Source organism: Eleutherodactylus coqui, chromosome 3 (assembly GCF_035609145.1).
Source record: "Eleutherodactylus coqui strain aEleCoq1 chromosome 3, aEleCoq1.hap1, whole genome shotgun sequence".
Taxonomy (NCBI): domain Eukaryota; kingdom Metazoa; phylum Chordata; class Amphibia; order Anura; family Eleutherodactylidae; genus Eleutherodactylus; species Eleutherodactylus coqui.
This window is the reverse complement of record NC_089839.1, coordinates 14,581,527-14,725,705: the sequence shown is the minus strand read 5'-3', so window position 1 is coordinate 14,725,705 and position 144,179 is coordinate 14,581,527. Positions and strand designations below refer to the sequence as shown.

At 48.6% G+C, this 144,179-nt stretch overlaps 4 protein-coding genes across 4 annotated transcripts in view; all 4 read right to left on the bottom strand.

The window, feature by feature from the left end:
* Window positions 1-8,521, bottom strand: part of CAPN2 (calpain 2) — a 51,916-nt gene extending 43,395 nt beyond the window's left edge. Inside the window, exon 1 of the mRNA XM_066595150.1 lies at window positions 8,202-8,521. Within this exon, the coding sequence (XP_066451247.1) occupies window positions 8,202-8,438 (237 nt within the window). The 5' untranslated portion in view covers window positions 8,439-8,521. The remainder of the gene's footprint in view (window positions 1-8,201) is intronic.
* Window positions 8,522-25,943: 17,422 nt separating this feature from the next.
* On the bottom strand, window positions 25,944-86,491 carry TMEM63A (transmembrane protein 63A). The gene is made up of 23 exons (XM_066595149.1): window positions 86,396-86,491; window positions 68,940-69,150; window positions 66,823-66,902; window positions 63,714-63,783; window positions 60,378-60,415; window positions 57,152-57,294; window positions 55,956-56,007; window positions 51,869-51,977; window positions 51,426-51,496; window positions 49,688-49,768; window positions 46,957-47,080; window positions 45,939-46,072; window positions 45,715-45,852; window positions 44,774-44,927; window positions 39,010-39,116; window positions 35,912-35,998; window positions 35,743-35,808; window positions 35,472-35,634; window positions 35,137-35,242; window positions 33,963-34,130; window positions 32,626-32,738; window positions 30,544-30,606; window positions 25,944-28,040 (listed from the first exon to the last, which is right to left on the bottom strand). Exons 2-23 carry the CDS (start codon window positions 69,138-69,140, stop codon window positions 27,888-27,890), a joined length of 2,421 nt encoding a protein of 806 aa, XP_066451246.1. The 5' UTR covers window positions 69,141-69,150; window positions 86,396-86,491; the 3' UTR covers window positions 25,944-27,887.
* A 33,029-nt stretch (window positions 86,492-119,520) lies between these two features.
* Window positions 119,521-124,146, bottom strand: LEFTY1 (left-right determination factor 1). Its single transcript, XM_066594465.1, has 4 exons — window positions 123,870-124,146; window positions 123,328-123,571; window positions 122,996-123,235; window positions 119,521-119,991 (listed from the first exon to the last, which is right to left on the bottom strand). Exons 1-4 carry the CDS (start codon window positions 124,144-124,146, stop codon window positions 119,652-119,654), a joined length of 1,101 nt encoding a protein of 366 aa, XP_066450562.1. The 3' UTR covers window positions 119,521-119,651.
* Window positions 124,147-140,342: 16,196 nt separating this feature from the next.
* The window catches only part of SDE2 (SDE2 telomere maintenance homolog), a 12,669-nt gene continuing 8,832 nt past the window's right edge, over window positions 140,343-144,179 (bottom strand). Inside the window, exons 6-7 of the mRNA XM_066595148.1 lie at window positions 142,420-143,155; window positions 140,343-140,901 (exon numbers count right to left, since the gene is read on the bottom strand). Of these exons, the coding sequence (XP_066451245.1) occupies window positions 140,686-140,901; window positions 142,420-143,155 (952 nt within the window). The 3' untranslated portion in view covers window positions 140,343-140,685. The remainder of the gene's footprint in view (window positions 140,902-142,419; window positions 143,156-144,179) is intronic.

Here is a 144,179-nt window from a genome sequence, read left to right as displayed (position 1 = left end):
AGCCAGTACTGCATGAGGTGACACGTTGGATAGGCTTCGACAGCGCAGAAGCTGGCAATATACAGTAAGAGAACCCCGACGGACGTCTACCAACATCGGAGCTGTGCAGCCTTAAATCATGATGTCTATAGACATCAGACAGTGGATTGGAAAGGGTTAAAAGTTTTCCATACATTTTACGGTACATTAAATGGTACCATTAAAAAAACACAACTCGTCTCACAATAAACAAGCCCTCATACGGCTGCGTCCATGAAGGATTAAAACATTATGGCTCTTGGAAGTTGGGGACAAAAAAACTAACATAAAAAAGTGCTGACTCTCTGGTCCTGAAGTGGTTAAAAAGCCAAGTGTCCCAGGTGGACGAGACGGGAAGACATCTCCTCACCCCGAGCATTAGAAACCTAAATATACCTCAGTCTCAACAGCCGCCGCTCAAACCTTCCATTAATTGATCCCGGCTAATGGACGACTGCCGCCCCTGCAGATCTTCGGCTTTTAGCGGCGGTCCCTGCCCGGATTATGAGGAAGTCATAACAACGGATCAGCACTTCTCTGGTCTGCAGTTAAAGGGCTTTCCCAGTTTTTAGCAGAATGTAACCCCTTCCCGCTGCGGCCCTTTTTCGTTTCCTAATTTGTTTTTTTAATCCTCCCCACTTTAAAAAAAAGAATCTGAACGTTTTAATTTTTCCGGTTAGATGGCTACACAAGGGCTTCTTAGAGGGGAAAGTCAACATTTTCAATGGTGCCATTTAATATACCGGAAAACGTTTTGGATAGGTTTACCCATAGCGGTGACGCTGTGGATTTTCAGCAGCATTTCCACATCCAAAACCGCCCATCGGGGTGCAGATTTTGACTTGAAATCAGCTGTGCGTCAGCAGCTGATTGCGGGAGATACCGTGCTCCCTCTCACCTCCAAAGTTTTGCCCTCTCAGCGCTGCCTTTATTGGGCACCCAGAGGCCTCTAGTAAGCGCAGCGCTGCTGGGCATGTAATGCAGAGGTGACCAGCGGCGCAGTGCTCACCCAGATGGGAACACCCTTTTAATTGCTGGAACCACCATTAATCATAAGAGCCCGTTTGCCTGGAGTGGTGGTCATGCAAGTGTATGACCACACCATTCACTGTTGCAGCGGGCTGAAGTCAGCAGGTGAAACCGAAAGGGATCGCTATGATTCAGTCTTTGTCACAGTCATTGTTGCTCTGCCTGAACGAGGGCCTGTGCGGCTCCCACAAATATGGTCGATGACCACAGTAACCGAAGTTCTTCGTGACACCAGTGCCTCAGAGTATGATGTAACATCAGGACAAAATAAAGAGTCGGTAGTCAAGGTGTTGTTTGAACTGGAGGTACACGGTTTACTTAACACTTGTAAAGCTGAGGTTCAATGCATACTAAGACAGTCTTGTGTAACAACAGTTCCGACAAGTTTTCCCTTAACAGTCACCGATAAACCTTTGCTGTTAACTCTCCTTTCCAGGGATGTTGAATCTGTCAGTCTCAGTTATCAGAGGGCAATCTTGGGGAGCGTTCCCAGGGCCAAGGAGGAAAGGAGAACGGACAATCCTGTTCTGTTGTCCAGACCTTCTAACCGCTGACCTAGACGAAGTGCTGCACATTCTCTCACACTAGGCTTATCCTCCAACCTGAATTCATGAAGTCTGCTCTGATCTCACTTTAATCAGGGGAGTTCACAGAGTTCTCTACTTGCTCGCTCTCCGCTCCTGTCCCTTCTCTCTCTTTTTCGGAAGGGTCGTCACCCACCCCAGGCTGGGCGGACTTGAGCTTCAGCCTAAGTCAGCTCCCCACATCTCACTCCTCCGACTACGTCTCTTCTCTCCTTTTCTACTCTCCGCCCCTCTAACCACGCCCCCACTAAAACACTCACCATTGACGCAACACAGAGTAGGTTAAGGTGACCGGGGTGCAGACACATTCAAGTTAGACAACACTGACACCAGACAAGTGCTGTGGGGGCCCTAACTCGGGGCCACTATACTGTATATTAGACAGACGGAGATCACCAATACTGTACTCAGCTATGTCCATCAGTTCTAGACAGTGAATGGAGTGCAGTGCTCAAATCCTCACTCCATTAGAGCTCCTGAGGGAATATAATTCTGCAGCACCATCCACAAGTACGCATACAGGTAATCAGCAGCACCATTAACCGCGTTTTTAATTGCAGATTGTGGAAATATTCTGCCTGTGTTAAAGGACCCTAATTGTCCTGGTCGTGCAGCTGGCGTCCCCCATTCTAGTAGTTCATAAAGTTCCAGTGTTCAGACCCCAACTCATGTAACATTCACCCCTTATATACACTGAAGTGCCAAAAGTCATGGGACAGGATCTGATATCATGTAGGACTCCCTGTAGCTCAGCAGAATGCTGCAGCTTGGTGTGGCATCGATTCCACAAGAGGATGGAAGACGTCTGGAGGATGTAAGGCGTCTGGATAGCGCCAACAGCTCCACAGTATTAGTAGATGCAGGATCTCAGTGTGATTGGCCTCTCCATCGCATCCCATAAATGCTCCATTGGGCTCATGTCGGGTGACCATGCAGGCCGCACCATTCATAGAACTCTCCAGAATGCTCCTCCAACCAGTTCTGGACAACTTGGGCCTGATGGCACGGAGCATTATCCTGGTGCAATATGCCATCATTATGGGGGGACATAAAGTCCGTGAAGGACTGCAAATAGTAACCAAGCAGCAAACACTGGTCAATTACGTTTGAGCAGACCAGTGAATATCGCAGCATGTTCTATCTTGAGGAGTCGACGGTCGAACCGCCCTCACATGTGTAGCGCCAGAAATTCCCACAAGTGAAAATGCACCGTTAATTGGGCCCTTCCTCAGGTCTGCGCTGCGATTGTCACCCACTTCCTGCTATTGCTTGTAGTCGTGTCCCAATACAACGCGTGTAGAATTAATCCCAGTACTAATTATTCTTTTAAAGAGACAGGCGTGCCTCTAACGGTCCATTTGGACCTGACGATTTCACGTTTGAACGAGCCAATGCGGTCAGAGTTCGCTCGGGCAGCCTGTTTATACAGCAGATACATCGGCGTCTCGTTCAAACGAGAAATCGCCCAGTCGTTCACATTCGCTGTATAAGTGAGAGCGACCGAATGATCCATATTTTAACCCAACGATAAGTGAACGCGCCAACGATGATTTTTTTATGCTGCATAGAATGAACGCAGAACCAAAAGCGAACGATTTATCGATCGTTGGCTTTGTTTACACTTAACAATTATCGTTCGTTTTCGCTCATTTAACGCTTTTTTAAAACAATAATTGTTCCGTGTAAAACGGCCCTTTGCAATCCAATTTTGGATTCAGGGTTTCCTAGGGGGCTTTCTCTTTTTGCCATTATACAATGGCGCCATCTGCTGGCTAGAGCCAGTACTGTGGTATGGGACATGCTGGAGAGGCCCCCGACAACAGAACGGCCAGTAGTATACAGTAAGAATACCCTGCTGGACGTCTTCCGACATCGGAGCTGTACAGCCTTCAAATAGAATGTCTTTAGACGTCAGACGGTGGATTGGAAAGGGTTAAGTGAAACGCTCCCAGAAGGGAAGCGGCTGCCTTGCAATTTCCAGTAACACGATGAGGCGTGACGCGGCTGCAGGGAGTTCTTGTAATGTTCCAGTGTCCGTCCTATAAGTCACCACTTTCCAGTCATAACTAGTCTGACCTACTACAAGTGACGAGATCAAAGCCAGGTGTGACCGCCCCTCCCCCACCACCGTATTCTGCCCCAGGTGAGCATCTTGTTGTAGGATATTGATTTCTCTGCACGGCAAAACCCAAGCGGCGGCGCACCCTGGAACATGTGCCACCTGATAAACACAAAAATGATCTGGGTGAGAGGCGAGCCCATTATGACACCTATGATCCATGTAGGATGTCTCTGGGGAGCATTTTATACAGCCCCTATTCAGACTAACTTTTCAATCTCCGCTATGTAGTCACTTTCTAAGTAAATGTTCAATGATGAGATTTTACTACATAAACTCAAATAGGGAAAAAATAAATGACCAGGAACCGCCATGGGCACCAAACACAGCCCACCCGACTATATTACAGGCACAGCTTGTGCCACTCTATGGCTTCTCTGTGTGACACCATATTGTACTCTAGAGCGATGCTTATAGGGGCATCTGATGCAACATGCCATGCAATTAGAGGTATATGGTGGTATATTATGGGCCGCACTGTGTTATAAATCTGCCATGTGCGGGACCTTAGGAAATCTGCTTGTTTCCGCAAGGGCTCACACTACTGAATTAAGTTTATCCCCTATGCACAGTGTAGAGGATCAACGTCTGACCGCTGGGACCCCCCGTGATCTTGAGAAAGATGACCCTGAATGTCGCATGTGAATAGAGCAGCAGTGCGCATGCGTCACCACCTCACCACTCACTTCTCTGTGATGGAGGGAGACTGCTGTGTCATAGAAGTGAATGGAGTGGTGGTCACGCATGTGCAGGTGGTCAAGCTTGTGGTGGTCACGCATGTGTAGTTGGTAAAGCTTGTGGTGGTTACGCATGTGTAGTTGGTCAAGCTTGTGGTGGTCATGCCTGTGTAGTTGGTCAAGCTTGTGGTGGTCACGCCTGTGTAGTTGGTCAAGCTTGTGGTGGTCACGCCTGTGTAGTTGGTCAAGCTTGTGGTGGTCACGCATGTGTAGTTAGTCAAGCTTGTGGTGGTCACGCATGTGTAGTGGTCACGCATGTGCAGGTGGTCAAGCTTGTGGCGGTCACACATGTGTAGTTGGTTAAGCTTGTGGTGGTCACGCATGTGTCGTTTGTAAAGGTTGTGGTGGTCACACATGTGCAGGTGGTCAAGCTTGTGGTGGTTACGCATGTGTAGTTGGTTAAGCTTGTGGTGGTCACGCATGTGTCGTTTGTAAAGCTTGTGGTGGTCACATGTGCAGGTGGTCAAGCTTGTGGTGGTCACGCATGTGTAGTTGGTCAAGCTTGTGGTGGTCACGCATGTGTAGTTGGTCAAGCTTGTGGTGGTCACGCATGTGTAGTTGGTCAAGCTTGTGGTGGTCACGCATGTGTAGTTGGTCAAGCTTGTGGTGGTCACGCATGTGTAGTTGGTCAAGCTTGTGGTGGTCACGCATGTGCAGGTGGTCAATCTTGTGGTGGTCACGCATGTGTCGTTTGTAAAGCTTGTGGTGGTCGCGCATGTGCAGGTGGTCAAGCTTGTGGTGGTCACGCATGTGAAGGTGGTCAAGCTTGTGGTGGTCACGCATGTGCAGGTGGTCAAGCTTGTGGTGGTCACGCATGTGAAGGTGGTCAAGCTTGTGGGCGGTCCCAGCGGTCAGACATTTCTCCTCTATACTGTAATACAGCATGAGGCACAATATGGCAGCACACGGCTGACTCCGTACACATAGCCATGTAACAGGCGTTATCCTGCTGGTCGGCTGTGTATCTGCCGTCGGGTCTGGATGTTATCGCCGCATGATATCGTTATATAATGTCTCACGTCGCTGTTTATGTACAGTATAAACATCTGCAATGAAGCCCCAGCCCTCCGTGAGGTCGCAGTGCGTTGCGTTACACGTGGGACACAGATCTGAGGGTAAACGTATATCTGCAATTAATGGCTTTTCACAAAGCTGTAGGCCGTATTCACACGGGTGATTTTGCTGTGTGAATTCTGTCCAGTTCCGAGATGGACTGAACCTCCCCGGATAACGAACCTGTTCACTGGAGTGGGTTAAATCACACATGACTTCTCTGGCGGACTGATAGTCCAAGTTTCAAAAATCGCTGCCCGTCCGATGTTTGTGCGATTATTTTTCACGGATCACCTGTTATTTTTTATGGGAGAATAAGAAACGGATCGCAATCATAGGCCGCGCAAATTGTTTTTAGCACATGATGCTACTATGAGAACCGCGTGAAAAAAGAACCAGGAGGAGCAGAGCTGGGAAAAAGCTGAGAAAAACGTACGGGAAAATCACATTTAGGGCTTATTCATACGCGCGATATTCTCGTGCGTGGAGAACAAAACTGTCACGGATATGAAATCCTTTCTTTAGACCGGATTCATTCACACAAGCAGATTTCTCCTCGCAGCAGCGCTGATGGGAAAGAAAAAAAACATCACAGCAGGTTCCATCTTTTGGCGCTCCCTCGGAACGCCTCGCCCGCTGCTTTGTTGAATAAAAAGCAATCAAAATGTTATATGATCCCAAAAATGGGATAAATGACGACGAGAGTTCATCCCACAACAACAAGCCCCCCACAGAACTCCGACCCCCTAGGAATGCGGCAACACAAAAGCAAATCTTTAAAAAAAAAAAGGGTTTTAACCAAAAATAACCAAACCTAAAAAAACTGTATAACCTTGGTCCCGCCTGAAACGTGCCAACCGAGAATAACGTCATCGCAGTATTTATTCTGCACACCGGACGCCTTAAAAAAAATGATATTCAAAAACTGAAAATGTCAACATTTCTTTTTTTCCCCCCCAATCCACCTAAAAAAATTAATAAAAGTTATAAACTACATTATATGTACCCAAAAATGATGGCATTAAAAAATACATCTTGTCCCACCAAACACAAGCCCCCGTATGGCGGCACCGACTGAAAAAGTAAAAGGTTATGGCTCCTGGAATGCGAAGCTGAAGAGAAAATGAAGGCGCAAACAGGCTTGGTCACTAAGGGGTTAAGGAAGAAAAAAAGGAACTGCGCCTACAAGCACTGCTTTCTTACATTCACTTCATGTATTTGCACGCCCTCCTGGGAAGCTGCGAGGGTTCGTGGGCCGCCTGCACCCTTTAATACTCTGCAAAAACTGAGAACTTCTCGCTACCATAAAAAGATATATATATATATATAGTGCCACACAGCGCACATTACTAATAGTGCCATACAGTGATCATATGCACAGTGAATGGCCACTTTGTTAGAGACCCTATCAAATAGTGCGTTGGACCGTATAAATGATCACTGTGTGACTATATATATATTAGCGCCTTACAGTGCACATTACTAATAGTGTCACACAGTGATCGTATGAACAGTAAATGGACACTTTAGGAGCACGTTGGACTCCTTTGGCCTTCATTGTGGGGTCAGCGATTCATGCTGCTTGCGCCAAATTCTGACCTCCTATCAGCAACAGAAATCTGGATCCATCCGACCAGGAGATGTTTCTCCGTTGCTCAGTGATGCAAGTTTTGCGCTCTTTTGCCCGCTGGAGTCTTTCTGTTTCTCTTAGACACAATGGCGCTGGGACTGGTCGTCTGCTGTTATAGTCCATCCGTGCGGAGGAACGGCGAGTTGTGCGTTCGGATACGTTAGTTGGAGCTCTAGCGTTGTATTCCGGTGACTGCGCTGCGCCTGTTGGTCAGAACGATTCCTGACATCCTCCTCCGACCCCTTTCAGTGATGAGTTGTTTCCGTCCACAGGATCCCCTTTTGCTGGATGTTTTCCTTGATCGCGCCATTCTATGTATACTCTCCTCACCTTTACACAAGAAAACCCCCCGCGGTTGGCAGTGAGCCCGTGACTAGTCCATTCTTGGAGGTCGCTCCGATCGCTGGATTTTCCCATCTAATGTGGATTCACACTGAAACTGATCCACGGAAAACTTGTCACGTGATTTTTTTGCCGCCCTCCGGGCTCACGGGGGGAATTACCGTACAGGGAAGCGCCAATCATGAGTGTCGGGGGCTCCAATACAGGGGTCATCAGTGTATAGTGCCATACAGTGCAGATAGTAGTAATCATGTCCCAAGTGCTTTGTATGAATGTATGTTATGTTGTAGCAGACAACTTGTAAGCTGCGTCCTACACGGACCCCCGCTGTCCCGCACAGCGTCCCCCAGCAGGGAGGCAGACGGGGGGCAGCGTGTCCCGGCTCATCACCATAAGGGACCGTTCATACAGGACGGAGTTCGCCCTCCTGCGGAATATTCAGCCCCAAAATCCACACTGCTAACCAGCGAACGACAGGGACGGTGTATTCTGCAAGGCTGCTGCGGAACATCCTGTCCCATGTGAGGGTCCCTGGAGATACAGACGGAGGGGTCTACATCGGAACTCAGCAGTAAGCAGTCCTCATACGAGACATCATGTAGTTTGGCTTCTGTCCTACTACAAGTCCTAGCATGCTACTGCTATGCTGGGACTTGTAGTCCCACAGTCTCTGGTAGTATCCGACTTACCTTGGGTCTCTTCCACACCACTCCCTGGACCTTGGAGGAGTGCTGCCCCAGCTCATTGAACCCCAGGGAGGAATGGATGGCAGGAAAGTAGGTGTCCTTAAAGAGGCTCCCGGACTGGAGACATTCCTCCCGCAGCGCCTCGTAGTCCTGGTTCAGGTACTTCACGGCCTTCTCGTTGGTGCCATAGCCGCTGGCTACAGCCCTGTCATGGGCCACCCTGGCAGCCGCACCGATCATCCCTGCAGCCTGTGATCCAGGGGAGACTACAGGAAGTGCTGGCAGCACCGAGAGCTGCAGAGCAGCCGCCCCTCCTCGCACATCAGCTGCAGGGTGTGCCGCTCTATGGATGCACATGTCACTTCCAGCAGAGTATCATCACAGCTGGCGGGGCTGCCAGCTAGTACTATACTGCCTAGTGCTAGACCAACTAGTACTGTACTACCTAGTGCTAGACCAACTAGTACTAGATCAACTAGTACTGTACCAACTAGTGCTAGACCAACTGGTACTGTACCAACTAGTACTAAACCAACTAGTGCTAGACCAACTAGTGCTAGACCAACTAGTACTGTACCAACTAGTACTAAACCAACTAGTGCTAGACCAACTAGTACTGTACTAGCTAGTTCTAAAAAAACTAGTACTATACTGCCCAGAATATACCAACTAGTACTATACTGCCTAGCACTAGACCAACTAGTACTATACTAACTACTAAACAAACTAGTACTATGCTGCCTAGTACTATACTGCCTGGTGCTAGACCAACTAGTACTGTACTAACTAGACTAAACAAACTAGTATACTGCCCAGTACTATACCAACTAGTATTAGACCGCCTAGTACTAGACCAACTAGTACTGTACTAACTAGTGCTATACCGCCTAGTACTATAATAACTAGTACTAGACAAACTAGTGCTGTACCGCCTAGTAGTGCCCACTGTGGAGACCTAGAGGAGAGACAAAAAGTAAAAAAAATCTCTCCTGCCACAAATACATCAATATACGTACAATGTAACACACAACACCATCAACTGAGCACACTGTCTGATGGCTCGAATACTCTGCACCCCAAGTGTCAGCGTGTCATTATTATGTCCCCCAAGTGTCAGCGCGTCATTATCCCATCCCCCAAGTATCAGCGTGTCAATATTCCTTCCCCCCAGTATCAGCCTGTCATTATCCCTTCCCCCCAGTATCAGCGTGTCATTATCCCATCCCCCCAGTATCAGCGTGTCATTATCCCATCCCCCCAAGTATCAGCGTGTCATTATTATGTCCCCCCAGTATCAGCCTGTCATTATCCCGTCCCCCAAGTGTCAGCGTGTCATTATCCCGTCCCTCCAAGTATCAGCATGTCATCATCCCTTCCCCCCAAGTATCAGCGTGTCATTATCCCGTCCCCCAAGTGTCAGCGTGTCATTATCCCGTCCCCCAAGTGTCAGCGTGTCATTATCCCGTTCCTCCAAGTATCAGCGTGTCATTATCCCATCCCCCAAGTGTCAGCGTGTCATTATCCCATCCCCCAAGTGTCAGCGTGTCATTATCCCACCCCCGAAGTATCAGCATGTCATTATCCTGTCCCCCAAGTGTCAGCGTGTCATAATCCCGTCCCCCAAATGTCAGTGTGTCATTATACCGTCCCCCAAGTGTCAGCGTATCATTATCCCGTCCCTCAAGTGTCAGCGTGTCATTATCCCGTCCCCCAAGTGTCAGCGTGTCATTATCCTGTCCCCAAGTGTCAGCGTGTCATTATCCCGTCCCCCAAGTGTCAGCGTGTCATTATCCCGTCCCCCAAGTGTCAGCGTGTCATTATCCCGTCCCCCAAGTGTCAGCGTGTCATTATCCTTTTCCCCAAGTATCAGCGTGTCATTATCCCATCCCCCAAGTGTCAGCGTGTCATTATCCCGTCCCCCAATTGTCAGCGTGTCATTATCCTGTCCCCCAAGTATCAGCGTGTCATTATCCTGTCCCCCAAGTATCAGTGTGTCATTATCCTGTACCCCAAGTGTCAGTGTGTCATTATCCTGTCCCCCAAGTGTCAGCGTGTCATTATCTTGTCCCCCAAGTATCAGCGTGTCATTATCCTTTTCCCCAAGTATCAGCGTGTCATTATCCCATCCCCCAAGTGTCAGCGTGTCATTATCCCGTCCCCCAAGTGTCAGCGTGTCATTATCCCGTCCCCCAAGTGTCAGCGTGTCATTATCCCGTCCCCCAAGTGTCAGCGTGTCATCATCCTGTCCCCCAAGTATCAGCGTGTCATTATCCCGTCCCCCAAGTGTCAGCGTGTCATTATCCCGTCCCCCAAGTGTCAGTGTCCTTATCCCGTCCCCCAAGTATCAGCGTGTCATTATCCCGTCCCCCAAGTATCAGCGTGTCATTATCCCATCCCCCAAGTATCAGCGTGTCATTATCCCGTCCCCCAAGTGTCATCGTGTCATTATCCCGTCCCCCAAGTATCAGTGTGTCATTATCCTGTCCCCCAAGTATCAGCGTGTCATTATCCCGTCCCCCAAGTGTCAGCGTGTCATTATCTTGTCCCCCAAGTATCAGCGTGTCATTATCCTTTTCCCCAAGTATCAGCGTGTCATTATCCCGTCCCCCAAGTATCAGCGTGTCATTATCCCATCCCCCAAGTGTCAGCGTGTCATTATCCCGTCCCCCAAGTGTCAGCGTGTCATCATCCTGTCCCCCAAGTATCAGCGTGTCATTATCCCGTCCCCCAAGTGTCAGCGTGTCATTATCACGTCCCCCAAGTGTCAGCGTGTCATCATCCTGTCCCCCAAGTATCAGCGTGTCATTATCCCGTCCCCCAAGTGTCAGCGTGTCATTATCACGTCCCCCAAGTGTCAGCGTGTCATTATCCCGTCCCCCAAGTGTCAGCGTGTCCTTATCCCGTCCCCCAAGTATCAGCGTGTCATTATCCCGTCCCCCAAGTATCAGCGTGTCATTATCCCATCCCCCAAGTATCAGCGTGTCATTATCCCGTCCCCCAAGTGTCATCGTGTCATTATCCCGTCCCCCAAGTGTCATCGTGTCATTATCCCGTCCCCCAAGTATCAGTGTGTCATTATCCTGTCCCCCAAGTATCAGCGTGTCATTATCCCGTCCCCCAAGTGTCAGCGTGTCATTATCCCGTCCCCCAAGTATCAGCGTGTCATTATCTTGTCCCCCAAGTATCAGCGTGTCATTATCCTTTTCCCCAAGTATCAGCGTGTCATTATCCCGTCCCCCAAGTATCAGCGTGTCATCATCCTGTCCCCCAAGTATCAGCGTGTCATTATCCCGTCCCCCAAGTGTCAGCGTGTCATTATCACGTCCCCCAAGTGTCAGCGTGTCATTATCCCGTCCCCCAAGTGTCAGCGTGTCCTTATCCCGTCCCCCAAGTATCAGCGTGTCATTATCCCGTCCCCCAAGTATCAGCGTGTCATTATCCCATCCCCCAAGTATCAGCGTGTCATTATCCCGTCCCCCAAGTGTCAGCGTGTCATTATCCCGTCCCCCAAGTGTCAGCGTGTCATCATCCTGTCCCCCAAGTATCAGCGTGTCATTATCCCGTCCCCCAAGTGTCAGCGTGTCATTATCCTGTCCCCCAAGTGTCAGCGTGTCATTATCCCGTCCCCCAAGTGTCAGCGTGTCATTATCCTGCCCCCAAGTATCAGCGTGTCATTATCCCGCCCCCCAAGTGTCAGCGTGTCATTATCCCATCCCCCAAGTATCAGCGTGTCATTATCCCGTCCCCTAAGTGTCAGCGTGTCATTATCGCGTCCCCAAGTGTCAGCGTGTCATTATCGCGTCCCCAAGTGTCAGCGTGTCATTATCCCGTCCCCCAAGTGTCAGCGTGTCATTATCCCGTCCCCCAAGTGTCAGCGTGTCCTTATCCCGTCACCCAAGTGTCAGCGTGTCATTATTCCGTCCCCCAAGTGTCAGCGTGTCATTATCCTGTTCCCCAAGTATCAGCGTGTCATTATCCTGTCCCCCAAGTATCAGTGTGTCATTATCCTGTCCCCCAAGTATCAGCGTGTCATTATCCCGTCCCCCAAGTATCAGCCTGTCATTATCCCGTCCCCCAAGTGTCAGCGTGTCATTATCCCGTCCCCCAAGTATCAGCGTGTCATTATCTTGTCCCCCAAGTATCAGCGTGTCATTATCCTTTTCCCCAAGTATCAGCGTGTCATTATCCCATCCCCCAAGTGTCAGCGTGTCATTATCCCGTCCCCCAATTGTCAGCGTGTCATTATCCTGTCCCCCAAGTATCAGCGTGTCATTATCCTGTCCCCCAAGTATCAGCGTGTCATTATCCTGTCCCCCAAGTATCAGTGTGTCATTATCCCGTCCCCCAAATGTCAGCGTGTCATTATCCCGTCCCCCAAGTGTCAGCGTGTCATTATCCTATCCCGCACATATCAGCGTGTCATTATTCTGTCCCCTAAGTGTCAGCGTGTCATTATCCCATCCCCCAAGTGTCAGCGTGTCATTATCCCGTCCCCCAAATGTCAGCGTGTCATTATCCCGTCCCCCAAGTGTCAGCGTGTCATTATCTCGTCCCCCAAGTGTCAGCGTGTCATTATCCCGTCCCCCAAGTGTCAGCGTGTCATTATCCCGTCCCCCAAATGTCAGTGTGTCATTATCCCGTCCCCCAAATGTCAGCGTGTCATTATCGTGTCCCCAAAGTATCAGCGTGTCATTATCCCGTCTCCGAAGTATCAGCATGTCATTATCCTGTTCCCCAAGTATCAGCGTGTCATTATCCCATCCCCCAAGTGTCAGCGTGTCATTATCCCGTCCCCCAAATGTCAGCGTGTCATTATCGCGTCCCCAAAGTATCAGCGTGTCATTATTCTGTCCCCTAAGTGTCAGCGTGTCATTATCCCATCCCCCAAGTGTCAGCGTGTCATTATCCCGTCCCCCAAATGTCAGCGTGTCATTATCCTATCCCGCACATATCACCGTGTCATTATTCTGTTCCCCAAGTGTCAGCGTGTCATTATCCCGTCCCCCAAGTGTCAGCGTGTCATTATCCCGTCCCCCAAGTGTCAGCGTGTCATTATCCTATCCCGCACATATCAGCGTGTCATTATTCTGTCCCCTAAGTGTCAGCGTGTCATTATCCCGTCCCCCAAATGTCAGCGTGTCATTATCCTGTCCCCCAAGTATCAGTGTGTCATTATCACATCCCCCAAGTGTCAGCGTGTCATTATCCCGTCCCCCAAGTGTCAGCGTGTCATTATCTCGTCCCTCAAGTGTCAGCGTGTCATTATCCCGTCCCCCAAGTGTCAGCGTGTCATTATCCCGTCCCCCAAATGTCAGTGTGTCATTATCCCATCCCCCAAATGTCAGCGTGTCATTATCCCGTCCCCCAAATGTCAGTGTGTCATTATCCCGTCCCCCAAAGTATCAGCGTGTCATTATCCCGTCTCCGAAGTATCAGCATGTCATTATCCTGTTCCCCAAGTATCAGCGTGTTATTATCCCGTCCCCCAAGTATCAGCGTGTCATTATCCCGTCCCCCAAATGTCAGCGTGTCATTATCGCGTCCCCAAAGTATCAGCGTGTCATTATTCTGTCCCCTAAGTGTCAGCGTGTCATTATCCCATCCCCCAAGTGTCAGCGTGTCATTATCCCGTCCCCCAAATGTCAGCGTGTCATTATCCTGTCCCCCAAGTGTCAGCGTGTCATTATCCCGTCCCCCAAGTGTCAGCGTGTCATTATCCTATCCCGCACATATCAGCGTGTCATTATTCTGTTCCCTAAGTGTCAGCGTGTCATTATCCCGTCCCCCAAGTGTCAGCGTGTCATTATCCCGTCCCCCAAGTGTCAGCATGTCATTATCCCATCCCCCAAATGTCAGCGTGTCATTATCGCGTCCCCAAAGTATCAGCGTGTCATTATCCCGTCTCCAAAGTATCAGCATGTCATTATCCTGTTCCCCAAGTATCAGCGTGTTATTATCCCGTCCCCCAAGTGTCAGCGTGTCATTATCCCGTCCCCAAAGCATCAGCGTGTCATTATTGCGTCCCCCAATTATCAGTGTGTCATTATCCCGTCCCCCAATTATCAGCGTGTCATTATCCCGTCCCCCAAGTGTCAGCGTGTCATTATCCCGTCCCCCAATTATCAGCGTGTCATTATCCCATCCCCCAAGTATCAGCCTGTCATCATCCCGTCCACCAAGTGTCAGCGTGTCATTATCCTGTCCCCCCAGTATCAGCGTGTCATTATCCCGTCCCCCAAGTGTCAGCGTGTCATTATCCTGTCCCCCAAGTATCAGCGTGTCATTATCCTGTCCCCCAAGTATCGGTGTGTCATTATCCCGTCCCCCAAATGTCAGCGTGTCATTATCCTGTACCCCAAGTATGAGCATGTCATTATCCCGTCCCCTAAGTATCAGCGTGTCATAATCCTGTCCCCCAAGTGTCAGTGTGTCATTATCCCGTCCCCCAAGTGTCAGCGTGTCTTTATCCTGTCCCCCAAGTGTCAGCATGTCATTATCCCGTCCCCCAAGTGTCAGCGTGTCATTATCCCGTGCCACAAGTGTCAGCGTGTCATTATCCCGTCCCCCAAGTGTCAGTGGTCATTATCCCATACCCACCCCCAGTATCAGCGTGTCATTATCCCGTTCCCCGTGTCAGCGTGTCATTATCCCACCCCCACCCCCAGTATCAGCGTGTCATTATCCCGTCCCCCAAGTGTCAGCGTGTCATTATCCCGTCCCCCAAAGTGTCAGCGTGTCATTATCCCGTCCCCCAAAGTGTCAGTGTGTCATTATCCCGTCCCCCAAGTATTAGCGTGTCATTATCCCGTCCCCCAAGTATCAGCGTGTCATTATCCCGTCCCCTAAGTATCAGCATGTCATTCTCCCGTCCCCTAAGTATCAGCGTGTCATTATCCAGTCCCCCAAGTATCAGCGTGTCATTATCCCGTCCCCCCAGTATCAGCATGTCATTATCCCGTCCCCCAAGTGTCAGCGTGTCATTATCCTGTCCCCAAGTGTCAGCGTGTCATTATCCCATCCCCCAAGTATCAGCGTGTCATTATCCCGTCCCCCAAGTATCAGCGTGTCATTATCCCGTCCCCCAAGTGTCAGCGTGTCATTATCCCGTTCCCCAAGTGTCAGCGTGTCATTATCCTGTCCCCCAAGTATCAGCGTGTCATTATCCCATCCCCCAAGTATCAGCGTGTCATTATCCCGTCCCCCAAGTATCAGCGTGTCATTATCCCGTCCCCCAAGTATCAGCGTGTCATTATCCCGTCCCCCAAGTATTAGTGTGTCCTTATCCCGTCCCCCAAGTGTCAGCGTGTCATTATCCCGTCCCTCAAGTATCAGCGTGTCATTATCCCGTCCCCCATGTGTCAGCGTGTCATTATCCTGTCCCCCAAGTATCAGCGTGTCATTATCCCGTCCCCCATGTGTCAGCGTGTCATTATCCTGTCCCCCAAGTATCAGCGTGTCATTATCCCGTCCCCCAAGTATCAGCGTGTCATTATCCCATCCCCCCAGTATCAGCGTGTCATTATCCCGTCCCCCCAAGTAACAGGAAGTTATTATCTTGTGCCTCAGGGGTCAGTTTGTCATTATAATGTAGCCGATTTCTAGTCAGGTTACAAGATTTCTTAATAGGTCAGATATTGACTTGCAAGAATGCTAACTTCCAATGGGTGGCGCTGTAGAAACATTGTAACATCTATTTGCAAGACAGAACTCTGTGCACAATATGGCACTTAAAGTACTTTAAACCACATTTGGGGCCCTTTTGGGCCAATAAGAACATGTCACTATGACCTTAAAGAGAAATAACGGATTATTACACAGGAGGGGGATACATAGAGCAGAATTATATTACCCTGATAGAAAGTGTAAAGATCCAGTGACAAGACGCCTTACAATCAATCGGGAGAGCTGCGATACACAATATACATATACACCTGCTGGGACAATAACCGGTTATATGATGTAGAAGAACCAATGGCCCAGAAGCATCCGTTGGAGCGCTAGGGCCCGCTCACATCTGCTTCTCAGCTCCGTTTGGGCTTCACAGCTTTCTGTTCCTTTTTTTTAAGCAGAGAAACGTAATTAAAATTGAAAAAAATTGATCCATTTTTCCCCCCGCGGCATTACAAAAGACGGAAAGCCGCCCGTTTGCTTTCTTTGGTTTCCGGCATCCAATGGAAATCTGAACAACCATCGTTCAGTGTAAGTGCATGAACGACGAAAGAGAATTCATTCGCTACATTCACTTTCCGCATGCAATTATGAAGGGCTGTCCGTTTACTGTGAATGGGTGGGAGTGGACTGAAAACGATCCACGGCCGCTCCACCTCCAGTCACTAGCGATGATCGTTCCTGTGAAGCCATCATCGCTGGGATGACCTAACGAGCATCTGCGCCCGATGGGTCGTCCCGTGGAAAACTCTGGGGAAGTTCTGATTCAGACTGCATAAAATGCCAGTCATTACACAATCAGCCCTGATATGGATCGCCTGCAGGTGCCGGACGCCAGTTGATGAGTAGAAGCTTCCTTTGAACATTGTGTAGATGAACCGTATGAAAATCACCTGCATTTTGCTTACCAATTTGCATACAGGAACAGACAAGAGCCAACAGACATAACACATAATAGGAAGACTTAGTGGGCCATTCCCATCTTATAATGTTACGGCACATCACTAGCATTGATCGCTTCAGATTCCTAATTCAGGGAACCCACTCAATGGCCCACCTAATATCTCACTGGTCACCGTGCTAGTTGCACTTCCCTAAAATAGGCAGGTCTCCACATTGCCATTCACCGCATCAATGGTCCCCCGTCCTGCCCCCGTCGTCTACCGCTCGGCGCAGGAAGGTCTCGTTCTCTTTATGGCTCATGTTTATTCTAGATTTACACAATTCTAGGTTCTCCGGCTTGTACGCCTCCCAGCTGCTGCTCTATTGATTTAGGCTGCACTCACACCCGCTATTACTTCTGTATTTGTACGGCAGCAGATGTCAATAACGTATCCACCAATAGGAATGGAAGGCCAAAACCTAACAGGATACGACTAAAATGGAAACTTCATAACTTGTACCAATAAAATGTCAAAAGATATCACAAAACTTTACCACCATGATCCCCATCGTTTATCACCAGCTGGAAGTATTCGAAGAGAGAGGAATAAAATACAGACACCCAGGATACTAGTAACACAAACCTAGTGTTCACTATGCTGCCCCTCATCCTCATCTTCCACCTGCACAGATCAGACTGGAGCAAAGGAACGAATGGGACAATCCGATCTGTACAGGTGGGTCGGATCTCTGGTAGAGGCGTGATTGTGAGTTATAGAACATGGCGCCCAACGTGGCTTCAGGGTGTTCCTCTCTGACGCCCCGTCTACCAAAAAGACTGGATATACTTACTTTTTCTATCTTTATATACACTTATTGTAAGGGAAAAAAAACACTCCGACCCCAGAAGGCGTTGTCGTTTTGCTTCAAAACCTGTCCTGCGGTTCCATCTCAGACAGATATGCAAATGAGTTGTGGTTAGAGATGAGTGAACTTACTCGTTTAGGGCATTTTTGCACTCGAGCACCGCATTTTCCAAGTAACTGACTACTCGGACGAAAAGATTCGGGGGGCGGCGTGGTGGAGCGGGGGTAGCAGTGGGGAACAGGGGGGAGCTCTCTCTCTCTCCCCCCTGCAACCCCCCGCTCATCCCCCGAATCTTTTCACCCGAGTAGTCGGTTACTCGGAAAATGCAGTGCTCGAGTGCAAAAACGCCCTAAACGAGTAAGTTCGCTCATCTCTAGTTGTGGTGATTAGATGAACGGTCTTGTCACTGGAGGCCCTAAAAGTGGTTCCCCCCTTGGCCTATAAGAGGCTCTCGGAGGCTCCTTGTGTGTAGTGACCTCTTCTTCCGCTTGTGTGGAGCTTGTTGACCACTAGATGCCTCTATGACGCAGAGAAGAGATTTCACCCCGTTACCAGAGTCTGAGAGGGGTGCATTATTGGGATGTGAGAAGCTGGATGGTCGTATACATGAATTGTCCCCCACCGGACGTTCTGTCCTGACTGTTAGGTGGTGTTAGGACCATTGGATGTGTGAGGGCACACAAGAAGACCGGGCTCAGGACGCCCTGACAGACCACCAGTAGAGAGGACCGTCTGACCAGACTGTTAGGAGGTGTTGGGACCAGTGGATGGGGGCACACAAGTTGACCCGGGCTCAGGACCCGCCTACAGCCCACCAGTAGAGAGGAGCGTTTGACCAGACTGTTAGGAGGTGTTGGGACCAGTGGATGTGTGAGGGCACACAAAGTGAACGGGCTCAGGACCCCCGACAGACCAACAGTAAAGAGGACCATTTGACTAAAGTGTTAGGAGGTGTTGGGACCAGTGGGTGGGAGCACACAAGGAGACCGGGCTCAGGACACCCCGACAGATCACCATTAGAGAGGAGCGTCTGACCAAACTGTTAGGTGGTGTTGGAACCAGTGGATGTGTGAGGGCACACAAGGAAACCGGGCTCAGGACACCCCCTACAGACCACCAGTAGAGAGGACCGTCTGACCAGACTGTTAGGAGGTGTTGGGACCAGTGGGTGGGAGCACACAAGGTGACCGGGCTCAGGACCCCCAAAAGACCACCATTATAGAGGAGCGTCTGACCAGACTGTTAGGTGGTGTTGGAACCAGTGGATGTGTGAGGGCACACAAGGTGACCGGGCTCAGGACGCTCCCTACAGACGACCAGTAGAGAGGAGCGTCTGATCGTCCAACAAGCACCAGCAACTTCAACTGTTCCATTGTCCACTATCCATAGACAGGTGGCGCCATTGTTACACCCCTGTGTCTGTCGGAACCATTTCCAGGTGCTCGGCTGAAGGACATTTGGTCTTACGGCCCCCATTACATGTACGGCCTCTGACACCCACCGTCGCCTCCGTTTGCAGTGATGTCATGAACGATGAAACTGGACGCTACGGAGGGGAACCGGGTTGTCTTCAGCGATGAATCCAGGTTTAGTTTGGGCTCTGACGACAGCCGTATTCGTGTCTGGAGACCTCGGGGTGAGCGCTTGAATCCTTCTTTTGCTGTGGAGCAGCACACTGCCCCCTGCTGGTGTGATGGTCTGGGAGGCCATCCCATACGGCAGTCAGTCCCCCTAGTAATGGAATGAGGGACAATGACAGCTCAGCGATATGTTCAGGACATCCTGCAGCCACATGTGTTCCTCTCATGGCGGCTTCCAGCAGGATAATGCCCGGCCGCACACACAAGGGGGTCACAGGAGCCCCCACAACATGGTCACACTTCTGTGGCCGCCCGGTCACCGGATTTATCACCAATACAACATGGATAGGACCATCCGAGACGCCAACTTCCACACCCTACGAGTTTACACGATCTAGGAGGTTGTTAAAGCAAATGTAGAGCGATATGTGTAGGATACTATATAGAACCTACGTGCTTGCCCATATCACATCTTGTATCCAAGCCAGAGGTGGTACAACAGGGTACTAGAGCCTCCATGCCCGCCCGTATCACATCTTGTATCCAAGCTAGAGGGGGTACAACAGGGTACTAGAGCCTCCATGCCCGCCTGTATCACATCTTATATCCAAGCCAGAGGTGGTACAACAGGTTACTAGAGCCTTCATGCCCACCTGTATCACATCTTGTATCCAAGCTAGAGGCGGTACAACAGGGTACTAGAGCCTCCATGCTCCCCGTATCACTTCTTGTATCCAAGCTAGAGGTGGTACAACAGGGTACTAGAGCCTCCATATCCACCCGTATCACATCTTGTATCCAAGCTAGAGGTGGTACAACAGGTTACTAGAGCCTCCATGCCCACCCGTATCACATCTTGTATCTAAGCTAGAGGCAGTACAACAGGGTACTAGAGCCTCCATGCCCACCCGTATCACATCTTGTATCTAAGCTAGAGGCAGTACAACAGGGTACTAGAGCCTCCATGCCCACCCGTATCACATCTTGTATCTAAGCTAGAGGCAGTACAACAGGGTACTAGAGCCTCCATGCCCACCCGTATCACATCTTGTATCTAAGCTAGAGGCAGTACAACAGGGTACTAGAGCCTCCATGCCCACCCGTATCACATCTTGTATCTAAGCTAGAGGTGGTACAACAGGGTACTAGAGCCTCCATGCCCACCTGTATCACATCTTGTATCTAAGCTAGAGGCAGTACAACAGGGTACTAGAGCCTCCATGCCCACCCGTATCACATCTTGTATCTAAGCTAGAGGTGGTACAACAGGGTACTAGAGCCTCCATGCCCACCCGTATCACATCTTGTATCTAAGCTAGAGGTGGTACAACAGGATACTAAAGCCTCCATGCCGGCTCGTATCCCATCTTGTATCCAAGCTAGAGGCGGTACAACAGGGTACTAGAGCCTCCATGCCCTCCGTATCACATCTTGTATCCAAGCTAGAGGCGGTACAACAGGGTACTAGAGCCTCCATGCCCTCCGTATCACATCTTGTATCCAAGCTAGAGGTTGTACAACAGGGTACTAGAGCCTCCATGCCCTCCGTATCACATCTTGTATCCAAGCTAGAGGTTGTACAACAGGGTACTAGAGCCTCCATGCCCACCTGAATCACATCTTGTATCCAAGCTAGAGGCGGTACAACAGGGTACTAGAGCCTCCATGCTGCCCGTATCACATCTTGTATCCAAGCTAGAGGTGGTACAACAGGGTACTAGAGCCTCCCTACAAGGGGGCAGTTCTCCACAATAAGGCTAATTTCACACAGCCTGATACCGCGCTCGCCAACATGAAATTTCGCTGTGGATGCGAGGCATTTTTGTATCAAAAAGGTCTCTCATCACTTCGGGGAAGTATTGATCCTCCAGCGCGCCTCATGGCTGCGGCGGCGGATTGCGGAGTGTTTCCCACTGTTTTTAATGGGAGACCTCACATCGCACTCTCCTGCACCTAGCAGGTGGTGCAATACTTTGCTGGCCCCTTTGTGGGTGATGAGGGAAACACCTGCCAATCTTCCGATGTACTTGAAAGCCGCGCCAGAGGATTACTACTTCTCTGAAGCAATCGGAGATGTTTTTGACAGAACACCTCACAGCCGCGGGGAAATCGCACGTTCCCAAGCGTAATATCGAGCAGAGTGTCACGGCCTGATATTGCGCTCGCCTGTGTGAAATTAGTCTTATAGTGAAAAAGCTACCTTTTTTTGTAAAGACGGGTGTTTTTATTACACCTCTCTATAGCAGGGGGCGCTATTGTTTTGTTGTTTGCCGCAGAGATGATAATGAGGACTTGGTGTTCGCACTGAGTTACTGACTTCATGTAAATGCACAGTGTTGTCGCCACCTACTGGCTGAAAATGTAGTGACCCAAAGTTGTAACTAAAAATATTGTATCCACGGTAGTTGTATAATATGATTATGCTCCTTTAATGAAAGCGCTAGAATGGAGCCCGGAGTCCATGAATCGCCCGACCCAATGCTGGAGGGTTCAGTCGGAGGAAAACAGATACAGAGAACATTCAGTGTTCTGCAGTTAATGAGAGTCTGCCGTGCGGTCAGTGACGCTGCGCTTAGATGGAACGATTATTCAGAAAGTTCTTCAAACAAGCAAAACTGAACAATATCATTAAGTTGAAAAGTGAGCAAACGATGAGAGAGCGCGGACGATGTGGTGAGGTCAGCCGCTCATCCACTCGGGCACACAAGATTCTCTGCCCGTGCGAAAGAGCCTTAAGTTCTTGCAGTGGTGAAGAAAAGGTGTGCCTAGAAGAATAAGTCTACATTGGCACGGGTGAGCGTGACGGCATGCCTGGAAACCCAGCCTGAGATCCCAATAGCAAACGTGCGATTTCTTATGCGTGCGCCGCAGTGCGTTTATCCCTCGCCAGGAGCTGCAGCTTTGCCGATTAGTCGTCTCTTTGAGGAGGACAGAGAAGGATCGAGGAGTTTGGTGATTTGTTGGCTCTTTTTTGGATCTTCTGCCGTGACTTCCCAACTAAATTCTGTCCTCCTGAACCGGCTTATTTCCTGGACTTTTGGAGAGGGGCTTAGGATGCAGGAGGAGCCAAGGGGGAGGGTTCTGGTTGCGAGCAACTCGTACGCCTCCCTACATTTTGAGTTTCTGCTGGGAATCACCAACATAGTTCATCGGACCTGAGACTTGATCTGACATGGTCTTCAGCCAGAAGTGATGCCATGAAAAACCTCCCCAGACCAGAACGCTGCCGCCACCAGCTTGTGGTCTTCCATCGATGGCTGCAGAGTGTTTGTCCTTTGGTGTTTCTTGCGTGACATAACAACGTCCATCCGTTCGATAAAGCAGAAAACGTAACTCGTTGGAGAAGTCAACCCTTTGCCAATCAGCGGGGGTCCAATTCCGATACTGATGCGCAAACTGAAGCCTTTTCCTCCGCTGCACCTTTGTTAGCTTAGGTGCAGTGACCATCCGTCTGCTTTGGAGCCCCGTACGCAGTCGGGCTCGCTGAACTGCTACACACTCATCTGGTAGCCCCCTGGTTTATTTTCATGGTTGGCTACCCCACCGTAGCGTGGCTGTTGGCCTTCGCGCACGTTGTTAGCTGACATTCACGTGTCCCATTAACCCCTTGAGTGGCATGCCCGGAAATTTTCCGGGATGAGCTCCACTGCTCATAGTGACATAGCCCAGAAGATTTCCGGGCTATGTATCACTATGGGAGCTGCAGAGCACAATGCCACAAGCTGTGACAGTGTGCTCTGCCTGCACAGACCCACAGAGAACAAAGCAAGGGCTTTGAAAAACCAGCAGAAGATATTGCCGACATGTCGGCAACCTCCTGCTTTGTTTACAGGTTGTCATAGAGACCATCGGCTTGTCAGAAGCAAGCCGATGGTCTCTGTGGCAGGGAGAGCTGGTTGTTAGCTGTCAGAGGACAGCTAGGTACCTGCTCTTACAGCAGAGATCAGAGAAAACCTCCGATCTCTGCTGTGTTAACCCTTTACATGCTGCAGTCTATGTGACTGCAGCATGTAAAGGGCTGTCACTGCAGCATGTAAAGGGCTGTCACCATCGGACCCCTGGAATGTGATCAGGAGGTCCTGATGGGTCCCTGTGGAAGTTCCCTAAAGGGACAAAAGAAAAAAAAAAATTAAAAAAAAAAAAAAGTAAAAAAATGTAAAAAAAAAATAATAAAAACTCTTGTCTCCCTTTACTTTGTAAAAAATCAAAAATACAATCACACATGTGGTATCCATGTGCGTCGTAATGACCCAGAGAAGGAAGCTAATACATTATTTAACCCCTTAATGACATGGCCCCTTTTTTTCTTTTTTCCCCATTTCTTTTTTTCCTCCCCCCTGTTTAAAAAATCACAACTTGTCCCGCAAAAAACAAGCCCTCACATGGCCGTGTCAATGGAAAAATGAAAAAGTTATGGCTTCTGAGACGCAACTGCAAAATTAGTTGAAATTCAATTATTAGACCATTTTTAAAAACCTGCCCTGGTGGGCACGACAGGGTGGTAGGAAACCGCTACTCAAGGGGTTAATGGCATGTGGTGCTCCTCAATTTCCATGTTGGTTATGCCCAATTGCGCCATTTGCACCACAGCAGCATGTGAACAGTTCACAAACTGTGCTGTTTGAGAAATAGCGCCACCCTTGCCATGACAGCCAAGTCTCTTTTTCGTAAGAAATCGCCCCTTTTTTTTTTTTACCCCTGACAACGAGTCACATGTGAGCAGGCGGCCTATCACACACCTTATATACCCACCAAGCCAACCAATCCTGTCACTGCCTTCATGGGCTACACGCTACTAGCGTCAAAAGCAGGAGGTCGTCATAATAACTCAACTACTGTGTATAGATTTTTTTGGAATTGTGTGGTTTCCACAGGAAGGAGGGGGGGGGGGGGGCGGTGGTGATGTTTATTAAGTAAATGCATTGAAATTCTGTCCAAAATTGCACCAAAAAAGTGGAGGTCCCGGTGCGCAACAAATTTATTGCATGTTTAAGACATTCTCTTGGCACTTTTAGTAGATGACAATATAAAGCGCTTTGACTCAGCGAGTTACAGTGCCGTCATTGAAATGAATGGAGAGGCGGCACCCGTGCACGATCTCCGCTTCCTGCATACAAGGACCTATGAGACCCCTGTTCTCGGGATCAATACAAGCTGCATTCAGGTCCTATGAGCTGCGATTTGTTTTTTTTTCTCTTTTTAGAAACCAAACTCCTCACCCCAGAAAGGTGGCAGTATTGCTGCTTCCCAACAGTCTTCTTGCCCGGCACATTTTTCACAAATCGTCACCATGATTGTTCAGTTGCTGGAAAGGTTTCTTCAGGGGCTTTTTTTGCTCACTGGAAAATTACTAGTGCAACAACGGCACAACTGGAAACGTGCAACCACAAAAGTCCTCCCTGTGACGAAGTCCGTCAGGACAGAAATCCCCTGTGGAGCAGAAGTCACCATGCAACCACAAACGATAACCTTCACGATTGAATAAAGCTAAACTGCTGGGTGTGAAGTCCGGCAAGTGGGGATCGTGAGCCTCCCCGAAGCATGCCGGCGTCTTCTAACATATGTCCCATGTGTCTATTTAAATTAGACCTACAGCTCGAAGGCCCCTCGTATATTGGGATTACCGTCTATATGGTTCACAGCCCGAGGCTAAGAAGGTGTTCTGATCGTGAACCTTCTGATCGCTGCCTTAAAGAATATTAAAAGCTTTTTCCCGCTCTTACGAGATTTTCCAATATTCTTTAGGCTGGATTCACATGGCTGTATGCGAGTTATACCCAAAAACCTCCCATCGGACAACACCAGGCACTCACCCCTGTGAGGTCTGATCTCCTCGGACACGGCATGTCCTATTCTCATATATGAAAACACAAGACCGTTGGTCCGTGTGACTACTTGTTCATGTGACTGGCCTCACGGGAATACATGAACAGCACACGGCCCGATAATATGACTTGTGAAATAGTCCTTATATGGCTTAATATGAGACTCACCTTCCAAATCCCCCACTGTCTTCAGCCAATCTTTGCCTATAATGCGGCCGTGATCATGTGGGTCGCCCTCTGACCGGCGGCTCGGTCAAGTGTTGGGGGTGACATAATTGCTGGGGCGTTGTTAGCAAACAAGAAAAAGGGAACCGTCAGCACAGGAGTTTTCAAGTGTGACTCCCCCGCCGGGCCGGTCCTTGTTTACCTCTGAGGAGTGATGGGGTGTTGTATTAGCATGTGACCTCTTAAGCCAATCACTGGCCTCAGAGATGATAGCAGTAAGCACGGTCCTTGACCACTTAGATCCGTGCTGGATATGGCAAAGACAAGTGCATTGTTACTGGATTAGTAGGGGTTGAGGAGCAGAGTGTGGTTAGTTTTTATATAACTTTCACTGAGTTTTCATCCCCCTCCTAATCTCGGACGAGCCCTTTAATCCTCGTAAGGGGTACAAGTAGTCTAATATATTCATGTGCCACGTGCCTTCAGGGAAAGTTAAGAGCTGCCCATGGATCCTCGAAGCTCAGTTGTTTGGGCTGCAGAGCCCTTCTCGTTCCAGATTCTCTAACAGTAGTTCACTGTCATTGTCTCCTTGCTGCAGATATGATGGCGCTGCAGCCCGCTCACCGCGTCTCCAAGGCTGGCAGCTCACATTACATATAATACACTAGGCTTGGCTTAATTAATTACATTCAAGCATCCCATACCGCCTTCGTTCTTGTCTGCAAGATCTGCTCTCACATTTTGTGTTGACTAGGGGGGGTGCAGGCATGGGATCCCAACACCGCCATATTGACCAAATATGACTCATTTTTTTTACCCTGGACTTTTTTTTTTCCATTTTAATTTGCATAATTTATAAAATGATATATCTGTATATACAAAAGTACACAAGAGTATATACACAAGTCTTTGGCAGCTCTGTGAATTCAAAATCCTTTAAAAGGGGTTGTTGATGAATTGGAAACCCATCCTAGGACTAGACAATGCTCCTTTAGACCAAAGCGGGAAGGGGGTGGAGCCTAAAGCCACACATTTGACCAGTTTATCAAGACTAAGCATTGCGTTAGGCCCCATTCCATGCCTGTGGCCCCGCCCCCTTCTGGTCTACGGATGTATTCGCCAATCTTACGATACGTTTCTGTAGGCTACACAGAAGGCAGCCATGTTGTTGAAATGTTTAAGGCTCGTAAGGCATGTTGTGAATATGTAGATCAAATCAGACCCAGTGATTAACTACTGCCTCATAGAAATTAATTGATCAATACACTTTGCACTTTGCTATGCCTTTTGACCTTGTGCCTGTGGGTGTAATACTGTTTGTGCTGTAACAGAGACCCTATAAGGAGTTATGGAGCCGGCCGAACACGGTGTGCCGCCATATGGTGCTCCGTATGTTAGAGATATTCTCTTCAATGCTTCTAGGAGGGAGTATGATATTTTTTCCTTCTGCCCCTCGGTAGGCGCCCGACCCAAATCCTCACTTCAAACTGTAATGTATTTCATGATCCCAAACATTTCCACCCTGTAGATAACAGTGGCCCTGAGCTGTGTCCATAATGGCGGCTCGGCTACATTAAAGTGAATGTACAACGCAGACCCTGTAGACCGTTGGAAGAAAGCTGCCATGTTCTTCTGGAAGCACCAGGGATAGATTATAACTCGTCCTCGGTGGCCACGATGTGTCTGTGAATCTACTGTATACAAATCCATACAGGGTGCAAACGGTCATAAAACCACGTCTGGTTGGCACTTGAAGGGTTTGGCTTAAGGACCCGCTGGTCTGGCAGTTAAAAGCACTGGTGGCCACTACAGGAGAAATGTGGTATTACATGGTTGTCTCAGGATTGGTCAGCACTAGATGATCAGTGTAAGTCCATTGCTCAAGATCCCTGCCAATCAGCCGATTCCCAGCACCGCTGTCACTATGGACAGCGCAAGAAGCACAAATAGCTGACCATAGCACAGCGGCCTGACTCACTGCGGACATTGAATGCAACGGAAGCTGCGCCTGCAATACCAACGCAGGCCGCTGTGCTTCGGTAAGGCGATCTTCTTCCTGCACGGTCCATTGTGATTGCGGAACGGGCATCCCAAGCACTGGACCCCTGCCAATCATCTATGGATGCCCTGTCCGGCAGATACGTCATAAATAGAAAAAAGTGAGAAGATCTCTTAAAAGTGCCCCCTTCTTTATCCTAATAAGCCCTAAAAGGGTATTTGGACACAAGTTGCCCTATTGAGATAAACCCTATAAAAGGAGTCCAGTATATCTGACATCTTATAGGATTAGTAGAAGTGGAGCAGCAATAGTCATGTACAGCGGAAACCCTTAAAAGGATTGTCCCATTACTAAAAGTTGCTTTACAACCACCCTGCACCTCCTGGTTTCTGCTGACCAGGACATGTGACTGTTGCAGCCAATCACGGGGTGTGACCTTCTATAGCCAGTGATTGGCTGCAGCAGTCACATGTCCTGGTCAGCAGCAACCAGGAGGTGCCAAGTGGTTGCAAAGCAATTTTAATTAATGCAAGTAATTTAGGGTTCCCATGATAGCAGCTTGTCTGTAGAGATAACCCCCGGCGCTGCAGGAACATTAGCTGGAAGGTTCAAGTGATTCTGCAGGCAGCATTAGAGATCATCTACTGGGTCACGGCTGTTGCACTGGGACTGGCCTTGGAGTTACATATGATCAGACCCTACATTATGACTCCGGGACGTCCCATGACACATGAGGAGCCTCGTCTGTGCTAGTCGCGGTCGCGGTCTCTTCCATAGCTCCGTAGGATGGATGGGGGTCCTTATCCAGGTTATTACTCTCAGATGGTGAAGCCCTCAGTACGCTGGGGACATAAACCTGCAAGTACACACAGTGTATTAGAGGGGGTTGGGGGGGTGGGATAGAGGGTCATATACTCCGAAAGCTCTTTAAAGTAAACGTAACATCAGAAAATTACCCTTTATACGAATCTGGATTGTTTTTAAAATAATAGTAATAATAATAAAGTAATTTTTTTAAACAAAAAACACAATTCTAGTACTGAGTTTTTGTTTGGCCTTCAAGGTGCAAATATTGTTATTTTTTTAACTAGTTCAGACCTTTACATACATCACGATATCATATATACACGTCGGGTTTAATGGTCTACATTTAATTTTAAATAGGAATAACGGCAAAGGTTTTTTAAAAAAACTTAATTAAAATTTTTTTTTTAAACTGTTAGAAAAACTTTATTACATGTTTTTTTTCTTACACTTTATTTGTCAGCCCCCACAGAGGATCTGAACTTGTGGTCATCTGATCGCTTCTACTATATACTGCAATACTTCAGTATTGCAGTATATAACAATTTTTTATGTTTCCTTTCAGGACAACAAAGCGTCTATGCGTGGCAGCCCTGGGAGCCTTCAGTTGGCTCCAGGCTGCCATGCTTGCCCATTAGTACCCTCTTATTGCACCATGGGGGAATCCGATAGGGTGCTTCCCCTCCACTGACTGCTTAGACATGCATTCAGCTTTGTGGATGTTACCGACAGTTGTTAGCTATCAGAAACAGCTGATAGCTGCTGCATGTAGAGTGGACTCAGATCCTGAGCCCGCTCCATACACACTTCAGGACTGCAGGACATTTATAGTCGTTCGGCAGTCCTGAAGTGGTTAAACAAAAATACTAAAATCCGGCAGTTCTCACACTGACCACTAAGCCTAATAATAGACTGAAACTTCCTGTTCCGGCAGGATTCGGCTGAGAGGTGACACCTATATATAGATAACACAAGATCCACCATTCACAACAGGGGATGTCACAGCTCACCTCCTCCCCCTCCCTGCACAGGTCACAGAGCATGCCTACAATGCTCTCTCATAGAAGTATATTGATGATGATCACAACCTCCTGTACCTTGTATCTATAGTCTGAGGCGGTTGTAAGGAATCTATCTAAATGCTGTTAACTGCAGCTCAGGCAAGATGGCCGCCCCCAAAGTCACATATAGACAATAGAATGAAAAGGGGTCAACATTAGGAGTGTTGTTATATACCCACAGTGGGGGGGAGTCATGAAAACTGTTCATCCAAAAAACTGGTTTGGTTGCCTGTAGTAACCAATCACAGCACAGCTTTCATTTTCTTACACAATTCTGGGGTAAATATGACTTTTTTTATATTTTTTATTCCATTTTTGGGAGGTGTGATGAACAAACAAACAAAAAAAAACAAACGTGGGCTTTGTTTTTCTGCACCCTTTTTTTCTTTACAGCTTGCAGGATTAATAACTTGTATCACGGTCTCTTTACAGCGGCAGCGATGCCAATTATGTGCGTTTTAATTTTTTTTTTATATTTTTGACATAATAAAGCGTTTATTTCATGCTATGCTAGCAATCCCATGGTGCATCAGCACAGCATCATGTGACCCTGACAGGCATCCAACAGGAGTGTACAGATAGCGAACCTGGGAGTCTTCATTAGTCTACCGACTGCCATGGAAATCCACCGGCACCCCATGATTGCACTGCGCGAGTGACAGAGAGGGGCCCCTCCCACTATCTAGCCGCTTAGGCTATCCATACACTTTAGATGGCCGGTCGAGCGTTCCAACCGACAGCCCCATAATCTGCCAATATTGGCTCAGTCACTAGCTCTACAAGTATATTGTGCCGGGCGAGAAGGGGTTAACTCTTAAAGGGGTTGTCCCGCGCCGAAACGCGTTTTTTTTTTTTCAATAGCCCCCCCGTTCGGCGCGAGACAAACCCGATGCAGGGGTTTAAAAAAAAACGGATAGTACTTACCCGAATCCCCGCGCTCCGGTGACTTCTTACTTACCTTGCGAAGATGGCCGCCGGGATCTTCACCCACGGTGGACCGCAGGTCTTCTCCCATGGTGCACCGTGGGCTCTGTGCGTTCCATTGCCGATTCCAGCCTCCTGATTGGCTGGAATCGGCACACGTGACGGGGCGGAGCTACGAGGAGCAGCTCTCCGGCACGAACGGCCCCATTCAGAAGGGAGAAGACCGGACTGCGCAAGCGCGTCTAATCAGGAGATTAGACGCTGAAATTAGACGGAACCATGGAGACGAGGACGCTAGCAACGGAGCAGGTAAGTGAATAACTTCTGTATGGCTCATAATTAATGCACAATGTACATTACAAAGTGCATTAATATGGCCATACAGAAGTGTATAGACCCACTTGCTGCCGCGGGACAACCCCTTTAAGATAACTTATCTGATGGGGAAATTAAAAGGGGAGGTCTCAACAGAAAAACTCTTGTATAAATTAAGTTTCCCCCCCACCCACTCCATCCACCTGTATTTTACGTGTGATTTGTCCCCGTTTCTTGAAGACTTCTCATACTCACTGGTGATTTCTGAGGAACGTCTCCCTCAGCTGGAGCGTCTGATTCAGGAACAGATTCAAGTATCTGGAGAAAAACAAAACAAAGAAAAGAATATAAAAGGTTTCTCTCAAATGAATAGAGGGAAAGCAGCGGAGTCCTAAAGTAGACTGGGGCCCTAAACTAGACCGGGCGGCGGGGGCCTAAACTAGACCGGGCGGCGGGGGCCTAAACTAGACCGGGCGGCGGGGGCCTAAACTAGACCGGGCGGCGGGGGCCTAAACTAGACCGGGCGGCGGGGGCCTAAACTAGACCGGGCGGCGGGGGCCTAAACTAGACCGGGCGGCGGGGGCCTAAACTAGACCGGGCGGCGGGGGCCTAAACTAGACCGGGCGGCGGGGGCCTAAACTAGACCGGGCGGCGGGGGCCTAAACTAGACCGGGCGGCGGGGGCCTAAACTAGACCGGGCGGCGGGGGCCTAAACTAGACCGGGGAACTGATGAAGTAGATACTGGAGCAGAATATGTTTTCCATAAGTATTAACCCTTTCTAATCCACTGTCTGACATCTTCCTACATCCCCATTGAAGCCTGTACAGCTCCACTGTCAGAAGATGTTCAACAGGGTATTCTTACCGTCTATTGCCAGCCTCTCCGCTGTCAAAGCCTCTCTGGCGCACACACACTGGCTTTAGCCAGCAGATGGCACCGTTGTAGAACAGCAAAAAGAGAAAGCCTTTTAGGAAACCCTGAATCCAAAATTGGATTGGAAAGGGTTAAACCAAAAGAAAACTCAAATCACAATGACAGTTTTGTTGCTGGATAGCGAGCAGACATTTCCGGTTTTTGGTAGCTCAGTGTAGAGTGGGACAGGATTAGCAGAGTCATTTCATTATCATTAGAGGGCAGGCAAGTTAAGGGCAGCTCTATGTACTGCCTGGACAAGGCAGGATAGTAACACTGCACACTGAGAGGCTTCTGTATGACGCTCTCCCGTCACTCATTGGTCTGTGGAGATAAACAACAAAACCAATAAACGCTACCATGTGAGCTGTCTTCCCCCTTACCGACTCTCTGCCTCTCTCCTCCCCTCCGGCTGTTTGCAATGGGAGGGGGCAGGGCTTAGCCCTGCCCCCTCCCATTGTTGGCTGCGGACAAGGGTCGGGAGCTTAGCTGCATCCCTGTCCCGCCCCCTCCCATGGAAACGGCGGCCGATATACGCTCCTGTGAATAACCCCTAAGTCTCAAAAGGCAAGATGGAGACCTCCCGGGTCTCAGTCTCACAATTTCTGTCCGTCAGTTTTTTCAGACTGGACAGAAAAGCTCGGAGGATGACGCCTTCCTACCCAGTGTAAAATAACCACCGGGATGGACATAGGGTTGTCACCCGGCCGGTAATTAAAGATATTTTGTCACCATCCTTCTGCACCCCTCTCTGAGCATAAAGTAATGATTTGCCTGCTGTGTGGATCTGTGCAGTAGTTTTGGAGAACCTGCATTTTATCAGTAGCAGCACATGCATAGAGGACTACTTAAAGTAGTCCTGGATATTCATGAGCTGCAGGCCAGCTCCACCCACCCCACCAGCCAGCCACTCATAACTGCTGTCTACCCATTACTGTGCATAGAGAGGCAGCTGCCAATCATTGGCTGGAGGGCGGAGTGGGTGTGGCTACGCTGCAGCTCATGAATATGCAGGACTAGTTCTGTGTCTCCCTGCTACTAATTAAATATAAGTTTCTCCAAAACTCCTGCTCAGCAGACATATCACTGTAATCAGTGTGTCAGGCACTACGATAGAGTAGCTTTGGTTATGGTTCCATCCCTGGGATGATTTAGTGATCCTGCACTGAGCAGGGGGTCGGACGCGATGACCCTGGAGGTCCCTTCCAACTCTACCATTCTAGGATTCTATGATCCCCCAGCAGTTTTCTGGATGGAGGACGGAGCCAGTGCTGGATTCTGGGACTATAATGTGTAAAGAGCCCAATTCACTAAGCTGAAAATTACAAACATGACCTTCCCTTTAAGTAGGACGTCCAGCGATAACTGATTAAATTACCAGAAATTAGTGGCACTGCGGCCCTCGGAGACATGAAACACTCACCTTGTAATTCAAAGGACTGAGATGTTTGAAGCAGCCGAAACACGTATACGAGATACAGATTAAGATCGTGACCATCAAAATAGCCAGAGTGAACAGCGTGGCGCCCTTCAAACCTGAAGAAACAGGAAGAAAACTTTATTAAGAAGATCAGTACTAATTAACCTGTTAAAGGAGATGTCCCGCGCCGAAACGGGTTTTTTTTTTTTTAAACCCCCCCCCCGTTCGGCGCGAGACAACCCCGATGCAGGGGTTAAAAAAACCACCCGCACAGCGCTTACCTGAATCCCGGCGGTCCGGCGTCTTCATACTCACCTGCTGAAGATGGCCGCCGGGATCCTCTGTCTTCATGGACCGCAGGGCTTCTGTGCGGTCCATTGCCGATTCCAGCCTCCTGATTGGCTGGAATCGGCACGTGACGGGGCGGAGCTACACGGAGCTACACGGAGCCCCATAGAGAAGAGGAGAAGACCTGGACTGCGCAAGCGCGGCTAATTTGGCCATCGGAGGGCGAAAATTAGTCGGCTCCATGGGAACGAGGACGCCAGCAACGGAGCAGGTAAGTATAAAACTTTTTATAACTTCTGTATGGCTCATAATTAATGCACAATGTACATTACAAAGTGCATTATTATGGCCATGCAGAAGTGTATAGACCCACTTGCTGCCTCGGGACAACCCCTTTAAGGACCAAGTGCCATAAATACGCGGCGATTGGTCCTGGGCTTTAATTCCGTCTGATTGTATAAGTATGGTGCGGTATTGACACTCCTGCAATCTGGCAGGTCGGCTTCCCGGGCGGCAGACAGGTTTTAACCTCTTCTGCCCTCTCATTTACAGGCTACATAGCACTCTGTGGGCGCCATGCAGAGAATGCAGGAAGTGGCACTGCCATATCCTGCATGGGACCCAGAGATCACATGATCAGCAGCGACCCCCGGCATATCAGAGCTGTAGGGTCTTAGCAGACCTCTGACCAGTTCTGCCAGTGATATTTTTCCCTGTGACTGGGGCTCCTATGGATGCTACGCCTATGGATGCCCCAGCTGTAGTGGGAAAGTGTTCAAATTAAAAAATAAACCACACTGGTTTTTAAGGTGTTAAGACGGACCCTTATTGGATTAAAGTCGGTCTGGCGATCGCGGTCCATTCGAAAATCAGATCCACTTCAGATCCCTTTTAAAGTGTGTGAAGCCATCCCCGTGTGCGGTCCGAGTACATTACAGAATGCAGAACTGATGTTATACATTAATATACAGAAATACGGTTGGCGCCAAGTACCACCCTCCGCTGTGTCATGTGATACGGAAGAGAAAAAAAAAACGGTAGAAGCTTCATACCCATTCGAAGAAGAGAGAAGAAAAACAGCCACATGATGCAGAGTATGGGGGCGGCCAGGGATTGGTTCACAGCCGCAAAGTGGATCTTCCTATCCAGTTTTGTGGGCAGATAAGCATAATACAGGTTGTGTCGGTCCACGATGTGCTTCAGCAGCATGTAGATCAGACCTGGGGAGAAAAACAGCCGTAAGGACCTAACGGACATAAGGACTGCGTTATCTACATACACTGAAATGACACTTTATTAGAGACCCCATCTAGTAGCACGTCGGACCTCCGTTGGCCTTCAGGACCGCAGCGGTTCATCGTGGCGACTATCCGCAGGTATAAGAGGAGCCAAGTGCGCCAAGAAAACCTTCCCTCCACCATTACTGCTCCTCCACCAGCCTGACAGGAAGGGTCATTGATTCGTGCCGCTTGCACCAAATTCTGACAATTCTATTAGCTTGATGCAACAGAAACTGGATCCATCTGACCGGATGTTTTTTTTGTTTACTGCTCAGTGATACAATTTTGCGCTCTTTTGCCCGCTGGAGTCTCGCCTTTCTGCTTCTCTTAGACACAATGACGTTGGAACTGGTTGTCTGCTGTTATACCATCTGTGCGGAGAAACGGCGAGTTGTGCGTTCAAAACGTTAGTGGTCGCACCAGTGCGTTGCATTGAGCTGTTTGTGACTGTGCAGCGCCTGATGTTTAGAGTGATTCTTGACATCCTCCCCTGACCCCTTTCAATGACAAGTTGTTTCCGTCTACAGGATCCCCTTCTGTGGATGTCTTTCCTTGATCACGCCATTCTCTGTATACTTTCCACACTGTTACGAGAAAAACCCACGCAGTAGCTAGTGAAACCCTGGCCCTGGCTAGTCCAGCACCGATGACCGGCCTTGTTGGAAGTCGCTCCGATTGCTGGATTTCCCCGTCTAATGTGGATTCACATTAAAACTGATCCACGGAAAGCTTGCCATGTGATTTTATGCCGCACTCCGGCTCTAATGGTAATACAGGGAAGGGCCAATCATGAAAGGGCCGGGGCTCTAATAAAGGGGCCAATTAGTGCATCTGCCTTTCAAGAGAACAGCCAACCATAGAACACATGGATGTGTCGAGTCCACCAGACTTGATGTGCTTCACATTATGACATCCACAGGCCCTAACAGTTTGTGCTGCGACTTACCAAAAGGCACAATAATGGGGCAAGTGATGCTGTAGGCGGTGATGACGGTGAAGACGCACAGCATCCAGGCATACATGGCGCCAAACTGGTATTCAAAGGCCTGATTCTACAGAACAGGAGACAAGAATCGGGACATGAAAATAAGACCCTCGTCGGCTCCATTTCCTAGCAGTCTCTTCTATGTTACATCATCACCTTCCTTCTCACACCAGAACCTCTCATCTACCCGCCATTAAAGAACAGGGCCATTCTTATGTAGATACTCCATGTTCGCATATGGCTAGGGCTTGTGGGCCTGATACATCCTCTTTAGGCCTTTGTAGAGGGATAAGTACCTGCTTTATGTTCCGTCTTTCTGCAGCAGATTTGGCCATTACCATGCGGATGGTGTACAGGATGAGGCCTGGAAGACGCAGCAGCTCCATCCCGCTCCCAACAAATGCAGACGCAATGACGTAATTGACGAAGAATGCGCCCTGATCTGGTAGGAAGACGCATCTAAGATGAAAACAAGAAAACAATTATACAAATGGTCGCCTGGCAGATGATTGGTCAAAAGAACGATGCAATATCAGCACTGTGAGGTTAGTAGTCTGCTGTTCTTACTCCAGTCTGATACGGCCATTGGTGTCCAAGGATTTATCAAACAGCCACCGAAAGAAGACGTCTAAGCTGCAAAACATCACATTGTGCGTTTCTAGGTTGATGCAGGGAAAAGCCGTTTGCAGCTTCTTGCTGCAGAGAAGAAAAGTTTTACAGGAGATCAAATCCTTACCTGGTCAGGCCGAGCGATGGTAAGATCAGCACCATGAAGATGAGGAAGATGTAGACTTTATGCATCATGATACGGTTTTCAGCAGATCTGTAACAAGGTCTTGGATTTAGCTATGTATGCTGGGAGTTGGGGAACTTTTTGTATTGTAAAATGTTGCAAAATGGCATGTTTTCTTGTTTAGCTGCAAGTTCAGAGCTCAGTGCGCATTCTCAGACATGCTTGATTGTGGAGCTGCAAGTTCAGAGCTCAGTGGGTGTTAGCATGAGGTTACTCACTTATATTTATGATTTCAGTTAATAAAGTCTGTGCACTTTTCGCCATGATTTGTTGCTCCGATAGTTCTTCTTGATTATTGGAGTTTATGAATGAAGTAAGAATGAAGATTGTTTTATGATATTCTATATTATGCCTTCACACATCACTGGTATTTAATAAGCGATTTATATCCATTGTGGTTCTTATGGGCTACATTTATACAGTATTTATGTGGATCTTCCTTTTGGACTTCCTGGTCCTCTGTTTTAGGGATTTTATGTAAAGGTTAACCCCTCCCCCCCCCAAAAAAAACCCACACACTATCCGTCTGGATTGAATGGCATTTTCGGGTAATCCTGTGTTAGCATGAATGCACATTTGGGATACTGATCACTCGTTATGGGGGCGTTCTTTTATGCATTTGCGGTTGATTAATCCTGTGCTAGTGCAAAGATTGATGGGACGGATAAATGGATAGTTGAATGTAAGTTGTTGGAATTGCTTATATATTTGTATATTTATATGAATGAGACTAAGAATTTGTCTTGATGTCTCCTTTACAACATTCTCATTGAGATTTGATTGCTGGATTGTCATTCTGGGAGTGACTGTTTGACGTACGTTTGTAACATCCGTTTCATCGCTTATGCAAATTTTTTTGCAAATTTGCATATATGAAAGGTGCGTTTAGGTGCGACGGTTTAATGTATAAATATGACGTTTTACGATCATCTTGTGGGATTTGGTGACTATTCCCGCAGCTGCACAGTTTAATTCCCTCAATGCCTCCTTTCTAGCATGAGGTTGCACCGTCTCCCCTCCTCTCGCTTCATAAACTCACTGCACAAAACTCTGCAAAAGGGGCCGTGTACACCAAAAAGGAGAAGATTTGCAGAGGGTTTTTTTTCTTGCAAAGCTGCAAACAGCGAGTTATATACACGGTGAGGGGATTTATCAGATTATATTTGGGTTACAAGTGTCACAGATTTTGGAGTAAGCCGTGCTTTATACCACTCCGCATTTTAAAAAATGGGTGTGGCTTGTTGGCGACGTGGCCCCCATGGTGTGACAGCTTCATGTACAATTTACACCAGAAACTAAACTATAGGAGCTGGTGTAGATTTCAGGTAGTTAGCGTAAATGTCTGATTAGGCGCATGGACAACCCAACATACGCCTCTTACATTAAGCACATTATGTGTCTGTGAGATCCGCATTAAGTGAGCGGCTCTTTATGTTAGACATCTCCCAGAGTAAACAGAAGATGTGCGGCCGACCAATGACAGATCTATGAGGATGAACACTTGTAGTAATGATAGTTTGTCCCTATACTGCAGATAATCCACCAGCATAGCCATAGGGAACAAGCGCTGGTTGATTGATCATTAGCACAGATTACCTGTAGAGATGAGCGAGTACACTCGCTAAGGCACATTACTCGAGTGAGTAGTGCCTTAGCCGAGTATCTCCCTGCTCGTCTATAAAGATTTGGAGAGCGGGGAGGAACGGAGGGGAAAACTCTCTCTCTCCCTCTCTTCCCCCCGCACCCCGCCGCAACTCACCTGTCACCCGCGCCGGTCCCCGAATCTTTAGAGACGAGCGGGAGAAGACAAAAAATCCTCCTGCGCTCTTTGTTTGGGGCTTTTTTGCAATCCGAAATAGGGACTTCCAAATCACCAAAATATACAGTGAAGTATATTTTATTTATACAAAAAGGACTATAACAGTCTTGCAACGCGTTTCGACGCTATTCAGAGCGTCTTTTTCAAGCATGACATAACACAATCTTAGTTGCTTTATATAGAGTCACTTACTTTTCCTCCATGTGCGGAGTCCAGGGCTCGCGGCATGGGACGCCGGTCTCGTCGCTGCTGACGTAACCATTCAAGCGACGGCAGTTTTGATATGACGGCTCTAGTGAATGAAGTTACGCTATTGGCGTAGCTACGTTAAAAACTTACGTAGTTTGCGTAACTCCGTCCCTATCATATCAAAACTGCCGTCGCTTGAATGGTTACGTCAGCAGCGACGAGACCGGCGTCCCATGCCGCGAGCCCTGGACTCCGCACATGGAGGAAAAGTAAGTGACTCTATATAAAGCAACTAAGATTGTGTTATGTCATGCTTGAAAAAGACGCTCTGAATAGCGTCGAAACGCGTTGCAAGACTGTTATAGTCCTTTTTGTATAAATAAAATATACTTCACTGTATATTTTGGTGATTTGGAAGTCCCTATTTCGGATTGCAAAAAAGCCCCAAACAAAGAGCGCAGGAGGATTTTTTGTCTTCTACTGATTGTATTTTCCCCATTGTGGGGTGTTATCACCCACTGGGGTTTTTTCCTACTGCTGCATCTCCTTTAAGGATCACTGGGGATCCTTTTTTTGCAAGAAGAAAACAGCTTTATTTCTACAGGCAAACGGGGATCATCGGTGCAAGCGGGTTCTTTGCGTTCACGAAGAATCCCGCTGTGCACCAGGTGAGTAAAAATCCCCTTTACTTCGGTTCATTTGTGTGGTGGCGCGGATCTATATTTGTGATAGAGACGAGCGGGGAGATACTCGGCTAAGGCACTACTCGCTCAAGTAATGTGCCTTAGCGAGTGTACTCGCTCATCTCGAATTACCTGCCCTCATAAAACCCTCATAGGGCCCCAGGGAATGGGACGGGTCCCCGCCTGCTTGCCTGCATGAAGTGAGCAACAGAACAATGTGACATCCCCTCTGCTCACTGTAATCAGAATATGGAAAGCAATCCTACATGAAAACCGGACCCCAAGATTTGAGGCTCAGGGGCCCAATTTCCTCTTTAGTTCTCACTCTGCCTTAAGCAATATCCACTTACTTTGTCCAGTGCGCCTCAAAGAGTGTGGAGTAATAGACCAAGGTGGGTAACAGTGCAGAGAAGGACCACAGCAGGAGGGTGGGGAAGAACTGGCTGATCACGGGGTTCTGCAAGAATAGAAAACCTTTAATTGTGTGTCTATCGGTTTGTCCCATGGAACAAAATTATCACTTCTCCACACTCCTGACCGCCCATTAACACAGCCGATTATCGCTCTGAGCGATCCAGTGATACTCGCTCCTGTGTAACAGCATTGTTTGTCCCCTGTAAATGGGGCTTAATGAATATATCATCGCTGGGAGGGTCCGAATGCTGAGATAAGGGGGTGAGTGTCTGATCAATGAAGTACAGCAGCTGGGACACCCATCAATTATGGGAATTTAAGGCCTGCTTAACCCGCTTCGGATTCGGCCCTAAATTTAAACAATGGATCAACACAATATACAAATCCCCGAAAGCTAACGTAGTAGTAAATGGCGTTCCCTCAGCCGAATTCCCGCTTTCAAAAGGTACTCGCCAAGGATGCCCCTTATCCCCAGCCCTGTTTGCTATAGCCATAGAAGCCTTAGCGATCCGTTTGAGATCCTCCACTAATGTCCGGGGCATCAAATGGGGAACACTTGAAAGTAAGGTAGGCCTATACGCAGATGACACTATACTCTTCCTGCCAGACCCCGATATCTCTTTCTCCAGAGCTATGAACCATATAGATAATTTCTCCCAACTCTCCGGACTATACGTAAATTGGACCAAATCCATAATTCTTTACACGGAACTCAACCCCAAAAACGACCCTTGGGTATCTAGATATGATCTGGCCGTAGTCACCAAGTTTAAATATTTAGGAATAATTATGTCTGGGGACTGTCATAATGCCATAGACGATAATATTGTACCCCTACAGGAAAACCTTAGACATAAATTCAGGAAATGGACTAAACTACCGCTATCAGTGGCAGGCCGCATAAATTTGGTTAAAATGGCGATTCAACCTAAATGCCTATATATTCTACAGCACATGCCACTCCAGGTCCCAAAACGTTTCTTCCAATCCCTCAATTCACTCATCACATCATTTATATGGAACTCCACCCGATCCAAACTGAGCCTTTTGTCACTACAAAGGCCAAAAGACCAAGCAGGAATGGCCCTACCAGACCGCCGGCTATACTACCTGGCAGGACAACTACGGAATATCCAGTCGTGGTTCCGAAACCAGGAGATGCCTATTGCAGATCAATACTTAGCAATGCAAGTAACAGGCAATAATCTATTAAATTACTTAGAATTCCCAGATTGCACACATTCATCAGGAATTCTACCACTACACAGATTGGCGCTTAGTGTATGGAGAGAGTCTAAATCACTTCAGAGATACCGAGACGTGATGCTGGACTTACCTCTTTGGGATAACCCTGGCCTAGCGGCCCTACACTCCGTTCCAGACATTTCATACTGGATTAATCTCCGAGTCCTTTCAGTGGGAGACATATACACTGATGGAACGTTCCCTACGTTCACCCAGCTGCGCGAGAAGCTGCAATCCCCACATCTGCAATTATTTAGGTTCTTCCAGCTGAGACATGCGTTAAACACCCAATTTCCCCCGGCCTCGACCCAAATTTCAAAATACCATACAATCGGGATTCTCAAGTCACAGGGCCCCAAGGGCTTAATTTCAACATTGTATACACACTTACTCTCAGCCAAAATGGGCCCCAACCCACTCCCAATCTTCAATAAATGGAAGCTCCACATCCCATCCCTGACACCTGAAGAATGGCAGGAAATAGAGGAATCCCATCTGTCAGTCTCCCCTGCCATAAATAATAAACCGATTCAATTATATATTATTCATCAATCATACCTCACCCCCAGCCGTCTATTTAAAATGGGAAACAACCACTCGAACTCCTGCCGCAGATGTCGTCAACCAGACGCGAACTTCTGGCACCTGATGTGGGACTGTCCGTACATTAAGACCTTTTGGTCTAATGTAGTCTCTCTCACAAACCAACTTCTAATACCCCCTTACAACATAAACTTAGACCCCAAAATAATTCTATTCGGCCTATTAGAAGAGGAGACATGGTCAAAATACACGTGCATATTTCTTAAAGAGGCATTATTCCTAGCCCGAAAAACAGTAGCCATGCACTGGATGGCCGCAGAACAACCAACAATTACAAAATGGATCCAACTAGTAAACGTCATAATCCCCTACGAGAAAATCATATATCAAAATAGGGGGTGCCCAGACAAACATCAAAAAATTTGGGGCCCCTGGCTAGACACACACTCCACATTACCCACTGGACCAGTATAACCCTAATCGAAATAACAAGACCAGCACAGACCGCTTTAGTTTAATTAGTTTTGTTTTATCCCCAATTTCAGATAATAAGTTTACAGTTGCAATCGCTGAATACAATACCCGAGAATCTTGCATGTTTCTCTCAATAAGAAAACTACTTCCCCTACTGTGGTATTCTTCAATGTACAGAACACAAATAATACGCTGAATGTTATATGATTGGCAACTTCCATTGTAGTCTGTACTGTACCATTTTATTTGTGCAAATAAAGCGAGTTTAAAAAAAAAAAAAAATTATGGGAATTTAAGTCCCTAGCATCCCGTATGCACATTACCATTCCAATCATGTCTATGGCACTGCCGGGGATAGATTAGTGCTCGTCTTTCTCCAGACCAATGGAAATAAATGGAGTGGTAATGTGCACACGTGACTGCAGCGCCATTTATACGGGGACACTTGGCATCCCCATTCTCATGACTGGTGGAGGTCCCAGCATTTCGGACCCCACCAATCAGATGCTTGGCTCACATTTCAGCTGTGGGACCCCCAGCAATCATACTCAGGGGACTTTGGGTATGTCATTCTCGAGATCATTTCTGACGTCATCCATTGACAGCGAGTGGTGGGAACCGAAGACCTGACACATTCACAGTGCCGGGTACTGAAACAAAAGAACCTTTATGGGGGTTCCTGCACTGTGTCCCCAAGAAATCAGCGTGACTCTCTTCAGGAGGCTGTGTGTGTGCTCTCATTTATCTCTAATGGGAGAGAGCGCACTCAGAGCCATCTGAAAAGAGGAACGCTGAGCATCAACCTCACGGAGACCCAACGCAGGAGTGGAGGACCCGGTGGGTATGAAACCCTGCTCCCCAGACTCCTCGTTCCCTCACATCTGAGACCCATACCAGTTTATGGGGCTCAAAGGTGATAACAGAGGCTCTTTAAATGTAATCTCCCAATGGTCAACAGTGTATGCAAGAGATAATAGCCTTGGAATATTTGGGATATAAGCACACAGAGACACAGCTTGACAGCTTTTATGAGTTTGTTGGTAAGGAGGCTGTGAATCTGTGTTTAGTGCGGCCCGGAGAGGCAGGGCTTGCCATCTCCCCCCCTGCCTACGGGCGGCCCGGAGAGGCAGGGCTCGCCAGCTCCCCCCCTGCCTACGGGCGGCCCGGAGAGGCAGGGCTCGCCAGCTCCCCCCCTGCCTACGGGCGGCCCGGAGAGGCAGGGCTCGCCAGCTCCCCCCCTGCCTACGGGCAGCCCGGAGAGGCAGGGCTCGCCAGCTCCCCCCCTGCCTACGGGCGGCCCGGAGAGGCAGGGCTCGCCAGCTCCCCCCCTGCCTACGGGCGGCCCGGAGAGGCAGGGCTCGCCAGCTCCCCCCCTGCCTACGGGCGGCCCGGAGAGGCAGGGCTCGCCAGCTCCCCCCCTGCCTACGGGCGGCCCGGAGAGGCAGGGCTCGCCAGCTCCCCCCCTGCCTACGGGCGGCCCGGAGAGGCAGGGCTCGCCAGCTCCCCCCCTGCCTACGGGCAGCCCAGAGAGGCAGGGCTCGCCAGCTCCCCCCCCCTGCCTACGGGCGGTCCGGAGAGGCAGGGCTCGCCAGCTCCCCCCCTGCCAACGGGCGGCCCGGAGAGGCAGGGCTCGCCAGTTTCCCCCTGCCTACGGGCGGCCCGGGAGGCAGAGCTCGCCAGCTCCCCCCCGCCTATGGGCGGCCCGGAGAGGCAGGGCTCGCCAGTTTCCCCCTGCCTACGGGCGGCCCGGGAGGCAGAGCTCGCCAGCTCCCCCCCGCCTATGGGCGGCCCGGAGAGGCAGGGCTCGCCAGCTCCCCCCCCCGCCTACGGGCGGCCCGGAGAGGCAGGGCTCGCCAGCTCCCCCCCCGCCTACGGGCGGCCCGGAGAGGCAGGGCTCGCCAGCTCCCCCCCCCTGCCTACGGGCGGCCCGGAGAGGCAGGGCTCGCCAGCTCCCCCCCCCCGCCTACGGGCGGCCCGGAAAGGCAGGGCTCGCCAGCTCCCCCCCTGCCTACGGGCGGCCCGGAGAGGCAGGGCTCGCCAGCTCCCCCCCTGCCTACGGGCGGCCCGGAGAGGCAGGGCTCGCCAGCTCCCCCCCTGCCTACGGGCGGCCCGGAGAGGCAGGGCTCGCCAGCTCCCCCCCTGCCTACGGGCGGCCCGGAGAGGCAGGGCTCGCCAGCTCCCCCCCTGCCTACGGGCGGCCCGGAGAGGCAGGGCTCGCCAGTTTCCCCCTGCCTACGGGCGGCCCGGGAGGCAGAGCTCGCCAGCTCCCCCCCGCCTATGGGCGGCCCGGAGAGGCAGGGCTCGCCAGTTTCCCCCTGCCTACGGGCGGCCCGGGAGGCAGAGCTCGCCAGCTCCCCCCCGCCTATGGGCGGCCCGGAGAGGCAGGGCTCGCCAGCTCCCCCCCCCCGCCTACGGGCGGCCCGGAGAGGCAGGGCTCGCCAGCTCCCCCCCCGCCTACGGGCGGCCCGGAGAGGCAGGGCTCGCCAGCTCCCCCCCCCTGCCTACGGGCGGCCCGGAGAGGCAGGGCTCGCCAGCTCCCCCCCCCCTGCCTACGGGCGGCCCGGAAAGGCAGGGCTCGCCAGCTCCCCCCCTGCCTACGGGCGGCCCGGAGAGGCAGGGCTCGCCAGCTCCCCCCCTGCCTACGGGTGGCCCGGAGAGGCAGGGCTCGCCAGCTCCCCCCCTGCCTACGGGCGGCCCGGAGAGGCAGGGCTCACCAGCTCCCCCCTGCCTACGGGCGGCCCGGAGAGGCAGGGCTCACCAGCTTCTCCCTGCCTACGGGCGGCCCGGTGAGGCAGGGCTCGCCAGCTTCCCCCTGCCTACGGGCGGCCCGGTGAGGCAGGGCTCACCAGCTCCCCCCTGCCTACGGGCGGCCCGCAGAGGCAGAGCTCACCAGCTTTCCCCTGCCTACGGGCGGCCCGGAGAGGCAGGGCTCGCCAGCTCTCCCCCAGGTAGGGGAAGCAGGATGCATATGATTTCTCTATGAGTGGGTGGGAGGAGCAGGACTCACCGGCTCCCTCTAAGAGTGGACAAAGGAAGCAGGATTCCCAGGCTTTTGCTTTGAGTGGGCGGCAGCAGTAGGACTCACAGGCACGCTCTTCTCTATAAAGCCTGGCGGCAGTTAGGGATATAGGTTTTCATGAAAAAGACCCAAGTTCAGCATCTCCCCATCTATCCTCTGCTGCACTCAGAAACCTGAGAGATCCACTTCAGTTCCATTAAAGTGACCCTCCAGTCCTGTACAAGCAAAAATGGCCACAGCGCTTCTCTGACTGCCTGTCGGCCATCTTTGTTTCAGGCCCGGAGGGTCCCTTTTTATGTATAACTATATGTATAGCTGTAGTGCGAGGTATTTTGAACTCTACATTTCTACGGATAAGTCGCTGACTAGCGCTGAATAGGCTCCATGCCTGCATACACATCGCTATGGACGTTACTTACATTCAGGTAGTAGATGGGCTTGGTGACATTGAATTTGTCAATAGTAGAAATAATAATAGATGGTGTTGTGAGGAAAAACAACACAATGAAAAGGCAGAAATTGATTCCCAGGCACCGCGCCCACCACTTCACTCCCTGCACCGAGATATTCCCCCTGAGAAACAAGAAGAGTAAAAGAAATTAATAAAACTCTGAAGCGGCACCTCACCTGTCCACAGGTGGTGTCTGGTACTGCAGCTCTGCCTCATTCATGTCAATGGAACGGAGCTGCAATACCAGATACAACCTGTAGACCGATGCGGCATTGGTAATTGCTGCAATTTTACAGAGCCGCGGCTCAGCCACTCAATGCAGCGCTCGATGAACCAAATCATAGCCCTTGCTTCGTAGAGGTGGGATTTATAAATGGACCAAGCCACATCTCAGCCAGTTTATAAATACCGCCTCCACGATGCAATGGCTGTGATTGGTTGAGCCATGCCACTCGAAGAACCAATCACAGCCATTGCTTCGTAGAGGTGGGATTTATAAATTGGCCAAGCCACATCTCAGCCAGTTTATAAATACCGCCTCCACGATGCAATGGCTGTGATTGGCTGAGCCATGCCACTCGAAGAACCAATCACAGCCATTGCTTCGTAGAGGTGGGATTTATAAATTGGCTGAGCTGTGGCACTCGAAGAACCAATCACAGCCATTACTTCGTGGAGGCAGGATTTATGAACCCCATAACCAGGAAGTGATCCTGTGCGGGTGGCTGAGGACTGTGGGAACCACACCGGGGCTCTGTAAAGCAATGAAAGGACCTGAACTGAGTAAAATAAGACATTCCCTGAAAATAAGCCCTGGAGCTTCTTTTGGGGCAAAACTTAATATAAGACCCATTCTTATTTTTAAAGAAACACAGTTGTTGCATTATCAGTTAGAAGTACCCGACTTACCACGAGATGTTCTCCGGGTAGGTGGCGTAGTTCACCAACCACTTTGTGGTACGGAGCTGCCTGCTGACGCTCGACGGCTGCGGTTCGGTGGCACATTTGTATTGATGACATTTGATGGCATTGAAGTCTTTCAGGATGCTGAAGAAACACAACATCTTACTCCCTGCACGTCTCATCACAGTCACCAAGTATACATGTCCTTATAGTCTACTGGCTGCACTCACAAAGTCGCCGTGGACTTGTCAGAAAACGTCACAAAAGCCATTCCGATGGGCACGTTCCGCGCCTGCGCCAGCTCAGAGGCATATTCACGCTCCAGCTTATCCTTCACTGCAGTGTAATATTCAATGGCTTCAATCTAGGCGGAAAATATCATAAAACACATTAGTACATATATAATAACACATAGCAGGAAACTAAGCAGAAAAACGGTCAACCCACCGAGCCAGAGACTGTGCTTAAAGGGGCTTACTAAGACTAGGATACTGATCACCTACCTATGGGATGGGTCATCAATATCAGATTATTGGAAGTCCGCTGCCCAGAACTCCTGCCAATCAGCTGTTTAAAGAGACTGTGGCACATAAGTGAGCGCCGCGGCCTCTTTACTGCATACCAGGTACGGCGGCGTTAATTTGGTAGCAGCAGTGTCTGGTAGAACGGCTCCATCCCATTCACTTGAATAGTACGGAGCTGCATATAGACCCCAGATATATGCCAAAATCCCCATGATTACACCCTATAGCTACACACAAGTGTACAGTGGGCAAAGCCTTTCTAGGATATGTAGAGGGAACATCCGCTTTGTGACATTATGTCATTTGTGGTCTAATATTCTGTGCTGATCCTATAGCTCCCTCTAGTGGTGGCTGCAGGCACCAAGAATTCTATCCTAGAACTGGTGTGTCCACATGGGAGTGCAGCATCAATCCTTTCAATGGGGCTGCCAGAGATCTCTCAGTCCGTGTTCAGCTGTCGCTGACGGTCCCGCTGAGATGAGTGGAGCGGTGGTGCGCACGTGCAACTGCTGCCGCTATCATTGTAAGATGCTCTAGACCCCAGTTCTTCGGTTCCGAGGGTTTGGACCCCACGATCAGCAAGTTATTCCCTATGCTGTGGATGGGATGAGGGGGACGCAGGGTGTGGACTTGTTTCGTGGGACAGTTCATATGTATATATCTATGTACATGCCCCTTCGGGTTGATGGATTAATGGTCCTGGGTGACCGCGATCGGCACCTACCCTCTCACACCCGCGCATTTCACAGCAGCAGAACTGTCCGCACGGCTTGGGGTTTATAAACACGTACTCTCCGGTTTTGTGGTGCAGTTTGATGTAATACGACAGACTTTTTTCAGCTTTTGTCCTAAAATATATAAGTAAATAAATTAATTCCCATATCGCCTGGAGACCGAATTACAACAAAGTGACATGTAGCAGTGATATTACGGGCGAGACCCAAGCAGCTGTTAAAGAGGACCTGTCACCTCACCCGACAGGTTCAGTAACTACTTATGTGCCACATAATAGAACTATTCTGGAGCATCTTTTCTTAGAACACTGAATTGTACTGTTCCTCTGTTATACCTCCTGGAAATATAAGTAGACAAGAGGAATGGCAACACCTTGTTGTCAAAGAGCTGTGGCCCTACATGATCTGACTCTTTCACAATGTGATAACACCGCCCACCTACAAGATCCTGCGGCCATTGGCTGCACACGGTTACCGCCTTGCGCGGTTGTACCTTCAGGTTGTACGGTCATACCCCAACTTGTAATACTCCGTTGCCAATTTTTCCATATCCAGGATGAACAGAGGAGCAGCACCACTCGGGTCCCGTTATTGCAGCAGGCATGACAGCTATCATTTGCATTGAAGTACCACCGGCACCTCTGTAACTCAATTGCCAAGTTCTGCTACTATATTTATATACTGAACTCGGTTCTGGTGCCGCATCTGCGGGCTGAGCTCGGTTCTGGTGCCGCATCTGCGGGCTGAGCTCGGTTCTGGTGCCGCATCTGCGGGCTGAGCTCGGTTCTGGTGCCGCATCTGCGGGCTGAGCTCGGTTCTGGTGCCGCATCTGCGGGCTGAGCTCGGTTCTGGTGCCGCATCTGCGGGCTGAGCTCGGTTCTGGTGCTGTATCTGTGTGCCGACCTTGGTTCTGGTGCGGTATCTGCGTGCTGAGCTTGGTTCTGATGCCGCATCTGTGTGATGAGCTTGGTGCTGTATAAACAATATATACTGTTTTTTTTTCCTCTTGTGACGGGGCAGGTGCCAAAAAAAAAAATGTAAAAAAAAATTCTGCAGGGGTGCCATCTACCCTTAGGCCTCATGTCCACGGGGAAAATCAGGCCCGCTACGGATTCTCCATGGAGAATCTGTAGTGGGTCCCTCCTGCCCCGCGGACATGAGCGCTGAAAAGAAGAATTAATAAGAATTAACTTACCCGCAGCGGACCGGGAAGGTCTTCTCTTCTTCACGGCCGGATCTTCTTTCTTCGGCCGGTGGATGTACTCGTCCATCGGCGGCGTGCTGCGCACATGCGCCGGGCACATCCGCCGGGCCGAAGCAAGAAGATCTGGCCGTGAAGAGGAGAAGAGCTGCCCGGTTCCGCTGCGGGTAAGTTATTCTTATTTTAGGTCTCCCGCGGATCCGGACGGCTTCCATAGGCTTCAATAGAAGCCCGCGGGAGCCGTCCCCGCGGGAGACCCGCACGAAAATGGAGCATGGTCCAGATTTTTTCATGCTCCATTTTTTTTAAAATCCCTTTTATTGACCATCCGCGGGTATTTATCTACCCGCGGGTGGTCAATGCATCCCTATGGGGTGCGCATCCGCAGGCAGGAGAAGAGTTAAAATCCCCTGCGGATTTTAATTCTTCTTTTGCCCGCGGACATGAGGCCTTAGGCCAGCGCTGTTCTTTCACACCAAGCCCTGCTTGCACAGCTTCTGCACACGCTGCAGCTGGTCTGTTCTGGAAACCTTTCTGCTGCACTTTATATTATTGCACTATTTGTGATTTGACCTTTAGCCCTGAGGTTTCTCTATATCTGGGTGTTCCTACTTATTACGCTAGTTACCCTTTGTTTTTATATGGTGTCGGAGGACATGTTCTAAGTGTTTTCGTGTTTTGTCATTAGTGTCTTCTTACAACAGATTCTAATATGTTGGACGTTTTGTGCTCCTTCAGATCTATGTTCAGCGCCGCCTTCACACGTCTTCTTGCATTGTGACCCGCTTATTGCTGCATGTGGCTCTCTGAGCAGCTTATTGCATTACCTCTTGCTGCCCGCCGAGGCTTCTTACTGAATGCCAGAATTATATGGCGGCACCATCTGTAAAGGAGGCCGGACTTTCCTTAAAGGGTAACTAAACTCGGACCCCATATCAGTGACCCCATCCAAACATACTAGCATCCTCCAATGTCTTAAGGCTTTCTGTCCGAGACGCCAAAGGAATTCTTGAGAACGTAATCTGACAGCCAATCTTCTATTTAGAATGGGAGAATGCACCCACAGACCGAAGAGGGCGGAGCCTAACACCGCACGGTTTGGTCCGTTTAGGCTGACAGGAACAGATAGTGGGCATTAGGCTCCACCCATGTTGTGGCCCTGCCCCCTTCCCCCTCTGGTCTGGAGATACATTCTCCAGTTTTAGGGCAGGTTTTCACAAGCTGCATGGGCAGGAGCTATTTTACTGAATTAACGGAGAACCCCTTTAAGACAACTAGGAGGGCATCCTGACTTGTGTGCTTTAGACTAGTCATATCCATACGACTAATTAGAAACCCATTTTACAAGGCAGAGAAGATTCCTCCACCTGTGTGTCCACCATGGTTTATACTACAACTTTCCTTGTTTAAGTTAAATTACTGTGTATATAAGCACCGGACCACCAAAATCCCACCAGAAGGTTTGTAGCGAGACGATTTCCACAGTAAGAAGGATTAAATAATTAACCACCAGCCTTTACCTTTCATGGGAAATTCGGAGAAGGTCAGCGACATCATAGCACAACTGTACTTCTACCACTCGGCAGGTGGGGTAGGCTTCACTAGAAGACAAACAGCAGTTCATCTTTTGATATATAAACAGTAATAAAAGGGGTTGTACAGCAAAATTAATATCCTATTGGAAAACCAGCCAATGGTTGGGTGTCTAACCGCGAGGATCCCCACTAATTGGGAGAATGGAGGTCTGCTGTGTGCATCTCTGCTCCATACATCTCAATTAGACCCCCAGAAGGTAATAATTGATAGCAGCAACACATCTCACAAGTTGGGACAGGGGTAACAAAAGGCTGGTAAAGTAAGTGGCATTAATGAAACGCGAAGTCACATTACTGTATAAAAAGAGCATGTTAGAGAGGCCGAGTCTCTCGGAAGCAAAGATGGCCGGAGGTTCACCAATCAGTCTGATAATATGTTCCTCAATTTAAAATAGTTAAGACCTTGCATATCCCACCATCTATGGTACGTAATATCAAGAGAGTCAGGAATCTGGGGGACTTCATGTGCACAAAGGACAAGGCTGACAGTCAGTAGTGGATGCTGGAGATCTACGGCCCTCAGGCGGCACTGAAAAACATACATGACTTTGTAGTGAAAATCACTGCATACTTCCAGAAATCATAGTCTGAACATAGTTTGCCGTGCAATCCATGAATGCAAGTTACAGTTGTATCTAGCACAGATGAAGCCATATATCAACCCAGTCCAAAAACGCCGGCGTCTTCTCTGGGCCAAAGCTCATTTAATATGGTCCGAGGCAAAATGGAAACCAGTTTTGTGCTCAGATGAATCAAAATTTGAAATTCTTTTTTAGAAACCCCTGACGTCGTGTCCTGTGGACTCAAAAGGAGAGGGGGCATCCAGCTTGTTATCAGTGCATAGCATAAAGTCCTGCATTTCTGATGGTACAGGGTGGCATTAGTGCCAATGGCATGGGCAGCGCACACATCCAGAAAGGCACTATCAATGCTGGGCAGTAGCTAGAGGTCTTAGAACCCCATATGCTCCCAACGTCTCTTTTAGGGAAGACTTTGCATGCTTCAGCTAGACAATGCTGAACCACATACTGCATCCATCACAACAGCATGGCTTCCAGAAGAAGAGTCCGGGGTGAACCGGCTGCCAGCAGGCCAGATCTTTCACTAAAAGAAAACATTTGATGCATTATGAGACAAACAATCCAGCAAAGACCGAAGACTGCGGAGCGGCTGGAATCCTCCTTCAGACAAGAACGGGGCAACATTCCTCTCCCAGAACTCCAGCAACTCCTCCCTTCCCAGACTGTGGTAAAAAGAAGAGGTGATGCTACACGATGGTAGACACGGTCCTGCCCCAACTTTTGTGAGATGTGTTGCTGCCATCAGTTTCTAAGCGAGTTAATGTTTTAAAATGAGATGGATAAATGTCTCCCTCCCCTTCTGATGTGTGAAAATATGGTTATATGGGGTTTCCAAATCAGTCCATTCTTTTTTCTTAACATTTATTTAAATTGTACAGTGTCTGAACATTTTTGGAATTGGGATTGTATTACAGCCCGCAGTCAAAGCTGTATACATATACAAGCAGTGAGCTCCCCCTAGTGGTGGTAGTAGACAGTCAGACTTTTATAATGTAACTCTATGGCTGTCTGAACGGAAGCAGAGGAATTCGTGCTCCAACCCCCTACAATTACAGAATTGTGAACCCAAACCCCTCTGCTACCTGAAGTGCCTGCTGATGGTCTCCTTCTCAGCATCACGGGGCAGTCCTGTGATGAACAGTGTGTGCTTCACCTGTGGAAGGGAAAGGTAAAAAAAAGTCTCATCAATTTATAATATGAACATCCTACTAGAGATGAGCGAGCATACTCGCTACGGACAATGCTCGCTCGAGTAATTACCCTAAGCGAGTATGCTCGCTCATCTCTACATCCTACCCTTGATCTTCCATTGGGCTCATGCCGGGTCCTCGGGGTCAAGGCCGGGGTTGGCGTCTTAGCAGAATACTCAAATGTACTGCATGCGGCTGTGAAAGCCGTAAAGTGATGGTGATCGGCTAGATCTAGACGGACAAATCAGCATCTTACCAGCAGATTTCTAAACGTGCTCCAAGCTACATTATCCATAATCTATTCGGACGAGCGCCGATTCGTCTCCTGCACTTACCGTATTCTCCTCCTTGTACTTTATGACAGACGTGTGATGGCGCATCAGGACGACGATCAGGATGAGATAGACGACGCCGATGACCGTGTGCAGCCACAGAAGACTGTCCCTGCAAGGACAGGCGGCGTTACTAAAGCCTCATACAAGCCAAAGACCTTATTATATTATAAAAAACCAATCCGCGCTGAATTGGACATAAAAACAACATGATGATTAAAAAAAAGTGCAGACTCATTTTAACCCTTTCAAAACCAGAGATATTTTAATTTTTCATCTTCCACCTGCGAAGCGCCATAACTTTTTTGCCCTCCATTAACATAGCCGTACGAGTGCTGTTTTTTTTTTTTTTGGAGGGATGGGTTGTATTTTTCAACTGTACCATTTAATGTATCGAAAAACTTTTTATGGTTCAAAAAGTACTTTATTTTCTTTGACAGAAAGAAATGTACATAAAGAGCCAGCGGCTTCCATATTATCACCACGCTCCTATCTGAACAATAAAACCAATTTACTTAAACCCGTCTCCTATTCGTTATACATCAAATATAATCATTTAACATATTGGAAACTGTTTATCCCTCTTTATGTGTGGGAGATCATAAAAAGAAACACCGGACTGGGCTGTTCAAACACCGGATATACCACTATACAAAAACACATGAAAGAATAAGAGAAAACCAGAAAAAACAAATAAAAGAAGGGGAGAAGGAGGGGGAGGGAAGGGTGTCCGGCCTAACCACTGCCTCACTATAATCTTCCAACCTGAAATGCGCTAAGAATCATTCGGAGAGGAGGGGGGGGGTTCCATTAAGTACCCGAGTGATTAAAGGGGTTGTCCCGCGAAAGCAAGTGGGTCTATACACTTCTGTATGGCCATATTAATGCACTTTGTAATGTACATTGTGCATTAATTATGAGCCATACAGAAGTTATTCACTTACCTGTTCTGTTGCTAGCATCCCCGTCTCCATGGTGCCGTCTAATCTTCAGCGTCTAATCGCCCGATTAGACGCGCTTGCGCAGTCCGGTCTTCTCCCTTCTGAATGGGGCTGCTCGTGCCGGAGAGCTGGTCCTCGTAGCTCCGCCCCGTCACGTGTGCCGATTCCAGCCAATCAGGAGGCTGGAATCGGCAATGGACCGCACAGAAGACCTGCGGTCCACCGAGGGTGAAGATCCCGGCGGCCATCTTCACAAGGTAAGTCAGAAGTCGCCGGAGCGCGGGGATTCGGGTAAGTACTGGACAGTTTGTTTTTTTTATGCCTGCATCGGGTTTGTCTCGCGCCGAACGGGGGGGCTATTGAAAAAAAAAAACCCGTTTCGGCGCGGGACAACCCCTTTAAGTCCGATGTATCCCTAAACCAACTCCATGCAGCCCAAACTGCCAAGTATTTGTCCCGCCTCCGCTCGTCCCTGGCACACAGCTCCTCCATATAGCTTATTGTGTCGAGAGCTTCCATTGTCCTACAGGGAGGAGTCGTACATTTCCACTTTCTGGGGATCACCTAATGCACCGCCAGGATAAAGAACCTCAGTAGTGATCTCTTAGCTTGTGCCAGTGAGCCTGGGGACATGGAGAGAAGCGTCAGTTCCGGGGTCAGCTGTCTCTGCACACTCAGGAGTAAAGGGCACCAACCTCCTTCCACAAAAGACAGATCAGGGAGCAGGACCACCAAATGTGGACATAAGTACCCCTCTCCGCCAGGCATCTCCAGCAAGGATCCGGGTACTGGGGGAAGATCTTGGCCAACCTCTCTGGGGTCCTGTACCATCTCGTCAATATTTTATAGTTCAGCTCCTGTAATCTACTGGACAGATTTATTGTGTGTGTCAAGATATATGCTTTCTTCCACGACCCCTCAGGTGGCCTTCCGCTAAGCGCCCTCTCCCACTCTCTCTTAATCACTCTACCCCTATCTTCAGTGTCCTCCCCTATCAGGAACTTATATAGTTTAGATATTTTACCTTGAGATGTGGAGTTGATAACATAAAGGCTCTCAAAGGATGTTAGGGGCATCCCAGCCCGAGGGGTTCCCCCACAGATCTGATATAATGATATGGCTGAAGGTATTGATACTACACCCCAGTGGGGGGGGGGGATCTTCCTATTCCGCAAATTTCTCTAAGCGTCTTAAGTTGCCCCTCTATCATCATATCTCTTGCCCTAGGTATCTCATCTGAGTGACCCGCCGCCAGTTCAGACACTACCGCCATACCCCTAAAAAAGGTCAAAAATTCAGGGTTTCCACTAGAGGTGTCAATAGACCCGGTCCCGTGAAAGTCCCAAGTTTCTGTACTTCTCCCAATCCGAAAGCCATGGAAGGCCCGCTCCTCTGTAGAGGGGAGATCCCTGCTCCATAGCCACCCACCGCTCCTGCAATCCCCTGTGGATCAGATCTAGTATCAGTCGTGTCAGTGTGGCTCTGTAATATAGAGAAATGTTTGGGATGCCCATCCACCGTTTCCTTCGGACCCACAAGAGCTCTCCAATTACACCAGGGTCTGTTAACCCCCCAAACAAATCTCATTATAGATTTTCTAATCCGAGTAAGGAAAGCCCCTGGGAGCCTGACCGCCACAGTTTGAAAAACATACAAAAATTTTGGAAGAGCGTTCATTTTTACAGCACTTATCCTACCAAACCACGACAGGGGTAAAGTCCGCCATCTGTCAAAATCCCTCTCGAGTCCCTCCAACAGTGGTTTACAATTATTCTGGAAGAGGTCCTCTGAGTCCGGTGTAATCATTATTCCAAGATACTTAATCCCCCCCTTCTTCCATGTAAAGGGAAAGGCTGCCTTCAGTGCTTCCTCCTCATTGGTAGGGATATTGATATTTAAGATCTCAGATTAACCTTGAAATTTGAGAGCCGCCCAAATCTCTCCGAAACTCCTCTAGAATATTGGGAAGGGCGATTCTAAGATTAGATAGAATGTTTTAAAAGTTTTGCACTAAGTGGTGTGAAATAGAAAAACATAACGCAACTGCATTATTTTCAGGGGGGGTTCCATTCTTGCAGCATTTTATTTATGCGCATCCTGAGAAAAAAGGGATTTTGTTTTTTAAAACAAAAAACTTTTAAACATATGTATTCTTTTTAATACTTAAGTAAAAAAAACAGTAAGTTTGCTAAAGTTTTCTTTCTATTTTTTGGTCCCCTTAGGGGATCCAGCTTGTGTTCCAATGAGCGATTTTTCTGTGCGAGTTTTAGCTGGGTCTAATATGGACTAAACTGCACAGAAAAAGAACTTGGATGCATTAATACACACATCATTTTTCACTTGGACCGAGTTAGAAAAATCGTTGCACGTCCTGTTCTTGTCCAATTCTCGGATGAGATTCGAAAAATACAAGTGTGTGGAGTCTCGCCGATCGGACAGCACACGGAGGGGGTGTCTTTGGGCTGTCCAATGTAAGCACTCGGCTGTGTGAATATGGTCTTAACCCTTTCCAATCCACTGTCTGACGTCTAAAGACATTCTGATTGTAGGCTGTACAGCTTCCGATGTCGGCAGACGTCCAGAAGGGTATTCTTACTGTATATTACTGGCCGCTCTGTTGTCGGGGGGCCTCTCCAGCATGTCCAATACCGCAGTACTGGCTATAGCCAGCAGGTGGTGCCATTGTATAATGGCAGGAAGTGAAAACTCCCCAGGACACCCTGAATCTAAAATTGCATTGCAAAGGGTTAAAACTTAAGAACATTTGATCACTTATACAATACGTTTTGCAGTTTGTTGTATTTTTAATGTTAGCCTACTAAGCCCTGCCATAGGCAAAGTATAATAGGTTACTATTGATGGCAGGTCTAGGAGCATCTTGTGATCTCATTGTGGGGTGCCTGATTGGGGAACAGAGGGACATCCTTCCCCCTCTGTCCAGTTTGGCTTCAGCATCTAAACCGTTATCAGCCGCTGTTCGCTCTGATCCGGGACGCTGTGGCCTTACAGTCACCACTCACCGTGTATGGAGTGGACTTGGCTCTCAGGCCCGCTCCGTACTATCCCTATGCAATCAGATGTTAGCGGCAGATTGTGTGAAAGGGTTAAACAAAGCAATGTTTACAACAGTAACATCGACCAATACTTACTCATGCTGTAAATTTGCGATTGTCGTCCTCCCAAAGCTCAGAGGATCATTATCTTAAAAAAAAAAATTATACATGTGAAAACCCTGCAGTGCGCAGCAAACACCCCACACAGAGCTAGGATATATATATATATATATATATATATATATAGGTCGTATCACCCTACACGGAGCTATGATATATATATATATATATTTATAGGTCGTATCAACGGGCAACATGTCAAATCTGAGAGTGTAACCATACAAAACGATTAGAGTCACAGGAATCTAACAGGTCTGATTCTATGATGTGAAGTCAGGCGGTCTGTTATTATACTGTAGTGTCCGCAACTCGGGGGCAATTATGGACCCGACAGGTTTCCTTCAAAGGGGTTGTCCGGTTACCAGACAACCCCCGGTTCCATAGCACTGCCTGTATTAAAACAATAAAATATAACTTACCCCTCCTCGGCCACTAGGATCCAGCGCTGCAGCCCACTGTGGTCCCACTGATTGTTGTGACAGATGATGTCACATAAAATCACATGACTGCTGCAGCCAATGAGAGGCAGGATGTGAGTGTCGATGTCAGGAGAACGATCGTTAACATTGCAGCCTCTCATTTGCTGCAGCGGTCACCTGATTTCTATTCATATATGTCACAACAAATCACTGGGATCGCAGCGGGATATACTTACCACAGAGGGGTAAGTATAATTCTGTTTATTGTTTTAACTACAGGCAGCAGTACTGAGCCAGGGTTGTTTAGTAAGGGGAAAACTCCTTTAAAGTGCAGGTGCAGGGTCTCTGCGTATAGCAACGGCCATGCAGAGCTACTGCCATGGTTGTTGCTTAGGGGTGAGGAGGGCACACCATTACCATTGGGGCCACTAACAGGGGCCTTATTACTAGTGGGACTACTAATGGACACACCATTACCACTGGGTAAATGGGGGCACTATTAGTTCTGGGACAACTGAAAGGGGGTGCTATTCCTGTAGGGGGCGAGTGGAACAACAGAGGTAAAATTATACTACATGATAAGCAAAGACCCCAGAAACTGCACCCCTTTACATTGGTATTTTTTGGGCGATATTGCGGGCAACCCTAGTAGTCACTGACATACATAGGGACAAGCACTCTAGGAGAATCAAGGCCTCCCTCCCATGCCAATACTTACTATAAACTAACACAACGAAGGAGAACATTAATTACCAAGTAACGTCCCGGATAAGTTAACCGGTAATATGACGGCAACAGAGAGGACGCTGGCGATAACCAGGAAGAATATGATGTGACGCTGGAAGGACAGGTAGTGACAGGCGTCTTCTCCGCATCGCTCATAGATGTCTTCATCCCTGGGATGGAGAAGATGCAGCACATTATATATCAATATTAGGAAGAGGCTATGGACTGCATACACAGTGAGGGATGTATACGGTGATTGTGGGATCTTACGTGTTTGTGTCAGTAATAAGAGGGAAGTCTGTAGGGGAGAAACAATGTGTGTGTTCTGTTTGTTTAAATGTGGTTGCAATGAAACAATTTCAAACCCTTCCTTGGGACGGCCATATTGGAGGCGCACACATCCTTCCTTTGCTAGTGTAGCGGCCGCCGTATTGGAGGTGCAAACTTCCTTCCTGTATTGTCTGCATAGCGGTGACAATATTGGAAGCGCACACTTTCTTCTTGTATTGTCTGTATAGGGTCGGCCATATTGGAAACACTTCCTTTCTGTATTGTCTGTATAGGGTCGGCCGTATTGGAAACACTTCCTTTCTGTACTGTCTGTATAGGGTCGGCCGTATTGGAAACACTTCCTTTCTGTATAGGGTCGGCCGTATTGGAAACACTTCCTTTCTGTATTGTCTGTATAGGGTCGGCCGTATTGGAAACACTTCCTTCCTGTGTTGTCTGTATAGGGTCGGCCATATTGGAAACACTTCCTTTCTGTATTGTCTGTATAGGGTCGGCCATATTGGAAACACTTCCTTTCTGTATTGTCTGTATAGGGTCGGCCTTATTGGAAACACTTCCTTTCTGTATTGTCTGTATAGGGTCGGCCATATTGGAAACACTTCCTTTCTGTATTGTCTGTATAGGGTCGGCCTTATTGGAAACACTTCCTTTCTGTATTGTCTGTATAGGGTCAGTCGTATTGGAAACACTTCCTTTCTGTATTGTCTGTATAGGGTCGGCCATATTGGAAACACTTCCTTTCTGTATTGTCTGTATAGGGTCGGCCATATTGGAAACACTTCCTTTCTGTATTGTCTGTATAGGGTCAGTCATATTGGAAACACTTCCTTTCTGTATTGTCTGTATAGGGTCGGCCATATTGGAAACACTTCCTTTCTGTATTGTCTGTATAGGGTCGGCCATATTGGAAACACTTCCTTTCTGTATTGTCTGTATAGGGTCGGCCATATTGGAAACACTTCCTTTCTGTATGGTCTGTATAGGGTCGGCCATATTGGAAACACTTCCTTTCTGTATTGTCTGTATAGGGTCGGCCTTATTGGAAACACTTCCTTTCTGTATAGGGTCGGCCATATTGGAAACACTTCCTTCCTGTATTATCTGTATAGGGTCGGCCTTATTGGAAACACTTCCTTTCTGCATTGTCTGTATAGGGTCGGCCATATTGGAAACACTTCCTTTCTGTATTGTCTGTATAGGGTCGGCCATATTGGAAACACTTCCTTTCTGTATTGTCTGTATAGGGTCGGCCATATTGGAAACACTTCCTTTCTGTATTGTCTGTATAGGGTCGGCCATATTGGAAACACTTCCTTTCTGTATTGTCTGTATAGGGTTGGCCTTATTGGAAACACTTCCTTTCTGTATTGCCTGTATAGGGTCGGCCATATTGGAAACACTACCTTTCTATATTGTCTGTATAGGGTCGGCCATATTGGAAACACTTCCTTTCTGTATTGTCTGTATAGGGTCAGTCATATTGGAAACACTTCCTTCCTGTGTTGTCTGTATAGGGTCGGCCATATTGGGAACACTTCCTTTCTGTATTGTCTGTATAGGGTCGGCCATATTGGAAACACTTCCTTTCTGTATTGTCTGTATAGGGTCGGCCTTATTGGAAACACTTCCTTTCTGTATTGTCTGTATAGGGTCAGTCGTATTGGAAACACTTCCTTTCTGTATTGTCTGTATAGGGTCGGCCATATTGGAAACACATCCTTTCTGTATTGTCTGTATAGGGTCGGCCATATTGGAAACACTTCCTTTCTGTATTGTCTGTATAGGGTCAGTCGTATTGGAAACACTTCCTTTCTGTATTGTCTGTATAGGGTCGGCCATATTGGAAACACTTCCTTTCTGTATTGTCTGTATAGGGTCAGTCATATTGGAAACACTTCCTTCCTGTCTTGTCTGTATAGGGTCGGCCATATTGGGAACACTTTCTTTCTGTATTGTCTGTATAGGGTCGGCCATATTGGAAACACTTCCTTCCTGTCTTGTCTGTATAGGGTCAGTCATATTGGAAACACTTCCTTCCTGTTATCTGTATGGGGTCAGCCATATCAGAAACTCTTCCTTCCTGGTGACCATATTGGAAGCGGCCACTTCCTTCCTGTATTGTCTGTTTAGGGACAACCATATTGGAGACACACACTTCCTTTCTGTATTGTCTGTATAAACCGTGAAGCAGGGCGCACACATTTCATGGCAGGTGCAATGAATGGACCAAGAAATGTCCGTTTATTTCAGGGTATGTTCACACAGCGAAAGCCGCCATGGATTTTTCTGCATGGATTCTACCTCTAATGCCCCGGCAGAAATCCACGGCTAAGCCACATATTTCAGCTGCGTATTTTGCCATGGATTTGCAGGTGGATTCAGCCCTTTCAAAAACCAAAATCCAAGTGCAGAGTTTAGGACACGTTGCTGCACGGATCCGGATGAAGCAGTGAGAGGTCACTTCTTCACGTGGATTAGTGTGAAAACGTGTCATAAATTCTGTACACGGATTTTGCCCATTTACAGGGCTGAATCCACCTGCAACTTCATGGCAAAATCTGCAGCAGAATGGCGGCAAACGTCTGCTGTTTTAAATGCAGCATCTGCGCAGATAAATCCGCACTGGATTCTGCTGTGTGAACATACCCCAAGTCTCTGGGAAGTGATGGAGTAAAGCTCGGCCACAGACCAGGCAGTGACAGGGGTCTCCTCACCACGTCTTACAGCAGTGGCCAATGTTATGTGTCGGCCAGAGGAGTAGCTATAAGGAGGCTCAGGTAGCAGTCCAACCCCGGCTGTAGCGCCCAAGGGCCCCTCTGCCACACAAGATGACAATACTATTATAAATGGCACATCAAGGGGGGTAAGTCATTCCAGATTGTGCACTCGGGTCTCAGAGCTTCAAGTTACCCCTTTGATGCTCTTATGTCACAACAAACATTGACTTTCCCAGTGAACTTACCGCATCTGAAATGCAGAGGATATCCACGAGCAAAATCCCTGCAAGACAGAGAAATAAAGGCAGTTAACACAGGAAATGAAAGGGTTAAATAAAATTGCGTGTCTTCTTGAGGATACCAATAGGCGCGTATTCAAATACGCCACAAAACTGGCATCTGTGGGGGCGTGGCTCGGTTGTGGACTTACATGGCTGCCTGAATGCACCGGGGGTCTAAAGAGACTTCAAAACACCATTTCTACAGCTGATCAGACCTCAACTACTACTGAGAGGAAAGCGACCGATATGCAAACCGGAGAAGCTGAACGATTTCTACTTCTCTCAGTCCCCGGCACGGGACCAAGATGGAGCGGCTGGAGGCTCACGTGGAAGCTCCGTGTCTGACCCTGCCGAGCGGTAGAGGACCTGAAGGGTCGAGGTAAAGATCCAAGTCCAAACTATTAGTTAGCGAGAACTTTCATATACACCTCGCAAAATCGTTCGCAAATCCGAAGGAAAATTGCGCGAAAGCTGGGTGAGAGTTCCTGAAACAACTTTGTCATCATCCTCATCATCATACCGACCACATGGTGTCATGCGACGTCCTCTCTCTCAGCCAGTAAAGCGAAACAGAAACAAAAGATGAGCTCGCAGAGGGGACAACCTGATGTCCAAACTTCTTCTAAAGCAATATCCCTGGCCATTATGGATGGTTTTGATTAAAGCCCTGTTAATGACATATAGATGCCAGATACCGCCATGAAAGCAATGCTGAAAGCCTAAGGCCTCTTGTCCACGGGGAAAATCAGGCCCGCTCCGGATTCTCCATGTAGAATCTGCAGCGGGTCCCTCCTGCCCCGCGGACATGAGCGCTGAAAATAAGAATAAATCAGAATAAACTCACCTCCCATCCGCTCCGGATCCTTCCTTCGCTGCGGCGTCATCTTCTCTGCGTCGCGGCCGGATCTTCTTTCTTCGGCCCGGCGGATGCGCAGGATGACGTCGGTGATGTGCCCCGCGCACGCGCCGGCCCGAAGCAAAATGATCCAGCCGCGACTGAGAGAAGATGGCGCCGCGGCGAAGAGAAGAAACGGAGCGGGTGAGTAAAATCTGATTTTTGTCTCCCGCGGATCCGGACGGCTTCCATAGGCTTCAATGAGGCCATGAAGGGTCATGAGGCCTAAAGGGTCATTTACATGGGACGATTATCACGCAAAAGTCATTCAAAAGAACGAAATTGCTTGATAATCGTGGCGTCTAAATGCACAACTATCGTGCACTATTAGTTTACATTTCACGGGTCGCTCACTTTCGACCAGCATGAAAATCATCAGTGGTCAGAAACGCTATCTTTTCTCCTTAGGGAGACCACCTAGATGGTGAGTGAGGAGACTCAAATGGCCATGCACGATCCTCTGGGTAATATGTAAATAAGGGAGATGGAATAATACCTCCACAGTGCCACCAATTGGAAGGCAGCATTCCTTCAAGCCAAAGTCAGACTCCATACACAGACAGCTGTTTCAGGGTATTTGCCCTTCATCAGTGTACAGTAGGAGTCTGGCTTTGCTAGTGAGAGGCCTGGGACGGGGGTCAGAAACACTATCTTTTCTCCTTAGGGAGGGCACCTAGACGGTGAGTGGGGAGACTCAAATGGCCGTGTACGCTCCTCTCGGTAATATAATCATCACCGAATGTGAACTTGAAGCCAGCGGTGATCCGCTTATCTGAACGCTCTGCATGAGCGCCAACAACCTAGCGGTGACATTCGCGCTTGTGCAGTCGTTTAGACGACAGTCGCCCCATCTAAATGGGACATTACTAATTTCCTTACAAGCTAGCTTTGCTCAAGTTATTCAACCCCTTAACTCAGTAATCGCAGAAGTGGAAGACAGAATTACCCTTATGGAGACGAAAATGGCAGAATTTGCATCATCGCACAATAATCTCAGACTCGCACTGTAACTTGGAATCAGAACTTGAGAAACTTCAAAATGCGAGCATTGAAAAGCACGCTAAATCGCTTTTTCGCTCACATTAGCGGACACGAATTGGATATTCCGTGAGCGGAGGAAAAGTTGCAGCGTGTTCTATTTTACCATGAATTCCGCGCGGACGGCCTCCATTAAAGTCAATGGAGGCTGTCCAACCTGCAGCCCATACGCAATTAACATTGTATACGGGTCGTGGGTACGGGTGTCATCGCTAAGCAATGGCGCAGGAAATACAAACAGTAAAAAAAAAACCACTGTAAGTGCATGACTGACGGCGAGACCCCCGGTCATATGCAATAAAGAAAACCCAGGTACGCAGCATCGCCGTCCAGGCTTACAGACGGAATCTGCTGCGGGCCTCGCACATGCGGGATATGGTGCTTTCAATATGGCGATCTCAATAGGAGCCGCTCAGACAGCTGCGGCAGTGCGGGAAAATTCCGTCCTGTGAGAAGAGCTTTTTGCCCAAACACATTTGCACTGCATTGCTCTGCAAACGCAGCGGTCTTGCCGCCGTGCGAATGTGCAACGTCAAGATGCAGCGAAACTGCGGCAAATCCTCCCCGTGTGAACCCCGCCTTAAGGGTAAAGACGGGGATCAGTGTTCGCATCAATCCCCGCTGTTGGTAAGTTTACGTCCTGTTGTGTTACCTACCATCCTCCTTGGACATACGTTCTGTGGCATTAAGGGGTTTTACCACCAAAGAAAAAAAAAAAAAAAAGAAATCTATCTTGCCTGACCATTGGGCACACAAGCGCCCAACAGTCATCCCACGTTAAGGGACACCAACTTGCATATCGGTGGGGGTCCAACTGCTTGGATCCATATTAATATCAAAAATGGGTCTCCGGGACATCTCTGCATGAATTAACGAAGGCAACAAATTTGTACCACCATTCCATTCATTCCAATGGAGCCACCAGAGGTCGAGTTCAAGCACCCAGCTATTTCTCACCCTTCTATTGAAATGAATGGAATGGCAGCACCCATGTAATACGCTCGGGATCCCCGCCGATCCGTGGTGCTCAGGTGAACGCTGCTGTCCCCCAAGTACATTCCCGACACAGCGCTGTACATTGTATAGCGGCTGCGCCTCAGTCGCATTCACTTGCATGGGACTGAGCCGCTCTTGAGATTGAAGAACGTAACATCATAGGCCTGAGAAGAGGCTGCGGCGCTCACTGAAGAACCTCAGCCTTGTCAATCAGTTGAGCAGCGGGGACTCCAGAATGGTGGACCCCCACTGATCAGATACTGAGGACCTATCTGGAGGAAAGGTCTTCGGTATTACAGTCCAAGAAAACCCTTTTAACGAGCGGTACTCAGGCCTGAATGTGGGTGAGGTGACCCAGACGCTCTACATACCTTGTCCCTTTCTAGCTCCTCATTAAAGGAGGACGATGAGGATAATCTCTGGTAACTCCGCCGGGGCAAACTGTAAGGCAAGGAGCAAGATTCAGACAGATACTACGAAGTGAGAAACATTTACAAAACTACGACAAATAAGTCATGATGACGGGTACAGAAGCAAATAATGCAAAATGCAGACTAAGACGAAAACACCAGTCGAAACCTTCTCCAGCGTCCTTCAGGAAGGAGGTTCTCACTCTTCCAACTAGTTTTTAGGGCCAACACTCCGTAATGATCAATTTCTTAAAGAGCCACTCCACTTTTGTATCCTTCCCCCCCTCTACTCTGGAGGTCTCATCTGTGTATTGCAGCCACTTCCATGCGGTGCAGCCCCCTATCTGATACTCATCAGCCACCATCTTGAGGATGATATTTTTTACTTTCAGTTTCACATCTATCCCATGTGTGTGCTGAGGCAAAACCATTTTTGCCTGCTGGGAGGACGGTTTAATTATTATTATTATGTTCTATAGTCACCTAAATAAGCCCATAATTATAGTCAGGAGGATGAGCTGTGATCTCCTCTATTATAATGCGTGATTATCATTAGTAACCGCGATTGGAGTGTCTGTGTCCCCTGCAGGGAGTTTCTGTAGTAGATCCCTGTAACAGCATCACAGAGACTGAAGAACTGACTAGTTTCAGACAGCATAACCCCAAGTAGATCTAAGCTGGTTTGTACTTAGTTCACATGGTTATGTGAGGAGGAGGAGAACAGGAGTTTCAGATAGCTAGTTATCTTGGTTAGTTATTGATTTTTGACTATATACTTGGGGAATAGCTGCATAAATGAATGGAAAAAAAAAAAATCACCGGAGTGGCCCTTTAATATATCTTTATAGTGGCCAGCTTCTCTGATCCACAGCTTCAAATCCTGTGTAGATATTCTGGCTGCCTGCTGCCACCACTAGAGGGAGCGTTAGACATTTTGGAATACTGGTGAAGCAGCAGTCGGACATTGCATCCAGGTTGATAATGACTGGAGAGTTGGTCATGCGTCTCTCTTCGCTCACGTCAATGGGAGTCATGGAACTGCAAGCATAATTGCTCAGCTAACTCCTATACAAGTAAATTGGGAGCCCCATTCTGAAGCTACATGTGGGTTCGAGAGATGGAATCTGCACCTTTCTCCAGAATCAGGGTCCTCCAATCACTTCAAATGGGAGTTAGCTGAGTAAGCGAAATAACTTTGGCCAATACACAAAACTTTCAAAAGTAAACATCAACGTTTGAACACCATTTAAAGGAGATGTCCCGAGGCAGCAAGTGGGTCTATACACTTCTGTATGGCCATATTAATGCACTTTGTAATGTACATTGTGCATTAATTATGAGCCATACAGAAGTTATAAAAAGTTTTATACTTACCTGCTCCGTTGCTAGCGTCCTCGTCTCCATGGAGCCGACTAATTTTTGGCCTCCGATGGCCAAATTAGCCGCGCTTGCGCAGTCCGGGTCTTCAGCTTTCTTCTATGGAGCCGCTCGTGCCAGAGAGCGGCTCCGTGTAGCTCCGCCCCGTCACGTGCCGATTCCAGCCAATCAGGAGGCTGGAATCGGCAGTGGACCGCACAGAAGAGCTGCGGTCCACGAAGGTAGAAGATCCCGGCGGCCATCTTCAGCGGTAAGTATTGAAGTCACCGGACCGCCGGGATTCAGGTAAGCGCTGTGCGGGTGGTTTTTTTAACCCCTGCATCGGGGTTGTCTCGCGCCGAACGGGGGGGGGGTTTAAAAAAAAAAAAACCCGTTTCGGCGCGGGACATCTCCTTTAAAAAAAAAAAAAAATCTACATAAAATTTGAATTCCTATATAACTACGACATTACTGGTCCAGAGTTCCATCCTGTATTATACTGCAGAGCTGTACTCACTATTCTGCTGGTGGAGTCACTGTGTTCAGACATTACTTATCCTGTACTGACCCTGAGTTCCATCCTGTATTATACCGCAGAGCTGCACTCGTTATTTTGCTGGTGGAGTCACTGTGTACATACATTACTTATCCTGTACTGATCCTAAGTTACATCCTGTATTATACTCCAGAGCTGCACTCACTATTCTGCTGGTGGAGTCACTGTGTACATACATTACTTATCCTGTACTGCTCCCGAGTTACATCCTGTATTATACTCCAGAGCTGCACTCACTATTCTGCTGGTGGAGTCACTGTATACATACATTACTTATCCTGTACTGATCCTAAGTTACATCCTGTATTATACCCCAGAGCTGCACTCACTATTCTGCTGGTGGAGTCACTGTGTACATACATTACTTATCCTGTACTGATCCTGAGTTACATCCTGTATTATACCCCAGAGCTGCACTCACTATTCTGCTGGTGGAGTCACTGTGTACATATATTACTTATCCTGTACTGCTCCTGAGTTCCATCCTGTATTATACCCCAGAGCTGCACTCACTATTCTGCTGGTGGAGTCACTGTGTACATATATTACTTATCCTGTACTGCTCCTGAGTTACATCCTGTATTATACTCCAGAGCTGCACTCACTATTCTGCTGGTGGAGTCACTGTGTACATATATTACTTATCCTGTACTGATCCTGAGTTCCATCCTGTATTATACCCCAGAGCTGCACTCACTATTCTGCTGGTGGAGTCACTGTGTACATATATTACTTATCCTGTACTGCTCCTGAGTTACATCCTGTATTATACTCCAGAGCTGCACTCACTATTCTGCTGGTGGAGTCACTGTGTACATATATTACTTATCCTGTACTGATCCTGAGTTACATCCTGTATTATACCCCAGAGCTGCACTCACTATTCTGCTGGTGGAGTCACTGTGTACATATATTACTTATCCTGTACTGCTCCTGAGTTACATCCTGTATTATACTCCAGAGCTGCACTCACTATTCTGCTGGTGGAGTCACTGTGTACATACATTACTTATCCTGTACTGATCCTGAGTTACATCCTGTATTATACTCCAGAGCTGCACTCACTATTCTGCAGGCTGTAAAGTTGAGCTTCCAGCAGTCTCTGCCCGTTCTGATGATTTGCATTCTGCATCCTAAGAACAGATTAGTACAATATACCTCTCAGCGTCGTATACAAGAGCCACCCGTCCATAATCCCAGAAATTCTTCCGAATGACGGAGAAAATCAGCAGCAACAACTAGAAAAGAAAAAAAATAAGTTTGATCTCTAGTGGAGTGTATGGGATGGTATGTAAGCCCCCAGAGAATGACACTAAAGTGGGAAGAGTGCAGTCATAGCTTTAGAGTCCACAACGTGCATCCACTGGGGTCTCTAGAGCTGCCCATGAACACAAGATGACCGGTGGCATGAATGGTTCGGCTGACTGTTGTCAGTCTTGATTGCCCAATAAGTTATTCCCCATCTACAGGAATGGGCACAACTTACTGATCGGTAGGGATCTGAGCGCTGGGGCCCCAACAGATCCTGGGAACGAGAGTCCAGATTTCACCCTGTTAGAATGACCTGGAGGTCACACATGGGCGCTGCCACTCCAACCATGCCAACAGCAGCAGAAAGCAGAATACTTGATGCTGTTAATATCCGCTGCGCCTGTTGACATGTTTGGAGTGGCAGCGCACATCTGGGACCGCAGGGACCCTTGGCAATCCTATTCTGGGGATCCGTGAGGGTCGCTGCAGTAAGACCTCACCAATCTCAATGTTACCCACCTATCCAGTAATAGGGAATAACCTTTGATCTTGGCACAACCCTTTAACGGTGCATTCACACATGAAGGATGTTGACACCAATCCGCAGCAGATTTCAATTGGAAGTGCATAGTCGGCTGCGGATATGAATCAAGATTTTAATGCGGAAGTGGTGGAGATTCTCCATAAGCGAAAAAATATATATGGGCATGAAAAGGAAAAAAAATAAGCCCCACCCACCTCTTTTGTGCCGCATCCCCCTCTGGTCCGCTCCAACACTCCAGCCCCGGTCCCCATGAATGAATGGTGCATGCGATTGGCTGAGTGATCGCATGCACAATGAGCCAATGGGGCCCCTGTGCTGGATTTTAAGTCCGCACTGAACATCCGCCCCATGTGACCACAGCTGAAGGGTGGGGTGACATGTTGCCGATTTGCTGTAAATTTTGGTGCGGATCCTTCTACAAATTTCATCCTTTGATTGAATTCAGATTGAAGGGGTGAAAATATCTGCAGCAAATCGGCTCCGTGTGAACAGACACTAAGCATTCAGCATGTCATGTCAATGGAGATAAGTAGCAGCTCAAGTGCCGCTTATCTCCAGGACATCATACAGGAAAGTTCCATCACTATTTCCCATCTCTCAATGGTTTGCTACAATAACACCCACCACCACTAGGACCACCTACCACAAAGCAGATGACATCCACCACCACTAGGACCACCTACCACAAAGCAGATGACACCCACCACCACTAGGACCACCTACCACAAAGTAGATGACATCCAGCACCACTAGGACCACCTACCACAAAGCAGATGACACCCACCACCACTAGGACCACCTACCACAAAGCAGATGACACCCACCACCACTAGGACCACCTACCACAAAGCAGATGACACCCACCACCACTAGGACCACCTACCACAAAGCAGATGACACCCACCACCACTAGGACCACCTACCACAAAGCAGATGACACCCACCACCACTGGAACCACCTACCACAAAGCAGATGACACCCACCACCACTGGAACCACCTACCACAAAGCAGATGACACCCACCACCACTGGAACCACCTACCACAAAGCAGATGACACCCACCACCACTAGGACCACCTACCACAAAGCAGATGACACCCATCACCACTGGAACCACCTACCACAAAGCAGATGACACCCATCACCACTGGAACCACCTACCACAAAGCAGATGACATCCACCACCACTAGGACCACCTACCACAAAGCAGATGACACCCACCACCACTAGGACCACCTACCACAAAGCAGATGACACCCACCACCACTAGGACCACCTACCACAAAGCAGATGACACCCACCACCACTAGGACCACCTACCACAAAGCAGATGACACCCACCACCACTAGGACCACCTACCACAAAGATGACACCCACCACCACTAGGACCACTTACCACAAAGCAGATGACACCCACCACCACTAGGACCACCTACCACAAAGCAGATGACACCCATCACCACTGGAACCACCTACCACAAAGCAGATGACATCCAGCACCAAGACTGTAGGGATTCCTCCGAACGTCACCCCCTGCAGGACCGTGCTCCCCGTACGGCCGCCGTAGCAGTAGTTCTGGGAGTCATTGGAACTATTCCCGATACCGCTGTTGCTCCAGGAAGAAAAGGTGGTGGGAGAGTGACCCCCAAAATGTAAGGGGTAGAATGAACGGTCCATTTGGCCTGATCTGGAATAGAGTAAAGAAGTCATTAGTACAAATCAATCGGCCCCTTGTTATGACTGAACCTAGAAAGCCCTGATGTCTGCGGGCGCCGGAGCAGAAACGTATGACACGAGGATTATTGTAGGATGGCTGCCGCCAGTCAGGGATAATGAGACCCTCGCTGGATCGCATGACTCTGGGCAGGAAAGCGTTAAAGGATCACAAAGCCTAAAGTGTTCAGCTTATAATAGCAGCGGGTGATGGCGGTCACATCACACTAAGGCGCTATTATAGGTTCCATCACATGCTGCGTTAATGGGGTCTTTTACCCAAGATGCACTGCTTCTAGGAGCTTGCCTCTGTAATACGGTGTTGTGCAAAGGTGCCATAGGGCAACACAGAAAGCTCCTGCAAATCTCCGCCGGTCATCCCTATCTGATAGGTAGGATGACCCCGGAGGCTTGGGGCAATTCGCAGCATGTGAATTGCCCGCCACGAGCGGAGAATCGCAATGATTCTCCACTCATGGACAGAGGGCCGGCGCTTTCCATAACAATACTATAGAAAGCTTCACACAGAGTGATTCACCAGTGATTTACCGTCGGCGAGATCACGGCCAAACCTCGGCAGAAATCTGCAGCTCATTTGCGAATTTCTGCGGCAGCCATGAAACTATGTGGCAGTGGCTCCACACGCGGATAGATCGCTTTTCAGCAGGCAAAACCGCACGCGGAATCCCTGATGAGGATTCCACAAGGAAACGGTGCGAGATCCACAGCAAGACGCGACATTTATTGTTTCGGAATGTGAATTTGAATGCGCGTCCGGAGAAAAACCGGACTGAATGTGCATTGTACCGTGGGTAGAAGACGCCTGCACAACCGAGGCACAAGGCGGGTCTGTGTCATGTGAAAGAATACAACAAAGATGGATCATGTCAGATTTAGGGCCCCCTTCCATGTGACCCGTTATTGGGACTATTCCACTGGAAAGCAAACTGACAATTTTTAGGGTGGGGAGAAAAAAAAACCATTGCCAGCCTCTCTGCAGTCGGAGCCTATCCAACGTGTCACCTCATGCAGTACTGGCTTTAGCCAGCAGATAGCCCCGTTGTATAATGGCAGAAAAAGAGTAAGCCCCCTAGTAAAACCAGGATACAAATTGGATTGGAAAGGGTTAAAGTTTGCCGCCCCGTTATTAACTCTTGTTCATATTGAAAGTTTTCTATTGATGCAACGTTCGAGTGATGAGCGGGAGGAGAAGTAAAGGAGTCGTTATGGTTATTTCTCATTTGGTCACGCTCTCAAATCAATTTACCTACAGTCATTTATTCCTGCAATGCATATATGTTTAGTTTAAATATAATTAATTTAAATATACTAATTAATGCTAATTTAGCCAATGCCACCACATGCATGAAACCGCATGCATAGTATGAATGATGTGTATGACTGGAGGTTTCTTGTGTCCCCTAAGTCCCGTCTTAGTGTTTGCAGCCCGTTCTTGCCTGTCTCAGGGGGCGGGGCCTTTAGTTCACCTTCCTCACAATCACGGACAGCATTATTATCTGAAGCTACTGACTGCTCCACTGATTTTTGTTCTTTTTCCTGCCATTCACCCTTTAATATTTTTGTGTTTGGTAACAGTGTGTTTCATTGTCTGAAGAGACAGTGATGGTCATTCCACTGATCTTATCTCACTAGCCTTTGGAGCAAAGAGTCATGTATGAAGCTCCATGGCAATATTAATGCCCTTGAAATCAATTTAGCCAAGTAGATTCTTACAAATGTACTTGCAAGTCACAGCCCTTACACGCTGACATAAATAAAAGGCCACATGCAGAAATGACACTTCATTTAGTCAGAGTACACTGGGGGTGGGTACATCCTAACATATAGGTGACCAGGGATAGGCGTTGTGTTTACAGGCTTTGCCTTGCACACTCAGTGACTGCACAGACATTTCTCAAAGGGGATGGAAGTAATACACTCAAGATGGCCTGACTCCAGATATGTACACTCTGTTTGGAAGGCGCCGGGGTCAGCTTGTTCTTAAGTAGGGGGGAATCTGTAGTGACCCAGTACATCATCCTGGTCCCCTCCATAAATATCATACATGTATGTATTACATTGATGCACTGTGCAAGCCCGTCTTGTCATTTCCAGTATGTGTGTTGCACAGCTGCAGCGCTTGAGAGGTTAATGTCTGCAAAAATCCAATGCCTGCATGTAAATGTATAAAGTCTGTCATGTCATGTGGTATGAGAGAAGGTTATAAAAGTAAGTGATTGAGAGTGGGAAAGGGTCTTCCATCTTGTCTGCCACCTGAGTTCCACGTAACACAGAGCCACATTGAGGCACCTTCAGCCTTCCTGTGGTGAAGATGAAAGAGGAGGAGAGATTTCCCGTGCTGTTTGCGAGCTGGATGTAAATGGAATGAGCCTCAAGAGTGAGAGTGAGCATATGTGAGTAACTACTTTCTTTCAAGATCAGTGCAGAGGTACTATCTGATCCTCTGATTTTCCTACGTGGCCGTCTCAAGTCTGGATCCCCAGGTAGAGGTACACCCTTTAATTGTCACACCCACACGTCTCCAAGTCTGGGTGGAGGTACTGCAAGATAAGAATCTCTGTTCACACACGTGCATCCTTGAGCTTATGAGAGCAGTGTGGAGGTACTACGTTCCGAAGTCTTTGCCTGCACTGTGAAGTTTACAATTAAACTGCCTTGTATTATTGGTGTCAAGTTTTCAAGTAAAATTTATGCTGAGTCCTAACCGTTCCTAGAGACTCATGGTACGCAAGTATTGTCTATGACTGAATTGCTTAACCGCCGAGGGTCATACCAGTGTGTGCAGGAACGGTGGTGTCACCCGTGACAAGTAACTCCCTGTTATCCTGTTTAGTGGGCATTCCCTATCCTAGGGGTGTCCCAGGTGGGCTGCAGTGCTACTCTGGCCTTGGCTGCGTGTCCCTCCGGGAACGAGTCTAGTAAGGGTCACCGTGGCAAGTCAGCACTCTACCCTCCCAGCTCCCCATGTATGTCAGGTGTCCGGGGTCTCCCTATGGGACGCTAAAAGGCGACTGTAAGCAGAAAGCTCACAGAAACTTTCCATTTCACTTCCGGTTTTTAAATCAGAGTGCATTTAGTCAGTGCCAATATTGGCGGCAGCACGGCCGGTCGCTTGATTATCAGGTCAGTGCCAATGCCGCGACTGTAAGGACATCAACGTGAAGGGCGTCCAAAACACTTCCAGAACTCTATGATGTGGGGACATGAACACAAACCCTGCTGGTAAAAGTCAGTATAGAGGACAGGAGTGAGAGGAAAGCTCTCCAAACATGGTTCTGTTTTTTACATTTTTTATGTCCCTGTAGGGGACTTGAACCTGCGATGCTATGATTACACTGATAATACATTGCAGTACTCCTGTACTGCAATGCATTATCGCCAATCATAATGATCACAGGATATGGCAGAACTGGACACCATTGTCTGGCGTATGGCAACACATTGGCCCTCTTTGTGAGCACTTTACATGCAGCAATTAACATTGCTTGCGGTATGTAAGGGGTTAAAAGCAGGGAACGTACTATTGGATTGAGTCCCTAAACTTACAGGAATACAACAATCTATATGGTCAATGACCTTCCTGATACATTATTGGGGACCCATGCAGGGGTTTGACCAGATCTTTCGCTCACACCCCCTTCTTCCCCCCAACAAGGAGGGGGCGGTGGGATTGTCTTTGTTTCCAGCTCCCCCCTCCCTTTTTGTCTATTTTTTTCATCTGCCTTCTTTTTCCTCTCCTTCTCCCTTTCCCTTACACCCCTGGGTTTTTTGCACCCCCCACCACTTCTTCCGCTCACCAACCCTCCTCTGGTTCAGGTGGAACAGTCACTTTCCAGAATGTAGGAATCCCTGTTGGAGCGGCGGTTCCATAACCATAATCCATATCCTGTTCCCACCTGTTGTGGTCGATTAGGACAAGTTTTTGAAAATCCGTAAATCTGTAGATCACCGCTGTATCTGACAAGGTTATGTTTTAATTATGTTTTTGAAAGAAAAACAAATAAAGAATTAAAAAAAAAAATAAATAAATAAATAAATAAATAAAACCACGACCGGGAACGGTGTTCTCACCAATCCCTGCTGTTGCAGCAGGTGTCAGTCCCCACTACAGCAGACATCCGCAGCCAAAATCCGCACCGCGGGCCATACCCTTATAAGTTTAATGGCCCTTTAAGAGCAGGGTGTGCCACGTTGGGTCATACACGGCTTTGTGGCCCCGGAGTACAACAGCTGCTACACTCCACTCTAGGACAATAGCAGAAGCAATTGCTCAGTAAACAAGTCAGACACTCATGTGCTCAGCGCCAGGATCCCGCTCCAGTACTAAAGGCCGTGTTTGTTTGAGGATGTAGGTGATCCATTACATGTCGCTCTGTCTGGCATGGAAAGCAAATAAACCTGTCCGGTCTAACTGCTCCGCCGCTCGCTCCCGGGCATACCTGTAGGTCCGCTCAAACAAAGCTTGGCGGGTATGTCTCTCCTTGTGGAGATCTAGCTGGTGCAGGGAGTCCTACAGGCAATGCTCCCTGGGAAAAGTATGCAAATTAGCTCTGCTCTAGGAGGAAGAATCCGTCTGTCGTGCGGCTGATAAGTTGCTACCCTGTAAGTCAATGTCAGGCTAATTAAAAGGAAAGGTATTTTCACTAATTAAAACCAGATAGTAAAACATTTTCAATTCTTCTAAAATCGTTTTTTATTTTCTGATGTACAAAAAAATGTATGATTAAAAAAAAAAGTACTATTACTATGGGGGGGGGGGCATCTTGCCTGAGCAGCAGTTAGCAGCATTTAGAGAGACTCTACAACAGCCTCATGGGCCATTCACAGTGTACAGGAGGGGACCCATTGACGTCAATGGGAGAGTGTGGTGAGCATGCTCTATGACCTGAATAAGGAGGGGGAGGAGGTGAGCTGTGACATCACCTATTGTGGATCCTGTGTTATCTATATATAAGTTTTACTTTTCAGTGTAATCCTGCCTGTGATTGTAGTAGACATGATGATTAGTTAGCATAAAAGGTCTATTGATTTTAACTCTGCAGAGGTTTATGGCCACACAATTTCATTATGGTAATTGCTGGACAATGGCATGGTGAAAGATGTGTGCTATAACGTTAGCCTAATGTAAAGCTCCTCTGCAGCCTCTTAAGGGTTAAAGTCACAATGTTATACTGCAAGACTGAAGAGCTGTATCCACTTTGGGCGTTTTCCCAGCCCTCCCCCACCCTCAACTTCTAAAACAAAGAAGCTGCTTTTGCCTGACCACTTGTTGAGGAGACAAAGACTGGCTCATACACTGGACTTGAGAAGGGTGTGGGGAAGGAAGGGAATTCTATATGGCCTAACGAATGAAAATACAATATGTTATTGATGTAATATGTTATACGCTCATAAAGGGCAGGTATTATGTGTTTCAATAAACCTGAGGCTCTGAGCATTGTTCGCCCAGATCCAGTTTTAGACCCAAGACCTATAGCTTGTGTCTGACTGGTTATTCCAAGGCGTGTGCATGCCATACTACATAATTAGGAAGCTACAGAATACCCAAGAACCTGCTGGAGAAAATACCATCCAGTTCATGATGACAATGGGATGATGCAGAGAAGTTCTCTCTACAGAACAGGAAGGGTCATTAAGGCTTTGTAGTCACCGTGAGAAGTGCAGAATTTTAGGATTTTTTATATATACAGTAGATTGTGACATCGAACATTTAAAGAAAAAAAAACACATCAAACATTTGTAGAAACATGATTTATACAAAAAGTTCCTTTTGAAAATGCATTCCCTTTAAAAAAAAAATGCGGCTCAGGGGTGCCCTGTCCATAGGGCCAAGTGTGACACTACTGCGCGGCATTACGGACACTACTAGAGATTGGTAAACCCCTTAGCTTCTTGCCACAGGCGGCAGAAGTTTGGGATTACATGATGGGATAAGACCGGGAAACCAGCTGGGAGATAAAACCAAAAATTTAGCTTAGAAATATTAAATATTTTTTATACAGCAACCTGCCAATATAATGCAGATTATTACAGCCAGGACAGCGTCCATGTAAGACAATGTCACCGGTCTCTTGGAGGGCGCTGGCCGCCGGCGGGACACCGGCCTCCGGGAGGGCGCTGGCCGCCGGCGGGACACCGGCCTCCGGGAGGGCGCTGGCCGCCGGCGGGACACCGGCCTCCGGGAGGGCGCTGGCCGCCAGAGGGACACCGGCCTCCGGGAGGGCGCTGGCCGCCAGAGGGACACCGGCCTCCGGGAGGGCGCTGGCCGCCAGAGGGACACCGGTCTCCGGGAGGGCGCTGGCCGCCAGAGGGACACCGGTCTCCGGGAGGGCGCTGGCCGCCAGAGGGACACCGGTCTCCGGGAGGGCGCTGGCCGCCAGAGGGACACCGGTCTCCGGGAGGGCGCTGGCCGCCAGAGGGACACCGGTCTCCGGGAGGGCGCTGGCCGCCAGAGGGACACCAGTCTCCGGGAGGGCGCTGGCCGCCAGAGGGACACCAGTCTCCGGGAGGGCGCTGGCCGCCAGAGGGACACCAGTCTCCGGGAGGGCGCTGGCCGCCAGAGGGACACCGGTCTCCGGGAGGGCGCTGGCCGCCAGAGGGACACCGGTTTCTGGGAGGGCGCTGGCCGCCAGAGGGACACCGGTCTATGGAAGGATACAGGCAGAGCTTCAAAGTTTTCCACTGACTTCACAAGACTCTTCCTGTTATGTTGGATCAGCAGGCACAGCAGTCCGGCAGCTTATTTGAATACAATACCACATTATAAAATGACAAACAGCTCCCAGATCTCAGAGACGGCAGGAAAAAAAAAAAAAAAGGAATATCTCCAACTCCCCACGGCGTGTGAATACAACGCACTTGTTTCATGTTGTGGCAGATTGTACCAGCCAAGTGTGGCACCTACACCGTGCCCGCAGGATGCCTCGATAGTCAATCTTATTATATTCAATTTATTGTGACTATATCAAGAACTGCAGGCGGCCTGAGAGGGGCGATACCGGGCTAAAGCCTCCCGAAGCACCAGATTAACCTATGTGGCACAATCGGAGCAGATTGGTCCAGTTATCTGGCTGTGCATAAAGAATGGATAACAGAAATCCGTACATCCGTATGGCAGTGCGCAAATTTCTGGCGATTTTCCATATCACAATCTTTTTTTTTTTTTTTTAAATCCTGCAGTTCTCACACAGACTACTTACCCAAATAATAGTGGACTCTTCCTGTTCTGATGGACACAGCTCACCTCCTCCCCCTCCTTGCACAGTCCACAGAGCATATCCACAACACTCTACCATAGAAATCAACAAACCCTCTTCTAAGAACTGTTCCTATGGCCTATGAGCCTACCCAGAAATGAGTGGGGACCAGAGCAGGGCTGGGAGTGCAAAAGGCATGAATAGTCTAGTTTGGGGTTTTTTTGGGGTTTTTTACTTACCAGTTTCCCAGTGGTGCCGTTATAAAAGCAGCGGCCATCGATTTATCCTGTGGATTTTCACTGCAGATTTTACCTTTTTCAAAAAGTGGCGTGAAAGTCACAGCTAATCCACCCGAGATCCGCCCGTAACGCACGCAGATATTTTACAAGCCCTCATGCCAATTCCATCCGTTCAGTCATATCCGACTCTTGGATTCTCTGTAGGCCGGTCCTCCCCATGCTTCTCTACGGCCGCCTGATGTCCGCCCCCCGTCCTTCTTGCTGGTGTCCGGCCAACGTGGCTTTTGTCTTCCGTTTCCTTTTACCGCTGACTATTCCAAGTAGCAGCTCATTTTTCAGCGGATTCGCCCTCATCACATGTCCAGACTAAGTCAGTCTCTAGTGATCTCGCGGGATCCCTCTGGGCCAATACGGTCCAGCACCGCTTTCTTGGTGACCCTCGCTGTCCAGGGGATTCAGAGACAGGGATTTCTCCAACAAGGCAGCTGGAAAGCATCACGATTTCTTCTGTCCGCTATCCTCCATGTCAGCGTCTCACAGCAGTAGGCCGCCATCGGGAAGACCTCGGGCACAAGTTGTAGATTAGCCATGGCGAGGATTTCTGTGGATTTCACCCATTTCAAGGAACGGACAGAAATCCGCATGAGTTCAATCCATAGCAAAAAGAAAACAAAGTTTTGTACCGCAGAGCAAAATGTGAGAGAAACAAGCTTGTAGATAAGATACTTTTTATTGGCTAACCACGATAATGTTACAGCCTACTCAGGGCTCTTCCTCAGGCCAAGATGACTTGGTTCCTCTTAAGGCCCATTTAGATACAACGATTACCGCTCAAAAGATATCTTTTAAGCGATAATTGTTGTGTCATTTAAGCGCAAGGTGATCGCTCAAACATTGAGTGATCACCGTGCGCTCAGAGCGGAGGATGCAGAGGACAAGCGGGGGGCCGCTTGTTCTCTGCATCCAGCTGTTCCCCACTGGGAGCGCCCGGCTGTCATACAGCAAAGCGCTGCGGGAGGAGGATGCAGAAGACAAGCGGGGTGGCCCCACTTGTCTTCTGCATCCAGCTGTTTTCTGCATGGAGCGCCCGGCTGTTATACAGCCGAGCGCTCCGTGCCAGGTATGGAGAAGGCAGCTGGACTGCTCTGTTCTTTATACCCAGCCCGTTATAAGAGAGCAGGATACAGCTGAAACAATAGTATCAGCTGTATCCTGCTGTGAAACCCTGATAAACCTCAGCATGCTGAAAGACAACGATGAGAGACGGGAGAACGAAAACTCCATGATGTCAGTGCACACAACGATTATTACTCAAAAGACGGCTTTTGAGTGAATTTTGAGCGATAATCGTTGTGTCTAAATGGGCCTTTACAGAGAGCAATCACATATCCGGAGCAAATCCAGCAGCTGTTCCTGTATCTGCAGCCGGCGCCGGGTACACGGATACACGACTCCAATCACCGTGTGATCTCTGAAGTCAATAACAACTTGCGTTATCCAAGAGGTACCCAACACACGTGATGGCGAGGGCGCCAATGTGATGTGAGGACTAGGGTTATCAACTACACGAATGTGATGTGTGAGAACCGACAGCAACTGACTGGACAAGGTATATAGAGTGCACTGACCGGACAAGGTATATAGAGTGCACTGACCGGACAAGGTATATAGAGTGCACTGACCGGACAAGGTATATAGAGTGCACTGACCGGACAAGGTATATAGAGTGCACTGACCGGACAAGGTATATAGAGTGCACTGACCGGACAAGGTATATAGAGTGCACTGACCGGACAAGGTATATAGAGTGCACTGACCGGCCCCCCGGCCCTCTCATGATTGGCGCTTCACTGTACGGTAATTCTCCCCGTGACCCCGGCGTGCAGCATAAAATCACGTGACAAGTTTTCCGTGGATCAGTTTTAGTGTGAATCCACATTAGGTGGGAAAATCCAGCGATCGGAGCGACTTCCAATGAGGTCCGGTCAGATCAAAACGGATCAATAGTCCTTATAGTCAGTAAATAAAACATTAGTGCGAGCAAGAAGATAGAAGCCGGAACGTCTGCTAGTTGGATGCAATGATTGGCGCACGTTAGTACATGGCGGTGAGTGGTTTCCATATGGCCGAGTGCCCCTAGTAGGCGCTATACCGAACCTCTCATTCCGTATATAACGCGCTTTGGCTGTTTACAGATGAATCATCCTGGCGCGGCGCCATGGCTCACGTGGCATCAAGCAGGCGCACGGTGCCAGCTCTTGTAGCTAAGCCTCTTAACCCCTTCAGGACGAGAGGTTTATCACTTTTATTTCCGTTTCTTCTTCTTCCCCTTCCGAGAGCCATACCCTCTTATTCCACCACTGACGGAGCGGTATCGGGGCTTGTGTTTGGCGGGACGAGTTGTGCTTTTTAAAGGGTACAATTTAATGTATGAGGTGCGATAAAAACTTTAAAAACTTTTTAAAGTTTGGAGAAAGTGTGGAGAAATTAAAAAAAAAAACATGCAGTTTTTCCAGCGTTCACAGCGCAGTGATGACGACATCTGACCTTTGCCCCCCGGTCCGTACCCCTACAGTCACACCAACATTTCTATTTTTTTATGGTTTTTATATTTTTACTGCTCTGAGACTCGCGATTGTTTTTTATGTTGTCATTCCTCGGGCCGTATGAAGGCTCTCATTGCGGGGTGAGCTACAGCTTTTACTACCGCCATTTTGGGAAGGATGTCCGTATGTTCAAAATTATGAAGGCTGCCGGTCCGCGGGCGGGTTTTTATTGCGTTCCTTGCAGTGATAATCCGGCCACGTGGAGCGCTGTGAAGGCTCTGCATAGCGTTACTATGGAAAGCACCACCCCCCGTCCACAAGCGGAGAATCACTGCGATTCTCCGCTCGCGGGCGGCAATTCGCGGCATGCCGACAGCTGACAGTGGAGATCCGCCTGGCAGTCCCGCTCCCGGGCGGCGGCTGCCCGTGGACAGGCAGCTTAAGACATGGGATACAAAAAAACAAAAAACCTGAAATTCTAGCAATCCGTCCTAATTTTTGTAAAGCCTTCACCATATGGGATACATATTGTGAGATCCTAACAGTTTGCAGCTTTATATACACGGTGATACCAAATATAGCGGGTTTTCTAATTGTTCAGGTTTTTTTTCTTCTATTTTTCTTCTACTGTCTTACAAGACCCCAGTTACATCTAGTAATCAATTGACGGAGACAGTAGGGGTGAGGGGCTCCAACCAGCTTACATACTACAGATAATGGGGGGATACAGACGGTATGGCGAGGTGGGGAGTGAGGGATGCTTTACACAGACAATGGTCAGACATTCAGCCGTGTGACGGCAGGATCAGTATGACTACAGGAGCGGTTTATGATGGCTAGCAGGGATTGCAGTCAGTAGGTCAGGGAGCATGTTATCAGGCAGAGTGCAGAGAGGTTTGGTTTAGGGCATGTGGTATGCCTCCCTGAAGACGTGCGTTTTTAGAGCACGCCTGAAGTTTTGTGTGTCGGGGATTGCCCGGATAGTTTGGGTAGTGCGTTCCAGAGGGCTGGTGCTGCTCTGGAGAAGTCTTGGAGGTGGAAATTGGAGGTTCAAATTAAAGGGGCGCTCAGTCTGGTTTCGTTAGCAGAGCAGAGAGCCCGGGCTAGGTGATGGATTGAGATGAGGGAGGCGATATAGGGGGGCGCTGCGCTGTGGAGGGCTTTATGGATGAAGGTAGTGAGTTTAAATTGAATTCTGTATTTAACGGGCAGCCAGTGCAGTGACTGGCACAGGGCAGAGGCGTCCGAGTAGCGGCTGGATAGGAAGATGATCCTGGCTGCCACATTAAAGGGGTTGTCTCGCGGCAGCAAGTGGGTCTATACACTTCTGTATGGCCATATTAATGCACTTTGTAATGTACATCGTGCATTAAATATAAGCCATACAGAAGTTATTCACTTACCCACTCCGTTGCTGGCGTCCCCGTCTCCATGGCTCCGTCTAATTTCAGCGTCTAATCGCCCGATTAGATGCACTTGCGCAGAAGGGTCTTCTCCCTTCTGGTCGGTCTGGGCACGAGCGGCGTTCTGGCTCCGCCCCCTTCCACGCATCATCGCGTAGCTCCGCCCCATCACGTGGCTGGAATCGGCAATGGACCGCACAGAGCCCACGGTGCACCATGGGAGAAGACCCGCGGTGCATCGTGGGTGAAGATCCCGGCGGCCATCTTGGAGGAAAAGAAGGAAGAAGTTGCAGAGAGGGGATTCGGGTAAGTAAAATTTTTTTTTTTTAATTTCAACACATCCCTTGGGTTTGTCCTGCACTGAACGGGGGGCCTATGCAAAAAAAAAACAAAAAACCCCGTTTCGGCGCGGGACAACCCCTTTAAGGATGGATTGGAGAGGGTAGAGTCTGGAGCCTGATCAGCAACATGTTGCAATAATCAAGCCGGGAATGGATAGGGCAAAAGTGAGCGTGTTTAGGTAGTCCACAGTGAGGAAAGGGCAGATTCTTGCGATGTTATTGAGGTGCAGCTGACATGTTCGGGCCAGAGATTAGATGTAGGGGGTGAAGGAGAGATCGGCGTCAAATATGACCCCAAGACAGCGGGTGTTCTGGGAGTTATGGAGATGTCAGGATGAGGTTGGTTAGTAGAGGGCGGAAACACCAGTAGGTCAGTTTTTAAGAGGTTCAGTTTTAGGGATAGAAAGGAAGTACTGGTGCATCTTGTCTCCACCAGAACTATGGGTGGAGACATGGCTATGTGCTGGGGGAGTTATAGGGAACTGCCACAACTCCCGATTGGCTACCTTCACAGCGGCTTTCACCCGTCAGGGTGCGGGAAGACAGAGAGCGTGGACGGCTTAAGTGGGACGCTGGTGGATCCGAGGACACATTCCAGCGGAGAAGGGAGGCTGGCGAAGATACATTATTGCGAAGAAGGGAGGCCTGGCATGACAGCGGGGGACCGGAGCAGAGGTGATCCGCTGCTCTACTACCTGCAGTTGACAGCTGCGCGCCGGGCTCCATCTAGCCATGGCGAGAGCGGGTCCGGCTTCAGCAGCACAGGAGGAGGACCGGAGCACAGATTCCAGTGCGGCCGGGAAGACTGACAACGCAGGAGGCGGCAGCGGACAAGGGAGAGCGGCGGGGGTCAGTGACAGGAGCCGGGAGGGGAGACGATGGCAAAACCAGGAAAAGTTACAGTGGGGTTGGGATGGCACACTGCATTCTGTTTGGGGTGCATAAGCCAATCCACTGTTGCGGTTTGTCACATGGGCCTCCCCTAAAACTCAACCCGGCCAACCCATGTCTCCACCCATAGTTCCGGTGGAGACAGGATGCACCAGTAGCGAGAGAGAACATAGTGTTAGAGACAGTAGACAGTCTGTGGCATTCAAGAGGACCAGCGTTGTGATGTCACGGGAGGAGGTGTAAACCTGGATGTCATCAGCATAGAGATGGTACTGAAAGCCAAATCTCCTGATGGTCTTTCCAATAGGGGCCATGTAGATGTAGAAGAGGAGGGGGTCGAGGACCGAGCCCTGGTGGACCCTAACAGCAAGGGGAGGGGGCCGAGGACCGAGCCCTGGTGTACCCCAACAGCAAGGTGAAGAGGAGGGGAGGGGGCCGAGAACCGAGCCCTGGTGTACCCCAAAAGCAAGGAGAAGAGATGGGGAGGGGGGCCGAGGACCAAGCCCTGGTGTACCCCAACAGCAAGGAGAAGAGGAGGGGAGGGGGGCCGAGGACCGAGCCCTGGTGTACCCCAACAGCAAGGAGGAGGGGAGGGGGGCCGAGGACCGAGCCCTGGTGTACCCCAACAGCAAGGAGAAGAGGAGGGGAGGGGGCCGAGGACCGAGCCCTGGTGGACCCCAACAGCAAGGGGAAAGGGCTGGGGACCGAGCCCTGGTGTACCCCAACAACAAGGGGAGGGGGCTGGGGACTGAGCCCTGGTGTACCCCAACAGCAAGGGGAGGGGGCTGGGGACTGAGCCCTGGTGTACCCCAACAGCAAGGAGAAGAGGAGGTGAGGGGGCCGAGGACCAAGCCCTGGTGGACCCCAACAGCAAGGAGAAGAGGAGGTGAGGGAGCCGAGGACCAAGCCCTGGTGGACCCCAACAGGAAGGGGAAGAGGAGGTGAGGGGGCCGAGGACCAAGCCCTATAGACAACAGGATAGTGAGTATACATCTGTCTCTGAAGATTTTATACCTGCATCAACAATTACTTAAATAGGCAAAATGCAAGATACGAAAGAGAGCGGGTGGTAAGCTATTGTGGTTTTTCCACAAGTTTCTACGGTAGATGTGATGTCCGGCTGCTCGGACCCGCCTTCGGCCAGTGTTCATAGAGATTAGCGCATTCTGCAAAAAATGACCCCCAATCTGTCACTGGAACTTTGTAGGCATGAAATATGTCACATGTCGGAAAGTCCAAGTGTCCCCCTCCCCCCGCCCCTCCCCCCACGGGTCAGCGCTGGTCAGTCATTCTGAGTAGGCAAAGGACGTGTTCGGGTCCTTTAGGCTCCATCCGGACCTTCTCTGATTACTTAGGCTGCGCTCACACAAACCTCGCACGAATATGAACTCCATTTTTTTAATGGTGTCGTATACACAAGCGATATTCCCCCCCCCCCTCACTGCAGGTCCTATTTTTTCACGCCCCTGGGAACGCACCGCCTATTGTTCTTAACGTGACAGTCAGCACATTGCATGCGGGCAGCGGGCGCGATGTGAGGCTTCCCGTGAAATAAAGTTTGTGCATCGCGGGAGATTCTCGCCCGTGTGAATAAGCCCTTACTCAGACATACGTTTTTTTAACATTTGCGCAGTTGTATATGTATTTTTACACGTCGGCAGGAGACCGTGGTACAAAAAAAAAAAAAAAGGGATATTAATTAGTCCGTCTTGCTCTTTTGCGCATCAAAATATATATGGAGTATAAATTCCACATATTTCACAGACCGTAATCGCACGCGGCCGTGTAAATGAGCCCCAAGTCTGTAATCACATGGTGCGGTGAGATCGCTGCATTTAAATCCATGGAAACCACTGCAAAAACGGTGATCTAACCAAACTTCTACGTGGATTACCTCCTTGTGTAGCGTCGCTGAGCCCCCGGGGCGTCCAACAGATCCGGAGGAGGAACTAAACAGGAGGAACCAGAGAGCTCAGCAAATACCAGGAGCCGCGATTATATTCTGGCAGAGCCGGTTACAGAACATCCTCAGCGCTGCAGAACGCACACGGACCGCCGTCCCTCCTCAATAACACATCCAGCGCCATATACCGCCCCCTGCAGCCACGTTAAACGGGAGAAACCCTCCCGAAAACGTTATTTCTGCTCGTTGTAGATTGTGAATTTATGTCTCACGTAAATATATTTGGCGCAGAACTCCGTCGCCTTAAGTACATTTTTACCTCCTTCAGATAGGCGGTTTTTTTTCACGTGAATGTCAATGGGATCTTCTAATGTTAAAAACGCATTGCGCAAAAATTGCAAACCACGAACTATTTTTTCTCTTTAAGTGGAAAAGGAGTCCACATAAAAAAAAACAAAAACGGACAGCGTGCGGTCCGTACAGTTAGTAAACATACGGACTGAATGTGAACGGAAAATACGCATACATGAATGGGGCTAAGGACGCAATTCATAAAAACAGCAGACATGTTGCAGGCGCGCACCGCAGTAGCTGCAGCGACCGGTGCTGCAGTCTATAATGGCAAAGTTACCCGTGGCCAAACATCCAGCGGTTTTTGCGAATTTCTTGTTCCATTCGGTTGCGCCGCTGTTGACAATTACGGGATGCGATGTCACATGACTGCGGTCACCGCCTCGGATTCGCACAGCCAAATTCACCCTTCACCATGCGGGGTTAAAAGTACCTTCACACAGAGGACCCATCCTTCGCTCCGGGAGGTCAGTGAAGCGTGCGGAAGGCACAGAGCGACCATTGTTCGTTCAGCGCTCACGGAGGGGATCTCCGCGCTAACGTGTTCGCGAGTCATTCAAATACGGACGGCGGCGACTTTTCATCAACCAGCGACTATTTTTGAGGCGAGCCGAAACGAAACGACTAGCGAGTAACGTATCGCTGGTCACGCTGCCGCGGTCGCGGTTATACGGAACGACTACCGTTTATATTCGCTGTTTTCACCCGTTATGGCTCCGCAACCGAAAACGCAGCACAAGGTCCGTGGATTTCTGGCGGGACGCCGAGTATCGTCTTCTGTGGGCCCGCCCTCTGCAGATATACGGGCCGGCGCTCCGCAGCCATATTACACACCGCCAGGGTTAATATATACGCCGTATTGTTTGCCCCCCCCACCTAACGCTCGTCATGAGAACACGTGATCGCACACGCAATATTTGCGCTGGAGGCGTCCGTTTAGAGTTTTCTCGCAATGAACGCCTCCAGGCTGTAATCGCTGCCGGCTTCACGCAACAAACATGCATTAAGTCCACAACGGCCGATTCCGCGCCTAAATGACGATTTCGCGACGGATTTTAACCCTTTAATGCCACAGGAAGTCAGCATACATCCTGGTAGGGTAGTAGTTAACACAACTCAGAAAGTGAGCCCGCGCCGCTCTGCAGCAGGAGACGGCTGCAACATCAGGGGATCAGCGAGAGAACCGAGCCCCGCTGTTAACCCCGTACATGCTGCATGTAAAGGGTTCACAGAGGGCGGACAACAGACAACGGTATCTGGGCCCGCTGTGTTCTCTTATCGCTATTGTAAGGGATAATACACTGCAGTACAAAAGTACTGCAGTCTATTGTCATAGTGATAACAGCTTTTGTGATTCAAGTCCCTGATAGAGGGCAGAAAAAAAAACCCTACAGCTGTGGAGCCGGCGGCGTGCCTGCATGCTGCCACGTATGGTGGTCACGTTGTATTGCGCATGACGGCGTACTCCCTGTCCTGCGCAGCGCACGGGTTTTGTTTATACTTTTTGTATACATCTCAAATATATACGCGGCAGAGTGGGACACGCTGCGTTCTTTTTTGCGCTCGCATATCACGCAATTCCAACAAACGGATGTGATCAGAACTGCGTGAGGCAGTGTAACGATCGCCTTCGAATTACCGCGTATCACACGGTGTACGGCGCCTGTTATCACACGGCCGTGTGAGCGCGGCCCAACTGTAAAAAAAAAGAAAAGGCGCCGTAACGGCAGGATCCGCGCGGTACGGATTCTGAATGCGCAGCGGGTTGTTTACGCCGCTGGATTTGCGGCCAAATTCCGCCTCTTTATAATGATTCCGCACCACGTGATGCATGTTTTGCGCTGCGGGATGTCACCCCAGACATGCCACAAAAACGTGCGCCGTGTGTGAGCGCAGCTTTAAAGACGACCGGCGCTTTCACGCACCGACAGCCATTTTTGGCTCCATATAGCGAAGGACCCTGAACGAATGGGGGCACAAATACGCGCGCGCCATCCCCGGACCGGCACACGTGTCTACTTTCCGCCGTTCTCCGTATATATTGACCCCCTTGGACTCTGCAGAAGTTTTTGCAAACTTTACAAAAAGTTTAGTCCAAGTTTCCGTAACTTTACGTGACGCGACCCGCGAGACCGCGCCGTTATTATCTACGGGGCGACTCCGCCAACTTACCGCTAAACGTCACACGGATATACAGAACATGACCCCCGAGACATAGAGGGGCTTGTGAAAGTAAGTGCCCCCTCCTGCCTTATCACATGATGACCCTGGTAACATATGGTATTAACCCCCTCCCTCCCGCATACATCTGGGGGGGCAGGCACTCACCCGCAGGCACATGGGGGTCGGGCAGGTGGAGTTCGGGGTCTCCTCTGATAACTGGTCTCCTCTCTGTCAGCTGCTTCGGAGTTCCTGGCTGGGAGGGGGCGGGGAGGACTGTACTGCGCATGCTCAGTGGGGCACCGCTGTATATACTCGCTGTGTGAGGTTATATATGTGTGCGTGGACTGTATACTGCTCAGTGCAGCTACGTGGACATAAGGGGCTGATGAGAAAAGTCTTAAAATAAACACTATCCCTGTTGCCCATAGTGACCACTAGAGGGCGCCTCGGTGTCCTAAAACTCCCCCATTAGCGCTCATTTATGAAAACTGACCTTGTTGCCCCTAGCAACCAATCACAGCACGTCTCTCATTTCTCAAGCTGCTGAGGTAAAATGAAAGCTGCACCGTGATTGGTTGCTGTGGGCAACAGAGGTTTTGGCAGGTTCATGTATGTCTCGGTGACCATAGCAACCAATCACGGTGCAGCTTTCATAAAGGACACAAAACCTTTTATTTTGTCATTTTTGTTTTCCTCATTTTCACAAAATCATAACCCTTAGGCTGGTTGTACACGAGCGAATTTGCACTGCGGAATCCAGAGCGGGCGTCCGCCTCCGGGTTCCGCGGCAAAGGCCTTCAATAGCATGCAATGGAAAGGCGCTTTTTCCTGCACCCGAGCGGAAATCAACTGTGATTTTCCAGTCGCGGAGGAAAAATCGCTGCATGCTGTATTTATGAGCGGAATCCGACCCGGCCATGTGCAGCCGGCCTTAATGGAGGCCGTCCGACTCGCGGCCCTTCCGTTATTGACTTGGGAAAAGCAGGAGTTAAAAAAACAATCTGTACTGCGCATGTCTGACGGCGAGCCGTGCGGACCATCCGCAGTACAGACGAGAAGGCTAATGAATGTCAGATACGCGCGGACGCCGGCTGGGTACAGGGGCGGAAACCGCTGCGGGCTCCCGAATGAATGCGAAGTCCGACCCAGGCTAGGCCGGTCTCACACGATTGGACAGGAATTGCGAATTTTGCAAGCGTTTCAAATTAAAAGAAAAAATAATTAGTCATTAAGGCCGGGTTCATACGTATTTGTGCGCGAATGAGTGTAGAGTTTTTGTAGAACAAATGCTGCAATTTTGTGCGTGCGTTGTCGGGTTTTACTGCACTTTTTGCGTGCGCAATTCTTGCACAATTGTACCCGCAAAAGATACGCACCGATGCTCTCAGCCGTAATTACTTTAATGAGTTCAAGATGTGTCCTTTCTCCTGCACATTTACGCAGTTTTTCACGCGTCTTCTAGCATATTTTGCACGTTTTTGCGCATCCCCATTGACTTCTTTGGGGACTTTTGTCGCCCAAAAGCGCAGGATAACAGAACATTCAGCATTTTTTGGCCTTACCTTATGAACGAACCCATTGAAATCAATGGGCGCTATTCTGAGTGTTTACGCCCATGTGAGTCTCGCCTCAGGCCGCCTGCACACGAGGGGACCGCATTCCGGATGTAGGATCCTGTAGCGGAATCCGACCCTGTGCGCAGCCGGTGCCCCCCGCGTACCTGTCAGTCGTGTGCAGCTGGCCTTCTATATATGGTCTGGAGGGCTCGCAGTCCGTCATGCACAGTACAGATTTTCCCGCGCCGTCGCTAGGCAATGACGCGGGTCCCGTGACCTTTCTCCTATTGCCTTCAATAGAAGTCGTATGTGCGTAGCCAACGCAAAAATAGAACATGCTGCGATTTTCCCTCCACGAGCGGAAAATCGCTGTTTATTTTCGCTCATGTGCAGGAAAAAGCGCTTTTGCGTAGCATGTAATGGCAGGTATTTGCTGCAGAACCTGGGGGCGGACGCCCGCTCCATATTCCCCAATGCAGATCCGTCCGTGTGCAGGCGGCCCAATGAGATCCGGACTTTGGGCAGCCAATGAAGTTTGCAGACATGTCCTTCCTCTGACCAAGCCTCAACCCTGCGTGCCGTATGGCATGGCGATCGGTCATGTTGGTGAAGACATGGAGCTGTACCGAAAGTACTGCAGCAGGGGAGGTGATGCTACATTGTCTGGGATGTCTCACTATAACCAACGGTCCTAACATCCCGTTAAGTTAAAATGTTTTGCGAGTTGGGCATTAGTTAAAATACAAAAAAAAATAAGGCCTACTCACCTGTTTTCATCCCTCGCCGGTGGGAGTCACGTGACCACTGCAACCAATCAGAGGCAGCAGCGTCACCTTCCCAAACTCCTAACATCATGGCGGCCAGGATGAGAGCGCTGATGCCAGGAGTTCGGAAGGTGACACGGCTGCCTCTGATTGATTTACCATCGTCTTGTGACAAGCTGCTGTATTGTGGCCTCCATCCTGGCCTGACCGCAGATCTCCTGTCCCATAACATTTATATTCTTCCACCAGCTGAGCCGTATTGGGTCTTGTTTAATGTGGGACGAGTCGTAGTTTTCATTGGTACCATTTTAGGCTACATGTGACTTTTTGGTAACTTTTTATTGTGTTTTTGAGAGGCTGATAAATACCAATTCCGCCATTCTTTTTGTTACACCGTGCAGAGTGCAGATCTTTATGAACGCGGTGATACCAAATATGCCCCTCTTTCCATTGCTCAAAAATTGGGAGGTATGTCTACCTATGACATCACCAGATGTATCCCTAAGCTTCTCCTGCAGAGTTTACCTGTGATGTCACTGGATTTACTCTAAGGCAGCCTTCACACTGGCGATAAAATTGCACGATGCGAAAGTGGCCAATCACAGCCATTCATCAAACACTGGCTGTGATTGGCTAACCGCCAGCCAATCACAGCCAGCGCTTCCAGGAGGCGGGTATTTTTCAATCCCTGGCCCAAAGATGAAGAGGAGAAAAAGTGCAGGGACTCGGGGAGAAGCTGTGGCGGCGCCCCGGACAGCGCTGGAGAGGTGATGTATACCTTTTTTTTCTTTTCTTCAACTACAGCTTATTTTTGGGGTAGGGCTTGTATTTCAAGCCCCCAGCGAAAATGCTCGCATGTGATGCTACAAAATCGCGGTATTGCCGCGGGAAGACACAGCGATATTACACGGATGAGCGATGCGATATTGCAGCGATGCCGTGTCGCCCGTGTGAAGGAGGCCTAAAAGTTCTACACTCTTCTTGGCACCACTCCATGGTTGAGCAATACTATCTTCCTTGTCAATATGTCACTTCCGTCCAGAGATGGAGAGTCATGTGATGCAACACGACCATCCAAAAACAGTCAGAAAACTTTCATCTGAGGTTACGCAACTGCCGGATGTCCAGGAAACGAGCGCGAGCGCAGTGTGTCACCGGGGTTGTGGAAGATTTCGGAAGGATGTGTCACATGACGGTCCATTGCCTAAGATGTTCTGATGAAAAAGCATTGCTTACCTGAAGTGAATCTGACACTTAAAGGGGGATTCCGGTGACATTAGGCTGCTCGGCTCCATTCATTTCAGTGAGAATGCCGGAGATCGCCAAGTGCTTTAACGTGGCTACTTTCATTGTATTGAAATAGAAGTATGGCTGAGCATACGCGTGCTGCTCCATCATTTTGCCAGTGATGAGACCCCCATTTGGGCAATTAGTGGGTATCCCAGTGGTCGGACTCCCACCGATCAGCTAGTTATCCCCTATCCTTTGGATAAGGGATAACTTAATATCACTAGAATAGCCTTTTAAAGCCATGGCAGGAATCCACAGCTAAGCTTTGGCGTTCCACCATAGGCTGGTCTCACACGGACGGATTGGATTCCGCATGCGTGAGCCTGCAGCAAAATCCGAATGCGGCCACGCAAAAATGTTTGAATCTGTAGTGAGTGCGGCCAATTAATTTTATGCGCAAATACGCATGCATCATGCATATTTGCGAGGTTTCAATTGACCTTAACCCCTTCATGACATGGCCTATTTTGAGCTTAAGGACGCAACAATTTTTGGCGGATTTTCTTCTCCGTTTATCAAAAGTCATAACTTTTTTATTTTTCCGTCGACAAGGCCGTATGAGGGCTTGTTTTTTGCGTGGCGAACTGTAGTTTTTATCGGTGCCACTTTTGGGTACATAGACTATATTGTAAAACTTTTTTTTTTTTTTTTAATGATAGCAGGGAGAGAAAACGCATCAATTCTGCCATAGATTTTTTTTACAGCGTTAATCATGCAGCATAAATGAGACATTCCATTTTTTCTGCAGACCGGTACGGTTACAACGATACCAAAATTCTTACATTTTTTTTAGGTTTTCCCACTTTTCTGCAATAAAAACCCTTTTTCTTGGAAATCTTTTTTTTTTTTCTAAATCGCTGCATTCAAAGTCCTGTAACTTTTTTATTTTTTAATGAACGGCACTCTATGAGGGCTTATTTTTTGCGAGACAAGCTGTAGATTTTATTGGTACCATTTTGGGGTACATATGGCTTTTTTGATCACTTTTATTGCGTTTTTAGTGAGGCAAAATGCTAAGAATTAGCATTTTGCCTCAGTTTTTTAGTGTTTTTTTTAGCGTTTTTTTCCGTGCAGTCAAAAGCATATGCAACTTATTGTACGCGTCGTTACGGATGCGAAAATACCAAATATGTGGGATTTTATTTTTTTTTTACCTTTTTTTATGCTAATCTGAGAAAAAGCATAAAAAAATGTTTTTTTTTACTCTTTTTTTACATTTTTTTAATTCATTTTTTTAATCTTTGTTTTTTTTACACTATTTGAGTCCCTCTGAGGGACTTTAATCACTGCCCTGATGATTGCTGTTATAAGGCATGGCAGAGCTACTGCTCTCCCATGCCTTATCGCTTATACAGCGATCCTAGGCATAGGCAATACAGGACGCCAGTGTCTGGCGTCCTGTTGCCATGGTGACAGGCCGGGCTCTCGCGATGACATCGCGAGTTCCGGCCGGAGACACAGAGGGAGCCGCGCTCCCTCTGTGAACTCTTTCCCTGCCGCGATCTACGTAGATCGCGGCAGTGAAGGGGTTAACAGCGGGGGCGCAACTCCGATGCCCCCCCGCTGTAGCAGCGGGACGCCGGCTGTGACTGACAGCCGGCTCCGGCTGCGGGATAGCACGACATCATATGTGATCCCGTGCTATCTCCAGGACGTAAGTTTACGTCCTGTTGCGGGAAGTACCAGGCTGCCAGGACGTAAACTTATGCCCTGCAGCGGGAAGGGGTTAATGGCCTATTAGGGACCAAAATACGACATACTGTGTGTTTTATCACATGCATGAAAAACACTAGAATAAATAGTCCAATGCAAATCAATTTGGGCTCAACGCTCCGTATTGCATGTGTGATATGGAGCGCACTTACGCCTTCACACTGGCCATGAAATTGTACGATTTTCCAGCCCTGCGAGAAATCGCTAAATTACGAAGCCAATGGCTTCCAGTGGCTCCCTTCACATGTGCGACGCGGCGTGAAAACAAAATTAGAGTATGTCAGTGCTTTTTATGATCTTGACCATTGTTGCCAATAGGGCCGGCAGCAGGAGCGCCGGCCCCATTGAAAGCAATGGGAGATGATCGTGATTCCTCTGCTACTTCTGTGACAGAGGATTCGTTCATCCGCACGACGAGTCCCATCATCACTGAACACCGTGACAGCAGTGGCAGGGGATTCCTTCAGACCAGTGGGGAGTCCCTTCATTACTAAACACCGCGTCAAGGATTTTCGGGCGAGTGGGGTCTTGAAATATAAGCCCTACCCTGAAAATAATTTCTAGCTGCAGAAAAAAAACACTAAAACATCACCGTAGTAGCGCTGTCATCTCTGGTGCATCTTCTGGCAGGTCCCCGACACTCTTCTTCAGCATCTCTTCTGGCCGGCGACCCGCCTCCTGAAAGCGCTGCCTCTGATTGGCCAAAGCACTCAGTTAATCAGAGGCAGCACTTTCAGGAGGCGGGGATTTTTATTTCCTGGCCATAAGAGATACTAAAGAAAAGTGGCGGGGACCTGCAAGAAGATGCGCTGGAGATGACAGCGCTACTAAGGTGAGGTTTTGTTTTTTCTGCTGCTAGAAATTATTTTCGTGGTAGGGCTTATGTATCCTTGACGAAGGGAGTCCTCTCATCAATTAACACTGTGATAATGCTGTCACAGTGTTTAGTGATGAGGGGACTCCCCGTGGGGATGAAGGAATCCCTTGTCACAGCAGTGGCAGAGGATTGCGATCTTCTCCCATTGATTTCAACGACAGCCACGGCAGGCGATTCCTTCAGCCCTGCTGTGATGCGAGATTGTTTCCCTGCAAAAACGCCACACATCTACGGCTTTTCAGAAGGATCGCGAGAGCGATATGGGGTCGTGAATCACAGCCTGATATCGCTCTTGCCAGTGTGCAAGAGGCCTAAGGCTGCGGTCACATGGAGCGTAAATCCCGCAAAATGACCGCATGGAAATACCATGAGATTTCCATGGTAGAATGCAGCTTCAAAACTTACGCCGTTCGGCGCGGGTTCGCCGCCTGCAATCCACTGCAGCCTTCTCTCCCTATAGAAAATGAGAGATGGCGATAAAACGTACATGCTGTGGCTTTGAATAATCGTTGGCTCGTTCAGTCTCTTATACAGCAAATGTGACCGACTGAATGTTTTCTCGTTTAACCCCTTCCCGCTCCAGGACGTACATTTACGTCCTGGAGCATCGGGGTATGTATGAAGAGAGGTTGCGGGGCGACCTCTCTTCATACAGCGCAGGTATCAGCTGTTTAGTACAGCTGACACCCGCGGGTAATAGCTGCAATCGGCCATACGGCTGATCGCGGCTATTGACACTTTAAATGTCACTGTCAATTCTGCATTTAAATCCCCCGAATGATGTTCAGGAGGTCCCGTACGGCCCCCTGCGTGGTGAGATCGGGCACATCGGTGTTACGGGCACATTTTAGCGCCCATATTGTGAACAAGTGTTCTGGCCCGATTGCACGTCTGCTGACCCGAACCCACAGCGTCATAGAGCATTATGATTCTACGGGTTCAGTTTAGTGCATGTAGTTGGGGAGCAACACTTGTCTTTAATACGAGCGCTAAAACACACGCAATGCAGTCCGATGAAAGCATCCGTAGGCCCAAGGTACAGGGGATTCCGCTGCAGGCTCCTGTGTCTGGAGGTGTTCGCACGGATCTCTCTTCTTCCAGGACATCTGTACTGTGGATGGTTCCGCACGGCTCGCTGTCGTACATTCGCAGTACAGATTTTTCTTCTCCTGTTGTTCCCACGGAGTCTGCAGTGTCAGCTGCGGATCAGACGGCTTCCGTGTACTTCAATGGAAGCCGTCCGTGCAGGAACTGCACTGAAATGGAGCATGCTGGGAATGATTTCCGCATCCAAAGATCCGCAAATAAATCCGCATGCTTTAATTCAGCTGCGCACGCCCGTTTCCCTATGGGCAACTTGTACTGCGGATCATCCGCGCCGGTTCCACCCCGCAGATTCCGCAAGTCAAATCTGCCCGTGGGCATAGGGCCTTATACAGGAAAAACGTAAATATCACATTATTGGACATAAATAAAAAATAATTTAATTCTCCTTTTCAACCCAAAACGAGAAGTCAAGCATTCGCCCTGAAATGTAGATGCCATTTAGAACACATGGCGGCGTCGCTCATGGCAACCAGATCCGGGCTAATAGTTCCTACGCAGTAGCGGCGCGGCTTGTTATGACGTCTTCAGCCGCCCGGTTGCCTGCAGGTATCTGATGGTGTTGGGCACATTGATCCCCCTGAAGGCCGGGTTGGTGGCGGCAATGTTATGCAGGATGCCAACGACCTCCGACTCCTCCATATTCTTTATGCTGCTGAAGAACAGTTGCATGGCGTCCGTCTGCGTTTCCGGGGCGACTGGCTCAACGCTACTGGCAAAGTTTACTGCGGCAGACTCTTTATCAGCCTCATTCGCCAAGCCTTGCGGATTTCCCGGTAGCTCCTCCCACAGCTGATTTTGCGGCGCTTGCTCCTCCCAGAACCCCTCCAGCGCCTGCGTACAGTTCTGCAAAATGCGTTTAAGAACAGCGGCGTCTTCATTATTCCGTATCTCAAAGTTTTCAAGGTAATCCAAGAATTCGCCGTTGTCTTTAAACTCCGATGGCTGCCCCCGGCATTTGTCGGACCTTCTCTCTGGCCACCGAGGCGATTTGGGTCGGAAATCTCCATTTTGATTGGCGCCTGTCATGGTTTTGCGGTCAGCTGCTTTGCGGTCGGTCTTCTTGACCTCCTTGATTTTTTTCCTTCCGTAGAGCTCACAATATTTCGCCGCCGCCTGCCGCAGCGCTTTGGCATACACGTTCTTCTGCGGAGGTATGGAGGGCCACACGGATAATTCGGGGGCGTGCTTTTTTAGATACTTTGCGATGTGGTCCAATCCGCTTATATGTGTGAAGAAAGGCCGGCGTTCCCCATGGAAACCGCACAGCGCGCACTTGTAGCGGTACCTCCGCTTTATCTGCAGCTCCTCCACACACTCCAAGCCCACCAGGGGCTCCAGCGGTATGAAAGCGTCAAGGAAATACTGAAACCTGTTCAGTTCGGAAGGTTGCATCAAGAAGAGAAATTTGACGTATGCGCTGTGTTTAAGACCCACCACGTGATCCCACAAGTCAGAGGCCGCCGAGCAGGAGACCTTACAGAGCTCACACACATACGCTTTATGCTTCGGCTCTTTAACAGCCGCCATGTTGGTTGATTGTACGACGTCACTTCCGCCATCCGCAGGATGTGACGTGCGGTGCTGGCGGCTGCTTGGTTGGCAGAGGTTAGAGTGGAGTGTCTGGAAGGAGGTCAGGTGACATTGCTTCGTCACGTGACCTGCGGCGGCGCGTCTTGCAGGGTTGTGAGTTTGTGGGGGCGCAGGAAATTTAGGGGTGAATTGAAAAGTACGTGTGTTGTGCATAGGGGGGTTCTATGGTTGGGGGTGATTTTAGGGGAGCAAAGCAGGCACAGAGTGAGTTTCTGGGGTGAATTAAATTCATGTGGAGGGGTAAGAAGAGGTTTGATGTTGGCAGTCATGTGATGCTAGTGGTCATGTGACTTCACAGAGCTGCTTTATGCACGCTTAAAGGGATTGGCCAAGTATAAAGAAGGTCTGATCAGAACAAACCCCGGCCTAATTCTGGTTTCCCTCCTTTAGGCCGCGCTCACGCGGCCAAAAGTGTAAAACGCTGCGGCGCCAAAGTTTATGGAACGAATTCACAAACAAGTGCCGGTTTTTGTAGATCGGGGAGGGTCATTCTGGGGTAATTCTTCCTTCTTTGTTTAAAAAAAAAAACCAAAAACCAGATGGCTCCTTCAGAACTGACGGCAGATTCAGGCCTCCATGGCGGACGGCCGCACCGCGGATCTGCAGCAGATACCGCTCATGGCACGCTATGGGAAATCAATTCGTCCCGCACACTTGTGGAAACCAATTGCGGTTTCCGCTAGCAGAGTAAAAATTGCAGCATGCTCCATTTTTTGCGGATTCCAGACGGACGGCTTCCATTGAAGTTGTCGTCCGATCCGCGGTTCGTCCGTAATCACAAGCGGATGGCGCGGCAAAGGCAGGAGTTTAAAAAAAAAACGAAAATCTGTACTGTGCATGTCTGACAATGAGCCGCGCGGACCATCCGCAGTGCGGGAGAAAATGAAAGCAGGCAGGTACGCGTGAACGCCGCTGCTGGCGGAGCCGGATTCCGACTGCAGGGGGCGTAAGAAGGCTAAATCAATACTTCGAATATAAAAAAATACTTTCGCACCGTTGATGTCCGTCGGCCCATGTGAATATATATCCAGGCTGCGGCCGGCCGGGGAAAGTAAAGCCGGGCCCATATGGACGGGTCAGACTCCGCATGCAGGAGCCGTAGCGGAATCTGTCGCTGCCCGGCGACTGCGCGTACCTGGAATGTGTTCTGTATTGCTGGACACGTCGCTGGCAGACATGTTTTTCCCGCGCCGTCGCTAGGCGATGACACGGGTACCCTGACCTATCCGTAATGTCAATTCAATTGAAACTGCCCTACACGCCGGCAGGCCGACCTCCTCCAGTTGGGCATGGGGGACTTTCATGCCAACCGATAAATTGTTCAGATTCCGGGACCATCTGCGGCTCGCCGTCACACATGCGCAGTACAGATTGTTTATTTACATCCTATCATTTGCGTGCCGTCGCTAGGTGATGAGGCGGGTACGGGCGACCTATCTGCAATGCCAACTGCGGATGGGGCGCGGGTAGGATGGCTTCAGTGATTTCAGTGGAAGCCGTCCGTGCAGAATCCGCACAAGAATGAATAGAGCATGTGTTTTTGCAGCCTAGCATACAACATTACTCTGTGTGTTTAACCCCTTAGTGACCAAGCCTGTTTGCGCCTTAGTGACGGAGCCAAATTTTGGAAATCTGACATGCGTCGTTCAGCATAGCATAACTCTGTAAAGGTTTTGCATATCCAAGTGATTCTGACACAGTTTTTTCGCCACATGTTGTACTTCATTTAGGTGGTAAAAATAGACCCATAGAATTTGTGTTTATTTATTAAAAGTACCAATATTGGAAAAATTTTGAAAAAATTGTCATTTTTTCACATTTTCAACTGTAATATCTCAAATATGTCCAAACATACTGTACACACTTTTGCTAAGATATATATTTCCATCAGTTTCCTTTATTCTGGACGCACATTTGAAAAAACTTTTGTGTTTTTTTTAACCATTTAGAGCAGTGGTCCCCAGCCTTTTTGGCACCAGGGACCGGCTTCAAGCAAGACCATTTTTACAAGGCCCGGCAGGGTTGGGCGGGACATGGGCGGGGCTTTGGTTATATGGGGCGGGGTTATGAAGGGGGCTGGAGTTTAGTGCATTCTTAAAATCATGACATTTAGAATGTCCTGGCAGTACACCCATAGGGCAGTATATAATCTATCCCCCTCCCCAGCACACACACATAGGGCAGCATATAATTTATCTTCCCCCCTCCAGTAATAGACAGCCCCCACCTCTCAGTAATTAGCAGCCCCTCCCCCTGTAATAAATAGGCAGGTGTACCCCCCCCCCCCCGTAATAAGCAGGTCCCCCCCCAGTAATAGACAGCGCCCCCCCCCCCCAGTAATAGGCAGCCCCTTCCCCTGTAATAAGTAGCCCCCCCCCAGTAAGCAATCCCCCCAGTAATAAGCAGGTCCCCTGCAGTAATAAGCAGCCCCCCCAGTAATAGGCAGCCCCTCCCCAGTAATAAGCAGCCCCCCCTGTAATAAGCAGCCCCTTCCCCTGTAATAAGTAGCCCCCACCCCCCCAGTAATAAGCAGGTCCCCCCCCCAGTAATAGGCAGCCCCTTCCCCTGTAATAAGTAGCCCCCACGCCCCACCCCCCCAGTAATAAGCAGTCCCCCCCCAGTAATAGGTAGCCCCCCCCAGTAATAGGCAGCCCCTTCCCCTGTAATAAGTAGCCCCCCCCCAGTAATAACCAGCCCCCCCCCAGTAATAGGCAGCCCCTTCCCCTGTAATAAGTAGCCCCCACCCCCGAGTAATAGGCAGCCCCCCCATAATATGCAGCACCCCCCCCCAAGTAATAGGCAGCCCCCCCAGTAATAAGCACCCCCCCAACCCATATACTTACCTCCTCCCTGCTGTCAGCGTCGCTCCCTCTCTGCTTGCCCTGACGTCAGTGTGCAGCCCGGAACGCTTCCTCCCCGAGTCCTCTCCTGCGGAACTAATGAGCAGGGGACTCGGGGAAGAGAATCCTGGCTGCACACGGAGATCAGTGTGCGCCGGGATCAGCGCGATTACCAGCGGGGAGCTGCGGCGCCCCTGCTGGTAATCGCTTCAGTGGTCAGCGGCGTCGGCACGCCGTGGGCCACATAACACAAGGCAGTGGGCCTGTGTTTAGAGCAAAAGTTCCCGGCGGTGCCGCGGACCGGCACTAAACACCCAACGGCCTGGCCCCGGTCCGCTGGTTGGGGACCCCTGATTTAGAGGACGTACAAATTTAACATTACTTTTCAGCATTTTGAGGAGCACTTTGTTTTCCTGCACCAAGCCAAGTTTGCAAAGGCTCATAAGTGTCAGAATAATAGATACCCCCCCCAAAAAAATGACCCTATTTTAAAAACTACACCCCTTAATGTATTCACTGAGGGGGGTCAGGAGTATTTTGACCTCACCAGTTTTTTTCTGGAATTAATTCAATTTAGAGGAGAAAAAATAAAATGTCATATTTTTGCAAAAATGTCATTTTAAAGACATATTTTTTCCTATAGTGCACATGAAAATGAGGATTTACACCCCAAAATGGATACCCCTGTTTGTCCCGTGTTCAGAGACATACCCACTGTGGCCCTAATCTTCTATCTGGATGCACAACGGGGCCCAAAACAAAAGGAGCAGCTGGTGGCTTTCAGAACATACATTTTGCTTGAAGACCTTTTAGGCCCCATAGCACTTTTGTTGAGCTCTTGAGCGGCAAAAACCATAGAAAACCCCCACAAATGACCCCATTTTGAAAACTAGACCCCTTAATGAATTCATCTAGGGGTGTACTGCCCATTTTGACCCCACAGTTTTTGAATGAATTCAAGCAAAGCAAAAGGAAAAAATTGTGATTTTTGTTTTTTTGTCAATTCTGTCATTTTAAAAACTGCCTTTTTTTTACAGCACACACATATATGAAGACTTGCACCCCAAAATGGATACCCCTGTTTCTCCCGTGTTCAGAGACCTTAGGGCCATTGTGGCCCTAATCTTATGTGTGGATGCACAACGGGGCCCAAAATGAAAGGAGTAGTCAGTCAGTGGCTTTCAGAACAGGAATTTAGCATGAAGGTGATTTAGGCCCCATTGCCCACTTGTAGAGCCCTTGAGCGGCCAAAACGACAGAGAACCCCCACAAATGACCCCATTTTGAAAACTAGACCCCTTAATGAATTCATCTAGGGGTGTACTGTGTATTTTTATCCTACAATTTTTGAATAAATCTAAGCAAAGCTGTAGGAAAAAATTACGATTTTCATTTTTTTGGCAGTTGTAACAATTTAAAAACTGCTTTTTTTGTACAGCACACATAGGAATGAAGACTTTCACCCCAAAATGGATACCCCTGTTTGTCCCGTGTTCAGAACCATACCCCTTGTGGCCCTAATCTACTTAAAGGACACATGGCTAGGCCTATAATAGAAGGAGCACCAGTTGGATTTTAGGGTACAACGGAATAAATTCCAGGCCCCATTGCCCACTTATTGAGCCATTGAGCGGCCAAAACGATAAAAAACCCCCACAAATGACCCCACTTTGAAAACTAGACCCCTTAACGAATTCATCTAGGGGTGTACTGCGTATTTTGGCCCCACAGTATTTGAATGAATCTAAGAAAAGCAGAAGGAAAAAATTAAGATTTTCATTTTTTGGTCAATTTTGTCAGTTTAAAAACAGTTTTTTTGTACAGTGTACATAGGAATGAAAACGTTCACCCCAAAATGGATACCCCTGTTTGTCCCGAGTTCAGAAACATACCCATTGTGGCCCTCATCTACTTACAGGAAACATGGCTCGGCCTATAATGGAGGAAACACCCATTGGATCCCATGCTTTTTGGGGGTATTTCGTGACCTCAGTGGCAGGTATGGGGTGTCACTCTGTGAGTCTCCGTAATCTTGCTGCGGTGTGGTGGTCTCACACAGAAGGCGCTCAACAAGCTGCTCCTGGAACTGCAGGAAGGCGAGCGTTCCCGGGGCTTCTTGTAAATTACGTATTACAGGTAGCGGTCTGAATAACGCCGGGCTCAAGCAGCCGTAGGTGGAATCTGCTTGCGGAGGCCCGCAGCGGATCCCATCTGTGAGCCCGGCTGTGACCCTGCGTACGGCCGCGTAATGTACTGCGCATAACTGCATACTCACACAGGCGGTCATTCGCAGTAAACCTTTTTTTTGTTTGTATTTCCCGCACCGTCGCTTAGCGATGACCCGGGTACCCGCAGCCCGTATACAAGGTAGTTGCGTATGGGCAGCGGGTATATCCGCGACCATGGAGCACAATGGGCTCTATGTTGGGGATATCTGCAGTAAAATAGAACCTCCTGCGTTCTCTTTTCTGCGAGTGGATTACGTAATTCCGACCCGCTAATGTGAGCAGAATTGTGTAATCCAATGCGATTGATCTGCGTATTACCGCGGATCAGACGCATGCGGAATCCGTAATTCCTATCCGGTCATGTGAGACCGGCCTAAGGTAGATCGCTACCTTTTTTTCACGTGACAGGGGACCGCTCAACGAGGCCACCCGTCACGGCTCCAGGCTCTCGGCGACTGATGGTCGCTGAGAGCAAGGAGAATTTACATTTCCTGTGCTCCCCGACTCCTGCGCATGTGTCCGATGTTTTGCCGGCGGTCGCATGTGCAGAATCTGGGAAAGTTCACAGAGGAAGATCGGGTCGGGGTGCAAATACGGAGGCCTCCGGTAAAAAGTTCATCTCCTCTCACTGATCGCATCAATGAGGGCAGATGAACCTTCACCTTTTTTTTACTTTTACGTGCTCGCCATTATCCATTGGATAACAGCGAACACGTGATCAGGAACCGCTCACCGCGGCTCTCCGTGAAATCTCCAGGCTCTCGGCTAAGTTTTGTAGCCAGGAGCAGGGAGATTTTTAAATTACTCTGGCAATCCACGGCTTTTGCACATGCGTCTGCCACTTTGGCGACGGGCGCATGCGCAGAAGCTGGAGTAAGGTCCGCGGATAAATCAGCGGGCCTGAGGCCGCCTGCAGACAGCCGGGTCAGATCTGGCTGCGAGAATTCTCGCAGCGGGACCCGACCCGAGCATCTGCAGAGAGCAGCGTGACACTCACCTGCTCCCGCAACCCCGGCTCTTTCATGTGCCGGCTGCCGGGCAGCCGGCGCATACGCAGAGCGGAGCCGGCGAGTGACGTTTCTGTGTGGGGCAGAAATAGAGCATGCCGCGATTTGTTTGCCGCGCGAGATTTCGCACCGCCAAATCGCGGCTGTCTGCATAGGATTGCGTTTGTTAACGCAATCCTATGGCAGCTTCCAGGAGCGGAAATTCCAGGGGAAATCCTGCTGCGGAATTTCCGCCCGTCTGCAGGCGGCCTTAGGTATGTCATTTCATCCTCCCTCACAGATATGATCCGTGGGGGGAGATGAAATGTAAGCTTTTTAAACTTTTTTTTACTTTTTACACTCTTTTTTTACTTTAAATGATCACTGTTATCCATTGGATAACAGTGATCATGTTCCTGGTATAATCTCTCTGCTCCTGGCTACACATGGCAGCCAGGAGCAGAGAGATTTTGAATTTCCCGGGGCTCGAGCCCGTCTGTGCACATATGTCAATCATCGGGTGCGCAAGCGCAGAAGGGGACCTCGGGTCCCAGGAGAACAGGACATCGCGGAGGACCCAGGGTGAGTATTTTCACCTCCGCTCATGGATCCGATCCATGAGGGGAGGTGAAACGGACACTTTTTTAAAAACTTTTTCGCGATAGCCTTCAGTAGCTGGGAGCCAGGAGATTTTGAATTTGCCGGGGGCTCCCGGGCTGCTGCGCATGCGCATGACATCATCGTCTGGCGTGCATGCGCAGAAGAGCGGTAGCGGGTCCGGGAGGACCAGATCTTCGGGGGCCAGCGCGGAGAAGGTGGGTGAGTAATTTCAGCTGCCCCGATGGATCCGATCCATCGGGGCAGCTGAATCTTTAACTTTTTTTGTACTTTTTTGCACTTTAATGCGATCGGCGCTATCCATTAGATAGCGCCAATCGCATTGCCGGGGGAGACTGCCCGCAGCCCAGGATGACAGCTCCATGCTGTCAGATACCTGCGGGCACCGACAGCATGGAGCTGTCATGTCCTCAGCTAACAGGGCTTTAATCCTAAGAGGATGCATATTTCTACGTCCTCTAGGATTAAAGCCCACTTAGTGAGGACGTAGAATCCCGATGGAGCCGTCACTAAGGGGTTTAATATTATTGTGGGTTTTTTGCGTGGATAATCGTGGCGTATTTAAGCATGCAGAAAAAAAACTACAAGGCGGACAATTAAGTTTACGCGCAAATACGCATTCATCATGCATATTTGCGAGGTTTCAATTTACCTTAATGGCCTATTAGGGACCAAAATACGACATACTGTGTGTTTTATCACATGCATGAAAAACACTAGAATGAATAGTCCAATGCAAATCAAGTCGGTCTCAATGCTCCGTATTGCATGTGTAATATGGAGCGCATTTACGCCTTCACACTGGCCATGAAATTGTACGGTTTCCCAGCGCTGTGAGAAATCTCTAAATTATGAAGCCAATGGCTTCCAGTGGCTCCCTTCACATGTGCGACGCAGCGTGAAAACAAAATTGCAGCATTTCAATTCTTTTTGCGATCTTGCCTATTGTTGGTGGCAGGAGCGCCGGCCCCATTGAAAGCAATGGAAGATGATAGTGATTCCTCTGCTGCTGCTGTGACAGAGGATTCCTTCATCCCCGCGACGAATCCCATCATCACTGAACACCGTGACAGCAGTGGCAGGGGATTCCTTCAGCCCAGCGGGGAGTCCCCTCATTACTGAACACTGTGTTTATTGATGAGGGAACTTCCCGTGCAAGGATTTTCGGGGAGCGGGGTCTTGAAATATAAGCTATACCCCGAAAATAATTTCTGGCTGCAGAAAAAAAAACAAAACATCACCTTAGAAGCGCTGTCATCTCCGGCATGTCTTCTTGCAGGTCCCTGACACTCTTCTTCAGCATATCTGCTGGCCGGCAAATGAAAAATCCCCGCCTCCTAAAAGCGCTGTCTCTAATTGGCTAAGCACTTAGTAGCGCTGTCATCTCAGGTGTGTCTTCTTGTAGGTCCCCGACGCATATTAGCCTTTTACTCCCCACTTCTACACAAGCCAACCTAAACAACCAATTACCATGAATCGGCCAAACCGAATAATTAGTCACCAGAAATGAGTAAATCGAAACAACCAATCAGGTTGCGAATGGTGCGGATTTGGGGAGTAATATAGATATATGCGTCCCCGACACTTCTTCAGCATCTCTTCTGGCCGGGGACCCGCCTCCTGAAAGCTCTGCCTCTGATTGGTCACAGCGCTCAGCCAATCAGAGGCAGCACTTTCAGGAGGCAGGCATTTTTCACTTCCCAGATAGAAGAGATGGTGAAGAGTGGTGGGGACCTGCAAGAAAACGCGTCGGAGATGACAGCGCTTCTAAGGTGATTTTTTTTCTGCAGCTAGACATTATTTTCATGGTAGGGCTTATATTTCAAGTCCCCCCTTCCCCGAAAATCCTTGCCACGGGGAGTCCCCTCATCAATTAACACTGTGATAGTGCTGTCATAGTGTCCAGTGATGAGAGGACTCCCCGTGGGGATGTTGGAATCCCCTGCCACAGCTGTCACAGCAGTGGCAAAGGATTGCAATCTTCTACCATTGATTTCAATGACAGCTACGGCAGGCGATTCCTTCAGCCCTGCTGTGATGCGAGATTGCTTCTATGCCAAAACGCCTCGCATCCACGGCTTTACAGAAGGATTGCAAGAGCGATATGGGGTCGTGAATCACAGCCTGATATCGCTCTCCCCAGTGTACAGGAGGCCTAAGGCTACGGTCACACTGAGCGTAAATCCCGCAGAATGACCGCACGGAAATACCGTGAGATTTCCATGGCAGAAATGCAGCTTTGAAACTCACACCCTACGCCACCTGCATTCCGCTGCGGCCTTCTCTCCCTATAGAAAATGGGAGATAGCAATAAAATTCACGTGCAACGGCTTTGAATTCCGTGCGGCATGTCCGTTTCATCCCAGTTTGGCCACAACAGCTTCTCCGCAGCGCGTGGACGAGATTTTTGCTTAACTGAACAAGCCCCGATCGACTTTCACAACCAGCAGCTGGGGCTCGTTCCTATTGCTAGTACCCACTGCTTTGGGTGGCCTAGGATATATGCAGCTAGGACAGCCCTATTCTTAGGCCGCGTTCACACCGCCGTGTTACAGGCACATTTTAGCGCCCATATTGTGAACAAGTGTTCTGGCCCGATTGCACGTCTGCTGACCCGAACCCACAGCGTCATAGAGCATTACGATTCTACGGGTTCAGATTAGTGCGTGTAGTTGGGGAGCAACACCTGTCTGTAATACGAGCGCTAAAACACACGCAATGCAGTCTGATGAAAGCATCCGTAGGCCCAATGTACAGGGGATTCCGCTGCAGGCTCCTGTGTCTGGAGGTGTTCGCACGGATCTCTCTTCTTCCAGGACATCTGTACTGTGGATGGTTCCGCACGGCTCGCTGTCGTACATTCGCAGTACAGATTTTTTTTTTAAAAATCTCCTGTTGTTCCCACGGAGTCTGCAGTGTCAGCTGCGGATCAGACGGCTTCCGTGTACTTCAACGGAAGCCGTCCGTGCAGGAACCGCACTGAAATGGAGCATGCTGGGATTTGATCTCTGCATCCAAAGATCCGCAAATAAATCCGCATGCTTTAATTCAGCTGCGCACGCCCGTTTCCCTATGGACAGCTTGTACTGCGGATCATCCGCGCCGGTACCAACCCGCAGATTCCGCAAGTCAAATCTGCCCGTGGGCATAGGGCCTTATACAGGAAAAACGTAAATATCACATTATTGAACATAAATAAAAAATTATTTAATTCTCCTTTTCAACCCAAAACGAGAAGAAGTCAAGCATTCGCCCTGAAACGTAGATCCCGCATAGAACACATGGCGGCGTCGCTCATGGCAACCAGATCCGGGCTAATAGTTCCTACGCAGTAGCGGCGCGGCTTGTTATGACGTCTTCAGCCGTCCGGTTGCCTGCAGGTATCTGATGGTGTTGGGTACATTGATCCCCCTGAAGGCCGGATTGGTGGCGGCAATGTTATGCAGGATGCCAACGACCTCCGACTCCTCCATATTCTTTATGCTGCTGAAGAACAGTTGCATGGCGTCCGTCTGCGGTTGCGGCGCCGGGGCGACTGGCCCAACGCTACTGGCAAAGTTTACTGCGGCAGAGTCTTTATCAGCCTCATTGGCCAAGCCTTGCGGATTTCCCGGTAGCTCCTCCCACGGCTGATTTTGCGGCGCTTGCTCCTCCCAGAACCCCTCCAGCGCCTGCGTACAGTTCTGCAAAATCCGTTTAAGAACGCCGGCGTCTTCGTCATTCCGTATCTCGAATTTTTCAAGGTAATCCAAGAATTCGCCGTTGTCTTTAAACTCCGATGGCTGCCCCCGGCATTTGTCGGCCCTTCCGTCTAGCAACCGCAGCAATTTGGGGCAGAAATCCCCACTTTGATTGGCGCCTGTCACGGTTTTGTGGTCCGAGACCGTTTTTGGCAGAACCAGATCCCTGTCGGTGAAATCGTTCCCCTTGACCTCCTTCATTTTTTTCCTTCCGTAGATCTCACAATATTTCGCCGCCGCCTGCTGCAACGCTTTGCCGTACTTCTGCGTAGACATGGCGCGCCGCACGGATAATTCGGGGGCGTGCGTTTCTAGATAGTTCGCAATGTGGTCCGATCCGCTTATATGGCTGAAGAAAGGCCGACGTTCCCCGTCGAAACCGCACAGCACGCAATCGTAGCGGTTACCTCGCTGCATCTGCACCTCCTCCACACGCTCCAAGCCCACCAGGGGCTCCAGCGGTATGTAAGTGTCAAGGAAATACTGCAAGTTGTTCGGTTCGGTATGTTTCACGGGGGAGACACGGCTGACGTTTGTCCTGTGTTTATGCCCCATCACGTGTTCACACAACTGGAAGGCCGACGAGCAGGCGACCTTACAGAGCTCACACATATACGCTATATACTTCGGCTCTTTAGCAGCCGCCATGTTGGTTGCCTGTACGACGTCACTTCCGCCATCCGCAGGATGTGACGTGCGGTGCTGGCGGCTGCTTGGTTGGTAGAGGTTAGAGTGGAGTGGCTGGAAGGAGGTCAGGTGACATCGCTTCGTCACGTGACCTGCGGCGGCGCGTCTTGCAGAGCTGTGAGCTTGTGGGGGCGCAGGAGGAGATTTAGGGGTGAATTGAAAAGTACGCGTGTTGTGCATAGGAGGGTTCTATGGTTGGGGGGTGATTTTAGGGGAGCAAACGAGTGAGTTTTGGGGTGAATTAAATTCATGTGGAGGGGTAAAAAGAGGTTGGATGTTGGCAGTCATGTGATGCTAGTGGTCATGTGACTTCACAGAGCTGCTTTATGCGCGCTTAAAGGGATTGTCAAAGTATAAAGAAGGTCTGATCAGAACAAACCCCGGCCTAATTCTGGTTTCCCGCCTTTAGGCCGGGCTCACGCGGCCGTAAGTGTAAAACGCTACGGCGCCAAAGTTTACGAAACAAATTCACAAACAAGTGCCGGATTTGTAGATCAGGGAGGGTCATTCTGGGGTAATTGTTCCCAATTGTGGTTTCCGCTCCCGAAGGAAAAATTTGCAGCGTGCTCCGTTTTTTTGCTGATTCCGCACGGACGGTTTCCATTGAAGCCGCTGTCCGTTCCGCGGGTCTTCTGCAATCACAATGACGCGGGAAAAGCAGTACGAAAATCTGTACTGTGCATGTCTGACAATGAGCCGCGCGGACCATCCACAGCGCACGTGAAAATGAAAGCAAGCAGGTACGCGTGAACGCCGCTGCTGGCGGAGCCGGATTCCAACTGCAGGGGGCGTAAGAAGGCTAAATCAGTATTTGAAATTAATATATAAAAATACTTTCGCACCGCTGATGTCCGTCGGCGCAGGAGAAAATATATCCAGGCTGCGGCCGGCCGGGGAAAAGTAAAGCCGGACCCATATGGACGGGTCAGACTCTGCATGCAGGAGCCGTAGCGGAATCTGTCGCTGCCCGGCGACTGCGCGTACCTGAAATGTGTTCTGTATTGCTGAACACGTCGCTGGTGGACATGTCTTTCCCGCACCGTCGCTAGGCGATGACACGGGTACCCACGACTAAAGATGAGCGAACGTACTCGGTTCGGGTGTTTTTGGACCCGAGCACCGCTTTTTCCGAGTAACTGACTACTCAGACGAAAAGATTCTGGGGGTTCCAGAGAGGGGGGGGGGGGGAGAGCTCCCCCCTTTCCCCACTGCTAGCCCCCGCTCCACCACGCCGGCCCCCAAATCTTTTCGTCCGAGTAGTTAGTTACTTGGAAAAAGCGCTGCTCTGGTCCAAAAACACCCGAACCGAGTACGTTTGCTCATCTCTACCCGCGACCTATCCGTAATGTCAATTCAATGGAAGCCGTCCGTACGGAATCCGAACAAGAATAGAACATGCATTGTCTTTATTTCCGTGAACGGAAATCACAATCTCGCTGTCTGCTCATGTAAGCGGACATGCGGATGTTCTCGTAATGGACGCGGCTGGCGATCGCAGATTCCGCAGATCACATCCGGTTGTGTGAGTCGGCCTGATGCTCAATTTGTAATTTTTCAAGGACCAAGTAAAGACAAAGCAGCAACAAAATGTTTTTTGGCAAGATGGATCAAACTTGCTACTTGGCTGCCCTAGACGCCGGCAGGCCGACCTCCTCCAGTTGGGCTTGGGGGCCTTTCATGGCGGCCGATGAATTGGTCAGATTCCGGGACCACCTGCCCCCGATGGTCGTCCTGTGTAAAAGCACCCTAATTCCCATTATACGCTCTCTCCTGGTGCCATCATTGGTGAAGGGAAAGATGCTAATTGCACTCACAGGTAATTTGATTTTCCAGAACCCATGACGCCGCCCTTCCAATCCCTCCGTTATTTCTGGTTGGTGTCCGCATGGTGTGTGTATATTAACCGAGTCCGGTGACGTCTCTTGCTCTGTAGACCTCTGATGCGATGGAGGCTCTCCAGCTTTCCTGTCCGTCTCAGTGGATCATCTGGTGCCTTCATGGGTTCTGGAAAATCAAATTACCAGTGAGTGTGATTATCACTTTCCAGACCTTTACTCTAGTGGTCTTGCGACTTCGTGTCATATACGGAGAGTGCACGGCGCAATTTACTGTAGACTTAGATGCTTGTGGTCATTGCCTAAAGGGGGTTTCCAGGCAAATATGATTGATGAACTATCCTCAGGACAGGTCATCAATAGGTGATCGGCAAAGGTCCACCACCTAGGACCCCCGGCAATCGGCTGACAGCTCCATCCACATTGCAGTGCTGTCAGTTGATATTGCAGTGCAATACCAACCCAGGCCACTGCAGTGGGGATAGCACACTTTGCTTTCAGCTCCGTTCTCACTGATCAGAGTGCCTGAGATCAACTGATCAGCTGAGATACTAAGCGACGGACCTCTGCCGATCACCTATTAATGATCTATCTTGAGGATGGGTCACTGTAGTAAAGTCCTGGACAAGCCTTTTAATTTTAAGGAGGTTGTCTCATCAAGACTTTTGGGGTCTATGGACTTCATAAACTGGCGCTACTCCACTAAATGGAAAATGACAATGGAAAGCCATTGTGATTCATCCATGCATTAAATGCTTGCCCATTCTACATTTCTCCTGTAGCGATCAATCCCCCTACAGCGCCCCGAAAGGGGAAAAGAAGCATTACACAGTTTCAAATGAAATCAACGTGTTGTCCATGTACTATGAGGATGTGTCGGGTCCTCCACAGCGGACAACACCTTTATATGATAATAGAACTAGGTGAAAAAGATCACTTTAACCCTTCGCACCATCGGGCCCACAGTGCAGTACAGCAAAGCTTTCCAGGGGCAGCTCCGTGCCAAAACTGCCAAGCCCCATTGCAAAATCCGTCAGTGACCCCGACCATCACACGTTTTTAACGGGACTAAGTTCATATGGGGCATGGTGACCTTTCGCTTCCTAAAAACAGAGGCTACAAATGATACCAGGAGTCTAGAAAATAGAATGGAAGATGGAATGGCGGCCATTTTGTTTCCCAACTTTCCCAGAGATAGGTGAAGATGCTTCAGAGTGGCCATCGAGGGGTTAAGCAGATGACTGGGAGTATTTGTCTTTTTCATTGCCTCTGGTTGTGTATTTTGGGTAATTTGACATGTACTAATTAATGACGGTCATTTACATAGGGAGCTCTTTGTAGGGATTGTAAAGGGGTTCATTTGCTCAGGAAATGGTATTCCTCCCTGGGACTTATCATGCGGCTCCTGGAAGGGCCCCTGCTGGCCCAGATGTGGATTCTGTGTGTATGAGGTGGCAGTAATGAGTCTGCTGGGGGCCGCCACACTTTCTCTGGACCTTTAGGGCAAAAACTTTTGCAAAACATATAGAAATCTCCTTTTTCTGATTTAGCGTTAGTATTTTGGCGGTCGCACTCGGACCGCTGCGGTTCTCTCCGGGGTGCGTTCAAGTTCGAAGGTCTCCTAATTTTTTCTTAAAAAACGACTTACCCCAGAGAGCGAAAAGTACGAATCATTCCTCAACATAATCTCCTTCTTGACATAGACATTTTTCACACCATTGATGCCATTATGGTGTGTGAGGACGGGGGGGCCCGCATCCGGCTCGGGGTCTTCCCAGTAATCCGGATCGGGGTCGGAGTCAGCATGATGTCATGCCTCCCAACTGTCCCGGATTTGGGACGCTGTCTTGCAGTCCCAGGTGGTACGATGCATGTCCTGCCCCTTCCCCCCCCGACAAGCATTTAGCCCACCTGTAGTCCTAGTATGGTGGCATCAGCCAGCCGTCACTGCTTCAATCAGTGCAACCCCTGACCTCTTCCCCAGCGTCTGCGTTTCGGCATGCTGACATCAGAGGTTGGGTCGCACACTGCCACTGGATGGAAGTCACTGTTACTACTGGAAAGGATCACTATTAGGGCTCAGTCACACAGGCGCCGATCCGCCCGATAAGACGGCCGCACTGCGTGCAGACGACTCTCTGCATGACCGGCTCCATTGCCGGCCATGTGTTCTTTCTGCCGGCGGTGCGGAGAGTCATCCGCACCTGCAGTGCAGCGGTCAGAATCGGGCAGAAACACGGGCAGATCGGCGCCGTGTGACTGAGCCCTTATTGCCTCTTCGCACAGGCGTATTGCAAAATACACTCACTCCTGCACAACTTTTTTGAGCAGTGAACAAGGGTAGTTTTTGCGCCATACTGTGCGTATTTGCGCAGGCACCGCCAGCTCACATGGGTGCGGGAATCACCCCACCCTGATGTAAATGGTTGTTAAGCCAACTGAGCTGCGGGTGTGCTCGGGTACCTGCATTGTTTTGCACATACATGCGCGATGCGCACAATATAGAGCAAGTCCTATTTTTTTGCGTCTGCGATAACCGCTCGTGGAAAGAAAGAAATGAGAATCAACCCATTAAATTCTATTCCTCCCACTTGCGTTTTTTTTAAATGCAAATGTCGATGGAACATTCTAATGTTAAAATTGCATCGCACAAAATTCGCAAAGCACAAACTTGCGTTTTTTGCGCAATGTGATTTTAACATTAGAAAGTCCCATCGACATTTGCATAAAAACAACGTAGCGATGTCAAAGCGTTAAAAAGCGCTAGTGTGCAGGGGCCCTAAAATACATTTATTGGAAGAAGCCCTTACTGCTGGAGCCACTATGGGGATCACTATTACCACTGGGTACACTAGCGGGCACTGTTACTTCTGTGGTCACTATGGGGGGGGTCACAACTACAGCCACTAACGGGCACTGTTACTACTGGAGCCACTATGAGGGGCCACTTACAACTTGGACCACTAACGGGCACTGTTACTTCTAGTGCTGTTATGGAGGGGGGTCACTTACAACTGCGGCCACTCTCAGGCACTGTTACTACTGGGTCCACTATGGGGTTTCACTTACAATTAGAGCCAGTAATACGCGCTGTTTCTACTGGGTCCACTAACGGGCACTGTTACTACTAGGGCCATTATGGGGGAGGGGGGGGTCACTTACAACTAAGGCCACTAATGGGCACTGTTACTACTAGGGCCGTTATGAGAGGAGTCACTTACAACTAAGGCCACTAACGGGCACTGTTACTACTAAGGCCATTACGGGGGGGGGGGGGGGGAGGGTGTTTACTTACAACTATGGACAGTAACAGGCGCTGTTACTACTGGGTCCACTATGGGGGAGGAGGGTCACATACAACTAGGGCCATTATGGGAATTACTGTTACTACTGAGGCCATTAAAAGGTCACTATTATGGGATACAGAGGGTGTGGCGTTGTATAAAATGGGCGTGGCCTGTAATAAACATCTTCTTCTACACATGACACTACAGTTGTCCCTCTATTTATTGTTCAAAAGTTGGGAGGTGTGATGATGATTATGAAGAGGACCTAGCAAGACTGACTCCACCACCAGCAGGACCAGGCCCAAATCTTGGAAGACCACCATATTGCCCCTGTCCTCATATGTGGGCAAGGGCGCTAACAGAGATTCATGCCCCGTCTCCGGTGATAAGTCTCTAGCCACTCCGAATGCCAATATTGTCAAGCAGGTCGGAGGAAACGTCAGTCTCTCGGAAGCTTGGATCCAACTTAAGGCCACTTCCGCACAAGCGATTTTCTCACAATGCGACAGTGCAACAAATCGCATACATGTAGAGCCCATGCTTCCCTATGGGTTCTTCCACATGAGCGATGTTTTGTAGCCTGTGGCATTGCGAGACTACAAAATTGCGGCATGCTCTACACAGCAGCAATTTGCTATATTTTGTAGCCCATGTTTCCCTATGGATCCTTCCTTTGTGTTGCATCCAACTTTGACAGTAGAAATACTAAATAAGCCCTAGCTGCATAGAAAAACCCACATACATCACCTAAGAAGCGCTGTCAGCTCCGCTGCATCGTCTTCTCTCCGGTCCCCGGCAGTTGTTTTCAGGCATCTCTTATAGTCAGGGATTGGTAAATCCCCGCCTCCAAGAAAGGCTGCCTCTGATTGGCTGAGCGCCACAGCGCTAACGCTCAATGAACCAATCAGAGGCAGTGCTTCCTGGAGGCGGGGATTTTCCAATCCCTAACCAGAAGAGATGCCTGAAAACAACTGCCAGGGACCGGGAAGAAGATGTGGTGGATCTGACAGCGCTTCTTAGGTGATGTATGTGTTTTTTTAACGCAGCCAGGGCTTATTTTTGGGGTAGGGCTTATATTTCTATATACTTTGTAGCACCACTGGCAACTTTGTAACAACACAAAAACGTGATATCGCCTTGAGAAAACACAGCAACATCGCATGGACCACCGATGCGACATCGCTGCGATTTTCTCGCGGCGATATCATGACGCCCGTATAAACGCAGCCTTATTCTTCCTTCTTTATCGAGGAAGCCATGCCTTTATGGCGATTTCTGCTTCACTGCATTATCAGCCATTAGAGCGTCTACCACTCCACTTTGAACGGCGTAGGTCTCTCTCCCCCCCCCCCCCCCCCCCCGCATGCTGCCCGGTCGCGTAAGCAGTTACTCAGCTATACCGATACTCGATCGAGCAGCATGCTCGCTCATCTCTAATTGTCATTCCACGCAAGTAAAGAAAACATGATTACAAGTTGTTCCTGTCGCCATATAAGTAATGAATGCGCTTCTAACTCCAGCCGCTGTCACGTGGGTTCTGTGTGCTGGACGATGCTGCCATCTATATCACTCATCTCCGAAGAATGCCGCGTCTTCGAAAATATTCCCCATGTTTCTATCTGATTCTATTTCGGAGAAAAAAATTAGGAGACCTTAGAACTTGAACGCGCCTCATAAGTTTGGTTCAGTAGAACCATGGAGGTAAGGATCCCTGGGCATCAAGGGTCATAGGCCCATGCAAGTAACTATAGTCAGAAATTGTTCCCTTCCCTTTTTGTTATAGGCCCTCCATACAATAAACTAATCACGGGCTGCCCTACTTCTTGGTCCCCAAGCTATTGGCACAGATGGGTGACAACTAGAGATGAGCAAATCTACTTGGTTCAGGTGTTTTTGCACTCGAGCACCGCTTTTTCCGAGTAACTGACTACTCGGACGAAAAGATTCGGGGGGCGCCGGGGGTGAGCGGGGGGGGTTGCAGAGGGGAGTGGGGGGGGGAGAGAGAGAGCTCCCCCCTGTTCCCCACAGCTACCCCCGCTCCACCACGCTGCCCCCCGAATCTTTTCGTCCGAGTAGTCAGTTACTCGGAAAAAGCGGTGCTCGAGTGCAAAAACACCCGAACCAAGTAGGTTCGCTCATCTCTAGTGACAACCAATATTGTCTACATACATCTGTCACAGTTGACACGCAATATGTATAATAGGTCTCCAACTGTCATGCGTCATCCATAATACTTGTCTTCCAATTTGGGACAAAGGACCCTTTGGAGAACCCATAGGCTCCAGGACCTGGATGTGACTGCTACCTACTATACTTACACCTCTGTGCACTGTGCATGTATTATCTAAATGGTTGTTCTAAAAAGTCGCTGGAGCGTACAAACTTCTGTTGTTTGTGCGCTTCTATGTAGAACGATTCTTGTTCAACTTGAGAGAGTTTACGCGGGCCGAAATATTGTCCTTCCACAAGTTAGATGGCGTAAGCTTCATTGGCGGGCGTGTATTTGACATTTCGACCCCTCCGTGTTGCATGCTCATTGGTCGCCGAGTTCACTGAACGCACATACATACGTGTGAGTGGTCTTCGAGTGAACGCTCGCTGCTGCCGTCTCTCTGGTTCGACTGGACTAAACAGTTGGGTCTGCAGAAAGTGTATCTTCAAAGACCAAAAACCACCGGAGACGCGGCAGCGAGAGTTCTTTTGAAAACCAGCAGGGACCGTTCCGTTGAGGATCACTCATACATATTTATGTGTTTTCAGGAACCAATGGGCATCATGTGGGAGGGCAAAATGTTCAAAAAAGGCAGGAGCCAATCAGTGTTTGGTGAGAGGCGGACACCGGACACGGGCAAACCTCCCTGTTGTTGGCAAGGCGTTTTCCTGTTTACACCAGGCAATCAGTAATCAACCAACCACTATTTTTGATGGCAACTAGTGAACAAATTCTCGCTCGTCAACTGGTGAACAACCGTCACTTATATTCACTGTATCGAGCGACTATTTAGATGATGGTTGTCCCGTGTAGATAGTTGTCATTCTTACATTGTTGACTGTTGTACAAATAACTCAAAAGTGAAGAGGCTGAGATCACACCGGGTAAGGCCTAATTCACACTGGCGGATTTTCGCCGTGTATTACGCGGCAGAAATCCGCGGCGTTGGCCCGCAGCTATTAGGTTCTATTGAACCTAATAGCGCAATGCTCAAGGTGCGGAATTCCGCCCTGTGAAAGCGTCCGCAATCACCCACAGCATGTTCTATTTGCCGCGGGCGTACGTGCGGACAGCTTCTATTGCTTCTGTAGCACAGCGGAAGATAGCGTGAAATCGCTTCCCCACCCACCGCCAGCTGCGTCATGTGACGAGGCCGGCGCGTCATGTGACGCTGTGGGCGTGTCACATGACACTGCCGGTGCGTCATGCGCTCTACTGCGCATGCGCGCTAGAGCGTCATGCGGGACGTCTAGCAGCGGATCTGGAGGTAAGTATGGGGTCTCTCTGGGGGCGCCGTGACAGACTCCGCTGCGGAATTCCACTTGTGGAGCCCGTCACGGCCGTGGGCACTAGGCCTAACTTTGGGCCATGTTTATTAACATCCCGCAGGCTGCGTACATCGCCACATGCCGCCCCCGGAAATGTGCAGTAAGATAAGTTGTGTTGGCCTCGATTTCAGCTTGGCATGCAGTGGCGGGTGGCCTGTGAGGACGCACCCGACCTGTACTATGTTAACCAACCCAGCACCAGTCAATTTGCAATCTTTGGAGAGTGATTACAGGTTGTCTTTAAAGGGTTTTTTTGGTACTAAACTATTGATGGCTTAAGGTGCATTTACACTGCAAGGATGACCGCTCAAAAGATGGCTTTTGAGTAGAGATGAGCGAGCACCCAAATGCTCCAGTCCGCGTTATTCGAGTCGAGCTTTTCGTAAAATTCGAGAGCTCTACTCGAGTGACGAACCCCATTGACTACCATGGGAGACTCGAGCATTTTTGTATGTGGGACGCCGGGTCCCGAGCTTTTTTTTTTCTTGGTTTGTGTTTCTCTCTCTCCCCCCCCCCCTTCCCCTTCCTGCCAGACCAAAAATTTTCGAATGATGCGCGCTGCGTCGCGGCTGGGAGGGGCCAAAACAGGCACGTCACAGTGGGGAGGAGCCAAAAGCTGGGGCGGGGTCGAACACGATTTGATGCTCGTTCAAGTAATGAGCACCATCGAGTACGCTAAAACTCAAACGAGCAACAAGCTCAACAGAGTACATTCGCTCAGCTCTACTTTTGAGCGATCATTTTGCATAAACCACTACTTGGCACTAATGCCTATTAGCACCAAGTAGTAGCATGTGAGCCATCAGGGAACATAACTCCCGCTGTTTCCTGATTACATTCCCTTTGATCTGCCAGGCGGGGCTGACAGTTGAGAACAGCTGATACAATGCAATCAGCTGTTATCAGCAGTCCCCAGGCAGAGCACAGTGTTCAAGCCAAACTGAAGACCATCGTTTGGCAGAAAACTGACAGATGGGCACATTTACACACAATGATTATCGCTCAAAAGATGGCTTTTGAGCGAATTTTGAGTGATAATCGTTGTGGCTAAATGGACCTTTAGATGGTTAGGCCATCAATAGTGGAATGGTGGGGGATTCACTGCTCAGGATCCTTGCTGATCAGGTGATTGAAATGATAGTGGTGCTCAAGTGAGAGCTGCTGTTACATCATGCCATACCAGGTGCAACTCCGTACATTGTATAGTGGCTGTGACTAATATTGCAACTAAAGCCTCCTTCACACGAGCGACACAGCATCTCCGTGATAAAATTGCAGCAATATCACATTGCTGGTCCGTGCGATATCGCTGCTATTTCTCACGGTGATACCGCAACTTTGTAACGTTAAAAGTCCCATGTGATGCTACAGTGCTACAAAGTCGCGTGACTTTGTAGCACCACATTCAAGGATTTTTGGGGAAGGCTTGAAATATAAGTCCTTACCCGAAATTAAGCCGTAACTGAAGAAGAAGAAAAAATACACATACATCACCTCTCCCGCGCTGTCAGCCCGGCCGTATCTTCTCCCTGGGTCCCCGGCTCTAATCATCTTCTTCTCTTCTGGCCAGGCATTCAAAAATCCCCACCTCCTGGAAGCGCTGGCTGTGATTGGCTGACACTTAGCCAATCACAGCCAGCGCTCAATGAACCAATCACAGCCATTCATCGAGTGCTGGCTGTGATTGGCTAAGCGGCAGCCAATCACAGCCAGGGCTTCCAGAAGGCGATAATTTTTCAATCCCCAGACAGAACAGAAGAAGGAGATCAATGCCGGGACCTGGGGAGAAGCTGCGGCTGGGCTGACAGCGCATCTAAGGTGATGTATGTATATATATATTTTTTCCCTGCAGTTAGGGCTTAGTATAGGCTTTGACAGTAGGATTTCCTACTGTCAATGTTGCATCGCACCACCCCAAAAACCACGTTTTCGTGCGATGCGATGCAACACAGAAGAAGGCTCCATAGGGAAACATGGGCTACAAAACCTCTCGAGTCGTGTGCATATAGTCAGACCTGCGAGGTTTTTGTGTCGGGTTGTTACATGCTACAAAATATCGCAGGTGTGAAGTAACCCATAGGAAAGCATGGGCTTCACATACATGTGATTTGTAGCAATGCTACAAAATCACGCAACTTTGTTGCCCATGTGAACGAGGCCTTAGTCTTATTCACTTGAAGAGGACTGAGCTGCTTTCAGGTCAAGTGACGAATAAACGTGATGTCACATGCTGGAGAAGAGGGTGTAGCACTCACCCAATCACTGCGGTCACTGCAATCAGCTGATCAGCTTGGGTCCTGAGTAGTGGACCCCACTACTATCCGGTCATCAATATAATAGACCCAGAAACCCGCTTTAACCTAAGGTAACCACATTTTCCCAAGGTCAAAGTGGGACAAAGGGGTGTGGTCAGGTGGCGGGGCTTATCACGACCTGTGATATAAACTTCATCATTATAAAAAGTACCGGTCCATTTAAAAAAAAGAAAGCAAATTATGTGGCATTTCCGCATCCAATTTCCATACCATTGGTGCAGATTTCGACTGAAAGTCAGCCGCGTATCCGCAGCCGATTTCATACAATGCGGCGCTCTCCCTCACTTCCCCTGAAAGCTTCCCGCAGTTAGCTCTCCCCGGCTCCCTGTAGTAGCCTTACCTGACCAGCGGTGCTGCACCTGACCAAGCCACTGGGAACCGGAAGCTGGGGTGCGCCGACAGCCGGAAGCCTTCAGAGGAGGTGAAGGGGAGCGCCGCATAGTATGAAATCGGCTGCAGATACGCAGCTGATTGGCAGTCAAAATCGGCCTCAGTAGTAGTAGTGTCCCCTATATCAGCCCCAGTAGTAATAGTGACCCTAGTAGCAATAAAGACCCCCACAGTGGCTTCAGTAGTAATAATGTCCCCTATATAAGCCCCAGTAGTAATAGTGTCCCCTCTATCAGCCCCAGTAGTAGTAGTATCCCCTATATTGGCCCCAGTAGTAATAGTGACCCCCCACAGTGGCTTCAGGGCTTCAGTAGTAATAATGTCACCTATATTGGCCCGAGTAGTAACAGTGTCCCCCATAGTAGCTACAGTAGTAATAATGACCCCCAAAGTGGCCTCAGTACCAATAGTGTCCCCCACAGTGGCCCCATTAGTAATAGTGACCCCCACAGTAGCCCCAGTAGTAATAGTGTCGTCTATATTGGCCCCAGTTGTAATAGTGACCAATCAAAACAATGACTTATTTATCCCGCATGGTGTAAGTCATACAGAAAAATACACAATGCCAGAATTGCGCTTTTTGATCACCTTGCCTCCAATAAAAAATGTAATAATAAGTGATCAAAAAGTCGTATGTACTCCAAAATAGTACCAATAGAAACTACAGGACGTCCCGCAAGAAAGAAGTCCTCAAACAGCCGTGTAGACGGAAAAATAAAAGCGTTCTGGTGGTCAGTAGATGGCGGTAGAAAATAATTTAATGTTTTTCCAAAGATTATATTAGTAGTACACCAAAAAAAAATTTTAACTTGGAATTGTCGTAATCGCACCAACTCACAATAATTTTTTGCCAGTGTGTACGCCATGAAGACAAGAACCCCCCTTCATCCCGAAGATGGCGGAGTTTCATTTCTTTCCCATTTCACTCCACTTATAATTCACTAACAAACTTTTACAATTTTTTTACACGGTACATTAAATATTATCACTGAAAAATACAACTCGTTCTGCAAAAATTAAGAAGCCCTCAGAGAGCGACGCTGATGGATAAATAAGGTAATTATGATTTTTTGAAACTGGGGACCAGGACATGTGACTGCTGCAGCCAACCACTGGCTATAGGTGGTCACTGCTGTGGTCAGAGATTGGCTACCGCAATCACATGTCCTGGTCAGCAGCAACCAGGAAGGACAGAGGGGCTCTGAAGCAACTGTAAGTAGTTGGAAAACCCCTTTAAGCGGTTAAATATATTTACACATGGTGAATTTGCTGCAAATCCACACAAAAATCTACAGCGAAATCATACCAAAATCTGTTGGGTGTTTTTGCTGGGGATTCGCTGCAGATTTTATCCCTTTAATTTACCAAATGCTGTGGATATTGATGCAAATTTTGGAGCCGATTTGCTGTGGATTTTTACCATTGCGGAAAATCCGCAGCAAATCCACCGCAAGTGACGCACCTTAAGATCTACATAAGCCACTACTTTTAGACAATTGGGAGAGACTAATTTTCCAATATAATGGGTAATCAAAGGATTAATTTGGTGGTATGGATTAATAGTAGGGGTCCCCCATACACCACTTCAAGCCAGGGCTACTACACACCATATCTCTTGTTCTGGAGGACCCATACTTATGGACAGCCCATTGAATTCAATAGGAACAGTGTAATACTTCATTTTACCTCCAGAGGCGCTGCAGGGGAATTTCACACCTCTCCATTAACACAAACACATATAATAAAGTAATTTATTAGTTTGTATCCAAATCTGGAATACCTGTCAAAATTAACACATAAGTCAAACATAAAAACCGCAGTGATCTCTATACCGAGTGTCGAGGATAAATACACATGAGCTATATACAGGTAAGTGCTTCTACACGGCCATTCTTAGCGTTCTTAAGACTGTGAACGTACGTCTGGGATGGATGAGTTCATGTGTTTCGGTTACTTTTGCAGCGGAGTTTGCCAGGCGTGGGGAAGTTCAGGATGCAGACGTACATCAAACATCGTTAAGTACTGCGCACGGAGCGACAACGCAACGGAGCTACACGGTTAGATGATGGAAATATGGTTCTCGGTGCAACCGCATCTCTCCACAATCATATTGGGAAATTCGGCCACTTCTATTTCTGTGTAGTCGCCCTTCTTGACTAAGTACATGATTGGAAGGGGGGAACTTTCCACGACGGCGCAGATCCTCTCCCCATATTGGTACCTGAGGGTGGGAAAGTGGGGCTGGCGGCAGCCTCCGGTGCAGCGGTATGAGTTGTAACCGGACGGCTCAATGATCCAGTACTGAGTCCAGGTGAGCTCCTGGAAGTTGATGAAATAGTCTTCTCTGCAGCAAATGTTGTCTTTCTTGGCTCCTGGGGCTGAACAATCTCCACGGGCGCTAAAATTCAAAAACCAAAAGGGTCATTATGGGATTGGATGGTGCTCATGAGAGTCTGAGTATTAGTGTTGCAGTATTGCACCAATATGCGCTACCCCTTTCAGAATGTGGGGTCCCAGGATGATCTGCGGGGTCCCAGGGTGATCTGTGGGGTCCCAGGGTGATCTGTGGGGTCCCAAGGTGATCTGTAGGGTCCCAGGGTGATCTGTGGGGTCCCAGGGTGATCTGCTCTCCGCACCCCTGACTAAAGTTGATGATGTTGGGGGAAGTCGCAAATAACCAAGTATTTCCCTTCCAGCAGTTGCTGGTGGGAAAATGTAGTATTATTACAGGATGGCCAATTAGAATAAGGACCACCTTGTAGTATCAGACCAAAATCTGCCAGAACAGGAGCCGCTCCTGCCGAGTGCCTCCTCATCCTGGGTTATAGAGTAGGGTCCCAAGCTGGCAGTAGTGTTTGCCCAAACTTTCATTTTCCTGATCCTCAGACAGTGTATGGCTAGGGTTACATGGGATGGAAATCTTGCGGAACGACCGCACCGAAAAACCGTGAGATTTCCGTGGGAGAAGCGCAGCTTCAAAACCCGCGGCCTCTAGCCACGGGTTTTGAAGCAGATTCGCCGCCTGAATTCCCGCTGCGGCCATCTCTCCCCATAGAGAGGAGAGAGGCTGCTGCGTAAATGAAAAAAAAATGACATGCCGCGTTTTTGTTTTCTACGATGCATATCAGTTTTCGTGCGGCTTGGCCGCAGCGTGTAGACGAGTTTTTTGCAAAATCTTGTCCACTTTGCTGGCTAATCCCGGGATTAGGAGCTGCGGGCGGAATTGCCGTGTGGACATTCTGCACGGAAATTCCGCAGCAATTCCGTCCCGTGTGAACCCAGGCTAAAAGGGCCAACGATCAGCCGTCAAACAAGTAAATGCTTGTTCGTCGATGGATTGGCCGGTTGGTTGCTGGAAAATCTTCCTGTATTAGCAGGAAGATGTGCAGAAGACCCATGATAGTAATATGGGGACGAGTGATCGTAGGAACGGTTTGTGCCCATATTGCAGATAAGGAAAAAAAAGGGCTGCAGCCTTAAGGGGTTCAAGTATATCATATATATATATATATATATATATATATATATATATATAAATAGTTAGTGAAATAAAACTTCCCAAACTCTGTGAACTCAGAAGGTGTTCTGTTGCTGACATTAATGCAGCTCTGTCACAGTAGACCTGGTCCACTACAGCGCCACCTATTGGCAATTTTTTAGTAAACACTTTTTTTCATAGATGACAAACGCATCGTGTAACGTGTCCGTTATCCAAAATGTTGGCTCATTTGAGGCAGCAGAATGCCCTCCAGAGGCCTCTGAGTTGGGAAAGTTTAATTTTGGTAATCCTGAATACATATATATAATGAATTCTAATCATCTTATTAATAATTTCCTAGTATGATTAATATATACAAATATATCAAATACTTTAATATTTTCTCCTTATTATTCGGGTTCACAATGGAAAAACTCCACGTGAATTCCGCCTCTAAAAATCTACATTAGAGTCTGTCTTTTTGACACTTTTTTTTGTGCGGTTCCGCATGCGAAGCTCGCCCTGTCAATGGGAAAAATCCACGTGCGAAATTTCGATGCAGAAAATCTTGTTTCCGCATCAAGAAGGGACATGTCACTTCTTTTTAGTTTCCACTTCGAAAATCTGCATTCGGATTTTGTCCATTACAGGGCAAATTCTGCTTGCAGATCCATGCAAAAAATGGGCCAAAAAGACGCGGAATTTAGAGGTGCGATTCACACAAAGTTTTTCCATATTCAATTCTATCATGTGAACAAACCCTTAAAGTCAATTGTGGTGAAGGGCTCTCTGCCCTATATGGGAAGACCAGTATTATGGATGACAGTTGGGGGCCTCTGTGTGTAAGCTTCCCAACAGCTGGGGGTCCAAGACGTAGGGCAGCCTATGATTGGCTTATTGTATGGGGGCCTGTCTAACAAAAAAGGGGGGCCAAAGCCATTTTTGCTAGCATAATTGTAGTTCTATTAGATATTCTACTAGAACTGCTTCTTCTATTATATTAAAGGGTTATTCCCATTGCAGAGAACATCTGCTCCAGGAGTATGGAAACAACTGTCCTATACTGCTTTTATAGCTCCCATAGAAGTCAACGGGAGTTACAGAAACAGTGTAGCACAGCCCATTTGGTTGTTTCCATAGTTCTAACCACCATATACAGTGAGACCAGGGGCCACGGAGGACAGAACTCCCGATAGATACAGGTTCCACTCCTGACACCTGCACCTATGCGACTTTTATGGCATATCCTGTGGATAGATGGGACATGGGAGTAGTCCCTAAGTGACCTTTTACACGGGACGGCCTCTCGGGTGCAGATATCCAATAGGTCATCCTAGCAATAATCGATCTTGTGCTTTTACACAGGAACAGGCATTGCTGAGTGGATGGAAGCGGAGCGGGCCGGGGGTCGTTCCAGCCCAGAGCCTCGATTCACAGTGAACAGGCAGTTGTTCGTAGATGAATGACTGCCTGTTTACATGGCTGATCTGTTGTTCAGTTTTCTGCGTGTATAAACTGAATGACAAATGAGAAGCACGCAAATTCACATTCGTCATTCAGTTGGGGTATTTACTAACCGTTCAGATTCCCGCTGGATGTAGGAATATAAAAGGGCCCTTAGAAAAGCTGTGCCAAGATGCACAACCCCCTTGGAAACTAGTGCTCAGGGCAATCAGCTCTTCACCCTTTTAATCCCACTCTTGGCACCGCTGGCAAGTAGCTGAGGGAAGCCAGCGCAATGGAGAATGTAGTATTTCAGGATGGCCACAAGCCCCAATTGGGCATATAATCGGGGAATGCTATCTTGACCCAACCCCGTTGACTTCTACTACTATTACAACTGCTACATCACTACAAATACTCCTATCCTGCTACTAATACTAGTTAAACATCATTGAGACTATGAGATTGAGCGAGCACCTACCCATGGTCGTCCATATTCAGCGTATACAGAACCAGCTCCGGTTTGCCCACTGCATTGTCAGATGGATTTTGGGCAGTGAATCGGACCAGTTTTGCCATCTCAGCCGCATAGTTTCCGGGTCTTTCTCCGTCTACCCTGATTTCCAGATGCATATTAGATTGCCCGCGATTCCTCATCCAGTAGTGTACGGCATGGGTGACGTCAAAACTTCTCCAGCCGGATTCCATGATGGGCACAAGTCTGAAAAAGTACATAAAGAATGTTTAAAGGATGTATAAAAGTAGAATAATTTGCATATTATGCCTTATAGCTCTCCCTGAAAAGTGCATTACCTGGAATCCACCAGCGATGTCCTGTTGCTTCCATCTTTCGTCATCTCCACATAGTATATACTGACCCTGGCATTGTTAACCGGTCTGTGGACGCGTCTATCAGGAAGCCCATTGGCAGTGGGGGGCAACTTGAAGACTTTCAATTCCGCCATAGTCACTTCACTGTTTTGGGGTATCCTGGACTCCATCCCAAAGGCCAACGTCTGCTTGGTCGGATCTGTATATAGGACTTCACCAGAGATATCTACAAGGAATGAGTAAATTACTAAATGCTTGATGGTCTAATAGGGAGGGGCATATAATTATATCATTAACACACAATCACACGTCTTTCAAGCTTCAACTGTCTGGATGGGGACATGAAAGGCTATAATAGCCATAAACTGTGTAATGAATTGGTATCTCAGACAGTAAGCAGAGTCCTGTCTGGCTCACCACCCCAACCACGCCGACACAGTACACACTACCTTACTCTATGGATGGTTCATTAGTATTATCAGATGTTACTAGATATCACTCATGAGAAGACTACATGAACCTACCTGCATTCCCTTGGATGCCCCTGAGGATGCCAGCCAGGCTGGGTAGAGATCTCCTTGTCCTCTCCTTGTGTTTTTGAAGCATGGAGATGTACTTGCTCTGGATGTGTCTTGGGACCACCATATTCTCAATGTCTCTCTTCACGAGTTTGGGCACCTCCTTCAGGTTGAGTTTCTTTAATAGGGCATCTTTGAGGTCTTCAGGCGTAAACCCATAAGCAAAGGCTAGAAAAAAGGCACCGAAAAACCAGATGAGGCTCATAACCATATTTGCGTTCATCATGATGTGACCCAAGAAATAAAGTCCGAGATGTCAGGAGGATGCGAGGTCTTCGGGTTCTTCCTTGCTCCTCCACAAGTCTTCAGATGGATGGCAGTCAAACGCCTTTTATAAGGAAAGCAAAGGACACCCTGCTGTGAAAGCCAATAATGTAAAAGAAGAAGCCGGGCTGAGACAACAAGACAACATCACCCACATTAGGGTCTGACACTTTTCTTAGCTTAATCTTCAGACAAAAATACACAGGTTTAGGAAATTTTAATTATTTTATATATGTCCTTTTTTAATCGAAAATGTATTTTTTCAAAATGTTTCTTTTCTATTTTTGTGAAGTGTAAAACACCAAAGAGATATAATATGCAGTTATAACATACAGAAAATATATTAATGTTTATGACAGATAGATAGATAGATAGATAGATAGATAGATAGATAGATAGACGAGATAGATAGATATGAGATATATAGATATAAGATAGATAGATGGATGGATATGAGATAGATAGATATGGGATAGATAGATAGATAGATAGATAGATAGATATGAGATAGATGGATGGATATGAGATAGATATATGGATGGATAGATAGATAGGAGATAGATAGATAGATAGATATGAGATGGATAGATATTAGATAGATATGAGATAGATAAATATGAGATAGATAGATGGATGGATATGAGATACATATATGGATGGATAGATAGATAGATAGATATGGGATAGATGTAAGATAGGTAGATAGCTATATAAATAGATATGAGATAGATGGATGGATAGATATGAGATATATAGATATAAGATAGATATATGGATAGATATTAGATAGATGATAGATAGATAGATAGATAGATAGATAAATAGATAGATAGATAGATAGATAGATAGATAGGAGATAGATAGATGGATGGATATGAGATAGATATATGGATGGATAGATAAATAGATAGATATGAGATAGATAGATGGATGGATATGAGATATATATATGGATGGATAGATAAATAGATAGATATGAGATAGATACGGTAGATGGATGGATATGAGATAGATATATGGATGGATAGATAGATAGGTAGATATGAGATAGATAGATGGATGGATATGAGATAGATATATGGATGGATAGATAGATAGTTATGGGATAGATATGAGATAGATGGATGGATAGATATGAGATATATTGATATAAGATAGATAGATATGAGATAGATATTAGATAGATGATAGATAGATATGAGACAGATAGATACATATGAGATAGATAGATAGAAGATAGATAGATATATGGACAGATATGAGATAGGTAGATAGCTATATAAATAAATATGAGATAGATAGATAGATATTAGATAGGAGATAGATAGACATATGGATAGATATGAGATTGATGGATGGATATGAGATAGATAGATAGATGTGAGATAGATAGATAGATGTGAGGCAGATAGAGATATGAGATAAATAGATATAATCTATCTCATATCTAATAATCTATCTTTCCCCTTTTAATACATTTGTTGCATTGACGCTAGGTCATAGTTTACTTAGATCAAGTATGAAACACCGGTATAAGTACCTATGCCCTACGGTTCCTTATTGGCTAGTTTAGTCTGACATTTTGCTTGTGGGATCCCATGATCAATTGATCAGACGCCTTGCAGCCAATCAAAGTTCCATTCGTATGGCCAGTTTTAGACTATACTGTTGAACATCATCTACAGCTTGGAAATCAACCATTCGAAGGAATACACGTCTCCCGGAGAGCTCTATGACCCAAAACACTGTCAATCGGTAACGAGGAACTTAGAATTTAGAAAGTTCCTTCCTTTTTATGATGGACACATGGGCTGATTGACAACAAATGGCCCAGAGGGAAATCGGAATCAGTTTATCACTAACATGCCAGTCACTGGGTTCACTTCCTATCAGCTCAAATCATATCCTTTGAAGGTTCTCCTCAGTCAATTAACACCTTTGGAGGAGCGGGGACAGTCATAACAAGAATTATCTATGATGGGGAAGATGATGGTGATTGGAGTGTTGATATAACTGGAAGGGACGGGAGGATGGAGGCTGGAAGGATATACAGTAGCTGCAGATTCACCAAGGCTTCCTTCTCTACATTGCCCAAGGACCCATTGTCTAATCCACTAATGTAATGTAATCCTTCACACTTGGACAAAAGCCCCATCAATTCTCTGTAAGAATTCGGAGGCCTCTAAAAAAACACATTTCCATATAATATTGCTGTTTTGGCGGGAGTCTGGGAGTTTTTTCTATGTTTTTTAAGGCTGCAAAGGGATCAGTCTTGTGGTTAACAGAAGGCGAGGAGAACTCCTAGAATACCCAGAGAGGCATCAAAATTGGGATTATTCACCCGAGGAAAAAGACGGCTAAGGGGCGACCAAATAACTATGTATAAATCCATGAGGGGACAATACAAGGATCTCTCCCATGATCTGTTTATACCCAGGACTGCGACGGTAACGAGAGGGCATCCGCTACGTCTAGAGGAAAGCAGGTTTCATCACCAACACAGAAGCGGGTTCTTTACTGTAAGAGCAGTGAGACTGTGGAACTCTCTGCCAGAGGAAGTGGTGATAGCAAAATCCATAGAGGAGTTTAAGAGGGACTAGATGTTAGATGTCTTTCTGGAGGGGAAGGATATTACAGGATATAGACATTAGGTGACCAGAGGGTTGTTGTTCCAGGTCTTGGAGTCAGGTAGGAACTTTTCAAATGTTGGTTCAGGGATTATTCTGACTGCCATTATGGAGTTGGGAAGGAATTTTTCCTTAAAATGGGGAAAATTGGCTTCTGCCTCATGTTTTTTTTGCCTTCCTCTGGATCAACGCAAATTTATATATGATACAATGTACTATTTATTTATCTGTCTATCTCATATCTATCTCTCTATCTCATATCGATCTATCTATCTCATATCTATTTCTTTCTCATCTATCTATCTCAAATCTATCTATCTTATCTATCTATCTTATATCTATCTATCTTATATCTATCTATCTTATATCTATCTATCTCATATCTATCTATCTGCCTATCTATCTCATATCTATCTATCTCATATCTATCTATCTCATATCTATCTCCTATCTATCTATCTATCTATCTATCTATCTATCTATCTATCTATCTATCTCATATCTATCTATCTGCCTATCTATCTCATCTATCTATCTATCTATCTATCTATCTATCTCATATCTATCTATCTATCTATCTATCTATCTATCTATCTATCTCATATCTATCTATCTATCTCATATCTATCTATCTCATATCTATCTATCTATCTATCTCTCATATCTATCTAATATCTATCTATCTATCTATCTATCTATCTATCTATCTATCTATCTATCTATCATATGTTGGGTGCCCGAGTGTGGGGGGGGTGAAGAGCAACTGTAGATCAAAGTACTCATAAAGTTCTTTTTTGGTGATGATAGAAATTGTCGGATCACACAGGACGTCGCGGCTCGCTGTGTACGGGGCTGCAGACCAGTCAGAGTGCCAATGCGACCCAACCCACAGTGGGCATCAGAACTGAAGCATGGTGCGATGGAAGATAGCACCCGGTGTGACGGATCACATGTTACATCGTGTGGATGACCGGGTGTGTCACTGACCAGGGCAGGGGATGGCACCAGGATGGAGATGGGCAGTGCAAGGGGCAATGTTCTGCTGGGTACTTGGGTCCTGGCATCATGTGATGTGACACGTACCAGCTACCTAACATTGTACAGACAAGTCCCCCCTTCATGGCAGCGGGGTTCCATAATGGCAGCGCCCCTATCAGGACGGTAATGCGCTGGCCGCACTGCAGGAACGGAGGAGGAACATGACAAAGAGATGGAGGTGATGACTTCTCCAAACCCCAGAGCTCATCCGATCGGGAGAAACAAGTCCGATCCACGGAGGTGGCACTGCACAACTTCCAGGATCTGCTGCTGATACCACGGGACACGTCGGAGGAGTCCGGGCCTCTGCGGGTGAGAGAAGGATGTCAGGAATCATTCTGCCCAACAGGCGCTGCACAGTCAACTGAATACAATGTTGGAGCTCCAAGTAATGTGTCCAAACACACAACTCGCCGTTCCTCCGCACAGATAGGCTCTTAGAGCAGACGACCGGTTTCAGCACCATTGGGTCTAAGAGAAACAGAAAGGTGAGACTCCAGCGAGCAAAAGAGCGCAAAACTTGTATCACTCAACAGCGAAAAAACATCTCCTGGTCAGATGGATCCAGATTTCTGTTGCCCCGTGCTGATGGGAGGGCAGAATTTGGCACAAGCAGCATGAATCGCTGACCCCTTCCTGTCAGCTGGTCAGAACATGTCAGCACCTCCATCTAATCTGCAGAAACTACAAGAAGCTTCTTGTCCACAGGGGCCGAGTTAGATAGATATGAGATAGATACCGTGTTTCCCCCAAAATAAGACCCTGTCTTATATTAATTTTTTCCCCAAAAGAGGTGCTAGGTCTTATTTTGGTGGGATGTCTTAGTATACTTACCTAGCAGGCTCGATCCAGGTCCCTCTCTCTGCTCTCTGGAACTTCTGCGTGCTGAGCCGTGGCATTGATTGACCAATTCATAAATCCTGTCTCCATAACACGATGGCTGTGATTGGTTCTTCGACCGCCGCACAGCCAATCAATGCAGTGCTCAATGAACCAATCACACCCATCGCATTGGTCCATTGAGCGCTGCATTGATTGGCTGAGCAGTGCTGGAGAACCAATCAGAGCCATTGCTTCCTGGAGGTGGATTTATAAATCTCCCGTAACCAGGAAGTGATCTTCTGTGGGCGGCCGAGGACTGCAAAAAGCGCAACTGAGCTCTAAAGAGCAACGGGAGGGACATAGACCAAGCCTTCTAGGTAATGTATTCCTTTTTTTAATGTAATGCAGCTAGGGCTTATTTACAGGGTAGGGCTTGTATTTCAAACCTCCCAAAAAATCGGGGTGAGGCTTATTTTCAGGTTAAATCTTATTTTCGGGGAAACAGGGTAGATATGAGATAGATAGATAGATAGATAGATAGATATGGGATAGATATGAGATAGATAGATAGATATTAGATAGCTAGAGAGATAGATATGAGACAGATAGATAGATAAATAGATATGAGCTAGATAGATAGATAGGAGATAGGTAGATAGAGAGATAGATAGATAGATATGAGATAGATATATAGATAATAATAATAATCTTTATTTGTATAGCGCCAACTTATTCCGCAGCGCAGCGATATTAGATAGATAGAGAGATAGATAGGAGATAGATAGATGGATAGGAGATAAATAGATAGATAGATAGATAGATTGATAGATAGATATGAGATAGATAGATAGATATGAGAGAGAGAGAGATAGATATGAGATAGATAGATAGATATGAGATAGATAGATATGAGATAGACAGATAGATAGATATGAGATAGATAGATGGATAGGAGATAGATAGATGGATAGGAGATAAATAGATAGATAGATAGATAGATAGATTGATAGATAGATAGATAGATAGATAGATAGATAGATAGATGGATAGATAGATAGATAAGATAGATAGATAGATAGATAGATATGAGAGAGAGAGATAGATATGAGATAGATAGATAGATATGAGATAGACAGATAGATAGATATGAGATAGATAGATGGATAGGCGATAGATAGATGGATAGATAGATATGAGAGAGATAGATAGATATGAGATAGATAGATATGAGATAGACAGATAGGAGATAGATAGATAGATAGATAGATAAGATAGATAGATATGAGATAGATAGATGGATAGGAGATAAATAGATGGATAGATAGTAGAGATGAGCGAACGTGCTCGGCCCCGCCCCTTTTTCGCCCGAATACCGCGATTTTCGAGTACTTCACTACTCGGGTGAAAAGTACTCGGGTGCGCCGGGGGGCGGGGAGAGGCGTGGCGGCGTGGGGGGTAGCAGCGGGGAACAGGGGGGAGCCCTCTCTCTCTCCCTCTCCCCCCCACTCCCTGCTGCAACCCCCCGCGCCGCCGCGGCGACCCCCGAATTTTTTCGCCCGAGTACGGAAGTACTCGAAAATCGCGGTATTCGGGCGAAAAAGGGGCGTGGCCGAGCACGTTCGCTCATCTCTAATAGATAGATATGAGAGAGAGAGAGATATGAGATAGATAGATAAGATAGATAGATAGATAGATATGAGAGAGATAGATATGAGATAGATAGATAGGAAATAGATAGATAGATAGATATGAGAGAGAGAGAGAGATAGATATGAGAGATAGATATGAGATAGACAGATAGGAAATAGATAGATAGATAGATATGAGATAGATAGATAGATAGATAGATATGAGATAGATAGATAGATAGATATGAGATAGATAGATAGATAGATAGATAGATATGAGATAGATAGATAGATAGATATGAGATAGATAGATAGATAGATAGATAGATATGAGATAGATAGATAGATAGATATGAGATAGATAGATAGATAGATAGATAGATAGATAGATAGATAGATAGATAGATAGATAGATAGATAGATAGGAGATAGATTGATAGATAGATAGATAGATAGATAGATAGGAGATAGATATAAGATAGATATGAGAGAGATAGATAGATAGATAGATATGAGAGAGATAGATAGATTTCTGCGGGCAGCAGATTATTCCGGCCACCCACCTCCATTCACTGTAAACAGGCCGTCATTCATAGGTGACCGACTGCCTGTTTTTACGGGCCGATGCAGCAGTAGACCAACGATGATTTTTAGGTCCACATGACAGAATTGATCAGCGATGCTCCCGATATTGATGATTATGTGGGAAGAACAATTGCAAGAATCATAATTTGTCCTGCACAGATATCATTAATTGGGGCTCGTCTATCAGCAAAATCACTCCATGCAAATAAAGCCAACGCATAGAGGGGCTCAGGGGGTGCGGTGTGCAGGAATAAGTACAAAGAATTGCAGTTGTTGACACTCAGGCAACTTTTTGGAGTTTTCCCAGACAGCAGATGTTGGAATTGACCTCGCCAGACAGGGATACCCCCATGGCATGCGCCCCTCCTGTGCCCTCTGCTGTTTGCACTTGTCTGAGGGTCATCACTGGCCCACGGCGGCCGCGCTACTTCTTTATGTCTAGCGCCCATACTCTAAATGCCTGGCTTAATGACCCCCGGGTCACAGGGGCCCCCTTTTCTTTTCTTGCTCCGCTCTGTGGATTGTAGAGGCGGCTTTATAGGATGTGCAAATAGCATGAAATTAATGAGCAAACAAGAGGGAGCCAAGAATGGGATGTGGATTGGGCGCTTCACAGTGTGGCGTTCCCATTGCTGGAGTTATCAGTGACTCTTGTCATGCAAACAAGGCAGCAGGGAATTTGGGGAAGGCTGTTGGCCGGTTGTGTATTGGGGCTTTAGGTGGTGCTTGGAGTTTGTCAGACAGGAGATTAACCAGGGAGAACAAAGCGAAATACGGAGAACAAACAGCCGCAGGACCCAAGAAGGGTTACCGGATCCTGCTGTACCAAGGCATATGTATCCAGACCTGAGATAGGATGTCTAAGTACCTATGTGCATATAAGGGAGTCTATACATCAGGTAGTCAAAAAGCCGGATCCATTATCTCACTACTGAAATAACAGTAGCGTGCCTAAATAGGAAGGCATGGACGCGCTACATGATGGTCTGGCGCACGGGCTCCTGGGGGCCCAGAATAATGGATTTCAATTTGTGTTCTTGTAAGAGATAGAGAGTAAAACCCAAAACTGTAAAGTTGAAGAGTAGTTTGTGAGAAGCAGAAATCTGCTGTCCGTTCCTTGTGGGCCCGACGCTATGACTGAAGTAGGGGAAGCGTCCTCGAAGTGGCATCCTGCTACGATACATGCACACCGCCAGTTTGCAGGAGCCCTTAAGGCAAGAATCTTGCGTGACTTTTGTGGGTTGCGAGACGCATAAAACTTGCACCAATATTCTTTTGAATGGACTTATTCACGAGTGATTTTTCTCCTTTGCAGTGACGCTGCGAGGATAAAGACCGCAGCATGTTCTATCTTTTGGCGTTCCCTCGGAACGCCTCACCTATTGTTTTCAATGGGACCTTAAAAGACATTGCACGTTGTATGATAGGCATGGGAGTGCGATGTAATATTTCCCATTTAAATCAATGGGACACACTTGCGATCCTCTGACGCGCCTGACAGGGGCGTAACTATAGAGGGTGCAGGGGATGCGGTTGCACCCGGGCCCAGGAGCCTTAGGGGGCCCATAAGGCCTCTCTTCTCCAGTACTATGAATAAAGCACTATAGTTGGGGGCCCTGTTACAGGTTTTACTTTGGTGCCCAGAAGCTTCAAGTTATGTCTCTGTGCAGCATGGTTTAGGTATGGGTACGGGTACAGATACAGATAGAGGGGGGCCCGGCTCACCTTTTGCATCAGGGCCCCTGAGCCTTTACTTACACCGCTGGCGCCCGAGGATCGTGATTTCACAGAAGTGGTGCAAGGCGTTCTTGAATGTAGCCTTACAGGGGCCACAGAGCTAAATTGGAATCCAGGTTCTGGAGTCTGCAGGGTGCCATGCGCCATTACACCGTATAGGGCCTCCCCATTAAGCACGCTACTGTTATTTCCATACAGGCCACCAGTAGTGGGATATAGCGTTGGATGCGGATTTCGGACTACACCCTGTATATACACCCTGTTTATGTCTTTGTATCTATATGAATGCAAATGAGCAAATAAGCATGGAAGCGTTTGCACGTCTGTGTGCCCGTATCTCTGTGTGCGGTCGTGTGTACAGGCAGGTACGGATTTGTGTCTGCGCCTGGAATGTAACAATGCAAGGATGCGGATCCGGATCTGCTAACACAATATACGCTGATTAGCCGTAACGGTACTTGGGGGGCTTCTGTCAGCGCTTTTTTAATTAATTTCACAAATTACATAGGCGTTAAAAAAAAAAAACACTATTTATTTCTTAAACTCTTATTATTTCTCCAAAACATAAATATTTCTAATATTATTCAGGCGGTATAAACACGGCAACAGCCTGCAAAATGGCGTCCAAAACAGTGGTAGCAGATAACCCACAAGTACCGCCATAACATTAATGGCTCCTTCACACGAGGGTATACGCAAATGTGTACGCATCGGCGCATTGTATTTGCGCTATGAATAAGGTTGATTTGCGTGTGTGATTTTGGAATGTACTTTTTTGCGCAGGCAGCCTGTTCACATGCGTGCGCGACCCCCTCCCCCGCCGTGATTTAAAAGGTGGAATTGCACAGCGTATTGCACATTTGCGCACCTCCCATATATTTCTATAGGGACCTTTGCTGCGCGAATACGCAGAAAGATGGGTCCTATTTTTTTCCGAATGACTAAAATGCGCACAAAAAAATTTATTTATGTTAAAGAACCCATTGACATCTATGGAATCCATTTTCTGCGTATTGCGCGGGTCTATTACACGCGTACAAATACGTCCGTCCGAAGAAGCACTGACGGTGACTATTGCTAATAATTATCTGGAGACGATGGCGCCCCTCGAGGCCGCAGAAAACTAGGCCGGCCGCACACAGTTATGAGAATTGTCTGAAAGAAGATCCGTCTTTGTTCCTCGTAGCAACCAATCACAGCGCAGCTTTCATTCTTCCTCAGTAGTTTCACAACTCTTTTCTGTGGCCCCCTGTATAACGCAGCAAGGGATCTGTCAATGATTTATGGAAGCGGACAAAATGGAGACGTGTGCGGATCCAAGCGACTGTGACAAGGGCCACATTGCGATGTGTAGGCGATGGGGTCAGAACGTCTCCAGAACAGACGGTCTTGTGGGGTGTTCCCGGTAGGTACCTACCAAACGTGTCAAAGGAAGGATGATGGGCACCTGAGGCTCACCGATGTGTGGGGGGTGAAGACCCCCATCTGGTCCGATCCCACAGAAGAGCGACTGTAGGACAAATCACTGATGAGGTTCTAGAAAGGGGTCTGATCACACAGGACATCGCGGCTCGCTGTGTACGGGCCGCAGACCGGTCAGAGCGCCAATGTGACCCATCCACCACTGATCGTGTCTACAATGGGCATCAGAACTGCAACATGGAGAGATGGAAGATGGCGCCCGATGTGACGTATCACATGTTACATCGTGTGGACGGCCGGGTGTGTCACTGACCAAGGGAGGAGATGGCACCAGGATGGGAAGAGGACAAGCCGGCGGGGCAGTGCAATGGGCAACGTCTGCTGGGTACTTGGGTCCTGGCATCATGTGATGTGACACGTACCACCTACCTAACATTGTGCGGACAAGTCCCCCCTCATGGCAGCGGGGTTCCATAATGGTAGCGCCCCTATCAGGACGGTAATGTGCCGGACGCACTACAGAAACGGAGGAGGAACAGGACAAAGAGATGGAGGTGATGACTTCTCCAAACCCCAGACCTCATCCGATTGGGAGTAACAAGTCCGATTCACGGAGGTCACACCGAGCAACTTCCAGGATCGGCTGCTGCCATCTTGTGCCGATACCAGAAGACACGTTTGAGGAGTCAGGGCCTCGGGTGTCAGAGGAGAATGTCAGGAATCGTTGTGACCACCGACAGTCAGTAGCAGCCGACTACAACACTGGAGCTGCCTGCAACTATAACAGCAGACAACCAGTTCCAGCGTCATTATGTCTAAGAGAAACAGAGACTCCAGCGGGCAAAAGAGCGCAAAACTTGTATCACTGAGCAGCGGGAAAACACCTCCTGATCAGATGGATCCACATTTCTGTTGCTGATGGGAGGTCAGAATTTGGCGCAAGCAGCATGAATCGCTGACCCCTTCCTGTCAGCTGATCAGAACATGTCAGCACCGCCATCTAATCTGCAGCAACTACAAGAATCTTCCCGTCCGCAGGGGCCGATATTCCTGCAGAGTGATGTCATCACCGAGTGGAATCTATGACACGATGAACTGCTGCGGTTCTGAAGACCAAATGAGTCCAACGCGCCACTAGATGGGGGTCTAATAAAGTGGCCATTCAGTGCTTAAAGGGGGTTTCCCATGACTTAAAATTGCTTCCCAACCACTCGGCACTTCCTGGTTGCTGTTGATGAGGACATGTGACTGCTGCAGCCAATCACTGACTACAGAAGGTCTCTGCTGCGACTGGTTGCAGTAGTCCCAAGTCCTGGCCAGCTACAACCAGAAAGTACAGAATGGCTGTGGAGCAAATGTTAAGGGCAGTGATAAATCTGGCCCGATGCGCTTTTTATGACACGATGTGGATTCCACATCCAACGTAATCCAGTTATAATGCAGCGCGTGTCCCAATCTGTTTCCCCCCGAAAATTGAGAAATTGCTTGGTAGACTGTATCACGGCCCTGAGTACATAGGATTATGGGCATGGCCCGCAGGAAGCACATAACTGGATTCTACATGCTTGCTCTGCAGGCGCCCGCTGAGGCTGCCGCAGGTCTATTTGCACCACAAGCTTACAAAAAGGAAAGCATGGTAGGCGTCAGTCACCCCTTAGGCCCCCTGTCCACGGGCGTTACGGTATCCTGCGGCGAATCTCCGCCGCGGGAGCCGCCGCCCAGAAGCAGGAGCCAGCTGACGGATCTCCGCTGTCAGCCTTAGGTTGACCGCGGAGAATTGCGACAATTCGCAGCATGCTGCGAATTGCCTGCTGCGAGCAGAGAATCGCAATAATTCTCCGCTCGTGGACACGGGGCCGGTGCTTTCCATAGCAACGCTATGGAAAGCTTCAGGCGGCGTGATTCACCGGCGATTTCACGTCCGTGGCCAGGGGCCTTAAGGGCTCCTGTCAACGGGCGAATTTTTATTGCGTTCCCCCGCGGCGATAATCCGTCCGAGGTGAATGCAGTGAACGCTTTCCATAGCGTTGCTATGGAAAGGGCAGCCCCCCTGTCCACGAGCGGAGAATCTTAGTAATTCTTCGCCCGAGGGAGGCAAATCGCGGCATGCTGCGAATTGCCGCGATTCTCCACGGTGAGCCTATCTGTCAGATAGGCTCACTGTAGAGATCCGTCTGCTCCCGGCTGGCGGCTCCTGCGGTGGAGATCTGCAGCGGGATATCGCAACGCCCGTGGACAGGCAGCTCCTGGGCCCTGATGCAAAATATGTAACAGGGACCCCACCTGCCATTTATAACACTGGCATCGCTTTATGTGGCAGATGAGTCCTTGGGCTCCTCAGGCACCGGCCGGTAGCATCTGTTACCTTGGTTACACAACCCGACTACAGCTCTCACCGGGTTGCAAAAGGTAGATGATTGGCAGTGGTTCTGTTATACTTCTATGTCTGCCATTGCCCCTTCACCCGTTCTGTAATCTGGATTTGTTATCATCGTAGCTCACAAATTATCTAGCCATCTTGATCTTGGGACTATAATTATGTAGTAAGCTCCGTTCTTGTATCATATTAATATAGAAAGCTTGATTCTGTTATTATATCTACGTATGTAGAAAGCTTGGTTCTGGTACAGTATCTGTGCAATAAGCTTGGTTCTGTTATTATATCTATGTAGTAAGCTTGGTTCTGTTATTATATCTATGCAATAAGCTTGGTTCTGTTATTATATCTATGTAGTAAACTTGGTTCTGATACAGTTTGCAGTACAATGTTTTCTGTTTCTGTATCCGTGCAGTAAGCTTGCTTCTGATACTGTATCTATTCAGTGATCTTGGTTCTGATACCATATCTATGCTGTAAGCTCAGTTAGAGTACCGTGTGTATGTGGTAAGCTTTGTTCTGTTACCATGTCTATATAGCAAGCATAAAAATGCCGCAGTTTTGTGCAATTTCACAAAGATGCGCCTTTGTAAAGATACGCACAACTCGCCGTTCCTCCGCATGGATGGGATATAACAGCAGACGACCAGTTCCGGCGCCATTGTGTCTAAGAGAAACAGAAAGACGAGACTCCGGCGGGCAGAAGAGCGCAAAACGTGTATCACTGAGCAGCGGGAAAACATCTCCTGGTCGGACGGATCCAGATTTCTGTTGCACCAGGCTGATGGGAAGTATGGAAATAGGGTCCACGCTCACCTATCAGCTGCCCAGTTGGTCTTCTTCCAGGTAACCCACCAGGTATGCAGAGGTAGCTGTTGGCCTGGATCCTGGAGCTGTGGGGACCCAAATGCCCCTCATCTGCACAAGTAGTAGGTGTGGGGGTATCATATTATTTTCTCTTCCATTACCCCCATGGTATTTCAAACGGTGTCCCTCCTTGGTATTAAAGAGTGCCGCTCGTTCCCCATTCCAATTATTAATTTGTTCTGCCATGTTTTAATGAAGCAGGTAACCAGGCTGTGGGGCAAATACCTACTACCCCATTTGGACATACTATACAAGTGATATATCCCCCGGATGGCCGCTATCATAGCTGTTCAGATTTGCCCATTTGGCGGCCTGCAGACTTTTTATCTGTCGCCCCACTTTTTGTGTACATTTTATTATCACCCTGCCTAGAATGAACGGCTTCTGTTTACACCATTGCCACCGCTCTCCATTTGCATCCATGGATCCCCAACAGTGGTGACAAATCTCCTTCCCATTTAGAAACTTTTTAAGTATTTTTGTAAACATGTTTGTTTTCCTGTCGGGTCCGAGGAGGGGATGTACATACTAATGTGTGGAGGGATTAGTCCAGGAAGGAAAGAGAGTTTGGATTAAGTGATGATACAACCTCAGTAGTGCAGCAGTGGGGTAGATCTCCTCCCAACCTCTGGATAAGGTACATAGAGCTCCGGGAGTCCCGACGTGTGTCAATACTTCCATGAATACCTCTCAGTTGTCGCAGGCCTGCACCTGCGGCGCTCCCCGCAGGGAGCGGCCAGACTGAGGGACAACACACCTGCTCTACTAGGGATGCCAGCCAAGGACACCAATACTCGGGGCAGTTCAGGTCACGGACGGAGGCTCATCACACAGCAAGTGGCACCCAATTAACAATTTGCTTTTAATAACATCACATGACCGCTGGGGGTGTTCTTGAAGATAGGAGCCACATCTTAAGGCCCATTTACACCAGCCGATGATCGCTGAAAAAAAAAAACCCGCTAGTCGGCGATTGTTCCAGCGATAATCAGTGCGTGTAAATCTGCACCCATCATTTGCTTTTCCAGCACTGCTGGCTGATCGTTAGATTTAGTCCAACATAAAAATCGTCCTTCACTTTTATCAGTCGTTCTCCATGGGGAGTGCTGATAGCAGGGGCGTAACTATAGAGGGTGCAGGGGATGCGGTTGCACCCGGGCCCAGGAGCCTTAGGGGGCCCATAAGGCCTCTCTTCTCCATATAGGGAGCCCAGTACTATGAATAAAGCATTATAGCTGGGGGCCCTGTTACAGGTTTTGCATTGGGGCCCGGAAGCTTCAAGTTATGTCTCTGTGCAGCATGGTTTAGGTATGGGTACGGGTACAGATAGAGGGGGGGCCCCAGCTCATGTTTTGCATCAGGGCCCCTGAGCCTTTAGTTACGCCCCTGGCTGATAGCATTGTTTCCCGTGGAGAACAAAGGATCTGAGTGCAGATAATAGCTTGCATACCTAATTGGTATTTAAGTAGCTGAGTAGCTACTTAAATACCAATTAATTTTTATGCAAAATAATCGCTCAGAGCGATCTTTGAGCGATCATCGGCCGTGTAAACCAGCCTTTAGATGGGCCCAGTAGTCCTCCTCCAAGGAGGTGAGATCCTTTAACCCTTCAAGGATGCAGCCCCTTTTTTTATTTAAACCTTTCCGGTTTCTCCTCCCCGCTTTCTTATAATCATACGACCTTATTACATGAGCGGTTTACCGCAGCTATTTTGCCATGATAAAAATTCAGCCGAAAATCGCGCCCATAGGAAGAATAGGATTCCAACGCATTCGTTCAGATGGGCGATCGTCCGGCATGTAAAATCAACCGGAGAGAAAGTGGTAGCACATAAGCTGCGGATTCCGGTTTCTTGCACAGCTGGAAAAGATGGGCCTTATCCTATCTGTTGGCCACAATCAGCCAGCAAAGAGAAGGAGTGAGGGGGAGAGAGTTTAGTATCGCTAAAGTCCCTCACCCCCAGCAGACAGAATTCCGGACCGCGGCGTATATATACGCTGACCGCCGCCGTGTGAATGGGTGTGAAAACGCGAGATTTAGCCGTAGCTTTCTCGTACTCATGCCATTTTTGACCGTGATGCGGGTGGCGAATAATCACGACCCCCCTGTGAAAGAGACCTTACTCTTAGTTTTCTGTCAATGTAACTGTCTGAGGGCTTGTTGTTTTGCCGGACTCTCTCCCTCTCCCCCGCCGCTCCCCGCATCTTTAGAGACGAGCGGGGAGATACTCGGCTAAGGCACTACTCACTCATCTGTAGTCGTCATTAAACAAGTAACCATTAAAAACTTGTTTGTATATATCTTTACAAAAAATGCACACAAGAATAAGAGTAGAATCACGGAAAACTACGGCCGCTCTCAGACGGTTTTTACCGTGATTACCGTGGTGTTTTGACCGCCGGTATGACGCTCGCATTGATTTCAACAGAGCCTCGCAGACATGAACGCGGCGCTCAGTTTTCAAGTGCCGACTGTTCTATTTTTCGTGTTTAGCGCACCTCATCAATGATGGGGTGCGCTAAAGCCGCTGACCGAGGCAGGAATGCTGCTTCCAAAAAAAAAAGTTAAATCGCAGCACTTTGCCGGGGCCGCGTGTGAGAGCGGGCGAAAAGTGGTTTCTCCAGTTTGTTGATCTTTTTTTAAATGTAGGCGTTTTCAAGGGCGAGAAAAAAACGGGCTGTTAGAAAACCGGATTTAAAAACAAAACAAAAAAAACAAAACATAAGTGAACGTTTGCCTTTTCTTTTGGGACCCAACAGTCAACTGCGCCACCATGTGCTGCAAAATACACCAACTGAAGTGCAAACCAGTAAGACGTCCGTATACCAGCCATCCACGTTTTTGCTCTGAAACTCTGTATATGTCAACGTTAACATTTTTATACATTTACCAGCATGAATCCGTGTGGTTTAGCGTACACAGAAAACGCAGTGCGAACGCCACCTAAATGACAGATCGCTGAAATAAGCGCCTGTCAACGACACGGTGACCTGAAGAATCCCTTTAGGAGCTTTGTAAGAGTCTCTTATTACATGCGAGAGCCGAGAGGTGTAAAAGCTAAACATTTTATTAACAATGAATACAGAAAACCCGCAGCTTGGCGTAATGGGGAGGCCGGCTCCGTAAATGAGAGCAGCTGGTCCTGGACAAGCCAAGATGGCCGAACCGCTTCTCTGAGTACCTGAAGCACAATGCATTGTTAGTGTAAGACAGTAGACACGGCTGCGATTGGCCCGCACTGCTCACAAGAACAATGCCGGCCAATCAGATCAGGATGTAGCGTCTTAGACTACCAATGCACAGTGTGTATCAGGCAGTCAGCCATCTTGGTTTGCCCGGGCCTGGAGGGGCACTTGAACACTTGGTGTAAAGTTCCGCAGCGATTTGATATCTTCTATTTCTTCTTTCCTTTGCTTGGTTTGGCAAAAAGTGACGGGTCGATCTGCTCTCTGGTAAGTCCGCGCACGGAGAAGAGTCTGGCTGCCCGTTCCTGCAGCGTTCCACCACATTTTAGGCTGAGCGCCATGAGTTCAACTTTCAACTTTTCCAGCCCCAGTGCTTCCAGCTCCGAAGCCGAGGTGAATGCGAGGAGGTTAAAGGAGGCGGAATCCTGTTAGCAAGACAGAAGAGAAAGCGATCATGAAGAATCCGAGCAGCGGCATAACAGCATATGGAGAACTTCTGACATTGAAGAGCTTTCCTGTAACCTAAAAGCCTCTCACCCAAATCCATGTACGCTGAATGTGTGCAGGGTTTGTATGGGGCGGGCTCAATACCTGATGGGTAATGGCTGTAAAACAGCTCGGAGGACATCCAGCCGCAGTGGTAAGTGCTGACTGCGGCATTTAAACTCGATAGTTGGGTAACATTTAGTTGCCATAGCAGACTAAGGCCTAATGAAGGCTTCTAGGCCCGCCATGGATTTCAGCCTACTAAGCCATGCCTGTGGCAGGACTTAAAGGGGTTGTCTCGCGAAATCAAGTGGGGTTAAGTACTTCTGTATGGCCATATTAATGCACTTTGTAATATACATCGTGCATTAAATATGAGCCATACAGAAGTTATTCACTTACCTGCTCCGTTGCTGGCGTCCCCATCGCCATGGTTCCGTCTAATTTCGGTGTCTTCTTGCTTTTTTAGACGCGCTTGCGCAGATGGGTTTCTCCCTTCGGCTCGGCAGCATTGGCGTTTTGGCTCCGCCCCTTGTACGCGTCATCACGTAGCTCTGCCCCATGACGTGTGCCGGTTCCAGCCTCCTGATTGGCTGGAATCGGCACGTGACGGGGCGGAGCTACGCGATGATGCGTACAAGGGGGCGGGGCCAAAACGCCAATGCTGCCGAGCCGAGCCGAAGGGAGAAGACCCATCTGCGCAAGCGCGTCTAAAAAAGCAAGAAGACCCCGAAATTAGACGGAGCCAGGGAGACGGGGACGCCAGCAACGGAGCAGGTAAGTGAATAACTTCTGTATGGCTCATATTTAATGCACGATGTACATTACAAAGTGCAATAATATGGCCATACAGAAGTGCATAACCCCACTTGCTGCCGCGAGACAACCCCTTTAAGTGTCACTAAATATATTACGTACTGCAACACTGTAGTACAATATATGGTATTGCAGTCCCCCATGTGACTAAAGAAAAAAAAGTAACAAAAAACTTGGTGTACACAAATCAAAACAAATCCCTCCCCCAAAAACATAATTGGCATCGCCCCGTCTGTAAAAGTGGTGCGCCTTAAAGGGGTCGTCCAAGTTGTTTGTTTTTTGTGATAACATGTGCCTCATGCAGCAGCATGACACATACTCCCCTCCCCCGTCTCCCCGCTGTGTCCCGCACCGCTGCTCCCTCGTGATGTCATATTTACAGGTAGTAATAGCCTCTGTATGGGATGTCATCGGCTGCTGCAGCCAGCGGCACAGCTCGGCACACGGTCACTGACTGCAGCAACCCGTGACGTCCCGTACAGACTGACTGCAGCCAGTAAACAAACACTGGGCACGGAGGACCGAGCGCCGGCATGGGGGCTGCAGCGAGGTGGGAGAGGCGAGTACATGTCTGTCTGTTATGTGGCTGCACTGGGACGACCCCTTTGAATAAGCAATGTTAATATATGACAGCAACTTACCGCACTAGGAGTTCCCTGCTGTGTGTCAGCAGTAACATGCAGCTTCTCTGGTTGTGGATCTGAGGACTCTGGCATGGAGCCGCCTTCCTCTCGGTTGTCTGTGCGGAGGTCAGTGGGTGCAATCCTGGAGGAGCACGGAGCTTGCTTATGAGGATCACATACTGGCTGCTCCACATCTGTGGACTCTTGCATGGAGCCGCCTGGCTCTCGGTGCTCTGTGCGGAGGATGGTGGTTGTAATACCGGAGGAGCGCTGCGCTTGCTCATCCTGATCACATAGCGGCTGCCCCACATCTGTGGACCCTTGCATGGAGCCGCCAGGCTCTCGATGTTCTGTACTGGGCCCAGCGGTTACATTACTGGCGGAGCGCTGCGCTTGCTCATCTGAATCACATACCGGCTGCCCCACATCTGTGGACTCTTGCATGGAGCCGCCTGGCTCTCGCTGCTCTGTACTAGGCCCGGTGGTTGTATTACTGGCGGAGTGCTGCGCTTGCTCATCTGGATCATTTATCGGCTGCTTCACATCTGCAGCCGCAGAACTTCCCGCTGCGATGCATTCTGGACTCTGCTCAGCGGCTGCATTAGTGGAACAACAAGGTGCATCGGAATCGCTGTCGGAGGTCTGCGGTCTCTGTCCAGCGCTGCTACACGATGCAGACGTAGAGGGGGATTCATAATCGCTTTCACTGCTGCTGTCGGAACTGGAAGACGCTTCTAAACCCTCCAATCCCGTCCTGCAAGAAAACACAATTATTAGACTTGCAATCGCTACACAGCTGGAGCGCAACATCAAGCGTGCGTTCACACAGGGTGGAAATGCCATGGCTCCACAGTAAAAAAAACTCTGCAGCAAAAAGTTACGGTGCGGTTACAGCAGAAAAACCACCGCGTAAGTTTTTTCCCCTCACTTTAATAGCAAACATGTCCGCTACGGATAAAGCACAGCGTTTCCACAATGTGTGAGCGCACCCTAGATGGGTAATGTCTGATGAATGGAGGTCCGACTGCTGGGACCCCAGCGATCTCAAGACTGGAGCGCGCAAATGTCCTAAGTGAGCATGGCGGCAGTGCGCATGCTTGACTGCTGGAGATCAATGCACTCGGCAATCTCCCTTCATCCCATTTTAGTGAACGATCACGCATGCGCAGCAGCGCTCTAATCACACACAGCATTCAAAATCTAAAACACGCGCCTTGGAGGCCTTTGTTAGGTCCAAGGTGTCTACGGTGATGCCAGCCCCAACAACTGTTGCTTCACGGGGGCTCCCTTTCTGTCTTGCACAGGGCTGCAATCATGTTTACCTGTCCGGATCGAAGGCTGCACCAACGAGATCAAGGCAATAAAAAGCACGCCATGGCCGCTCCCTGTGATACATCAGCAAGTAGCTAAAGGCGATGTACCACTATATAAAGTTATCTCGTATGCACAGGATAGGGCTAACTGTATGATGGATGGGGGTCTGGCTGCTGGGACCCCCAATGACCCCAACAGTTGCCATATGAATAGAGGACATACATGCATCCCTGCTCCATTTATTGCAGCATCAAAGAATGCCGAGCGCTTGCACGCCGCTATTTCTGGTGCCGTCACTGAAATGAATGGAGCAGCAGCGCACAGGAATATCCTCCACTGCGGTCATGGGGGGTCCATTGGAATCTCCACCAAGCCCCGAGAACAGCGATCTCAGATCAGGTCAGATAGAGGATAACGTTAGGTCTTGCTACAACCCCTTTAAGATCTGTGCTGCATGATGAGTG

What these genes read in the sequence shown, in the direction of transcription:
- TMEM63A (XM_066595149.1), bottom strand. Translation starts at nt 69,140, where the DNA reads ATGGACCGTTCATTCTACCCCTTACATTTTGGGGGTCACTCTCCCACC. An exon ending in TCCTCTGCATTTCAGATGCG is followed by an intron (nt 57,295 to 60,377) that starts GTAAGTTCACTG and finishes TCTCCATCCCAG; the next exon opens with GGATGAAGACATCTATGAGC. An exon ending in AAATGCGCGGGTGTGAGAGG is followed by an intron (nt 46,073 to 46,956) that starts GTAGGTGCCGAT and finishes TTTTCCGCCTAG; the next exon opens with ATTGAAGCCATTGAATATTA.
- LEFTY1 (XM_066594465.1), bottom strand. Translation starts at nt 124,146, where the DNA reads ATGAACGCAAATATGGTTATGAGCCTCATCTGGTTTTTCGGTGCCTTT. An exon ending in ACATCGCTGGTGGATTCCAG is followed by an intron (nt 123,236 to 123,327) that starts GTAATGCACTTT and finishes GTACTTTTTCAG; the next exon opens with ACTTGTGCCCATCATGGAAT. An exon ending in CTGAATATGGACGACCATGG is followed by an intron (nt 119,992 to 122,995) that starts GTAGGTGCTCGC and finishes TTTGAATTTTAG; the next exon opens with CGCCCGTGGAGATTGTTCAG.